The following is a 144,179-nucleotide window of genomic DNA, read 5'->3' as shown; positions in this document are numbered from 1 at the left end:
TGAAGTTTCCTCCCAGGACACAATGCCTCCTCCACCCAGGCAACATGTCCAATGGAAAGGGCAATGGTTGCAGAGCCAAGGTTCAAATCCTGTGTGGCCACCTTAAAATATAGCCATAAATTCTTAGGCACTCATTTCATGGAGAGGTGTGATCCATGTAAAATGGGACTGACTTGTGACTTCCTCAGCATATGGAGGAGAGGGGAGGTAGCTGGGTGATTCTCTAGGTCAAGAGAATCCTTAGAGCTTCCGCTTTGGTCCTTAGGAATGCTTGGTCTCTGATGGTCCTCTTGGGACTCTTCCTCCAAAAGCCAGGCACCATGTTGGATAAGCCCAAACTACATGTAGAGGCCACATGTAAGTGCTCTTGACAACAGTCCCAGCAGATCCCAACCTTCCAGATATCCCCCACCTCTACAACCAGGATCACCTACACTCACTGGAGTCCTGGGTAGAACAGAGATAGTGCACGTTGCCCTTCCCAAAGTCCTGACCCACAGAATCTGTGAGTGTGATAAATGGTTGCCATTTTATACCACTGAATTTTGAGATGGCTTGTTACACAGCAAAAGGAAACCAGAATATCTCACTTCCATGTGAGGTGAGAAAGGGACTTCAGTTGTTCTGACAAATGCTCTGCATCTTCCATCTTGTCAGACATTCCCCCCTTCACATCCTCCCATGACTTAGACTACAGAGGTCTAAGTTAGACCTTCCAAACCGCCTCCTCTCAGCCTTACTGCAGCTGATTGCCTGGTGGGATGAGACGAGCCATAGCAGAGTGGGGGTTTTTTATGCGTGACACCCCCTTCTCTCTGGAGAGTCTGATCTTAACAACAGTAGGGAGTGGACTCCATGTGGTGGCCTTTGCTGAAGCCCACCTGGCTCCCACAGTGACTCAGCACAGGGTGGACACCCACATTCATTGTGATCACCAAGCAGGGGGGCTTTGGGGCCTCCTTAGCCAATACATCTCTTCACATTGAATTCTGCATGAGTCTCATGATCAAAGTTCAAGTATGTCTGGCACATATGCTCACAAAGTGGCATGGAGCTAAGGAAATAATTGTCTGTGTGGGTCTCTTCCCTTCTGAGGACCAGCATGAGGACAGTTCTTTCAAGACTGAGACAAGGTTCCAAGTATCTTAGGAGGTGATAATTAGCTTCCTGCCCCCACAGGTTCGGGCCTGTGAGAGCAGAGGAGGGGAAGGGCCGCTCCCACTCCCTATGTGACCAGATGGAACCTGCCACACATTCTAAAAGAAAACAGCTCACAATTCTTTAATGCAGCACTGACACACTCCACACACAAGTCTCTTACTCTTAAAAAAAAAAAAAAAATCTAAACTTCTCTAAATCAGACATAACTAAATCAGAGAAACTTTTCCTCCAAGACTAAAAAAAAAAAAAGCAAGATTAGTCAATACAGCCATCTCATAAATACACATCATCTACAGAAAAGCCATATATATCTGCATGCGATTATTCTCATCCTAGTAGCTGAGAAGATGGGATCTCTGACAGACGAGGATCATACACTGAAAACATCAAAATTTAGAACAGGAAAGATCATAAGAGGTTGACCAGTCCATTTCAAACTGTTCTTATTAGAGATGGGAAAACTGAGATCCTGGCCTGCAAGACATAACTAAAGCCCCAAGTATATGGAGATAACATGTTTTTAAGATTTAATTATTTTTATTTTAGAGAGAGAGTGCCCATGCGCAACATGGGGAGGGACCGAGGGAGAGGGAGAGAGAGAACCTGAAGCAGACTCCCCACTGAACACAGAACCTGACCTGGGGCCCAATCCCAGGACCCTGAGATCATGACCCTCACTGAAACCAAGAGTCAGATGCTTAACCAACTGAGCCACCCAAGTGCCCCAAACAAAGACAACATTTTTGAGGAATCTCTTTCCATTGTCATACTCCTGACCATGTAGGGCTTTGGAATGATTCTAGAAGTTGCACCTAAAGAGCCACATACCTAGAGTTTTGTAAAGAGATTCATTCCACAGTATATTTTGAGGGGCTGTTGAGTTCTGAGCAGGAAGAGTTATGAGGAAAAGTCCTCACCCAGGCAGATGAGATCCTTCTTTTGCCGATGTGATAGTCTCCTAAAGAGCAATAGCCACTATCACAGCAAAGATAATTTCAGATAATCAGTTATCTAATGGCCATAGAAAAGATGATATTGCATAGAACACCAAGGGCAGGAACGGGATAGGGATGCTACATATAAGGGCCAATCAAGCAAGGTTTATTTGAAGAAGGAACATTCAAACAAATCTGAAGAATGAAACAGATCCAAATATGTGATGAACTCTGCAGCCAGAAGGAATTGCAAGTACCAAGGTCCTGAGGCAGGGAAGAACCCATGAACTAGTGGAGAGTAGTTTGAGGCAAGGATGCAACTGGAGGATTTTAAGAGGCATGGCCTCATTTACAGGATGCTTGCTACAGAGTGGAAAATGGACAAAAAGAAGCAAAGCCGTAGCTGTCAGAGAAATCAGTTTGGGTGACCATGCAGTGACCCTAGAAACAGAGGTGGCTTGGACCAGAGTTGTAACCATGGCAATGGAGAGGCAGATGTGTTCTCCTAGAAAGTGCCTGCCGAGGGAAGTCAAAGCCTGTCTACCCAGTCTCCAGTGGAAAGGAAGCAAGAGCTCCGCTTCCAGTGTCTCCCATGGAGCCATCCAGATCCACATGAAGGAGGTCCACTCCCACTGAGGCTGTCCCTCTAGTGACAAACATTGGTCTGTCCATTCAGCCACATCCAGACACCAGCAATTCTCCACATTTTAAACATCTACCTCATTTGTGTGCAACCCACTCAAGAATGGCCAAGGAATAATAACCAATACCATCTGGACTCCTTCAGCGGGGAGCAGATGTGATAGTTCTCTGATATTTCATAGAGCACTGATGATTGGACAGCCATGGCAGCCTGGTTCCTGCTCCATAAGGTTCTGCTTTCAGCTCCATCTCAATCAGGCAACTGGTCTTCCTGTCCACAAGTGGCAGAGAGAAACTCCCATCACCCTATGAGGCAGACAAGGGAGCACCCCCAGGATCTAGAGAGCAATGGCCAGAATGAGTTGGTAGACAGAAAGAGCGTATATTCAGGGCCAAACCAAGGACAAAGGTAGCAGTTCTGAGGTCTCCCAAAGGGTGTAAATAGGGAGGACCTGATTTAAATGATGTCCTACTGGACCTGAAGGGGCACTGCTCATTGGGCCAGATCTGTGTGATGGTTCCCCCCACCTGGAGTGAGTAGGAATTGAAGGCTGGCTTCAGATTCCCTCCGTGGCCCTCCTTATCAATCGCACACACATGTGGAAGGGGAAAGGAATCTGCTTTTCCTCTCAGGGTATGAGAAACACTAGAACCAGGAGATATAAGAATAAGATGGCCCTCCAGAAATGAAACCATCACAAACACTATGACAGGCCATCCATGTCCCCTGTCTCGAAATGGGCTATAAACAGCATGAGATGAAAGCTCAGAGCATTCATATTAAAAAGGCAGAAAAAGAGAAAAAATCCCCAGGGAGAGGTTGTCCTGACCCACAACTACAACCTCCTCAGGATGAGTCATAATCCGTGTCAACGGAGGGATGGAGACTCCTGGGTGACTCTAGACACCACGTCTCACCTTGAGATGATCCCACACTTCCCCCCACACCGTATTCAAATGCACCGCCTAGACAAATGGAAACATGTGGCGTGCACAGTGGCAGAAAAGAAAAAGAAGCCTGTAACCAAGAAGTGATTTAGGGTCCCAGAGTAGGCCAACCGCCGTGGAGGAGAGTCAGTCTTCTGTGAGGAGCTCCACTGGTACCTGCCATCTCCCAAGTGTCTGAGACTCACATCAGGAGAATCCTCTGCGCTCTTGATCCTGGGCTTAATGTGGAGCAGTGACCATGCAGGGACTCATCCATGGCTCTTGCATTAATGGAGGAAAGTGACAGCGCTTCCAGAGCTCTGTTTGGCTAATTTATCACGCAGCGTGACCCATTGACAGCTACAGCTGTGTGGCATCTACTGTAAGCCTACCGAAAGCAGAGGTTTTAAAACATACCATTAATCATGTGGAAAATTTCTAGAAAGGATTGGAAGAAATGGCTAGTGTAGACAAGCAAGTATTTTGAAGCCAGTGGACTAAAGGAATGAGTAGAACATCACTACACTGAGATCTGTGGAAATGCAGAGATGCAGAACAAAGGCACTTTCCATCTCAAACGTGGAAAAAGACACCTCCCCAGGCCAGGGACTTGCCATCACCTTCTCCTCTTTATGCCTTCTGGTCTGTCTCTATTCTAGACTATAAGCTGTTTGAGAGAAAGTTCTTGTTTTAGTCATTGTTTCCAGCTTCTAGAGCAGTGCTTAGCCTACAGTACGGGCTTCATAGACATTTGCCAAATTGAAATAGATTCTGGTGATGAGCCTGCCCTAACTAGATCCATACAAACATCCAGGCCTCTGCCTGATAGCCTTCAGTGATTCCAAGAGGAGAGAAATTTATTACTTTCTGAAGATGTGCAGACATTCTGACCCTGCAGCAGAGGGTCACGAGAGGAGCCCAGCTTGGCGCCGCGAACCACAGGCGGACCAGCAGCAAGCAGACTTGTTCCCATCAGAGACCTACCACTTGCTCCTGGTATGACTCAGCTGAGTGGTTTCCTGACATGAAATCTCAGTGTCTCCACCTCTCAAATGAGGACATAGAAATCCCACTTCTTCCATTAAGAAAAAAAAAAAAAAATCTTCCAAGGACAAGCACTAGTCAGAAGGTAAAAAAGCATAGGTTTTGCTCCTAGCTCTGTTCCTACTTGGCCTCGCGGGGCTCCTATTTTCTCTTAAGTAAAAGGAGGGCCCCTTACTACTCTACTCTTCTGTGCATTACAGATATGTAAGTAGCTATTTTAGAGTTGATGTCATATATATATATATATATATATATATATATATATATATATATATATTTGAAAGTTGTTTTATAGGCGTTGTAGTAAGCTTTCCCATTTAGCACCTCAAAAAAAAAAAACTGGGTTTGTAAAAAATCCTAATAAAATGTTTATAATTAGACACACTTGTGAACACAGTATGATTCCAGCACTGAGGCAAGATGATTTCTCCACTATTTCAATAATAGTTAGAAATAATTAAGCACTATAACACTGAAAAGTATAGTTTTATATCTCAAAATGCATATACTTTAACAGACTAAAACAGATTGTTGCCCCTTGGAGTCCACATGTTAAATTATTATTATTCTGATTTTCACACCATGATTATAATGCGTTCCATTTAGCGCTGCAGATTGTATTTGCTAGGTAGTTCTAGATAATTTATTACTTACCCACTCAGTGGCTCTCACACAGCACCTGAGCAAAAGCTAGGGACAAACTGTAAGCCTTGACTCTAAACAGACTTAATTTTCAATACTCGAAAGCAGAGCCTTATTCGGCCTGAACAGAGCCGGCATGGCTTAATTCCTTTGTCACAATCTCCCTGGATAATAATTCCTTAATTGCTTCTTAGATGGAAATATTAATCATGGGGCAGCCTTTAATAAGACCAAAATTATGGTGTTTCTTATCCCCAAAGGCTAATGGGGAAAAAAATTGTTCTTCGCTTCCTTTCTTCTCTCTCCTGATACACAGCTCGTGTGGCACCAATCAGTTTCCCTCTGAATTACATTTAAGCTAATGTGTCATCTATCCTCAGAAATTCTGAGTTCCTTGAGGAAGGGAATCATGTCTGATTCATCTCTGCATTTGTCACAGAATATGGATCCAGTTACTGGGACAGCCTGGCTGCAGACAAACACAACTGATTTAAGCAAATTGGGGAAACTGCCTTGACAATCCTGTCACTGCTTCTAGTGGATTGTGTGATGGTGGGTCAGTGGGCTGGTTGGGCAAGGTGGGTTTGGGGGAGAAGGTGGGGCTTCGGAAGGTTCATCATTCGCTGATGAATGGTAATTAAGCCTCCACCGCAAGGAAGCTTCTGTGCTCTGCACTAGAGACGCAGAATTAAAGGTATGTATTTCCTGCCCTCCAGCAACTCATTATGTTAGGGAAGAGAGGCTCATGCTTATAAAGATAAATTAACAGAGCAAATGATTAAACACCATAATAGAGGCAAGAACAGTCTGTTTGTCCTACAGATACTGTCCAGACTGGCTCTAGTGGTGTGACACGTGTGTGGAGAGTTTACACTTGGTGTCCCAGTGTAATGGTGTTAGAGATCCTTTTGTGACCCTATCCTGCAGATGCTTAAGATCTCTGGGGTGAGAAGTGTGTTCACAGAGGAGGGGAGCAAATCAATTTGCATACTTGAGCGGCTAATCAGTCTCCCAACCTTGCTGCCAGGGTAAGATTGGGTGCCCCACACAGAGACCTTTTAAACAGAACTACTTCCAGGGTTCTTGGTTAAATACGGAAAGCAACCACTTGATCTGCTATTAAATTTCAGTTGGAAAAACGAATGCTGTGACTGGATTTTTGCACTGTATGTGCAGAGACTTCGTTGAAACACAGGAAACGTAGTTTGGAAAAGGCTGATTTAGGGAACTATCTCACTGAGACGATCCATGCGAATGGCAGAGCAAGGGGCAAGTCCTATATCTCAAAAGTAAGAGGTCAAAAGATGAAAATAGGCGTCTGAAAAGAAGACAAAAGAAGTCAGGAGAGAGAAAATGTGTGTGGGGGTGGTTATCAGAATTTAATATTTAACAAATATAGGGAGAACTTGCCAAAATTTGTGTTGGTTATGAATTTGGGGAAAAATTAAATGAGTTTCTCCTTCGAGCACATACTAACTAAACTTTTAAATGAATTACAGAGCTACCTGTTAAGATATTAAATTCCAATTATAGGAAAAAAATAGACTATAAACTTGATATCAAGTATGTAAATTTAGAAGTAATAGAAGAAATCACAAAGAATAGATCATCAGATTTAATTACATACAATTAAAGTTTCTGCATAGTGAAAGAAACCAAAATAAAGAGGCAGATGAGAAAAGAAATGCTTCTGTAAATATATCTTTAGAAAAAAACAAAGAGGTAATAATTTTATTCTGTGCGGAACAAAGAAACACCAATTTTAAAAAGAAAACAATTAAATTGTAGATGAATAAGTAAAATGTTCTCAATAGAGTAAAACGTATGATTATCATTATTCTATTATTCTATTTATGATTATTAAATAGTATTTAACAATGATCACTGCCTCGAATTATGGTAAGTGTTGAATATATGACTCTGAGCCCTTTTTGCAACAACTACTTGATAATGGATTTGACTCCCAAGAAGTGATCCAAAATTAAAAATCACACATGAAAGGGTGCGTGGGTGGCTCAGTCAGTTAAGTGTCCAACTCTTAATTTCGGCTCAGGTCATGATCTCAGGTTGTGGGATCGAGCCCCGTGTCAGGATCCATGCTCAGTGGGACATGCTTGAGATGACCCCTCTCACTGCCCCTTGTCCCTCCCTCTACTCATGCACGTGCACTCTCTCTATCTCTAAAAAATAATAAAAAAATAATAATGTAATTTTTTAATCAGATATGAAGCCGTGGTGAGAGATGAGTGGTAATTATGGGATCTATTTAAACATAAAACTAAAACTCCATTATTTTGGAACTAAAAGACCAGAATACAAATGTCAAAAGTTGAGACATGAAGGAAATGGAGACAGAAAAAAAAGGGCTCATTTTTCTTTTGCCGTAGAGCAAAAATAAAGGGCTTACAATTTAAAAGACATTTTAAAAACTAACTCCCACCTGTTAATATTTTATAAGCTGTTTCTTTCTTAACTCTGGAAGAGCTTTTGGGAAGGGAACACTGGCATGCAATAAAGCAACGGTCATCTGAATTTCAGCCCTTCCTTCGCGTTCAAGGAATGTGCTATCACATTCAAGGAAAATTAATTTTAATGCTTTTAATGTAAAGATGGCCATTTAAGACTGGCCCCTATTTCTCCCCATTCTTCAGAGTCAGGGCACAGCCTGGCAGGATGGGGTCCTCTCACAGAGCAGCTCCTCTCCTAAGAGAGGTCTTGAAATAAGCAGACATGCAGTTTGGGAAAATTTTATATGAAACTAAAATTATAAGTTATTGAAGCTGCTAAAACCACCCCGGTTGTTGGAGAAAAACAGGAAGAAGTGAAGGAGAGAGGTGGCAAATGAAAGCACCCAAGGGAAGGGAGCGTTATCATCTCCCTTGCGTAGAGAGAGAAAGCCAGAGAGAACATAGGGGCATCTTGGGCTTTCCTAATTAAAATAAAGGAACAGGAGAGTAAGAAATATACTCTGTTGCATCAGCAGAAATAAAGACTGAGAGAAACAGGAAAGAATAAAATAAAATAATGGCAAGCTTTAAATAAAATGATGGGTAGACGGTGCATCTGGGTGACTCAGTCAGCTGAGCACCTGACTCTTGGTTTCAGCTCAGGTCATGACCTTGGGTCATGAGATCGAGCCCCCGGCAGGCTCTGTGCTCAGTGCAGAGTCTGCTTGAGATTTTTTCCTCCTCCCTCTCCCCCCACCCCCCTCCTCCCCTCTCCTTGTCCCTGTTCACGTGCATGCTCTCTCTGTCAAGTAAATAAATAAATATAATTGTTTTTAAATGACAGGGATAAAATCAAAGCCATCACCCACCTATCATCTGGCATTTCCAAATCGACACACAGACAATTAGGTTGTGTTAAAAACAACACCATATCCTATGTTATTAAGGAGAAACCCCTCGAGAAGAGTGGCAAATGTTGAACACAAGGGAGGCAGAAAGTACTGGCAAATGAAAATATGCAAGCAAACAAGAAGCAACAACAATCATCTCAGCATCACAAACAAACCTCAATCTCAAGCCATAAAGCATCTACCTTACAGGAGAGATGGCATAAGGGTAAGAGATACAATCCATGAGGGCATCGTACAGTCACATGCAACTTACAGCAAATAATAGCATCGAAAACAAGATCTCCTATAAATATGTTAAAATTTGAGTCCGATGCAATTTGAATTTAAAATATAAATATGCTTTTGAAATGTTACAGATTAAGCTGGACAAAAAATGACAAAGGATGAAGATTTGGTTAAGGATATCTGCATGGACTGATGAACTGATTGGCTGACTCCTGTCTTACAACCAAGGAACTTTTAAATACTGATTCCATCTTTAGCTAAAGGAAAAGCTTGGTGAAATTAAAAAATCTATGGGGTGTCTGGGTGGCTCAGGGGGTTAAGCATCTGCCTTCGGCTCATGTCATGATCCCATAGTCCTGGGTATCGAGCCCAGAGTCGGGCTCCCTGCTCAGAGGGAAGTCTGCTTCTCCCTCTCCCTCTTTCCTATTTATGTCCTCTCTCCCTCTCTCTCAAATAAATAAATCTTTAAAAAAAATTAAAAACCTACAAGCTATAGTCTGACCATGACTCAATTGTATTAGAAAACAACAATTCAAGTATCATCATAAAAAATAGAGTTCTTGAAAGTTACGAAAATCTCTTGGGCTAGATTAAAAAGGAAATTGAATCCACAAAATATTTTCAAAATAGATGCAAAGAATAGGGTTAAATCCAACTGATATGGGAATATAACACCTGGAAGTCACTACTGGTTGAGGGTGAGTCAGACTGCCTGGACCTGTGTGATCCTGAAAAGGGTCCTTAACCTCTCTGTGCTCCAGAGTTCTCACCATCGCCAAAGACTGAATAACAGCCTTCCCCATAGAGCTGTGGTGAAGATTAAATAAGTAGGCACATAAAATCCCTAGGAGTCTAACCCAAGAAGTTCTTGAATGATTTGAATGATTTGTACCTAGTTGTCTTCATTCCTCTCTCTACCTACCTTCTTTCTTCATCCCTCTCCCTTCCCACTTTTTAAATTCTCTACAATGTGTTTCTATTACTTTTGTCATAAAAAAAATTACATAAAAATGTCTGATGGAACTATTTCATTGCTCATCACACTATTAATGAAATTCAAAGGAAAAAAAAAAAAGACTCCGGTTAAATCAGATATACGATCATCCCTTAGGTCAGCACAATCTGGTAGTCACGCTCCCTTCTGCGGCAGAGGTGGGTCGGGGTGGGGAGTGGCTGCAAATCAGCCTAGAATGGCTTAATTTGTGGCCACTCCAAATAGGGGAAAGGGCCCTGGCTTCTGAGAAGGCTCCTACTGGGACAGCCCATGATTTCCATCAGGAGAGCTAGTCTTCTTTGTTGCAGGGAGAGATGTAGCAGGATAGAAAGTAGAACTGGCCAATGAGCCTTCCAGATGTTTGCTTCCAAAAGCTTAGTTTATGAAGCAGGAAGGGAAGATATTGGGGTACGGTCTTCCCCCCAAACCCCTTATGACCACCTCCAGACTGAAAACCGAGTCTGCAGAGGATGAACAGTGAGAAAAAGTGCATGATCTGTGGGTCCCAAGGCAGGAAGCATCCGGGAAGCACGGCGGGCAACTGAAAACACTCTAGGAAGACCTGGCTTTGGGCCAGAGCAGCCAGCCTCCAAGATGGCCCCACGCACCCAGGGGCGCAGAGGGGCACAGAGGAGTACAGGGCCCAGAAGGCCATGCCCACTGGAAAGGTCAGTGACCAGGAGTACCCGACCTCTAACAACAAACCATGCAAGGACCAGGGGGGCACCCACAACCAGACATTGGTCCTACGGAAGCCCTGGGATTCTGACACATTTCTTCACGTCAGGCAACTCCCAGCAAAGAGTGAGATCAAGGTTCCCAGTTGCCCAACAGGGGCTCGAAATGAAACTTATTTTGGAAAAGAAAGCAATACTTCCTTGCACACCTGGGTTCGCAGAGTGAGACCGACTCTTGCCGCAGGACTCCTCCCCAGCCCCAGGGCACACCCTATGCCACACCGTGGACCCTTGTGACCTCCTACCCGGCCCGCACGGGAACTTCTGGCATCTGCAATCAGCATTTCTTTCTCTTTTTTTTTTTTTTTTTTTTTGTTTTTTAGATTTTATTTATTTATTCATGAGAGGCACAGAGAGAGAGGCAGAGACACAGAGAGGCAGAGGGAGAAGCAGGCTCCCTGCAGGGAGCCCGATGCAGGACTTGATCCCAGGACCCCAGGGTCACACCCTGAGCCCAAGGCAGATGCTCAACTGTTGAGGAGCCCCCCAGCAATCCCCATAATCAGCATTTCTTAACAGCATGAATGGCCCCACAGGGACTTCTCTCCAGTGTGTTCTGCAGACCTTTCCAGGAGACAGGCCTCAGAGGGTTAATTAAGTTGGACTTTGCTCTGTGATGCGCCGTGAAGCTCGGGTGCCTCTGCTCCCCTTTCCCTTCTCCCACTTTATGGGCAGGGCTGAGAACAGAAGCAGGTCCTGTGGCCGCCCCGTGGGCCATGAGCGGGCTGGTCCTCACCCTCCCGGGAGCTGGGGACACCTGCCCCCCAGGACACACAGCCCGCACTGCGGCCCCGCGCACGCTCGGGAGTTGGGCCCCCAGGCTCGGACCTGCTCGAGTTCTGCCGCTGGTGGCCCGAGAGTGACCTGCTTGTTGAAGAGACACAGCTCCCAAGACACAATCACAGACGTCCACGCTCTTCCCCCCCTCCACCTCCCCCTGCATCCTGTGCACCGACCTTCCCCCTCTGCACCTGTTCTCAGGGCTTCACATGCAGCCCAGGAGCCCACCGGGACTTACCAACCTCTCCCCCGTCCCCGTGGAACTGTCGCATGAACACGACAACCCGATTTATTAACCATCGCATCTACGATGGGTTACACGAAGTGCCTTGTGGGTGTGGTCTCTCTGACACAGCGACCTTCTAGAGACATCACCCAGCCACGGTGCAGGTGACAAAACCGGGCCCCAAGGCTGCCTGGCACCCAGAGTCCCGGATCCACGCTCTGTCTCAATCCAGATCAAAACCTACATAAAGCCGTGACTGCTTCCCCTTAACTAAAATTGTCTAATGCCCTTTAAATTTGCTCAGTGGGATTAGTTTTTTCATCTGCCCCTAGGATTAATTCTCGGGCCTTCCCTGGTCATTTCTGCTTATTGTGAAGTCCCGCAGCCACCTGAAGTCACAAAGCTCAGTCCCGATGTTGAAATTAGAAGGTCCGGCTCCGTAAAATAATTAACACTTCGATCTTAATTTGAAAATCACCACCTAATCCTCCCCCTCTGCTAGAGTCTCCTGCGGCTACAAAGCTTCTCTGGTCTGGCTCACCGCTTTCCCCACATGCTACCCACTGGGTCTTTCCATCTCAGAATATTTTGAATTATGGAGACTTCCGAGCACACATGACTAAAGGAGAAGAATGGAATGAATCCTTTACTCGCCTTCAGCAGTTATCGCCTCACCGGCCAAAGACAAGTCCTGTTCCGACCTCCCCCCTGCACCCCAGTGATCAGATCCAGATCACTGGGGTGCAGGGTGGGGTGCACCCACACCAGAGCGTCTGCCATTGGACCCCGGGGTCCCGGGATCGATCCCACGTCGGGCTCCCTGCATGGAGCCTGCTTCTCCCTCTGCCTGTGTCTCTGCCTCTCTCTGTGTCTCCACCAACCCCACCGCCAGTGGCAGCCCTGGCCCAGGGAGAAGGGACTAGAACAGGAAGTCCTCCCTGAGCTGTGGGCCGCAAGCCCTCCCGCGGCCTGGCCACAGGTTACAGCAGGCCTCTTCCTAGATGGGGAGCTTTGGCAGCCTCTCCGGGGACCCCTTCCGTGAGCAGCTCCCCTCCGCTGCTCCCTCCATGTGGATGGACACGTCCCTCTCCTGCCGAGCGGCTGGATCCTCCGGCGGGACCCCCCCCCCGGGAGTATGGGGGTCCAGGGTGTTTCCTGCTCAGATCCTGTCAACTGTTCAGGCAGCCCCGTGGCGCAGGAAGGGCCATGGCCCAGACCAGCTCCCTCACTGGCAAGGCCTTCCCCGTTCTGCGGAAAACGCCCAGCCCAGCCCCCACAAATCCTGTTCATCACCTCTGGGCCGCCTCCAGCTGGCCCAACCGCGGGGAGCCTACCTGACACCCCCTAATTTCTCAGCAGGTGCCTCAGGAAGCTGGCACGGTAGCCCACAGGGGTGTGTCGCACTATGCTTGAAGTGAGGGACAGGTGTCCCAACACCTTTCCGAAAACTTATTTCTCCTTTTCGACCCTTTTATGTTCTATTATATCCTCAATGTGAAGAAAATCGGCAATACTTACCGTGTGGTCCTGGAAAACTATTGAAGGAGCTCTAAGCCAGGGCTCTGCTTCCCTCATCGGGAAAGCCTTGCCTTATTATTATTAATAATGATGGTTTTAAAAAGTCAGCTGAACTGGGGCACCCCAGTGGCTCAGCGGTTGAACATCTGCCATTGGCTCAGGTCGTGACCCGGGGTCCTGGGATCAAGTCCCACGTCGGGCTCCCTGCATGGAGCCTGCTTCTCCCTCTGCCTGTGTCTCTGCCTCTCTCTCTGTGTCTCTCCTGAATAAATACATAAAATCTTTAATTAAAAAAGTCAGCTGAATCAATAATGTGCTTAGGGATATAGTTGATTTACTTCTGGGTTCAAGTTCCTCAGGTCCTTGTAGACAAGGTACATACTGCTTCTAGACTGGCCTTAAACGGTTCTTGGACATTTACATTGGAATTCAGCTGTGGTGTAAGCTCTGGGATACAGCGTCCGTTGGTTTTGCCAAAATTTGGTTCCTCAACCAAAACTGAGACGGAAAGGATCCTATTGGAACGCCGAGGCGTGTAAGAAAAGATCAAGGACCTACTCGGACCTACACGGAAGAAATTACGAAGATCCAGGTTCTAGAAAGTTTCAAGAAACAGGTTGCCTGGGCTCGAGTTTTTGTTCCTCTGAGACGGTCATTTGCAAACCCTGTAAGGCCTCTGCTGCCCTTTGAGTGTTGGCCCCGGCCGGGCAGCCTCACACTCACCACCCGCGCCCCCCCAGCTCCTGCCCGTCAGAGCGAGCAGGCCTGCTGTCCAGCCTCACAGGCTGCGTTCCCTCACTTTGTCACCAAAGTGACAAAGGAGTCACTTTGTCCTTCACCCAGGCAACAGATGCCTGAGGAGTTCAGTGTGTAAACACCCTATGCCCCTCGCTCTGTACGGGGGTCGCTCGGAGATGAAGGTCCCCCATTGGCTTCCCAGTGAGACACAGGCCAAAACCCCCTCCATGGCCCATAGGGAAGCTCCTTCCAGGTCCCCTGCAACTCCTAAAGAGAAGGCTGCCACGGGGACACCTGGCGGGCTCCGTGGTTGGGCGTCTGCCTTTGGCTCAGGTCGTGAAGGGCACGCGATGAGCAAAGGGTCATCGGAAGCCAGATGAGGAGAGGCCTGTCCCCGAGTCAGTGTCACACCCTTTCAAAGGGACTCCAGGTGGGCCGTCAGAGACTCTCACCCAACTCTTCCCAGGACCACACACTTGGGCTCTCTCTTATTCATTGTCTAGATCATTCGCCTCAGACCCCGACCCGCAAAGAGGTGCTTGAAGGCTCTCAGGCCTGTCCCCACTGCCGGGGTGACAAGGACGCCATGGTGCGGGTGCTGCAAAGGCTGCGCCCGTCCACTCCTTGCTCTGGTCTCACCCTCCAGGAGCCAGCACAGGGGCCCAGGGCACCCAAGCACCTGCTCGGGGGATGGGGGGGAGGCCAAGACGCCAGCCCAGTGCACAAGTGCCATAGGGCAGAGGCCGTGAGCTCAGAACACTCGTGACCCAGCAGGGAGACGGGCAAGAAAACCAGTGACAGGCCAATGTGGCTTCAAGGCTTCGGGTGAGCACCCTGACTCTACGGAACGAGAAGGACCCCTGAAAATAAAAAAATAAGGTAAAAATAGGTGAGTTCGCTTGGGAAAACCATTTCTTCTTTCCAGACTTCCATCCCCCCACCTTGAAAGCACAAACTCCAATCTTCTTCATGGGGTTCGGAGGACACAGCAAGCACATCTGTGAAAACAGTTTGTAAAATGCGGAGTGTGATCCAGTGAAAGAGATTGGGTGATACTTGACTAAATGACACGTTCATGGTATGTAGTCCTCACTATACGTTAATGGTTATGCTAATTACATGACATTATCCTTCCACCATCATATATAAAGTTCATCACACGCCAAACCCGATCCCTCCGTAAATCCTGCCGGCCATGACCTCGGAACACCGCCAGAAGCCCCCCACGTGTCTCCACGCCTGCATACCCACCCCGGCACTGGGCCCAAGGCCTCCTCACTCCCTGCTCCCACCGCCCAACAGCAGCCTGTTCCCAGCAGCTGATTTTTTTTAATCGCGATAAAAATAGTAGATGATCATTTAAACATAAGGCAACCATGTCATTCAGCGGTGGGAATGTGATGGGGGCCCGCCCCCCACGTTTCCAGAAGAGCCTCTCGGGCTGTCGCCTGGCCCCCTGCCGCTCTCTGACCACCCTCCCCACTGGTCCGTCCCACTCCAGCAAGGCCGGCCTCCCATGGCTCAGAGCAGGTGGACTTGCATGTGCCGCTGGAACGTTCCGCCCCAAATACCTGATAGCTCCGTCCTCCACCTCCTTCAGGGCCCTGCTTGCCCGCCACCACTGGAGAGGCGTCCAGCTCCCAGGCCTGGGACCGAAGGCAAGCTGCCACCTGCACTCAAGCCCTCGTCCTGCCCCCTGGGCTCTCCTTCATCTCTGCAGAGCATGGCCACCATCTCGTCGGGCGGAGAGCCCGTTGCTCACGGACGCCCGCCTTCCTCAACTAGACCGTCGTCTCCTTGACGGCATGAATCTTGTTTTGTTCATCAGAACAGTTCATCGGATTATTAGGTAACGGCTGGATGAACAGGTTCCCTGGGAGCCTCGTCAAAGCCACCTTAGGGATCCTCTGTGTGCCGCCAACACCGGCTGGCCCAGTGTCCCTGGAGAGAGACACATCTCTCAAGGGTCTCCTGGACAACAGAAGCTTCCCAGGGACTGGCCCTGAAACCCGCCCCACCACCCTCTGTGTCCATGCACCAGCTTCTGGAACCGTTTCAGCTAGTTCCCTGCCAACTCCCATAGACTCCCTCGGTTTGCCAAAAGGCAGCCTCCTCCAGGCAGGCTGCCCTGCTCTCCCCTGCACTCTCTGCAGACCTCCCCTTCAGAGTGAGTGACTTCTCCAGCTGCCTGTGCATCGTCTGCCCTGCACTGAGGGCACCTGCTGAGCAGCGTCCCCGACACCCCTATTTTGCATGGGGCTTTTGCAAATCCACAGCCCTTCCGTGCTGGTGGGACCCGTGCCGCACTCCCTGTTTGCGTGAGTGAGTGAACGAAGGAAGGACAAAGCGATCAATCAACCAAGTCATCAGCACGAGTCCACGTAACCCCTGAGCGTACAGTCTCACAGGTGTCAGATGTAACATCAGCCAAACCGGAGGCTTCATCCTTCGCCTGGATGCATAGACGTGGCCTGCATCATTTCCTTCAAGTGTCCTCATGCACGGGCTCCCTCTGGTCCCGCAACAGCTGTGAAGCAGCACAACCCAGCCCACCCCCGGGCTCTGCTCACCCTCCTCAATGCCCTTTCTGCAGGTTAGAGCGCTCGGGAGCTGAGAGAGGCACAGCCTGTGGGCAGCGCTGCTGATCGCCCCACCCCCCGGGCCCCACTGCCACCCGGGGCTGACCAGGGGGCTGAGCAGGCAGGCTAGGTGGCCCGGCAGGCGCCCCCCACGGCTCTTCCCTCCCCCCACCCCCTGCACAGCCACTCGAGAAAGCCCCATCTCTCTCTCCCCGGCCGCACACCTGCCGCACACCCAGCCGCAGCCACCAGCCCCGCCACCGGCGGCCACCAGTCTTCGCCTTCGGCCGCTGCTGCTCCCAAAAGAAGAAATAAAAGCAAATAAAATTCGGGCTGCCGCTATTGATCTCAGCCATTTCTGGGCGTTGCTACAGCAACCAGGGGCTTGACAGTCAATACTGTCCCTCCTCCCCACGCCTCATCGTGCGGCCGAGGACGGGGACCGTGCAGCCCCGGCACCAGGCGCTGGCACGCGGCCTCATCCAAGGCCCCGGAGGCTGGAGCCACCGGGGGCCAGAGCCCGGCCATCGGCACCGCGTGGCCCGTTAACAGCAGCCCCCACCCCGGCCGGTGGGCCCCACGGTGCCACATAAGGGAGGCTGAGCAAGGGCCCTGCTATGATACACTCGTGGAAGAGAGGGGAGAGGAGAGGAAAGTGACCTGGGACATTCTCAGGTCTTACAACCGGGGCTGTGCCGGCTTCCTTCCCAGGGCCTGGCTCAGCCCTGCAGCCCCAGCAGAGAAGCCAGAGACCTTTGATCAGGGGTGGCCCTGCCCTGTCCCTGCTCAGGCTCCTCAGGGACCTGGCCCCAGCCCCACTCCATCTGGGGACTGGCCTTCCCACTTGTCCCGTGCTATCCTTGGCCTTCGCTGCTGAGGATTCCAGAAGGAGTCCGGTTAAAAGATGCATGCTGAGTTGTGAGGCACCAGAGGTCACTCAGGGGCTCGTGGGGAGCAGCGCTTTAGGTGGGACAGGTGGGCTCGAGGGAACGCGGCGACCCAGCTGGAGCCCCAGCTCACAGCCAGATAACAACCGCAGGGATGAGAACGGTGCAGGCCAACTCCAGCTCACGAGGTGCGGGTTGGGGTGCAGGCCTGGGTGTCGGTCTGGGTGTGGGCTGGGATGGGGGCCAGGGTGCAGGCCTAAGTGGGGGCCGGGGTGGGGTCCAGAGTGCAGACCACATACAGACTGGGGTGGGGGCCAGGGTGCAGGAAGCGTACGGACCGGGGTGGGGGCCAGGGTGCAGGCCGGGGTGGGGGCCAGGGTGGGGCCAGGGTGCAGGCCAGGGGTGGTGGCTGGGGTGGGGGCTGGAGTGTGGCCGGGTACAGACCAGGGTGGGGGCCAGGGTGCGGGCAGGGGTCCCAGCCGGGGTCAGGCCGCAGCTCAGCAAGGCACAGTCGAATCCCACTGGCGTGTGAGCACCAGATGGTTAAACAGCAAACCCTGGGCTGCGGCTGGAATACACGGTTGATGGTGCAATAAAGGGCATATCTTTAGGGGGAATGACTTCCGGGGAATAAGTAGCAAGCTCAGAGCTGTTCTGTTTCCACCGTGCGGGCAGGGGCCTGGATCTCTGCCACACAAAGTCACCGCTTTTCACAGAAGTGTCTACGCCTGCAGAAAGGCCGCCACCAAGGGGGAACACAGCAGTGGGGGTCCCGGGCAGCCTGGTGCGGCCCACAGCCCAGCTCCCACCAGCCCTTCCACTTCCCTCCTCCGATCCCTCAAGTCTCAAGATAAATGCTTCTCCCTGAATGTTTCCTCCAAGATGCTCTCCCTGTCCATTTCTGGTCTCCCCTCCCCTCGGAGGCTGTAAGACCTTGAGAAATAAAACCATGAGGACTCGGGCCATTTCTGCTCAGTCCTCTCTCAGCCTTGGGGATGCGAGCCCAAGCCTCCACTTGCAGGAGTCGGGGGGGGGGGGGGCTGGATCCTCCCCCACGTGAGCCTCTCATTCTCGCGGCCTGGGCCAACCCCCTCCCTCTCTGGCCTCAGCTTCCCCGCCTCATATGCAGGGCCTGAGGGCTGACACCGAGTCCACAGTTCCTCCGGAGCACAGATGTGTCCTTAAGGCCAGAAACTATGGAGTTTGGGATACGATGCAAATGCAACATGCACTTAGTAATAAACATTAACGCTTCCCGAACAGTTGTACATGTTACAAAGAACTGCAAGTGTTCCAAAGGCAACGCGTGCCTTGTTCAGTTAATTCTCCCAGCATCTTGTGGGGGAGGCCCCTTCACTGTTCTCATTTTACAAAGAAGGAAGCTGAGACACAGAGAGGGCAAGTAACTTGCCCAAAGTCACACAGCTTTGGAATCAGTGGAACCTAATGCCCCAGGCAGACCGAGAGCCACCAGGTTTCATCTTCAGGCCCCTATGCTCGCCAAGACCCACACTCCAGACACCATGGGAATAAGATAACAAAGCAGAGGTCAGGCAGGCCCTGTCTCCCCAGACTCTCCCAGCCACCACCTCCTCTGCACCCTCAGTGGAACAGTGAGGACCAGAGGGCTACAGGGTTGGAGAACAGGAGGGCTAGGGCTGGGGTCCAGCCAGGTCACACGAGCACAGACCAGCTGGAGTGCTACATTTTTGGAACAACTTCCAACCTGACCAAAAAAAGTCACTGCCCAGCCCCCTGCCCCCACTAACACTTGAATCTTGAGTCTCGGTGGCCTGAACAGCAGGTCCCTCTTGGAAAGCAGGGCGGGCACCCCTGCGGCCCTCCAGCCACCAGTATGAGCTCTCCCACTCCCCACTCGCTGCCAGGAACTCCTTTTTTCCCCCTATTTAAATGCAATTCTGCATTATTGGGAACCAAGCGCGTGCCAAGTTAGTGTTACGTGACCCAGTTGAGAAAATTGTCCTGTGCACAGGCGACGGTAGTAACAGCTGCTTAGATACGGTGCATCAGACCCTGGCCCTAGTGCTTTACATTCTTCAGTCCCCAGAGTAAACTCATGAACAAATGATGAATCGCTACCACCTCCAGTTTACGGAAGAGGACTCTGGGGCACAGAAAGGAGAAGAAATTTGCCCAGGTCACACCCCTAGTTTTGGAAGAGTCTGGATTCCATCAGGCACCTGTACCTGCCATGGCCATGCTGCGGCCGATGCTCTGTAGCACACGGGGAAGAGCGCCAGCACAGGGAAGACCTGAGTCCTCCCCAGACCTTTAGACATAGGAATTCAGTCCAAATGGGCAAAATTCAGGAAAATGCTTGCAATGGATTGGCTTAGCCCGGGACTCCCCGCATCTTGAGGACAGCTTCAGAGAGGATGCAGTTGGCCAGCTGCTGGGAGAGGGGCCAAGGTTTTCAGGCAGAGGGTTTCTTTATTGGCTCCTGTGGAGCCTTTCACCCTGTTCCAGAGACAGCGCTGGGTGGGGAGAGAGCAGAGCCTCCTGGTTGGCCCTGGAGCCCGGCCCGCTGGCCACCGCTGACCCCAGGCCCAGATGCCGCACCGCAGCTTGGCCTCTGTCCAGCATACCCACGGGTGGAGGCCTGGCTTCCAGGTGAGGCCAAATCCCCTCTTTCCCACTCCCCAGGAGGGACGGCGCCAGGCGGGCACCCTCACCCTGCCCTGGAGACTCCGCAGGCCCCGCAGTTGGGGAAGAGCTCAGGCCACATTTTTCCAGCCGGCGCTGCTCGCATCACCGGAGGGATGGTGCCACCTGCTGGAGAAATGGAAAGTCTTCTCTCCGGCCGCTGCACCTTCCTGTGGCCACCTGGCCCCTGGTCCCCTCCTTCCTACCTCCTCCACCCTGACCCTGACCCTGGCCGGAGAGGAAGCTTCAAGGGAAAGCTCGGGCAGCGGGCATCTGGGTCTTCCGTGGGCTCAATCAGCTGGACTGTTCATTTATTCATCTGCTTTTCTTGTTTCTGCTTCTCAGGGCTCCGACACCATCCTCATCATCACCCCTTGGTCAGGGACCCCAAGCCCTTAACCTCTGTGAACCTCAGGTTCCCCATCTACTAAGATACAGGGCTGTTGCAATGATGCACCTGTTTCAGGAACTCAGTGAGGTGGGAAAGGGGACTGGTGATGGTTGCACACCCACCCCAGTAAAGCCATATGCTGGCTGCACGTGCCATGGCAGGCCCGTGACAGCGGGGAAACGTGTGCCTGTCGATAGGCTCAGGTTCTCAAATATTCCCGGAGATACCGTTTCCTCGGTAAAATATGTGCGGGAGAACAAAGCCCTTTTGAGATAAGGGTTTATTCACCTTAATCACATATGAGACTTGCAGGGCCTAAGACTCAAAGCAAAGCCCAAGCGAAACAACAAATTACTGCACAACATTGACTCTCAGGGTTTTATCAGAACCATGAGGTTATACCTGAGATGCCAAGCTCTGCTCTGTTTCACTTAATAAATGTTCTTTTTCTTCCTTTTCTCTTTGGCCCTGTGCTCCCTAATGAGCCCATTCTTTCCCATCTGCTATGGGCTGAATTGTGTCTCCCCTCCCAGAATTCACATGTCAAAGCCCTAACTCCCAGTATCTCAGAATACGCCTGTATTTGGAGAGAGGGCCTTCGCGGAGGTCATTAAGCTAAAATGAGGCCATTAGTCTGGGACCTAATCCAACCTGATTTGTGTCCTAGGGGAAATTTTTAAATCCCAAAGGTAAGCCACAGGCTAAAAACGAATTTTTCAAAACAAAGGGTTTGCTTTCAGAATATATAAAGAAATTTTTTAAAAATGAGCAAAAAAACTAATTAAAACATGGATGAAAGATTAGAACTGGCATTACCCAAAAGAAGATATACAAACGGCTAATAAGCCCCTTGTTCAACGTCGCTAGTCCTCAGAGATATGGCAATTGCAACCACGAGGGGACTCCTACACACGCGTTAGGATGGCCAACGTTAAAAAGACCGTCAAAACCAGGAGCTGGTGAGCTGGTGAGGACGTGAAGCCACTGGAACTCTCTCCTACGTTGTTGCCACCGACACAGACATCTTGCAGAATGATGTGACATTGTCTTGTAATAGCAACTATTCCTTCCCCGTACCGTCAAGCCATTCCATTCCCAGGCATTTACCCTAGAGAAACTTCTGCAAGCCTATGTCCCCCTGAAACGTGGATGCAAATATTCATGACGGCGTGGTTCATAAAGGACAAAAACTGGAAGCAGATCATATCCATACCATGGAACGCTATGGAGCGATAAAAGGGAACAAAATATTAACACAGACAACAATAGGAATGACCCTCAGAAACATTATGCTGAATAAGAGGAGTCAAAGAAGGCCACGGATGGGATGATTCTATTTGCATGACATTCTAGAAAAGGCAATATCACTATAGTGACAGCAGGTCGATGTCTGCCCGGGACTGGGGAGCTGGGGAGGGGGCAGCTGGGGGTAGAGGAATGGGATCAGTGGGAGCCAAGAGGCTCCAGGAACCTCGTCACCGTAAAGGGGCCGCTCTCAATACGGGGTGGGATGGTGGTGACAGGATTGCATATACTTGGCCAAATTCATGAAAGTGTGCTTTGGAAATGGGTATTATTACATATAAGTATTTCCATAATAAATAAAAAGAAGAAAAAATAAAAAACAAAATAGATAGATAGATAGATAGATAGATAGATAGATAGATAGATGATAGATAGATAGATGATAGATAGATCACCCTTCCCCCATCAAAAAAAGAGGAAATGTGGCCTCAGAAAGTGACAGCAGGGCTGAAGCAGAGGGGAGACCATGAGGGCAAGAAGGCAGCCACCTGCCAGCCCAGGAGAGAGGCCTCAGGAGAAACCAGACCTGCCGACATCCTCCAGAACTACGAGAAAATAAATTTCCATGGGGTGAAACCCCCCTACACTGCCACCCTGTGCTCCTTTGTTAAGGCAGCCCTAGCCGACCAATACAACCACGTTAGCACAAGGAGGACAGCTGCTGCTCAAGGAGCCAGGACTTCTGTCCACAAGGAGGTCGGACAGGTAGCGTGACTCGCCCCAGGGCGTGGACAGCAGGCCAGCCGGGGCCCACATGTCTGCTTTCTGGCCTCAGTTCCAGGCCCGGTGTGGGGTACTGAACCCTGCAGTCCTACAGGACCTGCCTGAGGCCTGAATCTCTGCTTCTCTGCATCCCTATCAGAGAGCCACCAGGTCCCCCTGCAGAGGAGGCGTCACATAGAAACCACAGGGCCTAGAGGCAGGGGTCACAGAAGGGCAGGGTCACCCCTCCACGGGGCTCTAAAGAGAGGCTGAAGTTTATGGCTGTGTGAGATGTTTACAACAGAAACATTTGTTTCTCAAACTGCTCTTGGGTTGATAAAGTGAATTTCCTCTAAAGCTGAAAAGTGCCCATCCATCTGCTTGATGGTACCTTCCCCAGAGGCACAGAAAGCAGAGGCCGGCCAACCGAGCATAAGGCCAGGCCGGGAAGGAGGTGACAAATCAAGCCACAGCTGGGGTGGGTGCTGTGGCTGTCCCTCCACAGGCAAATTGGCTAAATTTTTGAACTGAATATAGTAAAAAATAATAATAACAACCACAATCATGGGCTCTGATTTGTGACTTTATGCCAAAAATTCTACAAAGATTTGCAAAATCAATCACATTCGAAATATCTGATACTGATAATAGTATCGTTTCGTTAAAGCACGCCAAAATCGTTCCAGAGTCTGCAGCATTGAAATCAAGAGTTGCCAGATTGCAGCTGGAGCCTACGCTGGGTCCAGATCCGGGCACTGGGGGCTTCTAGCTCAACAAACGGGGACCTGGGCAGGGCGGGCCGGGGTCACACACATACTGCAGGGGACGCCCTCAGGCCAGTCCCGGAAAGCCACAGGTTCCTAAAGGGAACAGCAGTCCCATCGGATGACAGCCTTGCTTGCCCTTAAAAGGGCTGATGCTCCAGAGCCAGGCGTGGGCCACACATCTGCGGGTCCTGAGGCAGGTTAGACCAAAGCATTAGCAGGTTTCTTTCCGGAAACTTCCTGCCCTTCCCCTGCTGCCCAAGGGCACCCCAGCTGAGCCGGCTCCAGGGCGGGCAGGAGCCCATCCCGGGGAAAGACAGCAACTCTCCACTGCACTTTCATCAAAGCAGGAGGTTTTATTTTGCTCCGTGGATGTATTGGAGACCGAGGGAGCTGGAGGGAAGGCAGACAGTGGCTGACAGGAACAGTCTAGAAATGGGAGGAGGAAGCTAAGTCTTTGCAGAGGGAAGGAGAAGAAAACCCAGCAAGTCAGAGGGTCTGGAGCCGATCAGAAGGACCCAGGCTTGGGGCACTTGGGGGGCTCAGTGGTTGAGCAACTGCCTTTAGCTCAGGACACGATGCCCAGGTCCTGGGATCAAGTCCCACATCGGGCTCCTCATAGGGAGCCTGCTTCTCCCTTTGCCTGTGTTTCTCATGAATAAATAAGTAAAATCTTAAAAAAGAGAATGGATGGAAGGAAGGAAGGAAGGAAGGAAGGAAGGAAGGAAGGAAGAAAGAAAGAAAGAAAGAAAGAAAGAAAGAAAGAAAGAAAGAAAGAAAGAAAGAAAAGAAAGAAAAGAAAAGAAAGAAAAGAAAAGAAAAGAAAGAAAAGAAAAGAAAAGAAAAGAAAAGAAAAGAAAAGAAAAGAAAAGAAAAGAAAAGAAAAGAAAAGAAAAGAAAAGAACGAACCCAGGCTCAAGCAGCCTCTAAGGCAACCCCCTCAGCAACCAGTCCTGCAGACGGGAGCCCTGGACCCTTGCAAATCCCTGTGGACTGAGGGGCAGGGCACCTGGCCACCATCGGCCCCCTGGTGGGGATGGGAGTAAACAGACAGAGCCTTGTCCCTGAGCACCTTGGAACGTCCCTCTTGTCCAGGCCCCGGGGGTCCTGCCCCAGTGTTCCAGGGGGTGTAAGGCCTGGTAGCCAGAAGGAGGAGGAGCCATCCACCCCATCCAGTCTTGCCACAGACACCACAGTGCTGGCTGGCACCACGAGGCCCTCAGAACACCCCACCCCCCACCTCCACCCCCCACCCCCCGGTATGGGGCCACAGTGCGCAGTAGGAGCTGCTGGTTTATGGTGAGGCCTAGAGGGAGCAGAGAAGCAGGGAGTTCCGGGGAGTGAGCCACACTGCAGTAAACGGCCTGAAGCAGAGGTGCTGGTGAGCTGGGGGGAGCTCCAGGGGGGCCGGGGTGAAGAGGGGAAGGCCCAGACCCCGGGTGAGCAGCTGTGCCGGGGACCCTAAATGCAGAGGGTCCCTGTCAGCATCACCCCATGTGTGCCCCCGACCACACTAGGAAGGAACCGGGCGCCCTAGGAACTGGGCTGATCCAAGCCATGGGTGAGCGTGCACTTGCCCGTGTGGGAGAAGTCATGTGTTAGGGTTACAGCACGTCTGATGGGAGTAAGACTAGTGCCAGGCACATCACAAACCATGCAAGCGACAAAGGAACGTGTGATGTTTAATTCCAGGAAAACGAGAAGGTGCACAAGGAAGACACTGCCATCATCGGACCAACTTGAACCGCCGCGAACAGTATTTTTCATTAAATTCAGAGGATTTGGGTGGCTGAGGAAACAAAAAAGAGGGTGGGGACAGGTGACAGGACAGCTGACTCCAGTCTGTAGATGATTCCCTTACGCCGAGAAATCGAGAAACAGTAGGATTGAACTTGTAATTCAGGAAAATAAAGCTAATACTAGAAAGAGCAGCTAAAGAATGGAGAGAGGTTGTGTCCGGGGAGTGGCATCGGGTGGGCAGAGTCAGGGGGAGGCAGGGGCCCACTGGGTCCTGCACGGTCCCCGGCATGATCCTCTGACCTATGAACTGTCCACTCTGGGTCTCAGTTTCCCCATTTGTACCATGACGGTGCCAACTAAGTGGTCTTTAGCGGCCGTGCAGTTCTCTGGGGTTGAGTCTTGGGCTTGTGGATGGATCACACTGGCTGTGATCATGGGAGCCTGAGTGTCACACACACCCTGGCCACACCTGCCCGTCCCCCATCCCACATCTCAGAATGGTGCTCGAGCTCCAACAGGCACATGGTCTCCCCGGGGCAGCCTCAGCCTTTCCCTAACTCAGCCAGAGGGAACCCTGCCCACCTGCTCCCAGGCTGGGGGCCCGGCCACAGGAAGGCACCTGTCGCCTGGCACCAAGGGTACTAGCGGAGGCATCCCGCCACGCGGGGCAATCGCGGCCCATAGACACCAGCCATCACCCCTCAGGGGGGGGACTAGTTTGTGTCTGCAAACTCCTCCCTGCATTCTGAGGGGCGTCCTCGAGCTCCCCCATCCTGCGGCCCATGTTCCACCCCGACAAGCAGACCTTATGAGAACCTGTGGACGGAACGTGCCTATCAATGTGGAATGAATGAACACATTAGTGGATGAATGATGAATGAATGAATGAATGAATGAATGAATGAATGAATGAATTAAATCCCATCCCAGTTTGTTCTCTGGGCACTGAATGTCCTCCCCAGGCTCCAGACTCGAAGGAATCCAGGCAACGAAGAGATGCAAGGCAGACGGAAAGCGACATGCGCACCCCACTCAGAACGAGGAAGAGACACTGAGAAAGAGCAGAGTCTCCTTTGTGTGGCCTCCCCCTGGTGACGAAACAGGTGTGGGGAAAGTGAGGCAAGGGGTCCCTGCAGGGAGGTAACTCTCTCCAAGCCGTCCAGGGAATCTCCCAGCCTGGCACCCAGCGTGGCTGCATGGAGCCATGTGGCCAACGGGCCCTTTCTTTTAGCCACCCAGCCAGCTGGCGACCGTCGACACTTGGAGGCACTGGTGACGCTCTGAGGGCGCATGCACCCAGCTTATGTCACCGACCTCTCATATATTTTTTCATTCAATCCTGGGAGTGGCCTCATGACACAGGAATCATGACCCTAACTTGCAAATGGGGACACGGGACACTGTCCGGGCTGGCCTATCTCCCCTCTGCTCACACAGCCAGTGGGCGTCACTGAGGGGGAGGGGGTCAACCCAAAACCCCGGTCCTAGTGCAACGCTCTCGTCCTGCCCATCTCCTGACTTGCACAAGACCTGCTTTGCACGGACCTTGGCCTGGCAGAGGAGGGACACTGGGGGGTCGGCCCCCGGCAGGGAGTGCGTTCCTTAGGTGGCCTGTCTGAACCCGGCCATCTCCACCTCCCAGGCTGGGAACTGGAGGGAAGATTCCAGCAGTTTGTTGGTCAAAGGCGGGGGGGGGGGGGGGGGGGGTTGTTGAGAGAGAAGCCTGAGAGGGGGGACCAGTGTACCCACATGCCTTCCAAATGGGGAGCTCGGGCACCCTGCCTTTACTCTGTATCCTTATGAATGGGTCTCTCCACTTTTTCCTGTTTCCGAATATTTTAAATGCACTTAAATAAAGGGATTGTTTAACAATTTCTGCCGTTTTTTTGGTATCTGTTTGGAGGGTTGTTTTGTTTTCCCCCCCTTTTAATTTTGTTTTTGTTTGACAGTGTTGAATCACCAAAATATTGTAAAGCACTTTTCTGGCTCACTAATTGATACACCCCTGCCTAATTGCCTGCTGTTTCATTTCTTCCTTGTTAAAATGACACGCGGTTTTCAGTGTTGTTGCTTCCAAAAAACAAACGGTGTTGCTTCACTGCCCCTCCATCTGCGCCTCCACCAGGATGACAGCACGCAGCACAAACCCCACCAGTCACTGGTCCTGGGCCGAGGGAGCAGGAGCCCACAAGGAGGGGGCAGGGGACAGTGGGCTGCCGAGAAAGGTCCCCGCATTCCCGAAGGCCCCTCCCCAGCACCCCTGCCAGACATCATCTCGCCCATCTCCTGACACCCTTGGCAGGTCTTACTTGTCTGTGCCCCGAATTGCCAAAGGATTTTTAAAGCTCCTAGGAGACTCCAACCAGGAAGCACAGCCTTCAACCAACTGGCCTCATGCATGCCATAGTCCTGCGCCCCACAGGCCCCCAGCACAGATGACAGTCCCCCCGACTCGATGCTAGTAGATGTCTGCACCCTTTCCAGCATCCTACCCTGCTAACCTCTAGCTTGGACCTCACCTCTAGCTGCATGAGCTCACCTTGAACCATACACAGTGTACAGCATAGATTATGGCCACAGCCTTTGTCGGCCTCGGGATGCCCTAGACCAATCTTGTCCGGCTCTGTCCGGGGCCTTATCCATGAGCCCTGCCTCTCCTAGCCTTACGCAGGTCCCAGAATAGGGAAGCAAACCCCAGTGCTTGGCAACATGAGAACATCCACAGAGCACATTTTTCTGAGCACACCTCTGCCTTTTCCAGAGCACCTTGCCAAAACCAGAGGTTGATTGGGAGCCAGCGTTACGATCCTGACCTCCTGCACCAGAGAAGAGAAAATACTGAGGCCCAATGAGAGGAAAGCAGAGTCCAAGGCCACAGCATGAGTCAGTGGCAGAGCTGGGACCAGACCAGGAGCCAGACTTCTACCGTGGTGCTGCACTAATTCCAGGCTTTATTCTCTCCACCTCTCCCAGAACATCCATCTGTTCTCTCTTTCGGCGGACCACGTTGTTGCATTCTCCAGAGTCAGGCTCATGAGTTCAGAATTTATCCTGCAGTTTTCTCAAGTTTTCTTGAGCTTAAGAATTATCTGGAGTGTTTATTCAAAGCACTGGATTGCTGGAGCCTAAGCCAGACATACTGGTTTAGAATTTCTGGGGGAAAGTCCTGATTTCCCAGTACTCCTTGTCATCAAAAAAGCTTTAAAAAAAAACTTTGTAGAGGAAACTGAAAGTCATCGAAATTTTTAGAGCAGGGTCATAACAGAAATAGTTATGCTTCTGAAAGATTAACCATGGGGCCCCGTGGAAGCCAGAAGCATCAAACTGTGAAAAGGTGCCTGGGAAGGCATCTCCAAGATCTGAGTGGACAGAGAAGTGCAGCCCCTGCAGCTCATGACCCCACCTTCTTGGCCCCCGTTGAGAGGAACAGCATGCACACATGACTCAGTGGGGGACAGTTGGGTTGTCCCTCACAAGGATTCAGAGCCAGTGTCTGAATGACTCTCCTTCATCAACTTGGTCTAATCTGGCCCAGATCAAAGCCCGCCCCTACCCTGATGTCCTGAGCCAGGTGGCATCTCATCTTCCTTTGAGTACTCCCATCAGCTGTCCTTGGCTTCTCTTCCAATCCTAGTTGCCCCCTTCCACTTTAAATCAGGGAGGTATATATCTATTTCACCATTAGACTATAAAAGCTGGTAGGAACTGAGACTCCAGCTCATTCAACTGTGTTTCTATTCAAGACTCCTTGGACACAGACTACAGCACAACTGCCTGGGCATCCAAAAGTATTTCTCTGACAACGTCTTCACTTTTTTCATTGAAACTCTGAACTCTCTAAACTTCCTTTCAGCCAATTTTCTAAGTGGCCAGGAGGTTTCCTATATGAGCTTTGTGAATGAGACCTTGCAGCTACCGTGAGACACCTGCAGGCTACCTCTTGCCCTCCAGAAGCTGTTACAATATCTCTTTTACCTACTGAAAGAGTGGGGACATGGCCCCGCACCTGGCTTGGCCCAGTTGCTGCTCATTAGGTGCTGAAGCTCAATGCTGGGTGCATGGCAAGTCAACGTTGCTGCCATCCCCAATTCCAAATCTATCTATGCCTTATCACTTCTATGTCCCACAGAGACACACTCAACACAGTTATTCGTTCAATATAGATTACCGTGGGTCTGCTTGGTCCCAGGGCCACTGCTTGGTACCAGCGCCATTAAGATACAACCCATTCAGACTCACTTCATTTAAGGTTCAAACATCTGCTGAAAGCATCTGGAGTGAAGGACTGTCTTTCTTGAAATCCCACTCCACCCACCCCCCAAAAGGACTCCCTTGGCATGAAGTCATGCATATGCACCATGATGCTGTATTCCCCTCTCAAAAGTCCATGTCAAGAGAGACCCAACACCTTCCTCTGAATTAATGCTAGGGTCAAGTCCACCTCCAGACCGTCCTCTAGACATACTAACTCCTAGAGTAGACATAGCTTAAGCCCACACTAACAAATACCTCTTGAATATTGAGTGACTGTCTTTCCCACACAAATCCTATACAGACCAAGACATTCCCTTCAGTCTGCTTGTTGACGCTTTACACACATCCTCCTACATCACAATAACTAAGAAGGCTTCGTGGCTCTTAAAAGACTTTCAACAATATAGTTGAGGGCCTCGTGGCATCAGGAAGAAATAATTAGGGAGGACAATTACATTAATCCTCTTTTACAGATGAGGCAAGTGAGATTCAGAGAAGTTAAGAGCTTCTCAGAGCTGGAAGGATTAGAGGTGGTATTTGAATCCAGCTTCTTTGCTCCTAATTGCTGTGAGTTTCCAACCCAGCTTTTCTAGGAAGGAGGAAAAGGCACCTGATAAGTACATGCTCTGTTTCAGGTCTTACATCTTGTCTAATCCTTGCAGTAGCCCCATGAGCCAGAAGTCATCACCCACATTTTGTAAGCGAGGTGACTGAGATACAAGGAGGTCAAGTGATTTGCCAAGATCACCCTACAAATAGGTGATGGGGACATGGTTTCCAATTGAGGTCACCAGGATCTGAAACTGATGACTTTGCCATTCACCACATTGTCCTGTCACATAGAAAACTCGATATCTTATGACTGTTTCATCAGAAAACCAGCCCTCATGCTACTGTAATCCTCATAAATTACCTCCCCAATCAATTAAATAATAAGCAGCAAAGGGTGCTTTAATTCCCAGGCTTCCAGCCAGCCGAGTAGAGCGCTCGTAGCTGATCTGCTGTTCCCGTGTAATGTCCCACAAATTCCCAGCTGAATAACCACAAAGTTTTAAAAGCTAACAAGCACATTAGCCCAAACAGAGACATCTTGAAAGAGGACTTGAAAGCCCTTCCACGTCACAAAAAGTACCAAAAAATCACCAAACTTGTAGGAGTTTGCCTGGAAATGGAAAGGGTCATTGTGCAATCATATTTGGAGAAACTTTATTAAGACACAAATTATATCAGCTACAAACTCATTTTTCAGATTAGGCAGTGGCACAGACTTACTTCGACCTTCCCTCCCCTTGTCTTCCTTTCCCTACTGGGAAGAGAAACAGGGGAAGGGAAGTGGCCGGTGAGGCAGACTTGAGATCGGGGTATATGCAAAGTATCTGGGCCACAGGATAGAATGTGCCAGGACCTCATCTGGAGACCACAGGAACCCCTCTAGGGTGGGTCCTAACAGACACTGCCTCGCTCTTCTTCCCAGGTTTCCACCGCTCATTCCTCCCACCACGGTCCTGTCCTGTGGGCCTAATGGGGCAGTGAGAGGACACCCAGGACACCAGCCCACCGGGCGGTTGCGAGAAGTGACTCCTCCAAGCCCCGGGGCCGCCTCCTCCAGGCCTGGAGCACAGGCCCGGCGCCCCCCCACTTCCCAGTCCCCTCGTGCATGGGTTTGGCCACGCTTCCCGCTTCATCTCTTCCGACGTGCCTTCCATAATTCAGAGATTCTTGGGTTTTGCCTCCAGGGGGTTCACTTACTTTCCCTGCAAGAGATTCCCTGAGGATTTCAGCCCAGACTCCTAGCGCACTGAGTCTCCCTTCTCAAGCTCCCAGGCCGTGTCTCCAGCACCACCCTGACGCCAGCTTTCCCCTGGGGAGCGAACTACTCCTCCTAAAACACTGCAGGTTTGAAACCCAGTTATGTGCCAACAACAGAGGCAGGTAAAAGGACAGCTGGATTCAAGAGGGACCCTATAAAAATCAAGACAGGACTTGAGTGGCCAGGGAAAGTTTTCTGAAAAGGCAGCAGCATCTTATCATGTCCCAAATGGAGCTCATTGTCTTCCCCAGCCGTCTTCTCCTCACCGATGCTCTGTCCCAGTTAATGGACTCATCAGTCAGGTAGTCACTCAGTCCAGAAAGCAGGGGGCAGCCCCGAACTCCTGCATACAATCAGCAGTCACGTGCTGTCAATTTTGTCCCTTGGTATGCCTCAAATGTGCCCCCTTCTCTCTGTCGCTAGATGACATTGCCTGACTCCAGCCCTTCTCATCCTCCATGTGGATGATGGCAGTGGCTTCCTCACTGGGCTGCCCGCTGTGGTTTCCCCCTGAGTAATCCAATCCTCTTCAACTCTGCTCCCTCAGGGGTTTCCAGGGAATTCAGACTCTAACCTCTGTAGCTTTGGGTCCAGGCAGCCCCTAGAGCTGCACAGACTCTAAGCATGTTCCCATCGATATTCAACGAGATAGAGCCACTCCCAGGTGCACAGACAGCCGTGCTAGTTCGCACCCATATTCCTCAGTGGAGTCTGTCCCCTTCATCTAAATTCCCCTGTTCACGTCCCCCTAAAACCTTGCCAATCCCTACTCCTCTTCAAAGTCCACTTCAGGTACAGTCTAACGTACGAACACTCACCTACCACCTCCAATCTCTCCTTAGCACCAATTAGTCCTTCCTCTATAGGCTTTATAGACTTAAGCAAATGTGCTTACCTCCTGGCTGTCTTCCTGTCAAGAGTCAAGGGCTTGCTTTCTTTGTCACGCATCTGGAAGGCCTGTCCCACTGACTGATGGAACTCAATTCAACTAACCAACTCACTGTAGAAAACTTGAAGTTCATCAGTTTATGGAAAGAGTCTGAGTATATACTTCTCTATCATCCCCAATAATGATATTTAAAGGTAACGGATGATGACATATTTGAAGTTATGGTAAAATAACTCACTCCCATTCTAGATACTAGCAAATGGCATAAGATACCCTGAGATGAAGGGGAGAAAACTATTGAATGGGGCAGCAATCATGGAACATGTTGGCTGGTGCCAAAATGTGACAAATTTTTATGGGAAATATTTTTGAATATTACTCTGTGAGACAGGATATGATTCTCCAACATGGGGAGCAAAGAAGACAATGACCATAAAAGTCTAAAGGTAGGCAGGCCAGTGCTGGGTTGGTATATGCAGAATCATCTATCACTACCATTCCTAAAGGACAGCCCTCATGCTCATGTCCCAACACGAAGCTCCAGCCATCCCATCCACATTCCAAGAAGGAAGGAAAGAAGGAGAGGCAAGGCACTCCAGAAGCTACTATAAAACAATACCATTAAGCCCAATTGCCTGGAACCTAATTACATGACCTCACCTAACTATAAAGGAAGATGGGAAATGTAGTCTTACTCAAGCAAAGTTTCTGTGAAACAGAAATGGATATTAGGGTAAGCACATACTGCCTCTCCCACAAGTACTTAATATTAAGTATATTATAAATACTGTTACTGTATAAATATACCACCATTCCTGCAAAAGAAAATGTATACATTTATATATGAATGTATGCTCATTCAGAAGGACTCCAACCTTTATTAACAAGCCTGGCAAGTGAAAAAGTATGAAAATGAATGACCATTAAATTCCTCATGTCTTGGAGTCAAGTGAGGAGGGAGGAAGTGAGTTTTATCATTAATCATGATAATCACGAAAACATGGTTATTTGGAGTGCACATTACATTTAATGTGGAATTGCTGAAGGCATTGAGTCTACAGTTAGACACAAGGCAAGGACACCCATTTTCACAACTCTTACTTAACACTACAAGAGATGATAGTCAATCAATTAGACAAAAGGAGGAATTCAAAATAAGAGAAAAATACGGCTTTTACATCAACAGAGGAAAAAAAAACCCTACTCAAAACAGAAAAGAGAGAAGAACATGTAAAACAAATGGAAAGTATGACATAAGATGGCAGAGATAAGTTCTGATCTAATAATAACCAAGGAACCAAATTGGTTAAATTTACCAATTTAAAATGAGACTCTCACATTGGATTAAAGAAAATAATATCCACCAACATGTTGTCTTAGACATATTTCAAGCCAAAACAGAGAAAAGCTAAAAAAAAAAATTTAAAGGGGGAGAAATACACCAGGCAAATATGAAGCCATAGAAAGCTGGGAGAGCAATCTCAATATCTGACAAGATGGAATTCAAAACCCAAGAGTGACATTACATAATGATCAAAAGAAACAGTAAATATATATATATAATTATGAATATTTCTGTACCTTACAATATAATTGTAATAATAATTCAAAATATATAAAGCAGTAACTGACAGGACTGTGGGAAGAAATATATAAATCAACAATTACAGTTGAGAATTTAATATCTCCATCTCAGGAAGAGATAAATAAAGCCACAAAAATTGAGCAAAAATAGAGAATATCTGAATAATGCAATTATTCAAGACAGAGGACTTCACCCCGGATAAATACAGATTATGCATTCTTTCCAATTACATATTTAACCTACACCAAGAAATCATCATCTAGACGACCATGAAATGTCAATAAATTCTAAGAGGTATGTTCTACTATCATAGAGGCATATATGTTCTCTACTCATACTCCAATAACATCCGAGAATACCAGCAAAAAATTAAGCTCAAAATTCTATGTACCAAGAAATAGAATTGCATACAACTATTACCCTTTGAGCTAGCAAATCATAACTGAAGTTAATAAATGCTCTAAAACACAGTAACAGCTAAGATGCTCCACTTCAAATTGTGTGGGAATAGCTGAAGCAGAACTTTTCAGATACTCATAAATTCATCAAAAAAAATAAAAACAGAAATTGAAAACATTCAATTCAAGAAATTGCAAAAAAAAAATAACAGAGCAAATAAAACAAATAAAAAGCAAAAAGAAGGTAAAAATAAACGAAATTGATAATAAAAACAGAAGACATTTTACAAAACCAAAAGCTAGTTCTTTGAAGAAATTAACAACATAGAACTTTGGCAACACTGAACAGGACAAAAGGAGAAAATTAAAATAAACCAAAGACAGAACAAAATAGGAAACACCTACAGGCACAATATAAATAAAATGATAAGAAACAAGACAACTACACACTAATAAACCTCAAAAACAGAGATAAAAAGAGTAGATTTCTTGGTAATGCTTCTGTCAGGAGCAGAACATGGGTCTGACCCAGTGAGCAGCATTGCCCACCTCCCCAAACACCTGCTCCACAGACTAAGGGTCTGAGCCCAAATGCCAGAAGCCCACCTGTCATCCTTCATACCCCAAGGCTCATGTCTGGGAGGACGTCCACCCTGCATCACTCCAGTCCCAGAATTTTCCAAAGCTCAAATCTGACCGGATAGTACCCTCGTTTAAAACCCTTTGGTGGCTCTGAGAAACTCACAGCCAAGGGGAGCCCATGGAGACATGAAAACTAAATGTAACATAGTATCTCTGATAAAATAAATCCTGACACAGAAAAGGAACCTTAGGTAAAAACTCAGGAAGTCTGAATAAAGTATGGACTTTAGTTAATATTTCAATATTGGTTCACTCATTGTAATCAATGTACCATATTAATATAAGACGTTAATGATAGGGGAAATTGCGTTATGTGGTCCATGGGAATACTCTGTTCTATCTCAGCAATTTTTCTGTAAATCTAAAAACCACTATAAAATAAAAAATATTTAAATTAAAAAGAATGTGGGAGGAAAAAAAAAAAACCTCCAGTGATTGAACTCAATTCCCTTATCTTGGGAAATGTAGCCCTTCATTGTGCACTGGCATTCCCGGGCAGATGGAGACCAGGGGCCAGGGCAGCACTAAAGAGAGGTGAGAAACCTGCTTCTCATCATTACACGGGAATGTGGATGGGAACACTTCAAATACAGGGCTCTGGAAAGAAAGAAAAAAGAAATGGCTTTGGCTTGGGAAGGGCCCTAATTTTGATCAGCAAAACATTCCCCAAAGGGAGCCTTGGCTTGCCTTAGGAATATGGAATCACAGCTGTAGGGACATCTGCTGATCTACACCCTAAGCTTGAGACCCCACAGAATTGTAGCAGCCCAAGCTGGAACCCCAACACTGGCCCAGTAGGGGCCCCCTCCACCATCCAGAACATCGAGACACCATCAATCATGGTTTAGTCGTCTCTCAAGAGCCTACCTGGCTCAGATGCTGCTCCCCATGGCTGCAGCCCCAGAGCATTTTCAGATCCCCCCTCAATCCTTGGGCCAGTCTTACCAAACGTAGACCATAGCCCTAGGTCTTTGTCCAAGCTTGCCCCTTTCGGGTCAAGTTCCTAAGGCTTGGTCCAAACCAACTCAAAGATTGCCACAATTTTATAAGAGAGTGCTAGAACAGAATAGATGACTTCTACCAACCTTTCCAGCTCTAAAAGATCCTCTGAATTTCTCCATCAACTCTACAAAGCTGGACTCTTAAATCCTCTTCTCCTTCCTCTTCCAGGCTCCTCATTTTCAATTCCTCTGCAGTTCTGCTGGAAGTGAATGAAACCCCCTAAGAGCCTCCTGCTTTCTCTCTACCCAGACCCCATACATAAAAAAGAGAATTCTATGCCTGAAAACCCAGTTATGGACTACAGGAGAAATGCCAGGTGGCCACACATAGAAGCTACTTTGGCAAGTTACATTTCATCCACATCCCCCTCATTCATCTTTTGGCAAAGAGCAGAGAGAGAGGATTTAGAATGAGGAGGATTCCATCAAGTCAGGCAAAATTAATTAGCTGCAATTTCACTGCTGAGCTGCCAGGTAAATTTCACAGTGTAATCACTCCAAGCTCCTGCATTAACACGACAATAACACCTTCTAAGCATTCAATATCCCATTTCCGTCCATGCATGGTCAAGCCTAAGAATTAGGTACTAGCCCAGCTGCCATGCTTGGTTTGGATCTGAGAAGAATCAAATTTCGTAGAATGTTTCTCATAAAGAAACACAATAACTGCTATCTCTGCTTTTCCTCCTCTCTACTCACCTCCCCCCTCTGGAAGGAGGTTGGACTCCTGTCTCCAGGCCAGTGGCAGGCAGGGTGCTAGTGCAGAAAGCACATGGGAGTAGACCATGAACCCACTATGTAACTTGGGACTATGCCACTTGGGACTCTCCAGGCCTTAGCTTCCTCACCTGAAAATGGGAACAGTAGCGCAGTCTCGTGGGCCTCCAAGCCTGATAGGAGGTTATGGAGTATTGCTTACACTTTGCTAGCTGAACAGTGCTCTAGTCACCAAGCGTCATAACGAAAAACAGCCCGAGTGGGAAGACTCGGTTATTTAGAAAAGAGAGCTCGCACACTCACCCGCCACATCTACCTCCCAGCCAGAGGCCTGGCTGAGTGGCAGGATCAGCATGAGTACTGGCAGCTGTAGATGTGCGTGGGGCGTCTATCCCCCACTGCCCAGAGCTGATGTTCAAGGAAAACCCACGTTATTCCTCAGCTAATATTCCTTAGCTGTTATTCTTCAGAAAGAGCTGACCTGCCATTGGACGTTCACCAAAACATCGATAGCTAGTGTTTTTCTCTAATGGCTTAAGGGAAGAAACACGGCAACCCTGTAATTAACCCAAGAGGTTGACAAGATAGCTTGCACGGTAGCCTAGACAACCACAAGGAATGTAACCCCAGGATCGGGTCACTTATACACAGTTACACACAGTTACGGGGACAAGCCTTGGGGCCAGGCCAGCCAGAGTTTGAATCCAGGCTCTGCAACCTCATTTTCCTGTGGTCTCCTCACCCTTATATGGGTGATAATAGCCACGTCGTCATTGAATTATTGCGATGCACTTAACACTGCGCCTGGCCTATCATTAGAGCTCCGTGTTAGCCTTATACAGCAATAACCCCGTGGCATCCCCCCAACTGCAGCTTATTGATTACGTGATTTCCATTGAAGAACATGGAAGATACAGGAAGAAAAACTTGAGGTGATTAGGGGGCTTGTAGCATTTGGATTATACTTAATGGCCCAGAAAGCATAGAGAGAAATAAAGCTTGGACCCCAGTAGTAACCTCTCACACATGAGAAGAAGCAAAATGAACTATAAAGGGGACATCCCCCCACCCTGACCACGGCTCACCAGCCTGAACAGGTGCCTGCCTCAGAGAAACACTAGCTACTGGGGAATCTTCCCTGTGTCCAAGGAAATCTTCTCAGGAGACCAGTGTAGGCTCGAGGGCTGCCCTCTGTTGCTACACAGAGCAGTTCTACATCTGCTTCCAAAGGGTAGCCCTACAGAAAGTACCTCTTGTCTCTGCTAAGGACTTTCCATGTCTTCCTCGGTCCCTAGTGACCAAACAGAAACTGTGTGGCCCGGTACTTAATTGCAACGGCTCTGAAGCCAGATGGATGTGGAGTAAATCCAGTTTGGCCCTGGACCAGCTATTTTGTCTTCCTAAGACTTAACACCTCTACAGTAGTGAGGAGAATTTAATAGAAAAGACACCTCATAGAGTCTGTTGCACAACGTGAACAGTGGTCTTAACTCATATTAAGCACTTACTAAATGTTAGTAATTTTTATAAAATGGAGAATTTACAGGAGAAGATAGCTCATAGCGTTTTATGCACAATGCAAACATGTCTTAATGCATATTAAGCATTCCATTAAATACTAGCAATTGTTCTTCCTTCAAACTCTTTTATGTTTATGATTCTGACACCTTTAACCATTCACACACATATAAGAGCCTCCCTGTAAATAACTAGTTTCTTCCTACCTCACTGGCTGATACTACTCAGTGTCCTTTGTTAACTCGGGCTCTTTGGAAGTCTCCAAATGGTGGGTGCCTGGGCTTTGTCCTAGGCCCTCAGACCTCCTCCATCCACCCCTGGCATTTAATAACATCCTTATGTCTAAGATTGCTCCCAACCATGTCCACTATAGCTCAGATATTTCCATTGAGCTCCACACTCATATATCCAATTATTCACTAGACATTTCCATTTGGATATTGTGTAGTAAAAAAGTTAAGCTTGCCCCCCCCCCCCCAAAGGTCTAGTCTTTACTGTTCACTTCTAGGAGCTTACCTCCTTAAGCCCTTGGAATGTCCTAATAGGAGTGTCTTTACTTGCCCAAGAGCCTTGGATCACACCAAATAGTCTAGCAACGTGACTTAGGTTACATGGTATCAGCACAACCAGAGAGATTGGAAATTAAAATCAGCTCCATGAATAGTCACCCGTGCCTATGCCCGTGGAATGCCAAGGCCTGGATGAGCTTCCTGGTTGACAATACTCCATGCGTTTTGTCACACATTGATACTGGGAGAGAGATGCTGTCTTAGCTTCACAGTGGTAGGACAACGGAAGCTCCATGTTGGGCATTCCTGGACTCTGCTGTGAACTTCTTCTGTTGGCTGACTTCAATCTGCATCCTTTCCTTGTAATAAACCATAAACATGAGGATAACAGCTTTCAGTGAATGCAGAGAATCCACTAATAAATTATCAAATGTGGAGGTGGTTTTAAAAGTCCCCAAATTTGCAGCTGGGGTCAGAAGTGAGAATGATCTGCTAGACTATGCGCTTTCTAACTTCACAGTGGGCTACTCTTGTGGCTTCTAAATAGCATCTCTACCCTAATGGATCCAAACCAGAAATCTTGATCTGTCCTTTCAAAAAATCAACAAAAAATATTTTTTTTTAATCTCTAAAACATGGCTCCTAATATCTTGCTCATCTCCAACAAACCAGTGGAAGGGAACGGGACATGGAAAATAGGCACCAGGGTGGCGGAGGGGGCGGTTACAGGCCAGGATGGGAAGTGGCATCTATCACCCGCACTCCCGTGCCATGAGCTAAAACTTAATCACCCAACAACAAGAGCAGCTAGAAAATATACAAGACTTGGGTGCCCAGAGGAAGGAAGAGCTCAGTTAGCCATCCCTGCCATAGTTCCCATCCATTTAGGACTAGCACTCAATTCCTAACTTCTGTTCTTCAAACACGCTAGATTTATTCCTGCCTTAGGTTGCCCACTGCTCTTCTCCTTGCCTGGCTCTCTGCATGGCTGGCTCCTTCTTGTCATCCAGACCTCAGCTCAAATGTCACCTCCTCGAAGGGGGCTTTTCTGGACACTCAGTCTCAAGTGGCCTCCACTCACCAGCTACTTTCTGACTGTTTCAGTTTTGTCATGCACTCATATCAGCATCCGAATCCACCTTGTTATTTCTGCACCTGTTTATTACGAGTCTCTAATGTCACGTTAAGAAATCCGTGAATGGCTGACACTGGCAGATGCTCATGAATATTTTTGATTAAGTGAATGAGTGAACGAATGCTTTTCTTCCACTCTTCTCTCCAGTCCAGTGAATATCGTGATGATCACTACTCTGAACTCTTTGTCAGGCGTATTGCTTATCTCTGTTTCATTTACTTCTTTTATCCAAGGTTTTTATTTTGTTCTTTTATGTGGAGCATATTCTTTTGTCTCTTCATTTTGCTTGACTTTCTGTAGTTGTTTCTATGAATCAGACAGAACAGTGACTCCTCCTAGACTTGAATGATCTTGTGTATGGCCATCCCTTGTGTAGACAGACGGTGCATGCATGGTGAGTTTGGCTGGCTGGCTGTAGCTGTAGGTGGTATGAGCTGGGGGGCCCACGCACTTTGTGCTGGGCTCGCCCTGGTGGGATGGCATGGGGGTGAAGCAGGAGTGGGCCGGGGCATCCCAGGGCTCTCTGGATAGAAGGCACCCTGCCAGGTAGCTGGAACCTAGATGGGTCATAGGCGAGGGGGTCCCAAAAATGTTCTGTGCAAGGGCAGCTATAGCTGAAGTGGGTGTGAGTCAAGGTGTCCCAGGGTGCTCCATGCAGGGGACACCCTCACCAAGTGACTAGAACCTAAGCAGCTGTAAGCCAGGAAGTCCCAGAGTGCTCTGTGCCAGGGGTCCCCCGGAAAGCCATCTGGAGCTGACGTGGTATGGGCCTGGAATATTCTGGGGTGCTCTGCACCTGTGTCACCTTGGCACTGTGGCCTGAGCTGTGATGAGTGCTGACCAGGGATGTCCCACTGTATGTGCACTGGGGTCACTTTGCTGGGATGGCTGGAGCTGGTGGGCCTAGGGGCCACCTGCAGGCTAGGGCTTTCTCCTGTGTGCGTTATCAAGGCTGTGAGTGTGAAGAATGTGAAGCGTGGTGCTTGTCGGCCCCCCCACCGCCACCCCAGAGAGAGTTTCAGCAGTTCCTCCATCACCAGCAGGTTCTGGAGCTGGATCTTTCATGTGCTGGTTGCCCTTTTCAAGCATAGCTTTCTTCCTGTGCTCAGAGTGAACAAACTTGTCCCCCTCAGAGCTACACACTGCACCTTGGGTCGGAATCTGAATGACTGCTTTTCTGTGCTTGCTTTGACCGACCAAACCCCCTCTGAACAGTACAACCCAACCCACAGGATGAGCTCCCCATGGAGCAAAATCACTCCTCTTTTCTCTGGTTCTGCTATTTCTCCTAGCAGAGCCTGTGATTTCATGAGCCCTGAGAAGAAACCTCTCCAGCCTTTTTTGGGGTCGGGCCTACAACCCACCCATCTGACTGCCTTGTACCTGTCTAGCTGGTGCTGAGGGCCGAATAGTGAACCTGGGAGTTATTTGTGCTAAAATAACTTGGGAATAAATTTGTGCTAAAATATTCGTTTTATCTGAGTGATAGTTTGTCTCCGACGGTCTGTTCGATGACCTGCAGGGTTGGTTGTCCCAACCGCACTGGGTCCACACACGAACGGATGGATGCCCCTCGGGGAGAGAGAAAGGGAACTAGCGCTCTCAGTCCATCTCTCGACTTTGGCCAAACAGCAGGCAGATCTGTCCTTGTTCTGGTAATTCCAGACCAACCAAAATAGGCCCTTGAGCCCAGCTGCCCTTGACCTTCGCTGTGAACCTCAGATCCTCGGGCCCCCGCTTCACCGGGACACTGCCTCTGTGCCCCCCCGCCCCTCCCTGCGTGTGCCCACCCCGTGGAGCGTCAGGAATTTCTGCAGGGCCTCTGCTGTCCGTCAGTGGACTTTGCATCAAACAGGTCAAGACTTAAGCACGGCTCCTTCATCTGCTGCTGCTAAGGCCTGGGCCCTGTGTCCTCTTCCGTAAGATGGGGTGCTCGTGCTCATTTGCAGGGTTGTTGTGAGGATCGGGAGGACAAAATGTGTAAAGCACAGAGCCTGGCACAGAGCAGGACCCCAACAAGGAAGTCCACCTCCTTGAAATAATGCACGCTTCATGGGTCCAGCGGGTCCTTCATGGAGCTGGCACCCGGCGCCCTCTGGGGTTAGGGGGGAGCAGCCGACTGTCCCTGCTTAGGAAGGTTCCATGTGCCCAGACCTCACCAGCATCTCGTCACTCGCTACCTAGACGGGGGCACAGCGCAGACTCGTCTCCAGGGATGGGCCTCTAGCCGGTGGCAACACCCTAATGGGGTCCCGTGGGCTCAGGCTCTCCCAACACAAGGATCAGGGCTCAGGGACGAGAGCTGACCGGAGTGTAGAGCACACCTGCTGACCCAGGGGTTCTCGCCGAATACTTCAGGTTCTGGAAGCTTCCACAGGGTTAAGCAAGAGAACCTGTCAACCCCACGAGACAGGGCCCCCCACCAGGCCTGGGGCCGTGTCCCTGGCAGAAGGCAGGCCGAGCCACAGGGACGTGGGCTGCTTCTTCCTCACTTACAGGTGGGGTGAGGCCTGGGGGCTGCGGGCTGCTTAGGCACAGCTGAGTGAAGTGCAGTCAGCACGGGGGTTGACAAGAGCCACTCATGCCCCCCCACCATCTCCACCCCAGGGGGACCCCCTCTGCACGGGCTGAAGACCAAAGGCCTTCCCCACCACGGTGGCATAAATGCTCACGGAGACTTGCTCCAGGAATAGGTAGGTGGCTGGGAGAGAATGAAAGGGGAAAATCTTAGTCTTTTCACGGTAGCATTTTTTCCCCTCTCGTATTTGTAGCTGAAAGGTCACTCTCTGGGATGGATGGCTTCCTCAGGAAGGTGCTTCCTCGCCCTTCCTCAGTCATGGGGTCTGCATGTCACCGGACACAGGTGACATAAAAACGTTGCAACGATGCAAGTAGCTAAAATCACACTTGCCAGGACTCCGAGGGTCCGGCCTTTTTAAGAATTGCATGTATAGGTTGCTCTGCTCCCAGATGTCCCTCCAACTCTGGCTTCTGAAAAGAGCCATCAATCCTGAGTGAGGGGCTGGGTCCCCCTCCGACCACATCCTCATCAGGAACCCCCCACCCGTCGCAACACTCAGCGGTTCCTGCAGCGACTGACTGAGCCCCGGGTTCCGTCCTACAAAGTAGAGACGTGGCAGCGAACTCACAGGGCTGGTGCCCGGGCCCCTGGAGCCACCTTCAAGGTAAATGCAGACAAGTTCCCCGGCGTAGCAGCGCGCTCTGCCAGAGTCACGCTCCAATCCGGTCTAGAAATAACTGTCTTATTTCCCCCGAAGAGGGAGTCAGGGCTTTGCGCATGAAGGCTTGGGCTTCCTTTACCCACAAGCCGAGTGCATGAGAAAGCTGCCGCATTCAAAAATCTGGGCAAGTGATCTCACACTGGTCACCGGGGGTCCCCCTGGAGCCAGTGTCTCCAGCCTGCACAAAGCCTTAAGAGACACCTGATCTGGGCGGGAGGGGGACTTACCTTGCTCTGTGACCCTTGTCTATACTCAGCGAAGAGGAACTGGGCTGCCAGTAGCTCTCAATCTTGACTGCAGGTTAGAAGCGCCTGGAACTCCTAGGTCCCTATGCTCAGAGTCCACCTAAGCCAATGAAATCAGGAGATCCGGAGGTGAAAGTCGGTCCTCACTCATGTTGCGCGCCCCCCAGGTGAATGCAGGTGAGAATAACGAGTGGGAGATGAGGAGCGGGCCCTGATGGACCCTCGGGCTCGAGACCAGCTGCAGAGGTGGAAGGGCATGGGGATCTGCTCTTGCGAGCTCAAACTCATCCCAGCACACCTCCCTGGGAAGCAGGGACGTCACTAGCAGAGGGGGCGAAGGAACAGAAACAGGCAACCGCTACGGCTGTGAAAGCCTCGGGGTACTTGTCCATGGAAAGCCCAGAAATGACTGGCCCCATTGCTTTACGAGCTGAATCTCAGAGCTGGATTCTGTGCTATTTAGGAAAATTAGGGAATGTGTCACTTTTGGTACCTGAAGAATCATGTAAGTAATTCATATTTTATATCCACTCGGTGGTCCTACAAGGTAGCAAGTGCTAAGAGGGAGGGAGACGGCTGCCACAGTAGCACAGAGGGTCCCCAAGCTGGCCAGGGCTCCCTTCCTTTTACTGGCTCCCTTGCAGCCATCCGCAGGTGCCCTGCTCAGCTCCCAGCCATGCCCCAGCAGGTCATGGCCACTTGGCCAGGGCTGGCAGGGGTACAGAGGGGTATCAGAGCCCCCCGGGGAGAGGGAAGTGGTAGGTAAGAACCTCAGGTCCCAGGCGCCAACCCCCCCGGCTCCAAGCCCCCCTCAGATTATCAGACTATTGATCCCAGGGTAGATGCGCTTGCCCAGGCTCCTCCTCCTCCTGTCCTCTTGCCCACGGTCCTCCCCACCCCGTGCTCCAGCCTCCTTCCCAAAATGAGGAACTTTACCCTGAAATGACTGCTCAGCCCCTTTTCCTTCTGCAGAGAGACTCCTATCCCAGTCTTCTGAATTTCTCCCCTCGGCAGCTAAGCCTAGACCCCAATTTTCTCCTGAAGCATACGTATGGCTTTAAGAACCTTCCCTTGTTTACTGTCGGGACCATTGACTGTATTTTATAGAAATAAAAAACTATAAGCTTGTTCTCTCTATTGGCACAGCCAACAAGGAACAGCTGGCGGCTTTGTAAATGACTCCATTAAATCCCAGCTCTGTAGTGAGGCGAACCTCCCCACAGCCCAGCGCCTCTCTGCCTCCACTGCAAATGGGATCACCTGGATGGGTTTTTAAAACTGCGATGCCTGGGTCCCCACCCCCCAGAGATTGTTTTAATTAGTCTGCAATGGGTGAGGAGCGCCATGCATGAGGATTGCCTCTTCAGACCCCCTCCATGAGGCTCTGACACGTGACCAGGGCTGACAACCACTGCCATGGAGCAGATCAACATCTTCTCTGCCAGGAGCCTTGCCTCATGGCCGAGGAGCACATCCCTGAAGTGCCACAGTGGGTGGGGAGGAGGAGACAAGATAAAATCAAGCCATGTTACTCATTATCCTCCGGGGTATCTGCAGCCCCCCACCTGGTGCTTTCCCTGCCTCCGAACCCACCTTCCATTGGGTGCAGACACTGCTGGGCCACCCCCAGCTCTGTAAACAAGTGCAGTTTCCAGGATAAGTTGTCTTCACCTGGTGTGCTGCTCGGTCCACAAACCTCCTCCAAGCAGGCACGCTAGGAGGCCTGCAGCACACGTCAGAGCCAGCCCCGGCCCTTCCTCCAACAGCCGTTGTCCAGCTGGGGAGATGAGCAGCTGACCAGTATGCTCAATGCCTGTGAACATGGTGGGGTCACAGTGGGCATTCAGAGAAGGGGTCCATGGTGTGTGCAACAGGGGAGACAGCTGAAGGAGGCAGACCAAAGATAGGATGGGATATAGAGAAAGCCAAAGAAAAGGCCTCTAAGAAGCCTGAGAGCAAGAGAAGGTATAACCTAAAGGGGCGGAAAGGATGGGTGAAAAGGAAAGACCAAAGGATCCTAGGGGTCACCCCCTCCAGCTAGCCCTATGGCCACCTCCTTGCCTGAGCTGTCGTGCTCTCCACTCCGGATCTGTGCATCTACCTCCCGGCTCCCTGTAGATCCCCTACTGTCAGGGGAGGGGGTAGTAGGAGGTGACCGTTGGCTGACCCGTAATTTAAACTATCAGCACCTCTAGCCGAATTAACAAACCTTTCCTAGCATCAGCTCATCTCCAGACCACATTGAAACGTCCCCTCCCCTTGTTTCACAAATACCCTTTCTTTTTTTTTTATACAAATACACTTTCTGTAGGCAATTTGTTCAGCTCAAGATCCACACAGTGTCCAGTGACCTTGAGTTTCTTCCCATCCATCTAAAACTGACTTCCCCACCCCAATTTTTTTCTGCTGTTTCTTTTTTGAAGAAGTCAGGTCATTTGTCCTATAGAATTCCCCATTCTCAATTTGGAGTACTTTGTTCTTGTATGGGATTTAATCTTAAAAGAAAAAAAAAATAGGCAAAGAATCACCAGTCCAGGTGAGAAGCAGGAAGACCTAACTGGGAAATAGTCTCTAGAGAAATAGAATAACCAAACCATGAGCTTCCTTTTCTCTTAATCCTCTCAGTTGTGGTTTGAAGAGCGGGGGAAGGTGGGATGCAACTATTTCCAGCCCAAGCCGACCCACAGTTCTAGACTTTGGGCACGTGGTGAGAAAAATAGTGGGAAGAAAGGACACCTCTGATAGAAGGGACATGACACTGAGGCTTGAACCCGCTTGAAGGAGGTGAACAATTAAAGGTGTAAAGAGAAGCATTTCTAGCGGCTCCATCCTCCACTGGAACCTTCGCTGGGGAAGATCAGAGCCTTGCTCACCCGGAGCCAGTGGCCTGCACTGCTCCCTCGGTGAACTTCCTTCAGCAGTGATGAGGGAATCTCAGCCTGGATTTCATCCAGAGCCTCGGAGAAAGCAAGAGTGCAAGAGTGGCTTCCAGAAGAGTCTACATGCTGTCTCATTAGACATCCTCTCCTGAAGGTGTAGGACCACCAGTTCCATCACGTCGTGGACGTGTCCCGCTGCACCTGCTGACGTACATGGAGAATGGAGGAGAAACAGGTCTGAATGTGCTAAGCCAAAAGTCAATCTGTGAGAAAGTTCTCGAGCCATCACGTGTGTACAATCAGTGGTGGAAGCCAGAAATCTCACTGACATTTCGTCAGAATGGAAGTTGTCTCCTTTCAAAAATATACTCGAGAGCGCAGGCTACGGACTTACACATGCACCATATGTTTCCTCTGTGTTGATGGGAATTGGGTGGAAGACAATTTTTTCGGATTTCCTGCTTGAAAAGCGCCATCCTGCAGCAGTACTACGAACAATGAGCATGTGTGCCCCGCGAGTCACACGGTTGATACATGTGGATACACCTTAAATCTTGATCGGCTCTGTTAGAAGAAATAATAGATGATCCTTTTAATTCTTTGTATGGAAAATGGAGAGATGATTAAAAGAATATAAAGCCAAAAAAAAAAAAAGTCTGAAGATGTGAGTATCACAGAGGTGTGTTAGGCAATTATTTAGTAAATATTATGCCATCTTTCTGGATTTGAGGATGTTTGTGGTATCCGGCCACTTATGCAAAATGTGTTTTGTTGTGATTTCTTTTCACAGTTTAAATACTCACTTTTGTACCTGGAAAAAAAAAACCCTTAGGCAAAAAAAAAAAAAGTGAAAGCTATAAAATAGATGAATTAAGGAGTGATAATTAGCTTTGCACAGTTTCATTTAACAAAAAAAAAAATTCCTTTAAATAGACAGTGTGTCCTCCCGGGGCGTTTTAATTATGGCTTCATAGAACGTTACAGCTTGAAAAGACCTTGCCGGTGATCCTAGGCACCTTAGTCCTCAGATAGCTGCGGCGCTAAGGCGGAGGAAGGGACCAGGAACCAAAATCACACTGTGAGTCTGTGGCAGAGGTGGAGTTAGCACCCCAGACCCCCACCCCCCCACCCCGGACCACAAGCTCTTGCTCCCACTGCTCTTACAGCCTGCAGACAAGCACCAAGCACCTGGGCCCCTTCAGGAGGCTAGTCCCACTGTGTGCTGGGAGACACACACGTTGATACCCCCCCACCTCTGTGGTCCTGCACTGCAGAGACAGCACCCCACCCCCACCCCAGCCCGAGAAAGCAGAGCAAGTCTTTCCCACCCGGGCCTGAGCCACTCCACACAGTACATCCTCCAGCCTGCCCCCCACCCTCCCACCTGTCTTTCCTGCAGTTAGGGACTCTGGCGGCTGCAGCAGGCACCTGCTGCTGGCCAAACCGAGCATCACAGGCCAGCCTGCCCTCCCTCTCACTGATTTGGCCCCCACACCCCGACCCCACCACCCCCGGGGGTAGAAAACCTATACATAAGCCATGGGGCTAACGTGAAACAACTCTCCACATAGAGGGGGAAGGAATGTTCCATGAGACTTTGTTCATGTTCAGTTGAGACTGTGGCAAACAGAATTGCATCCACGAGATCCTGAAAGGATGAGGCCCAGGTAGTGGAGCAGTGCCTTGGAATTTAACGTGGACAGACCTGATCACCTGGGGGTCTTGTTGAAATGCAAAGTCTGATTGACTGGGCCTAGGGTGGAGGCCGGGACCCCGCATTACGAACAAGTTACCAGGTGATACTGTTGCTGGCTCAAGGACCACGCCTTTCAAAGTCGCATGAAAGTGCAAGAACTATGGAGTCAGATGGAATGATCTGAATCCCCATTTTCCCACTTACAAGTTGTATGATCCCAAAGGACTTAACCATCCTGAACTCTGGATTCCATATATGTAAAATGGGCTTATCCACACCTGCCTCACCACATTTTGTGTGGATGATATGAATAGCATATATGTAAGTGCCTAGGATGGTACCTGGCATGGAATGGGCAGGGGTTCAGTAAATGGTGACTAGTACCAGTACTAGTATACAAATTTTCTCCCATCGGGTTCATGTCCTCAGCAGCTCACTGCCCGTGGATACTAGTAAAAAGGCTTTGAGTCACACAGACATGGAAATCATAGCATCTCACACCTATGGACGTCATTGCCATTTATTAGCCCCCTGGCTGCCAAGGTTAGATCCACTTATAACCGTGAACCTTGAGGCTTTGGGTCAGTTCGAGCTGGATCCTTAACAGTGGTCTCAGGCGTCCTGATGGATGTACACCTTCTCTCACATCCAAACTGGAAAGACACAGAAGAAATAAGATTGATGCCTCATGGCCACACTGGAGGTGAGCCGTATTTCACGTGTGCTCCGGGCAGACACTGGAATGTGACCTGCAAACAGAATCTTCAGTGAGCCCGTAGGGACAGACTCAACGCTGTGGAGCTGGAAGGTCCGGATTCACATAGCAGCATTCATGTTCTGTCATTGGGCCACCTCAGAAAACCTTTAAGTCATCAGAGCCTCATTTCTGCATCTATAAAATGAGATGATGAACATAATGCATCCAAATTAGACACAGAGTGTGAACTGCTTTGAAAACGATCATCCCCAAATAATTTTTTTAAAAGAGAAGAAGAAGAGGAGGAGGAAAGAAAAGAAGAGAGATCATCCCCGTTGCCTTGGCTGTGTCAGAGGGGTTGGAATTCAAGATAAGTCAGGACCTTTGCTCCAAAGTTAGTTCTGAATCCAAGGATTCAGGAAGTTAGAGGCAAATAGATGTGATGGAAATGTTTGTTTGAAAATAAAATATACTACAATTTATTTTATGGCTAAAGAGTTTAGGTCACTGAGCATCAAAGACCCATTTCCCCCTCTGGGTTATATTCAGAAGAAAAAGCAACAGAAACATAAGGCTCATCTCCATGGTCGGGCCCATGAGATCCTTCTGCACTGGCCTCTCCAGCTCATCCCTGACTCCAATAAACATCACACTTCTGTAGTTCCTGGTGCCCTTTCCACCTCCAAGGCTCTTCACATGCACCCCTCCCTTGGCCTTTCCCTCCATCTTCCCCAAAGGACCCAAGGGCCAGACGGTGCTCTTGGCTGCAACAGAATCTGCCTCCAGGTGACTTAAGCCTACAGAGGCTGTCAGGGAGCTCCCAGCATCACCAAGCAACCTGAGCAGGTGGTTGGGAACGAAGGAAAGCCACAGTCAGAACCATGGCCAAGCTCACAGTGCAAAACAGTGCAGGGGTGACCCCTCTGCTGCCATCACCAAGCACCAGAGGCCATAGGAGTATGCACCGCCAATGCCACCACCACCACCACCTCCCACAGGCTGACTCTGCCCCCAACTGCCACCATCACCAATCCAAGATAGGTGACCCATCAGCTGCAGTGCCAAGTTTCAGATAGATCTGTCCAATTGGGCAAGTCTGGGCTTAAATTTAAATTAAATTAAATTGGACTTAAATTGGGCTTTTCAACTCCCATGGTGGGACACGCATCCTGCGTCCTAGCCAGACCCACTCAGGTCAAGTCCTCAGATGCAGGCAGCCGGAGAGGTAGCGGACTCTGCAACCCTTCATGATCATCACAGTGGTGCCAAAACTTCCCTGACGCCCTTTTCTCCCCGAGTGTGTCACACGCACACATCCACACACAGTCCCTGACCTGGGCTCCCAGCACCCCTTAAACTTAATCATATGGTTTTGTATTTTCCTAACTAGTTTTCTGTGACCGCCTTAGGACAAACTGCCCAGCAGCAGACCTTAAGAAGAATCAGGTGATTTACGAAGGCAGTTCTCCAGGGGAGATCAGTGTGGGGAGGAGGGGGTAGCAGAACAGGAGGAGGAGGAGCGGAGCAAGGACGAGATCACAGGCAAAGGTGAAGCAGAGAGTGGTTTCAGGGGAACTCGGGATAATCTAAGCCTCAGAGTTGTCCCAACCCAAGACTAGGACCTGAGCTCTCATACCTCCTGCCCCACAGGCACTGACTGGCTGCAGCCAGGTTGGGAGAAGGAGAGTGGGAATATAAACTCCAAAGCGCATCCTTGCAAAGTGGCTCCAGTTACCTAGTAGAGCAGCAGCGGGTACCTGGGTGGCTCAGTGGGGTAAGTGGCTCTTGACTTCGGTTAAGTGTCTTGATGTCAGGTCAGGTCATGATCTCAAAGTCCTGGGATGGAACCTGTGTGGGGGTCCGTGCTCAGTAGGATGTCTGCTTCTCCCTCTCCCTCTGTCCCTCCCCCCTGAGCTCTCTATTGCACGCTAATAAATAAGTAAAATCTTTAAAAAAAAAAAAAAAAAAGAGCAGCAAGTATAAGCTTTAAAAAAATGACATTGAGAGCAGTGATGGTAAAATGGGGTCCAAGGGGTAAACATGAGCTCTGACACTATGTCCTCCAATGACTCTACTAGACCCCAATGATCCCAGCTAAACCCCCTCAGAAGCACTGCCTGTGGTTGATTTGTCACTATGTTCCCAGCGCCCTAAGTAGGGCAGCAGCTGAGCAGGCATCCAGAAAATGTCCAAGAAGTGGATAAATGTTGGCCAGAATGGGCATATTTCTTTCCAGTGGGCAAAATGAAGCGACAGGGATGTGCACAGATCAGTTGGGGGGGTGGGGGCGTCGGGCAAGCAAGCACAGATGAGGGATTCCAATCTGGATTCACATTCCCTGTGTTATCTTGCAAGTCCTGGCCACGCTGTCTCTGTGAAAGGAAAGAATTCTCGGAGCTTCCAAGGTCAAAGGACCCCTGTCATTTGGAAGGATCCAGGGTGGAGTGGACGTTTGTGTCTAGAAGGTGAACAAGCATATGGAGTTCTCAGACCCAGCTCGCCTACAACTACCCACCCTCTTAGGAGGACGACAGAAGCTGGAGCTAATGCAGATGGCTTCCAGAAGTCACATAAAATACCCAAAGGACACGGGTGATTTGCTACAGCAGCTCAGTACTCTTTACCTACTAGCAAGTGGAAGGCAGGGCTGGACAGGCCCCTAAGTCCCTGACAGATGTGCTTTCACGGGAGAGCCCCCAGAGGAATTCATCCAGGCTGACTCTGGAAACAGGGCTATTTTTAATCCTATGCCTCTGAGTTGGCAACCTCAGAGAAAGAGCAGAGCCTCGGGACAAGCTCTCTCTCCCATTTTAGGATGAAGAAGCAGGGTGGAGTAACTTAGCAGAGGCCTGATCTGGGATGCTAAAGAGATCTGGGTGCTTCCAGTCTAAGGCATAGACATGCCAGACCACCGAGAGAGGAGACCACACCGTGAGGCCCTCCTTGGGGTCACATGACCCAAGTCATGTCATCAGCAAGTCGATGCCTCTAACACTGCCGTTGGCTTCTGGAGTTAAGGGCCACTGTGACGGGTATGGGTACGTGACAACTGACTGGGCCACAGGGCCAGATATGTGATCAAATATGATTCTGGATCCTCCTGTGAGGGTGTTTCTGGCCGAGATCGACATTTAAATCAGTAGACTTTGAATAAAGCAGACTGCTTTTCATAATGAGGGTGGGCCTCATCCAATCAGTGGAAGGCCTGGATAGAACCAAAGACTGACTTCCCCTTAGCAAGAAGAAATTCTGCAGAAGACAGTCTTTGGACTGAACTGCAGCTTCAGGTTCCTTCCGGGTCATCCAGCCCAGTGACAAACCCTGCAGATTTATGATAGATAGATAGATAGATAGATAGATAGATAGATAGATAGATAGAGGCTACATGGAAATATCTAGAAGGTTGGACCCAGGAGGTTGCACAGTCTCCATGCATCTGGATCTTGAGGGCTCAGAGAGCAGACAAATCTTTTCCTGGGTGCCTTTGAGAGAAGGTGAGCCTGCTGGGGCTTTGAAGCCAGAACAAGACTATCAGTAGGGGGCAGTGTGAAGCTCCCGGGCTGGGAACCGGATAGGACCTTCCACCGCGGTCCAGCAGGAAAGCAGGACAGATAGGGCTACATCCAGTGGATGTTGACTAGGAAAGAACATCTCCCACCAGCCCCATCCCACACCAACCCCCTGATGCTGTAAATCCACCCAACTAAGAAGACAGGATTGTGAATTGACTGATTTTAACCAGAACAGCTAAAGTATTGCGACAAAATACAAAAATTAGCATTCTTTTTTTAAAAAGATGTATTTATTCATGAGACACAGAGAGAGAGGCAGAGACACAGGCAGAGGGAGAAGCAGGCTCCCTGCAGGGATCCCAACGCAGGACTCGATCCCGGGACCCCGGGATCACATCCTGAGCCAAAGGCAGACGCTCCACCCCTGAGCCACCCAGGTGCCCCCCAAAATCAGCATTCTAATAAATAACTAAATCCATAAAAATATCTGTGAACGAGTAGCCCAGAGTCTGACTCTAGCACACATTTTTAGGAACAAATCCTACACTTCCCCAAGTTTGCCTGACAAAATATCGTTTTCCATTAACAGCTTAGCAATTTGTTCAAGAGGCATGGAATCCCTGAGCAAATGGGCCATGGGGAAACTAATTAATGACACTCTGCATTAGACACATTCATAACCTTAAAAAGCAGACGCTAACTCATAGCTGAAACAGAAATGCAAAATCATTTTAGGAGCAACGTCACGTTTATTACTTAGCGCATACCAGGGGAGGAATACTTTGTGTTAAAAGCGCTTACCTGACACGTCTATAAAACAATAGAGCCCAGGCTGGTGGATGGAGCCCACGCAGCCCTTAAAGAGAAGCTGTCGGTATTCACAATAGAGATTTATGTTCTCAATTAAGCAATTCAATTATTGGTTTAAGGGAGGGACCCTTTGTCCCAGCAATTTAAAAAGCCCTGAACACCACTTTTTAAAGCCAGTTGTACTCAAAAAAGTATGACGGTGACTCAAAAAGGAGAAAAAGTTAGAGACCCATTTCATGGGGGTTTTTCTCCTGCCTCTGTTACATCTTCAGATGGAATCATTTTTTGGTGCCATTGAATATGAATCTGCCTTTGTCCAGAGGCCCTGAGAGTGGTCAGGAGAAGATTGGGGCCTGCTGGCATCTATCTTAGTTAGAGCCCTAATGGGAGACCCATTAGACCCCTCCCCAATGGGAGGCCCCAGGCTGGGGTCCTTGAGGAGGTTTCAGTCGCAAGGGTGGGGGTGTAGGGCAGCCACACTGCACAATGCAGCGACCCGTGGTGTAGCAGCTTCCCACCGTCGCCCCGATGACACCGCTGTCACCCCGATGACACTGCCATCACCCTGATGACAGAGGGGGAAGCAGTGTGTCTTACTTTTCATAAATCCAGAGAAACTGGAAATGAGGGGAGAGACCTGATTGTTCCCAAAGAACTTTGCATATTTCTGTTCAACAATGAACAACCAGGAGAAAGATGAGGCTGTAAAGAATACCCAGGCCACATATAAGGAGGTGGGTCCCTCCCCTCATCGAATTACCCAGCAGCTCCCCAGGGGGTAGAGAACCGGCAAAGAACACGAAATGAAAGGCAGTCATTTCAGCCAATCAGAAGAAACCAAACAGAAAACCCACCAAAACTCAGTGAAGAGGCGAGAATAAAGGATGAGCACTGGGTGTTATGCTATCTTGAACTCCAATTAAAAAAAAAGGAGAAACTACCCAGAGATGTGCCAACGTAGGACACGAAAGGGAGTCTGCAATACCAGTACCGAGGAAAGGATTCGGAAGAGAGATCTCTGGTCTATACTGGGCTTTTGGTCATCATCCAAGTTACAGTCCCAGACTGCTGTTGCCCCTGAGGCTTGCAGGAGTGTCCGAGGGCCTTGGCTGACGGCGGAGCATCCGGGCAGGATGGGTCCCCGTGAGGAGCTGCAAGGAGCAGGGTTGTGACAAAGGAGGGGCAGAGGACAGTAGGCTGCAGAGCGACTCTCGGGCCTTCAGTCTCACAACACACACAGCCCACACTTGGGTCTGAACGACCCCTGTGGATCACTGTTAGCTCACACACACGGGCGCAGACACTTAGGCACTTTCACACGTCTCTACCTTTGCCTGTGCCACTCGTTTCCTCTTCCTGGCAGCCGCTTCTATTCTTCTGCCATTGAAATTCAGACTTATAGCCATAACCCCAAAGAATGAGTTCGTCCACTAAACTCTGCTTGCTGTCTCCTCCTGCCTGCAGGACAGGGGAGGGGGGGAGTAGGAGAGGTGTAAACGCCCCTTACAAATGGGGTAAGGGCCCAGCAGAAATGAGCTCAGCCCCATTCTGCAGGGGGTGGGTGGTCCTGAGGCCTCAGCTGCCCTTCAGGGGGTCCCTTTGATCACAGGGCCTCTGACATTGGGTGTCCCTGGGGCAAGAAATTTCCCTTCGGAAGAGCAGCTGGCACAGCATTTCTGCATCTGCCTCTGGCCCTGCAACCTCACCACCCTCCGCTGTATGCAGTCGGCTAGGGGATGAGCTCATCCTCTGAGAGGAGGCTGTAAATGCATGTACTAGTGGTCACGCGGGGGACTGACAGCTGCTCTCAGCGTGCTCAAAGGGGAGAAGACATTCAGCTCTGACCAGGTGCTTGTCGTAGATCCCACGCTTTACAGATATTGTCCTTTTAAAGCCCACCAGCTGAAAGCCATCCAGAGCACACACGAAGCCCACATTAGGTTTGTTAGCTTGTTGCAGCCAGGGTAGCACGTGTTGGAGGAATCGGGGATCATCTCAGGAGGTGGGAGTTAAGCAAGATTACTTATGGAGATCGAGGATGGCCTTGGCAGGGCTTGGTCAGAGCGTAAACTAGGGAGTTGTAGAGCTCATGAATCCTACAGATGAACACCCATGTGTGTAGCAGGATTATTCTCAATCGCCAAAAGGTAGGGGCAGCCCGCATGTCCACTGATGGATGAATGGATGGAGTAAATGTGGCGCATGCCTGCAAGGGGACATCATTCAGCTTTAAAAATTAGAAAGACAATTGTCACACATGCCACTACATGGGTAAACCTGGAAGAAATGTGCTGAGTGACAAAAAAAAAAAAAAGCCAGATACCAAATTACCAAATGATTTCACTTGCAAAAACTACCTGGAGTTATCGTATTAATACGAACAGAAAGTAGGGCCAGAGGGAGGGGATAACAGGGAGTTACGGTGTAATGGGTACCGAGTGTCAGTGTTGCAAGATGAGGTGTTTCCTGCACGGGTGGAGGTGACAATTGCACTAAAATGGTCAGTTGAGTATTACATATATTTTACCACCATAAAAACGAGCCCTGCAGAGTTCCTGCCGTCCAGCTCGTCTGATGTCCCGTGAGAACCACAGGCCTGCACAAACACTGGAGCTCAGTTTCTATTGAGGGCTCTGGCTTAGCTCAAGGAGTCATAGAACAGCTTTGCCAGGACGTGGTTTCTGTTTCAATTCTCAGTTCGCCCATCTCACACTAGCTGTTAGCAGAGCTATCTCCTGTGTCTTCAGTCTCGTTGGCTTTTTTGTTTGTTCGCTCCTCCCAACACCTGAAAGTAGCGGATTTCAGATTCCAACCCAAAGCGGCCATAATGCTCAGCCCGGGCTTTTCGACAACAGGTTAAAGCAGGTCTTCAAAACCTGCAAAGTCCATTTGTCCTTAATCCAAGTCAACAACATCCACTGTTGCACACATCATAAAACACACAAGTCAGTACGGCTTTGTCAGGCCTCAGGACCACACAGACTGAAGGACATGGCTAAGTGTAAGACGTATGATAAATTCTAGAAAGTAAATGACTCTACGCCTATGGAAAGTATCTATATAACTACAATAGGACCAGCTTACGTTGGTTTAAAATCCTTTGACAAAGAAATGAGCCTCCTTTTCTGTCACTGGAGATGGGGTGAGACATAACCTACATAAAATGGCACCGCCGCCCAAAAATGTAACACATTTACCTCGGCTTCTCTGAAGTATAAACATGGTGTTAGAATCTCTCCTAAGAGTAGATTTAGATAAAGCAGAGCAAGAAAACAAAATAATTTCTAACATATGCACATAATTTAAAGCCAGGGTCAGGAAGCTTTTTCTGTAAAGGGCCAGATAGTAAATAGTTGAGGCTTTGCAGGCCCTGCATGGCCAATGACACGACGTCAACAAATGAGCGTGGCTATATTCCAAGGAAACTTTCTTTATGGGTGCTGAAATTCGAATGTAATATAATTTTCACAGGTCATAAAATATTATTCTTCTTTTTAATTTTGTCCCAACCATTTGAAAATATAAAAACCACTCTTGGCTCTCAGGCTGGAGAAAGACAGGGCAGCAGGCCCAGTTTGGCCTGGGGCTCCCGTCTGCCTCGCCCTACTTTCAAGGCTTGCTTCTCAAAGTGTGACACAGAGTCCAGCAGCATCGGCAGCACCCGGGAGCTTGTTAGAAACACAGAACCTCAAGCCCCACCGCAGATCAACTAACGAGAATCTGCATTTGTTTTTTTAAGATTTTATTTATTTATTTGAGAGAAAGAGAGAGAGAGAACATGAGTGGGGGGGTAGGCATAGGGAGAGGGAGAAGCAGACTCCCCGCTGAGCAGGGAGCCTGATGGAAGACTCGATCTCAGAACCCTGGACCATGACCTGAGCTGAAATCAAGAGTCCAACACTCAACCGACTAAGGCACCCAGGCACCCTGTTTTCTTCTGATTTTATTTTATTTTTTAAGATTTTATTTATTCATTCATGAGAGACATAGAGACAGAGGCAGAGGGAGAAGCAGGCTCCCTGCAGGGAGCCCGATGTGGAACTCGATCCCGGGACCTCGGGGTCACGCCCTGAGCTCAAGGCAGACACCTAACTGACTGAGCCACCCAGGCACCCCAAGCAGAATCTGCATTCTAAGAACACCCCCTTTGTGTCCGATTTGCACATCCCAGTTTGAGAAGCCCTGCTTTAAGGTCTACACAGACTCCAAAGCCAGACTGGTGAATCCCAGTTCTATAATACGCCTTCCTTGACAGCTGACCCTGGGGAAGTTCTAAACTTCCCTGTGCCTCAGTTTCTCCACGCACAAGGTAGAGAGGAGAGTATTGTCTGCCTTGCCATGACGGCAAGAATTACACACACACGCACACACATACACACCGCTTAAACAGTGTCTGTCACTACTATTATAAAATCTCACCTTATGTGACAGTTGACCCTTGAACAACATGGGCTTCAACTGTGCAGGCCCATTTATACATGGATTTTTCCCAATAAATACTGTGCAGTATGCGAGATGTATTTTATCTTCAGCATGATTTTCTTTTTTTTTTTAATATTTTATTTATTTATTCATGAGAGACACAGAGAGAGAGAGAGAGAGAGAGAGAGAGGCAGAGACACAGGCAGAGGGAGAAGCAGGCTCCATGCAGGGAGCCTGATGTGGGACTCGATCCCGGGACTCCAGGATCATGCCCTGGGATGAAGGTGGCCCTAAACCGCTGAGCCACCCGGGCTGCCCTTCAGCATGATTTTCTTAATAACATGTTCTTTCCTCTCCCGTCCTGTGTCGTCAGGATGCAGTATGTAGTACATCTCACATACGAAGTCGGTGTTACCAGTAAGGCTTCTGCCGACAGCAGGCTGTTCACAGTTAAGTTTTGGGGGGAGTCAAAAGTTATACGTGACTTTTCAAGTGCACAGTGTGGGGGGGGGCGGCACCCCTCGCCCTCACATGGTTCCAAGGTCGCCTGCATTTTCCCAGCCACCATCTGAGTGAGACAGACATGGTTTACTCCATGTCACAGAAGAAACCGTGACCCAGAGAATCAGAGATGCTTGCCTAGGATCACAAAATAAATTCCAGTTTTCTGGCTCTAAATTCAGTCCTGAGGCTGATGAAGGGCTCAAGGGGACAGGAAGGGGGCCACCTTCCCCAGGCGCCTAAGTCTTCATGTCCAGGGCTCCATTCTAGCTCTGAAGAGCCGCTTGCAGCCCGTGCCTCTTGGACCCTGACACCCCATGTGTCCAGCTCTCCAGCTCTGCTATGCAGGGCCCCCTCCCCCGACCAGGACCCCATGCTACCTTTCCATTCAGTGCCATTTATCTTCCATTAACTTGCATGGTGTTTTTTACAACTTTTCTTTCTAGTTATAGACTGTAAATCTTCTCTCTGCTGAGTCTTGTAGCTGACTGACAATTTTTCATTATATTTGTAGGGCTCAGGGAAAAAAAAAAAAGGCAATCCCTTTATTTGAGAATCCTGACATTTATTAGCATAATAAAACTCTCAAGATGAAATTGCAGTTTTCCAGACAGTAATTTCATTTGCAGGACAACTTACAAGGAATTTATTTTAAGGCCAGGTAAAACCTAAAATATATGAGACATGCAGAAGGTGCAGGCCCCAAATAAAATGAAATAAATGTGTTAGGCATAGAAAACTCAGCTGCTGTCTCTCACATATTAATTAGGGGTGACAGGAACAACAGCTCAGGGGTTCAGGTTCTCAGCCCGGCTTGGTCGCCTCACAGAGCTGCTGCTGGTGCTTGGAATAAGAAGTTTCTTCCAACACCTTGAAAGTCATCACACCACATTCCCCTGCCCCATCACTGTTAAGCCTAAAATAATTGTTGCTGTTTCTGGGGTTGTTATCCGCAATGCCTTCCATTTAGACAGAGCTTTCACACTGCTCATTTAACTGACCCACCAAAAAAACTCGTGGCGGCTACACAGAAAATCCTCTCCTCGGGTAGACTGAGCCTTCACGAGCTTGAATGTCTTGAACAAAGTCACGTAGTTAGTAAGTAGCACGGCCAAAACTAAAATTCGGTTCCTCTAAGGCAACTAGAACAGAAGTCTAGTAGAAGGAAATCTGACCATAATCGGTTATGGTTTGAAAGCACCTTGGCAGCGTTCAAGAAGCAGGTTTCTCCTTCCCCTTCTCTTTGTTCTATTCATTCTGGGGCCCTGGGAGACAGCAGACAGAAGCCAGGTTGTGAGGCTGACATTATCGAATGCATTAGTATGATGGGCCCTTATCCTGGCTTCCCTAAAAGGCAGAGCCTGCAGCGAAGGCCAATGTGCTGCCACTTAATCGCTCCTGCCCGGGGAGCCGGAGAGGGAGGCAGAGAGGAGCAGGGATGGACAGGAGGGGGCGGACCTCATCTGGCCACTCCTTGTTTTCTTCACAAGTTGCTCCGTCTTGCAGGACTCTCTTTTCAGAAGTTGTAGAACTGCCTGTCCGAACAGCCCCCCAGCAGGAGGAGGGGAGAAGAGGTAACCTACCTGCTGCTGTCTCCCATTGACCCAAGGTTCACCCCATGCGGAGTTAATCACCTGCTTTTGACGGTTGCACAGGTGTTTTCTGCATCTACAGCAATAGGAGACGAGGGCCCCAAAGTACCGCATGGGGCAGGGTGGCATTGGCTCATCCGACATGAAGCGGAAGGGCCCCGTAAGAAAGAACAGAGTCGGTGCAGAATGAATTGCAGTTCTGGTGACCAGGGTGAAGCAAGTGGCCAAAGATGTGAAGAGTAGGGGAGGAAAGAGGTGAAGTAGAGCAGAAGAGATGTAGGACATGACTATCAAATGAGGTAAGCCCGTCCACTGACAATGCACAGGGCCCATCCATCCTTTCACTCCCGCCAAATACGGTGCCACTAGTATTAAAAGGCAAGTTAAGTTCCAGGGTGGGGACTTGAACACAAGTCTGCTTGATTCCACTGTCATATTCCCATCCTAACATGCTGCCTCCATGCATATATCCATAAAGGTGAGCACCTGAGTTTGCATGAAGACAGCATCCCTGAGTTACTGCAGAGTCACTGGAAGATTCTTGTTGATATGAAAACCATACTCAGATTCAGTGAAGACAAAGATCAGAATCAAAAGGACTACGAAGGCAGATGTAGTTATTCGGGTAACCTACATAACGAGGGCCAAATCCTAGACAGCAAAGGCTTTCTTGGATTTATAATTCACCCCAGGTTTGGGGCACATCTATGAGAATACACGAAACCGCTGCCTCATTATTGCACAACCAGGGTCAAGATAGGATTCCTAGACCAGGGGACGGTGGCAGAGAAGAGGCAAATAAGGAAGGCAGCGCAGTGTCAGTCACCTATTCTGAAAGGTGGGTCTCAGAAGCCTTGGGCAATCATCCCAATGACAAAATCAATGAGGGCAATAATGTACATCATTAAAGATGTGGCATCTATATTTTCCACACAAATCCTTTGCAATATTTCCTCTATACTTTCCATGACCTTATAGACAGAACAGGTAGGATGTTTCCTTACTAGGAAACTTCGCTGCTGAGTGTTGGGAAACTTTCAGAAGAACTGCATTCATTCAACAAACATTTATTGAATGTCTTCCATTTGTTAAATTCAGAGTTCGGCACTGGAATTATTTTGGATTATTAAAACATGACGACCCGTGTGCTCTAGGAGCTCAGTTTAGGGTGGCGCTGGCAAATAGGCTTCATTCTCTGAAGTCATAACTAAACTCTTCATGAAAGAGTTGCAACAGCTCTTAGCAATTTCTGTCCTGGGCATCGGGACGGGGACCAATAGCACATATGCCATATATTTCATATCCCTTGAGACATACTAATCTACTTGATCCTCTGGATGGTGGGGATCTTCCAGGAGTTCATAGGGATTTGAGCTGGGAAGTTCTTGAGTTCAAAAAAAATGGATGCCCAAAGAAGGCCCATTGATAAGGGGAGTGGGGGGGAATCATTCAAACAACAGATGGTAGTCTGGTGGGCTGTCCCTCTGTCCACAGGGTTCCTGTAGCAGCTCTCCCCCTGAAACAGTGATAATTTCCTCCTAAAAGAAAAAAACAAAAAAGGAAGAATTACTTATAACCAAGCAAGGGAAATAAACATCTACCAGAGAGAGGCCAGTTCAAGATAGAAAGTCTATGAATATGTATCTGCCTCCTCCTCACTCAAATTTATAGAAATGACAGGAAAAAAAATCTGCTTTTAAACAGAAATAAGCCATATTGAGAAATGGAAATAAATCCAATATGGGAAAATAAGAAGGAAGGCCATCAACAAAGCTAAATGTTAAAGAATCTTTGAAGACCAAAAGACCTACAGGATGCGATTGTCAGAGGAGCTAAGGTGGGGCAGGGGCTGGAGTAAGGATCAGAGGGACAGGCTGGCGAACCCCAGACAGCAAAGGTCTTTGCCACAGGCAGACCGGGAAGTGAGGAGAGACACCACCCTTCCTTGGGAGGCCAAAGAGACCACAAAAGCTCAGATATTCCCATACCCAAAAGATTAACTACTCACTGACAACTCCAACCCTTACAGGATGGAGAGAATGGATTTGGGAAACAGGGACTGGACCCATTGATGGATAAATAGGAAATTCAAAGTTCAGACACCACCTCATGGCTCAAAGTTTATACACACTTAAGGAAATCCTATTCATAAAAGAAAGATGCCAAACTCAACAACAGAACTGACTCCCAAGAAAATACCAGGTTTATAAAACAAATGGAAAGAGCCTTTAAGGGATGAGTATTAATCTCCTCAGTAGAATAAGAAGGTGAATCATCCATGAAATAAGAACAGGCTATTATTCATAGGGTGCCTGGGTGGTGCAGCCAGTTAAATGTTGGACTCTTGATTTCAGCTTAGTTCATGATCTCAGGGTCATGAGATCAAGCCCCACATCGGGCTCCACATTCAGTGCATAGTCTGCTTGGGATTCTCTCTCCCTCTCCCTTCGCCCCTCCAGCTCATGCTCGCTAGCTCGCTCGCTCGCTCGCTCTCTCAAAATAAATAAATATTTTTTTAAAGTATGGGCTATTTTTTTTATTAAAGAACCTATAAATGAAAAGAGTGCCCATTTAAATAAAAATAAAAATGTCAATAGAAGACCTGAGGAGCAGAAGAGACATAACAAAAGCATGATTTAGTTGCTGCAAGAATTGACATGTCAGTAAGAAAGGAGACATCTAAGTAGAAAAAGGACAAAGGATAGGAATGGACAATCCACGTAAGAACTCCAAGTGGCCATTAAACATATGAAAGGATCCTCTGTGTCAGTAGTAATTGGAGAAATGCAAGCTAAACAACAGTGAGATAGAGCATCTGCCCATCTGATGGGAAAAAATTAAAATGACTGATAAGCTCCAGGGTTGGCAGCAGTGTGGGGAAACAGCCTCATCTAGTTTTGGCAGACACAGGAATTGGCGCTACATGTTTGGAGGCCAATCTGGCAGATCTTTTCAAATTAAAATGTGCATAATCTTCCATCTAGCAATCCCAGTATGACGGATCCATCCCAGAGAAATACTTGCACCTGTGCCCAACGTGACATAGACGAGCAAATCTCCACAGCCCTATTCGTGGTCGTGGAGACCTGTGTCAGTGGCCATCAGAGAATACCACGGGGCAGGCATGAGGATGCGGGACACGCACCGACTAGAAGCATTTTGGTAACAGCCAATGTCCTGATAACTCACAAATGTCAGGTGTACTGTCTCAGCACGTTGCACAGTGACAGCTCAGTGAAACCTGCCAGTGACCCCAAGGAGGTGAGTAAGATTCTGAAACCCACCTGACAGAGGAAACTAAAACATGAAAATTTCAGGAGTTCCCCAAAGTCACACACAGTAATGAGGTTGGGATTTCAAATTTAGCAGCCTGCTTCCAGCGACCATGCTTGGAACAAAAATACGCCATTTGATATATTGATCCTGCTTAAAAATCAAATTGCTGAGCTACTGGTAAAGAATTGTTGGTTCGTCCCATGCCACTACCCTTATGTGTTAGAATTCCCCTGACTAAACTTGTACATTTCAGTTTTTTGGGAAAATTCTTTTTTTTTTTTAAACCCCCATCTTCTTGGTGTATTTGTAGGGTGGAGAATTGCATTAAATTTATAGTTTAATTAGGAAAAAAAAAAGAATTGTCCAGCTTATGTGGAAAATAACAAAACTATGCATTTCCTTATGTACATAAATTTCTGTGTTAATGCCCGGGAAACACTTGGATAGTGTTTGGCAAACTAATGGCAAACTAATACTTCAAGGTGGAGGGTGGAAATGGAGATTTGAAGTGAACACGCATTCACCTTGTGTCATACTTGATTCTTCTTCGAATGTAATCATAAATTAATTGTGTGATTAAAACTTTAATTTATACACGCTGGCCACGAGATCGCCACATGTGCATTGAACTCCCTCTTGAGAGGGAGAAACTAAATTGGAAGTCCCCGGCCCTGGATCTGGAAGAGAATAAAGACCTCCAAGGACACCTTTTCTAGGCTTCCCATGCAGGAACCACAGTATGGCATCTCTGAGGGTTGACCTTTTTCCTTTGCTTGAACACTCCAAAGCAGGGAAACCAGACAGCGTGGCACAGAGGAAAAGGCACAATCTTTAGGGGGCAGACAGCCTGAGGATTAACTCTTGGACCGAGTGGTGCCAGTCGTGAAAACTTAGGGAAGCTACCCAAGCTCCCTGGCTTTGGTTTCCTGATGTGTGATATGGGACCAGGATGCCTCCCTCGCGGAGCTAACATGAAGAGGCAGTGAGAACATGGGTGGACAGAACTAGGCATACGCCTGCCACAGAGAAGGTGCCAGTACCCACACATGCCCTCCCTTTGTCTTTCCTAGAGTTATTTGAAAGCTCTTCCCAACACAGGGAGAAATCTGCCCTTACCCCGGTTAGTCCAATGTCCCAGGAGTCCTCTCCACCCAGGGTCTAGGTACTTGTACAAGGGTAATTTTCCATGTGCTTTACTTAGAAAGGAGGTCAAGGACTGTCCCTAGAGCCCTGGGGACACCCAAGAAGAAAAAGCAAAACAAATCCAAGAGTCCCTATTATAGCAAAAACCCAACGAGATGGTCCAGTAATTCTGTGACCCTTTCGACAGCTGCAAAGCTCCAGTAGAGGGGGCAGCTACCAGGGCTCTGTCTCCCAGAATCCCTCTCCGGCCCTGGTGGCTCACCAATTTCCACCTTTGGCTTGTTCCCATGACTCCTGTGTCAACAGCCCCATTAACACAAAAGTCGTTTCTGTCTACATAGATTGTTTGGAAGGCAACACCTTCCCTAATGAGATGTCTACAGTAAGGGGACAAATAAGGAAGAGCGTTCCAGAAAACAAGAACTTCACAGTTCAAGAAACAGCACTTCACAGTTACGGAGTCTGTGGCAGACATTGCTTCATGGGATCCGAACTAAGTATTATCTACACCCATTTGCCTGGCCAGGAAACTAAAGTTCAGTGAGACTAAGGAACCTGCCCAAGGTCACGCATGTACCACACACGTACAGATCCTCGTAGTTGGAACAAGAGACATGGGAACTCTACTAGGAAAGCTTCCCAAGCTGCAGGGTTGACAGCTAGGCTTAGGCTAACTGCGAAGCTGCCAGAGGCCTGCCTAGAATGTCCTCAAGCAGGAGTCGGGGGGATGAGTTGCAGGTGAGCTGCGGGCTTGGACAGAAGGTGGGCTAGCTCTTCCCTAAGGGGTGACAGCAGGGAGCACTCAGACACTTGAGGTGAGAGGAGCTTAGAGGCCAGGGTTGGGGGTGCCTGCATTAGTCAGAGGGCAAGCCAGAGAGAAGAACAGCAGGCCCCGGGGCCTGTCTAGACGAGCTCTGCTCTCATGCACCCCAATGTTCCATATCCTTGTGATCCTATGGACCTTCGGGGCCTGCCTGCGCCCCCTCCACCTCATCTCTTAGAATACCTGCAGTCTGGGGCTCCTTCCCCTTAAGTTTCTACCAGTCCTGTCTCCTGACCAGCACCCCTCTGAAGGATACCTTGTGGAAATCAATGAGGTCGGTGAGCGTGGCGTGGCGATTGGGGTCCACTCCCAGGAAGCTGTAAAAATCCCCAGAGGCATCCACAAGAAAGTGCTTGAACCCTTTCTGCAGGCGATAGGAGAGGGTGTAACCCCAGATTTTCTCACTGACCCGGACCAAAAAGGCTCCCTCCGTCATGTTCTCAAGGAGATCTTCTGCATCTTCTCGGCTAATAATTCCTGGTTTAAAAAAGAAAAAAAAAAAAAAAGTCAGTAGGTTCAGCAAACCCTTCCCCTGCCACTCTCCCCGACTCATCCCTGCCCCGCATCCTCCTTCCAGGGTGTCAGGAAAGAGGGGGCCTCAGGAGCTGTCCGGCACTTGCCTCATCCCACCGAGGACTCATCTTGGTCCAGAGCAACCAGCTGTGAGCCTGGGGGCAGACTTTCTACCAGGACCTGAGTTTAGCACGCTTTCCTCCAAATTAAGCCACACTAATTTGGATTAATTGGGTAAGCAAAGATTTAGCAAAGAGCCAGAATTAGAGCATCTATCGATTACAAATACAAGTCAACAAGCACTGCCCTGCGGAGAACCTAAGAGCCCTGCTTTAATGACAACAGCAGAGTAGCTCACGATGACGGCCCCAGCTGTCCGCCCGGCGCCCGAGAGTGAGCACCTGAACACACTATGTCCTCCAGAGTAAAAGACTTCCTCCATCCATCTGTGGCCGTCAGGAAAACAGCTCAAAGGCACGATTTTCTCAGGCTCTGCTAGTCCTTCACCATCTGCTTGCACCACGGTGTGAAAGTCGGAGCCGGCCCTAGAGTTGCTTATTTGTCGGTGGGCAATCCCCAGAAAGGTTCATCCGGAGAGAGCCCAGGAAGCCACACGCGTGGGCACCAGCCTCCCAGGGCAGGGAAGGGCGGGGAGAAGGCAAGAGCCGGAAAGCCTAGACGGCCTGCTCGGCTGCCTTCATCCGGACCGCGTGATGTTCAGCCAACACCTCGACTTCTCCAACGTCCTCTGACGTCTAAGCGATCATCTTCATCCGTCTACATCAAGGGCACATTATGACTTTCTGGTCAGGTAAGGAATTTGAAGGCATTTTGTAAACTGAGAAACACCATGGGAATGCTGGCACCTGTTACCATGTTTGTGGGAAGAGGAGAAACCTATTGTCCTTGTCACACCCCCACTTGGTTGCCCTCTGCAGACATTCGGTGGGTCATTTATCGACAGTCAGGTAGCAAAGGGGTGGAAGGTCCTGCGCCCTTGAGAGGCACTGCACACCTGTGACTTCTCCCCCACTGCACCCTGGAGCCACTCTCAAGCTTTCCCGTAGGTACCCCCTGTCCCCCCACCGCCCCCGTCATTGCTCACCTACTACAGGCCTTTTTTTGTGCCCAGAGGACACAGAGGCAACCACATTGTGACATGTCCCTCTTTTAAAGACAGCCAACACAAACGCAAGCCATCTCTTTCCTCCTTGCCCAGGACTTACCAAGAAGCAATCAAGTGAGCCACCCTCTCCCCAACCAAGCTATGTAAGTAGGAAACCAGGGAGAGGGGAGGGGGAAGGAAGTGGGAACCCCCCCCCAAGATCTGCACATAATCCCCACATAGGCAGGAGGATGCACCCTGGGACTGCCCACCCCCACCCCAACCCACCCCCAGGACGTTAGTGCCTTCAGCCAGGGATCAACAGTGGCCAAAGGGGGACCAAGACAGCCACCTGGAATCTGTCAGAAGACTCAGCACCGTCCCTCACCCACCTCCCTGCCCCAGTGCCTGAAGACCTGGACCCCACAGGTGGCTGGGGTGGGGAGAAAAGTCAGGAGAGACAGATGAGACCCAAGGGCCGGGAGGAAGAAGAACCAGAAAATGTCCACAGCCCCCACCTCAAGCTAAAGCTCCGAACTGACTGGAATGTGGGGTGGAGGGAAGTGTTGCATCGGGTAAGAGATCAAACAATCAAACCTGAGCAGGACTTGACTTTCTAATACCTGAAAGTGGCCGGTACACCAAAAGGACAAAGTCCTGTCTCTACCATCTAGAACCTGTGAACAGCCTCCCTGGACTGCGGCTGAGTCCAAGCTCGGGAACGAGGGACACTGGGCTCCAGGGTCCCCAGCCCCCACCCCCACCCACCTGGCAGGGCTCACTCACTCACTCACCCACCACGTGCACCATGACTGGCGCCTCACCACAGGCCCTTTGTGCAGAAGCTTCATCCCCAGCCCTCTTCTTCCCAACGGACCCTGAATCCTCCCTCACCAAACCCCTTCTCCTCGCTCCCGGGAGGCCCAGGCTGTGGCTCACCTGCCCTCCACCTTTGTGCAGGTAAGAAACAGAGGTCCCTCTGAGTGGTGGAATTTGAAAAGGGTGCCTCCCTGGGCCAAAATGGCCCAAACCCACATTTCTGCATTTCAATCCCTCCTCCCCACAGTCAGCCCACACGGCAGGGCCCCTTTATTCAGGGTGCAACCTGCTGAACTCTGTCAGGAAGGAGTCAGGAAGCCTCCTCCTACCCAGGAGGCTGCCCAGATGCTGCAGTCCATTAGCAAACAGGCTGGGAAGGGCTCAGGGACAGAGCCCGGGCAGCCGCAGGAGCGGAGCGGGCTGTCAGGCTCCCTCAAAGGAGCCGCTCCTGCAAGGAGCAGTGTCCGGAGCTCAGGGCCTCCAGCTACTGCTCAGGATCCAGCTCCCAAGCATCGAAGCATCGTTTCCCCAGGCTGCTTCCAGCACAGGGGGTACAGGACCCAGTGTCCTTGACTCAGGGCGCGGGGCCCACTATTCCCACCCAGGGTGGGGCCCCCCCAGTGAGCAGTGGCTGCTGGGGGGGGGCAGTTCCCATCAGCTAGAGCGAGACTTTCCCTGAGCCAGGCTCCTCCCAACGGCCCTTCCTTCCCACCCTCCCTTCATGGGCATCAGACCTGCACCACGTCCAAACACTCTCCCCACCTTCTCCTGCTCCCTCTCCCCTTTATTCTCCATGGACATTTCTTCCAGTAAATCTCTTGCACTTCTGCTTCCTGGAAGACCCAACCTGCCACACCAAAGGTGGACCTCTGTGCCCCAAGTACCTGGAATGTTGGGGGGCTTGTTTGGAGCAATAATCAAAAGCATGGACTGAAATCACAGCCCAGGCAGGATGCCCGGGGTGGCTCAGTCAGTTAAGTGTCTTGCCTTTGGCTCAGATCGTGATCCCGGGGTCCAGGGATCGAGCCCCACGTCAGGCTCCCTGCTCTGTGCAGAGTCTGTTTCTCCATCTCCCTATTCCCCTTCCCTTGTTCACGTGCTCTCTCTCCCTCTCTCTTGCTTGTTCTTTCTCTGTATCTCAAATAAATAAATAAAATCTTTTTTAAAAAATAAAAATAGAATCACAGCTCAGAGAGTTGTCCCCTCGGTGGCCTTGGGCAGGTTACCTAAGTCTCTCTGAAACCCAACGTCCTCATCTATTAAGTGGTCCCAGTAACACTACCCACATGGTGAGGTTGTTCGAGCCCATGTCAAGTAACGCGTGAGCATGGCCACCACAGTGCCTGAGGACATGATGACTATCTAAGGTACATAACTAGTCTGTGTTGGCTGCACCCAGGGACCCGCTCCTGCACCAGGGATGCATGTCACCTGGTGCAATGGTCATAGCACCACGAGGCTGTGCTGCTCACACCCACGCCCCCAAATCTCCCAGAGAGAAGCTGTCGAGGGTGACTTCTTCTGATGGGGACTGCGTAGGGCCCTGGGCCCCAGCCTGCACTGCCCCTGGAAGACCATCCAGGCATCTGGAACACTAAACATCTGTGAAATCTGCCCCCACTCTTTGATACTTACCTAGAAATCAAAATTATAATCTGGCCCAAGGCCACAAGTAATATAGCCTCACAGTTCAGGATGGTGGAGACCGTTCCACAGACAACCTGACGCCCGGGAGAATTGCTTGGTGGCTGGGAGGCCTGTAGGATACCTACCAGGAGAAGCTGTTTCCTTCTCCTGCCCGTTCACACTCTGCCCTCCTCATCTGTGTTCTGTCTCCCCAGATCGGCTCGAAACCAAGTGTATTGGGAACTAAGCACTAATCATGCCGCCTCCCATCCCACCTCAGCCCCTTCTAAACACTCCACCACTTGTTGGCTAAGGAAACAAAGGGGGAGGTCTCACCTTACCCCTTCCTACCGGGGAGTGAGCACTTGGCTCCCCAGACATCACGGAAGCTTTCTACCTCTGCCAACGACCAGGGCTGGCTGAGGGGTGCGGCCTTAACCACACGGGGCTCCGGGGTAGCTGTTCTGGAATGCTTACTGGAGGACGCAACAGCAGATGCCTTCTGGGCCAATTCTCAGCTGCCAACAATGGGCAATGCAGTTTATCCCATGATTTCTTTCCTTCCTCCCTTCAGGAGCTATGTACGCAGCACTCTCTAGGAGCCAGGCCCCATGCTGGGCACCTGGGAGTCGGCCCTGAATGAGAAACAGTTCCTGCCTTCCAGAAGCTTTGACTCTGGACAGAAATAAAGATTGGCCAATTTTTTTTGTTGTTAAAAAAAAAAAAAAAAAACAAAGGCTCATCATAACCGGTGGTGATCAAGGTCACAGGGGCTGTGGGGAGCATCTGGGGGAAGCAGCCCACCCCGCTCTGGTGCCAGGGCTGGAAATGACCGCTAGAGCGAGACCAGGAAGGTTAAGGCAGAGGTGCGAGGCAAGGATGTGTCCGCAGAAGAGATGAGCACATGGCTCTTTGTGACAGGAGGGAGCGCCAAAGTAGGAGACGGGACGTAGCGGGGGCAAGATATGCAGGGAGTGGAGGTTGGCTGGGGCCAGGCCCCAAGGATTCTGGACTTCATGTCGTGGGCGATGAGAAACTACTGATGTTCCCTAAACAGAAGAAGAAGAAGGTGAGAATGTTCAAGGATGAAAAGGTGGCCTCGGGGGGTATGAGTGAGAGGCACCCAAGCCAGGGATCTCAAGGCTGTGAGGGTTTCTTCATCTAAGGATTGCTGCATGGCTACATGTGCACAGCGGTGGCACTGGATTCCAGCTCCCAGACCGCCAGTCGGCTGGGGATGGCTTCTATGCAGAGGCGGGGGGGGGGGGGCAGGCAAAAGGACACATCTGGGGTTACGTAAGAAGCCCCATGTCACAGCCAGCCCTGGGCACCGTCTGGGGACCCTGTGGTCCTCATCTCCCTCGGTCCTCCCGACATCCCGATCATCATCAGTCCATACCTGAAGACACGGAGGGTCAGCAAGAAAAGGGACTTACCCAATGTCACAGAGCTAGTGAGAAGTAGAGCCAACATCTGAACTCAGGTCCTCGGACTCCAAGTCCAGTGCTCTTTGCTCTACAGCGTGTTATCTCATGCACAGGACAAGTAAGTGCTGTCAAAGACACAGAAGGAGGAGATTGCCGTGGCCTCTGGAAGTCAGGGCAGGCCTGAGAGCACCAACCAAGGGGGATGCCAAGCAGGGCTCTGGGGGACATCCCGGGGGACAAGCAGTAAGCAGTGCCCATGAGGTGGGGGGAGGACAAGGGGGGTGATGAGTGAGGAGTCACAGCCCAGACCAAGAAGGGGTCCCCTCAGCACATGCATATAAATGTGACCTAAGAGAAGCTCAGTCGAAGTCTCAGGACAGGAGACACGAAGGAAGGGCCGGAAGGGCCAGCGCCTGTAGGATCTGGATCCCAGGGCACACAGGCGAGGAGAGGAGGTGGGATTTAAGGAGAATGACTGGGGAGCCATCGGAGACGCATCACCCTGAAACTGCACAAGGCGACCTTGTGTCAGCCAGAGAGAAAACGCAGATTGTCCACAGAGCGAACAATGTGACTGATGGTTAACTTCTTGGTTGCAACAGCAGAAGCCAGAGGACAACCGGATAAGATTTTCAGTGTGCTGAGAAAATAATAATAATAATAATAATAATAATAATAATAATAACAGTTATTGAAAGTAGTTAATGAAACGGTCTTTCAAGGAGAAGGACGAAATAGAGAGATCTTCAGAAAAAAAAAAAAAAACAACAAGAAAATGGACTCCCAAGGATAATCTAAAGGATGTGCTTCAGGTAGAAGAAATTTGATCCCGGACAGAGAATCTGACGGGCTGCAAGGAAAGATGAGCACAGAGCCTGCAGGGTAATTTAAAAATATATACTGACCTGCAAAACAATACCAATAATGGATAATTTGAGGATTTTTAAAAAGAATTCTAATAATGACAACATCAGATCAGTTGAGAATAGAATCACTGGACTTAAAAAAATTCAAAAAAAATGTTGAGGGGGCACCTGGCTGGCTCCATGCCTCTTGATCTCAGGGTCATGAGTTCAAGCCCCACGTTGGGTACAGAGATTACTTAAATACCGAAAACTCTTAGTAATTTAAAAAATAAAAATTCCGTGTGTTTAGGAAGAGGGTAAAGACGGATATCAACTTGGAATCGGTGAAATAGGCATGTTAAATCCTCTAAAGTAAACGCTGAAAGATAGGCACTGACAGTGGTACAGCCTCCAAACGACAGAGGTGGAAAAATGCAGTGAGGGCACGTTTGTTTTGTTTTGTTTTGTTTTTTTCCCAATGAAGCGTGAAACAAGCTAATTATTAAAAAATAACTACACTCTAGTTCCATCTCTATTAAATTGAAAAGCACACGAGGCCAAAGGCCATAGCATTTGGAGATTAATACATAAACAATAAACGAAGCGACGAGCTGCTGGAGAAGATACGCCTTCAGGAGAGGGATCCCGCCTGGGGGAAGGAACAGGACCACCACGGGGAGGAGCACACAGGTGCTCCCAGGATGGGTCGTGCTTCCCCTTCTGAAGCTTCCCTCACGCCCTTCCCATCTGCAGGTGCACACACTGTATATACTCAATATTTAATATTTTAGGTATTTAAATATCACGGCTCTGCACCTCCCCACACATCACGCTATGACATTCATTCAAAGTCGGTCAATGTCCTTTGAGGGATGGGGAGGTTATCACCCGGGGGGGGCGGGGAAGTATCACTAATGAGCTTTAAATGTCAGTGTTGGCTGTTTGGAGTCTCCGGGGCACGGCTCTCAGCCCGGGCCCGCTCTGACAGTCTTGTTTAATTCATTTTGGGTACAAGCGTCAGTAATGTTTACAGTCTTTTCAGGTAATCCCAACATGCAGCCAAGTTTGAGACTTGCTGAGCCACAGTGTAAACAGTCCTGCAAGCCAGGGTTGGCAAAGATGCACAGAAGTCATTTTTTCAGCCTATGAACTTCCTCTATATTTAGGGTAAATACTTGGGGGATCTGAACACAGTCCTGCAGACCCGCTCCAGAGAGGAAAGGGGTAGGTCCTGTGAGAAGTCCTCGCCAGGCAGGGAAGAGCAGAGGGGAAGAAGGATTAAAGAGAGGCCCCCGAAAGAAAAAAAAAAGAGAGAGGCCCCCGCTCACGTTCCTGCACCCCACAGCCCACAGAGAAAGTAGAAGAGCCCTGTTCCCCTATTTTGGGGCAAATCTAGCAGGTGCTGTGTGCCTGCATAATGTAGCCACAATTAGGTAAAATGATGTATTTGCAAACAGAACAGCCTGAAGACGATGTTTGCCAGGCTCCCCAAGTCCCTGGGAGTCCTGGAGGGGATCTGGGGCTCCTATCACGTCCTGGGGGATGGGCGTGTGGAACGTGGAGAGAGAGCAGCCTTCATGCAGGGCTGCTGGGAACCGGGACCCGGCCAGCCTGCTGGAGAGCCACTGGCACCCCTAATCAAATTAACTGCACGTATGCCCTCTGGTCCAACAATCCCATGCCTGCGATACATTAGAAAGAAATCCTCACACCGGTCCATAAGGGTCCAGGGCAAGGAATGTAATTGGCTCCCAGATTAATTTGTGGTGCTGATAAGTTGAGGGCAACCTGGGTGCCCACGACTCCAGGAGAGGATGAGCAAAATTAGGTAGATGCACCCCATGGAATACTGAGCAGCAATTAGAAATAATAGGCCAGAGTTAGAAACAGCGGGGCTCTCCTAACACATGCTCCACGAGATAAAGTGAGAAGCACAAATGATATTTAAAGCACCTCACCTTCCTGTAAATGTCCTTAAGTGCATGGCAGGAGGGGCATCTGGGTGGCGGCGGCGGCATTTCCCAAATAAAAATAAACAGGAGCAAGGGCGCCCAGGTGGCTCAGCGGTTGAGCACCTGCCTTCCGCTCAGGGCGAGACCCCAGGATCCTGGGATCGAGTCCCGCACCGGGGTCCCCGCAGGGAGCCCGCTTCTCCCTCTGCCTGGGTCTCTGCCTCTCCCTGTGTGTCTCATGAATAAATAAATAAAATCTTTAAAAAAAAGTAATAAAAGCAGAAGCAGAACAAGTCAAGAACAAAACCCAGAGTCCAAGGACCACGTTTCCAACAAAACCAAGTCATGGCAAGTCAGTCCCATGAACCCCAGATACAAACGGTGGTGGGAACAAACAATCAACACAAGACCTTCGTGACACCAAGTGTTTCCACAGGAAGAAGAAAGGAGCACGGGTGACCAACAGACCCGAGGACAGTCAACAGGAATTCCCTGGAAAGCAGGAGGCCGGCTTAAGAACAACAGCTGACACTCGGGATTCGCCTTCCCCAACTCCGGGGAAGGGCAAGAGGCCCATGGGGACACCCTCCAGGGCCACCTTCGCTCCCTGGGGGAGGACTCAAAATTGAGTAAAGTAGGGGAACAGAGGGGCCAGAAGGAGAAGGTCCAGACCCACGTGAGGGAAGGGAACCCCAGGAACCAAGCTGCCGCATTTGTGGACACATCACAAACACAACAGAAGAGGAGGCTCCGTAAAATCCAAATCAGCGTCCTGGCCCTTGTGTCCCTTGAAAGGTTCAGGAAAACTAATTTCGCATAAAAATTAGCCACAAAAAAAGCATCAAGGTCGAATCACATGTAACATTACGAGGAGGAAGAAAAGAAAATATAGGGAGCAGGCTCACCTCCCTCGGGTGCTAGACACACAACCTATACACGAGAACCCTTCGGACAGAGACGCGTGGTCACCAGGACAGCTGCGGACGGAGGAGGACCGGGAGTGTGGGTTGAGCATAAGGACAGTAAGAAAATACGCAAAATGCAGGACAGCCTGGTTTCTTTCCATAAAGATAATAAAGTATGAGGACAGGGGACAGAAGAGGCAGCCAGGGAGCTGAACCTGTAAGACGTAAGGGTTTTTGTTGTTGTTGTTGTTGTTGTTGTTGTTTGGAAAATAAACATCATTAAGAACACAGAAAAGAGGCAAGGTGACCCCAGAACCTAGGCTTTGGGGGGGGTGGAGGGTCTTCCCTAATAGTTCATTGATGGCAGCCAAGGCAGGCAAGTCAAGTTGGGGGAATGATCAGTGTAAGAAGGGAGCCCCCAGGCCCCAGCTACACTCAGCATCCAACGCTTCCGGGGGTTCCCAGCAGTGGACCCCTAGAGGCCGAGGCCGAGGCCCAGAGGTGAGCGGCCCACCAGGGGCTTTCTTGGCTCCCGCCAAGCCATGGGCTCCCCTGCACTCAGGTGCCATCGGAGGGCGGGGGTGGGGTATTGGAATGACCCCGGGTGCCCACAAGGGAGCACATGGAGACGGGGGACACCGGGCACCTGCTAGAGAGTCACCAGCTCAGGCCGAAGGAGGCTCCTCAGCCGGAGGAACTGGACACGTCGAGGGTTACTTGTTTAGGCAGCAGCAGGGAGCGGAGGCCCCGACAGGCAAGACCACTTCTGAAAGCAGGTAGACAAGAAAGGACACTTGTGTGCCTTTCCCGCAGCACCTGGAAAGTCTGGGGGCAACACAGAGACCAGGTCGTCTCCAGACACTGTCGGGCCACGACATCCCGGGGGAGCTGGGAACCAGGGACCCGCAGACAGCCCGACGGATCTGCCAATGATGACCGAGGCTGTAACAGAGAGTCCCGGGGGGCGTCTGGGGCCCGCACCCCGCGAGGTGCGGCTCCGGCCCCCCAGGCACCTCCCCGCGCCCCACTCAGGCACCCGGCTGCTCGCAGGTTCCACGGGTGCTCGCCGCCGCCGGCCCCAGGAAAGGGGGGGCCCTTGGTAAGGCGGCCTCGGCCGGAAGGGGCCCAGCAACCCACACCTTCTGGATTTTCGGTTCTGGCCCCCCTCACCTGCACGGCGGTCCCTGAAATCACTGGCTCCGAGTTTAACCTGAGTCACCAAACGAGCCTGTTTCGTTCCTCTATTAGTGCTTCTCCCCGAAAAGAAAGGCGTGCGGGGGGCCCACCACGCCGTCTACGTCTCAGGGGCCTCAGTGTCCCCAAGTGCCTCTGTCCCAGGGCTGTCACCGCGGCTCTGCCCCGGGCCCACTCCTCGGGACAGGAGCTACTTCCCATTCATCTCTGTCACCTCCCTTCCTTTTTTTTTTTTTTAATTTTAAAGATTATATTTATTTATGTATCCATGAGAGACCCAGAGAGATAGGCAGAGACAGGCAGAGGGAGAAGCAGGCTCCCTGCGGGGGGCCCGATGCGGGACTCGATCCTGGGACCTCGGGGTCACACCCTGAGCCACAGGCAGATGCTCAGCCACTGAGCCCCCCAGGTGCCCCGTGTGACCCCCCTTTCTTATCTCCAGGCTCTCCAGACGCTGTTCCGATAGGGGCCGAAGCACTAGGCCTCTGTCCTCTGCAGTTTCTCCCAGGCTCCCAGAGCCACCGAGCTTGTGGGGTGAACAGGCTCACAGGCCTTTAGTTTTTGGGGCTCCCGCGGGGCTCCCGTGGGGAGCTGCTGAGACCGCGGCTCCCCTGGACATGCTTGTCGCTTCCAGGTCCAGCCCTGCCTGCGACTGCCGGCCCCAAGCAGGCCAGACGGCGCCCCGGGCCTGGGTAGCACCAACCTCACCGACAGCACATGTCCAGGACTTGGGTCATGCCTGTCTTCCTGACCAGACTGACTGTCCCTAGAGCACAGCCAGGCCGGGTGTGCCCCTCTCGAGGGACCAGGTGCCCTTCTTCCGGCACGAGAGGGCTGCGGGGACCTCCTTGTGGGACGTCAAGTCTGCACGGCTGCAATGGGATGGACTCTGTTCTCCCCCGTGGACGGCCGTGTGCCTCAAGCCTGGCCAGTCAGGGTGACTGGTTCAGGAGCAAGCACGTGACCAAAGCAGACCCGACAAGGCAGGACGTGGGGATGAGCACCAGGGAAGAGCGTGCCCTCCACCTGCTGGACGTCAACACGAGCAGCCGAGGTGCTGCCTGGAGTGACGTCAACATTAGAGCAACAGAGCTGAGAGATGGAGAAAGGCCTGCTGCTGAGACCTTAAGTTCCCTGGATCAAGCAAAGCCTGAAGCCGACCCTACCTTTGGATTTTTCAGTCACATGAACAGATAAATTTCCTTTTTTGACTCTATCAGGATTTTTTTTTTCCTGTTACTTGCAAAGGAACGTAAGTTCCGTGAGGACAGGGAAGCTGTCTGTCGGATTCACCAGCGCCTGCCCTCTACTTAGCACAGCATCTAACACAACAGGAGCTTAATACTAACGATCAATAGATTGGTTACAGAAATGCCTTATACAGGGAGCCTGTGTCCTCAGGCCCCCGCCCGGGTGATTCGACAATTCCCAGCACCGCTTCACTCCATCCACTGCACGAGGACTTGCAGACTGTCGGAGACGTGAAGGTCACCCTTCAGGGATTCTGGGGGAGGGTGACGCCGGCCTAAGAAGGAGCAGACACTTGCCCCCGCCAAGAGCAGGGCATGGCGGCTGCAACCCCCAGCCCCACGGCCCTGAGATGCCGAAGAGCCATCTCTTCCTCCTGCAGGAGATGTTCTGGCCTGGGGAGGCACTGGCTTCCCTGAGTCCCGCGTGCCCCGGGCCATTACTCAACACTGTCCCTCGCCCGTGAGACGGTGACAAGGCCGCTTGGCCTCAGAGCCGGGAGCCTAGACTCCAGAGCCTGCCCACCAGGGCTTGAACCCCACAGGCCCCACTTACCAACAGTGAGCCTCGGGCCGATGGCCTCGACTCTCTGCTGCACCTCAGCTTTCTCATCTGTGAAATGGGACCAATGCTAGCAGGAAGCACACGGTGCTGCCACAGGGCTAAACAAGTTAGTGCATGTGAGCAAGCGTCTGGCGGGCTATGAACCTTCCTGTGTACCCACCTAAGTGCCAGTATTACCACCTCTTCCAGAGAGCTGTGCCAGGAGTCAATAAGGTGTTTACTTGGCATAGCCAGCACCAAGTAAAAGTTTAATAAATCATCTGTTAAGTCATAAAAGCCAGCCTGACTCCCCAGGGGAGGCCAACCAACCATGCCCCATGGAGAGCACCCAGTGTACACCTGAGGACCAGTACAAGCCTAAGTGCCCCCTTTCCAGGGATGCCCCGATCTGAGCAGAGCTCCTGTGCACCTTGAGACGGCCACAGGCCCATACAGGGTATAGGGCTTGGAAGCAGAGCGGAGACCCCGGCGTCGGCCTCTCTTGTCCCTCAGCCACATACCCTCAATCTGCGTCCAGCCCTGCACCTGACAACCTCCTCGTACTGCAGAGAAGCCCAAAATACTCGGACCCCCTCTTGCAGAGAAGCAGGGGAGGAGGGGAGAAAATCCTAAAGACCTAGTCTCCCCCAAAAAGACTACTCCACTGAATAGGACATGGTTCCACAAAATGGACTAGAGTTTATTTTTCCCCTACAACCCAGAAAGGAAGAAGGGGGTGGTGATAACTTCGTGATATGGTGAGAAACGGAGAAAAGTAAAGGAACTCTACTTGCTGTGTACACCGAAGCTTACAACCTGAGTGCGCAAATGTGGGTAAGGCCCCACTGCCTGCCGGGGGCGGGGTACTCGTGCACGTCTCAGGAGGAGCCGTACGCTGGCTGCATATGCCAGCCGCATCGCCTCCCCTCCGGGAAGCGGTTCTAAGCTGTCCCATGGGGAGGAGACACCCCTGCGGGCAGGTGACAGGCAGGGTGACTCGCAACACCCAAAAGCAGCATCATCGTTTGAAATGTAACGTGTAAGCAAATGCTCCGGCGTGTAAACCTATAAAGAACTTAATTACTGAACAGAAGGCAATTTGAGTCTGATAAACTTTTAATAATGACGCATAAATATTAATGAGCCTTCATTTCCAAAAAAAGGCTTCTCCACGACTGTAAAGACTAGACTTTATTCTCTAGCAGGTGTCAGAGCCACCGCCTTGGTTTCTCGGATAAGCAGAGACAAGACGCTCAAGGTGGGAGGGGAGAGGGGGAGAGTCAGGCCGCCCGGCCTCATCGCCATCAGACTGGACCGTCCACGCTGCCACGGTTTTGACCGAGACCTGTCTGGCTTCTGCTGACACAGCCCAGCAGCGGGTGCTCGTGCCTCCTGCAGGTAGCTTGTTCCTCAACGGGACAACTAACAGCTCAAGAGCTCATCAGACTGTGCCACTGTCAGCACCACGTGCTCCGTGTCCCGACCTCGAGGCGTCTCCCAGGTTGAGGGACATTAGTGGTGTGAAGACAGCTGCTGCACCCCCGACGCCAAGTCTTCCTTCTCAAGCCCATGCCTGCCCTTCAGGAAAATGTGAGCCCAGTGTCACTGGCATGAGCTGGGGCACTGGGTGCCAGGCCCGGGATGAGCTCGGGACTGGGGAACAGGTGGGAAACTAGAATCCGGAGCCTGGAGCAAAGAGTACCCCCCAAATAGCTTGCTTTTGTTGAAGAAGGGTCTAACTCATGATAGGAACCTCCCAGAGTTAGGAAGACAGCAGCATCTTCTGTAACCACCAGCGATATGACGGGACTATCAGAAGAATATGAAATCAATTACACCAACAGGCACCATGGTCTGGGGTCACTCTGCTTTTTTTTTTTTTTTTTTAAATTCCAAATAGAAAAGAAAAATTCTGTTCTCTCAAATCCAACTAGATGGCCAAGCCCTGTCCCTCCCCACATGTTTTAGTTACCCCCACCTGTGCATCAGAAAACAAAAAACTCAGCAAAACAACCAAAATAAAAGTGTTAAGTGGACAAGGCACAAAAGGCTGGAGTCCAAAGCACGGAACTGCAGACCGCCGCAAGGAAAGAGTTAAGGTCTTGAAAACACCACGACGACCTGTGCTTTCCTCAAGCAAAAAAAAAATAATGCTGCTGCTCTTTGTAATCCTTTTTTTTTTTTTTTTGAGACTTTATACCCAGTGCACAATTTTTTTTAAGACAGAGGGAAAAGATTCCTTTATTTCTTAGTTGGAATAGCTTAAGCAAGAACTTAAGAGGAAAGTAGGTCAACTGACCTACTTTTTCCCTCTTTTAGAAATTTTTGCATTTGGGATCCGGGTTGGTGGGAAATTTCCACTCCACATTCTGCTCGGGAGAGGAAAATCAGCCATCTGACTTGACATGATGGATCTGCGACATGCCAACCATCCTTCCAAATGACCCATGTGTTACTCTCACAGCTTTCAAAACACATTTCAAGATGGGGATCATAGTCATAATGTAAAAAAAAAAAAAAAAATTCAATTTGTGCTTTTTTGGGGGGGAGGCTACATAAGTATCATCTTTATGCAGTCATTTGATGTCACATTTTTCATTGCTTCCAAGTGACAACGGTGGCACAGCCTCAGGGTGGGAGGCCACCACGGACAGATTCAAATCCTAACAGGCATCTCCAAAGGCTACTGTGTTTATTTACTCCCTATAACAAATGGAAGCCGGGAATGTTCTAAAACACTTAATAAATATTATACACTTAATCCTCATAACATCACTACAAGGTGGGTACTATTACTTTCTCCACCTCCCACGTCTCTTCAGCAACTCCTTGCTTAACATGGATTCAGCGCCTGGGTCCTCGTTGCCCGGGTCCCCCACTCTGGCTGCCACCTCTCGACGAGCTCCAAGGCCTCACCTTTCCCCATCCTCCCACTGACCGTGGACACCACGCCCTGGGGCCTCAGCTGGCTCCCTCTCTCCATCTCGGCCCCAGAAATGCAACCTTCTGGGCTAATCCCAAAGGCCAAACAGGATATCCCCAGACTCTCCCTCCAGCGGGGCCGGGAGACTGACTAGCGGCAGCTCCACTGCACAAGATCACAGAATGAGCAGGGGTGAGATTCAGAATAAAGAACTCGGGCTGAGTCTGAAAGAGGCTTGACTGACCATGCAGTAGGGGACAGTGAATCCAGAGGGAAGACCTTGGGCCCCAATCTCCCTCCCTGGGTGGCAGTATATTCAAGGAACCGCCCAAATAGAGGCGGCAAGACCAGGATCCAGAAGGCCTGCCTCTTGTTCCCGCATCTTGCTCCTGGGCGAGCTGGGTGCTAGGGGTCGGGGTCTCGAGCTCTCTGGGCCTGAGCATGGTCACCTGCAGAAAGCAAACCATGCCCGGGTCATCAGCATGGTCACCTGCAGAAAGCAAACTGTGCCCGGGTCAAGAGCCGTTGAGAGTCCCGTGAGCTGGTGGGCACCAGGCCACCCTGCCCGTGGGCACGGCCGCGCAAACACGCGAGGTGGCGCAGCAGCATCTGCAGGGAGGCCCCGACGGCCGCGCCCGCCGCCAGCCCCAGGCCTGCCCACCCAGGGCGCTGCCTCCCCGCGGACAGCCCGCCTGGTGACTGCCGTCCACCTGCCGCTCCTGGAGGGGCCATCGGCGGGGTCTCTGCCGCCCGCCCTCTCCGCTCCTAGACCAAAACCGCCACTAGCAGTAGAGAAGTGCGCAAGGGGAAGAAGGCCACGGCCATGGAGAACACCCTTCATCCTCAGCCCCGGACCCCAGGCACCCACTAGTGGCGTGCCCCACGGTCCCCAGGGCACCTGATCCCCCGAGAAAGCCCAGGGAGGCGCAGCAGGAGCAGAGCCCGTGGTCCTGGAGGGACGCAGCAGGCGTGCGCTCGAGTCACGCTGCATCCCAGGGACAGAGAGCCTAGTGGTCCCCGTTCCCCCCCCCCGGGGTGTGCTGCGACCCCAAGTGAACACCCCTTCACTGCGGTGTTCTCTTGCAAGGAAGCGCGTTTCTTTGCACATGCTCGCCCGGGCCCCAGCTCTGTCCTCGTTCACATTCCTCCTTTCTCAAGACAGAACTCCAGAGACTGAGGAGCAGCGGCTCTGTCCTCCCATCTATCCCACACCGGGGCGTCCCTTTTCCAAGACACACATCCCCCGGTGTGGTCCCTAAAAATGACCACAGTGACCTCTGTTTCCCCGCCCTCCCTCCACACATTTAGATGTGCTGCGATCAAGAGCAAGCGAATGAGCACGGGGTGTCATGCCGTATGTTGGCAAACTGAACTCCAATAAAAAAAATACCAAAAAAAAGAGCAAGGTGAATAAGGGGTCTGGAGGCGTGGGCCATTCCAGAAGCCCGCAGCTCTAGGACCTTCCACGTTCCTGGCCTCTCAATATGCTCGGCAGCCACAGTGTGGAAAGGTAGCACGCAGTGCCCCTTGCACTTGGGAGCTCAGGCTTTGTGTGTGAGGCCACCCCTGACCGCGGGGCTCCCTACAGGCCGCATGGTCTATGTGGGGGGTCCCTCCTCCCCGATGGAGCCCCCACTTTGTGCTTTGCCTGGAAAGGCATGACCAGAACACTCCACCTGAACGCCGGGCTCAAGACCCACACCCAGGGCCCGAGCAGGGTTTACCAACACCAACCACGTCAGCCATGGCCGAGCACCGTCCCCCAAGCCTGAGGGCAAGCTGCGAGACAGCCAGGGGGTTGTCGCCAAGACAATAACAATAACCACGGGTCACACTGTGACCACTCTCCGAGGAGAGAAAACCGGAGGAGAAACAGGTCTCCCTGAGTCAGTGCTCAGACAGAGGATGTTCTTAATAATTTTAGATCCATGCTGAAGTCCAAAAATAGATTTTTCTCCCCCAAAGCCAAGATCACATGCACCAGGTTTCCTCAGGAGTATTTTTGGAGAACTAGAAGTCTCTCTTACAACCCCTGGAACATTTAACAATGAACAAAGGAGGAAGGAGGGATAACTTTACCGTTTTCTCTTTTTAACAGAGGAGACGACTGCGAGGGCCTTGGTCCCAGCGGGAAGCCCGTTCTCCTGCCCCTCTCCCTGCCTCCCCGCACCCCTGTGCTCTGGTCCCCAGCGTGGGCGGAGCCTCGGGGGGACAGACATCAGCGCCCACCCTGCCATGGCTCATCACGGGGGACAAAACACATCTGTTGGCTTGATCTTCACGAGTCCTGCAAAGTCAGGGTTAAAATCCCAATTTCAGAGATGGGGATTGAAAGGACACACCCAAGGTCACAGAGCTGCTAGGTTCTAGAGTGGGCCCGTGTCTTCAGACGCCTTGTCTGCACTGCTCTTTGGAGTGTCGACACACCCCACTGTGTTTGAGGGAAGGAATTAGGAGTCAGAGCGGTTGCTTTTAACCTGCACCCAAAATCCAGCTGAACTGGGGTGCCCGGGGGGCTCAGTCGGTTGAATGTCCAGCTCTTGATTTCAGCTCAGGCCATGATCTTGGGGTCGTGGGATCATCCATTCTCCACTTAGAGTCTGTTTGAGATTCTCTCCCTCCCACACCCTCCTCTCCTCCATGCTCTCATGCTTATGCTCTCTCTTTCTCTCTCTCTCTCTCTCTCAAATAAATATTTTTTTGAATATTTAAAACCCAGCTGAGTTAACTAGGATCATTCTACCCAGGAAAAAACGGATTTATAGTGGGGTTGTAACAGATTACATTATCAGCTCAAACTCTCCTCCGCTCCCTGTCTTCACACCCTTGGACACACAGCGTGGCTGGTCCTTACAGGAGAGAAGCAGGATACACTTTCCCACCCCAAACTCTGTGACATATTGTGGCCAATGTCATGAGGTGAAAGCAATGGGGTCCTGCTTCAAAGAGGAGGTTCACAAGCCGAGAAGGCCACTTGCCCTCTGGCCCCTGGGAGGAGCGTGGTAGATTCAGGGAGCAGAGTTGCCCCTGCTAAGACATCCGGCTGAGACCAGTTGAGAGCAGAGCCCCCAGCCAACCCCCTAGGAGGCAAAGACCCCCTAACAGTAAAAAGGGTGCAGGCTGCCCGTGGGCAGGATGGGCAGCAGACCCATCCCAGGAAGGACTGGTGGGGTGCCGGGTGGGGGGGGCCTCAAGGATGCAGTCAAGGAATGCCTCCCCTGGGGAAGAAGTTGGAGCACATCAGGAGCTCCAGACTTTGGGATTTTGGGGATGAGCAAAGTTACTCTCAAGAATTTGGAAACCAGGAGTCCTGGATGGCTCAGCAGCTGAGCATCTGCCTTTGGTCACCATCCTGGGTCCTGGGATCGAGTCTCAAATCGGGCTCCCCATGGGGAGCTGCTTCTCCCTCTGCCTGTGTCTCTGCCTCTCTCTCTGGGTCTCTCAGGAATAAGTAAATAAAATCTTTATTAAAAAAAAAAAGACAACTGAAGATATCTTTATAAAAATAAAAATAAAATAAAAAATCACATTTTTTTTTCCATCCAGGTAGAAGGGAAAAGTAGAGATGGAGTTGAGGAGCTCTGCGATGCCTCTCCTGCAGGCCGCCACACGCGCTGCAGGCCCCCCGGGCCCCTGGCCCAAGCCTCCCCCGCAGAACAGCGGAGCTGCACTAAGAGGCTGCCCTCGAGCTTCCAGAATTCCAATGGACCGAGGAAAAGGAAAGCAGCAATTCAGAGGCCGCTCTCTCGGGGCTGCAGGGACACATACCTGGGACAGAGGCGAGAAACAGGGACCCCCCCGGGACTGTCTGGGGATGTGTGGCTCAGCCACCCGGTGAATGGTGACTCTCTTCTTTCTGGGCCCTAAAGAGCCTCTCCATCCTGTAGGATATGTGGAGGCCTGAAGGAAGGGGGTTGCAAGCGGACAGCTCCAGCTTAACCTCACTCGTCAGGCCCTGAGGAGACCCACACACTGACCAGGGACCAGGGCAGAGAAGCAATGGCTGCCCTTTGGGACTGGGAAGACTGGGATCTCATCTGATACTTCATTCCCACCTTCATTCATTCTTCCTGCAGACACTTAACTATGGTAAGCACTCGGGGCAAAAATGAACAAGGTCCTTAGTTTCGCAGGCTTACACACAGGTAGAGCAGAAGACAGCAAATAATAAGGTGAATATCGATTGGGTGAGCACTCTTAAAGAGGGACGTATAGTGGGTGAGAGCCACTGTTAAAGGCTGCTTTAGATAAGGATTCAGGAAAGAACTCTTCCAGAAGGGGATATTTGAGATGAGAAATAAGAATGCAGCATCCATGCAAAAAGCTAGGAGAACAGCAATGCCAAGCAGCTCAGAAATAAGTACAAAGGGCCTGGGGTAGAAAAGAAAATGGCTTGTTTGAGACAGAGAAAAAAAAAAAAAAAAAGCCAGAGCTGTGGAAGCAAGGTGGACAAGGGGAAAATTGTGCTAGGAGGCTGGAGCAGGAAGCCTGGAGTTTGAGATTCCTTGCAAATATAAACAGAAGGAAGCAGTGCATATTAAGCAGGAAAGTAACAGGATCTGATTTATCTTTAAAATATATTCTTAGGATGCTGTGCGAAGAATAAATTGTAGAGGGGCCCGAGTGAAACAGGCAGACCGGTGAAGACACCCTTGCACAACCAGGTGGTGTCTCTGTGACCTCCATGACCTTGGGCAGTCCCTGAACAATGCTACATCTCAGCCACCCCAGCTGTAGGGTGGCTACTACCTACACTTCATGGTTCACAAGCTTTTTGGGCTCCTGAAGCTGTGGATGGAGGTGCACACGGCCTTGCTCACCCCTGCACGCCAGTTGCCTTCTCTGGAGCCGGAGCCACGCCCACAGCTTGCCCATGAAGGCCTCCCCATGAGCCCTGAAGAGTGTGTGGTCATTAGTGCCCATCACAACACTGAGGTCAGCTCTCCATCTGGAGGGAACTGGAAACACCTGGAAGCTGCCCAGGAAGCAAGTGGGGAGTTGACGTTGAAAGGGGAGACAAGACCAAGGCCAGGGTGCAGGCTGGCCAAGCTCCCAGGAGGCCAGAAGAAGAGATACAAAGGCACTCAGGGGTCTGATGGATACAAACTGTGGCAGAAGAGATCAATTCTACCCCAGGGAGTCCACAGGCAAACCTGGGCTCAGCGCTGATAAGGGAGGGACGACTCAGGGAGGAAGGCCGCAGGCAGCTGACCCAGAGAAGCCTGACAGTGTGGCCAGGCTGCTGGGGGACACGAGCCCCTGGGGAGCAGAGAGGAGATGTCTCAGGCAAGTGTCTCCTGGATAAGCCAGCACCCAGGGGACCAGCCCACTGTCTGGGGACACACGAGCAAGCTCAGCTCAGATCACCTGAGCCTGGCCCATTCCCGAAGAACTGCCTGGTTGATTCAAAAACTTACGAATAAACAATACATGCTTATTTGTTTTCAGCTCCTGAGTTTTGGGGTGATTTGTTACATAGCAATAGCTAACCGATCCAGACGAGTCTGGTGGCCGGTAGCGACTCCCGTTTCCCCGTAGCAAGTCTCTGCTGAAATCGCAATCCTGTTTCCCTGTTTGAGGCCGCTGCAGGTTCAGATCACTGGACTGGGGTCAGGAGCTTGAGGTATGTTCTTGAACTTGACCTCACAAGTCTATTGGTGATGTTAGGAAAACCTCCTCCCCGATCTGGACCTGTGTCCTTGTCTGTGAAACAGAGAGTTAGATAGTTCCAGGGAGCCTTCCAGCTCTCATGCTCTATGCTTGGGTGGCTCTGACCTCTTCATTCAGCCATTCGGTCCTCTGATCAACAAGTGTTTGTTCGGAGCCTGCTGTGTGCCGGCCCACGGTCAGGATCAGGGATGCGGGCTCAGACGACAAGACGTGGGCCCTGCCCAGCAGGAGCTCATGGTACACGGAGAGCTCACTGTCTTGTGAGTATAGAGAAGACCTCTGAGGAGCCCCTGACGGCCAAGGAGGCTGTGAGTGAAAGCAGTGGGCAAGAGCGTGGTCCTCCCTCCCCAGCAGAGAGCGGGGAACGCACATTTGGGATCCCCGGCGCCTCCAGTCCCCTGGACTCCTACTCAGAGATGTTTGCCTGGGTCCCTAAGGCCTTGATGAAGGCCACTCAGTAGTTCAGCTCATGCCCTGGAGGAATCAAAACCTGTGCCTTGAACTCAGCACATTTAACGAGCAAACAGAGGACAGCCATGGGACCTCTCTCCACCCAGGCGACCCCGGAGAGCCAAACCCTAGAGCTGGGAGACTGGCTGGTCTATGTGGGGGTGGCGCGGAAATACCAAGGTCCAAAGTCCTCGACTCCCCCTGATGCCAGCACCCCTTCAGGACCTCCTCCCGACCTCAGAGAGAGGCAGACGTGGAAACTGTCTGCTCCAGGGGCCCGGTAAGCCATCCTACCATGGAACCAGGGGGCGATGGATTTGGTGTTCCTCTCAAAGCCAGCTCGGCGAGGCAGCTGCTCCTCCTTAAACCAGCGGACAATGACTTCCCTGGACACGGGTCTCAGTGGGCGCTCCCAAGTCCTGCTGAGAAGGGAGAGGAAGTGTGGAGACTCAGGAAAGGGAGGGGAGGGCAGAGGACAGAGGAGGAGAGGGGAGGGAAGGCCACTATGAGGATGAGTAATGCCCACACTCGTGCCTGTGGCAAGAATGGAGTCCAGGTGCATGAAGCCACTTTGCAGATGATAATACACCAAATATTCTTATTTTTCCCAAAAGAGCATTGTTATCACTTGCTTTGAAAAAAGTCACACAGGTGGGCATGGAGAAGAGGACGGGAGGGATGTCTGAGGGAAAGAAAAGGCATTTTTCCCCTCTAGAACTGCAGGGCACAAGCATCAGCATCCACGAAGGAAGAGCCTCACGTACCCAGAGTAGCAGAGCCACCTGGAGAGGCCACTCCCCAGCCTCCCTCCCGGGGGGCCCGTGTGTAGAATGAATGTCCCCAAGGTTATTCACTAAGGGCACCCTTGGTAATAACCAAAGATTTCAAACAACTTAATGTTAAAACATTAACAGAGTTTCTGATAAATCATTTCTAGCTCATCTGTGGAGTAGAATACGATGCAGCTATAAAAAAGGAAAACTGGACCAGGGTGCCTGGCGGGCTCAGTCAGTGGAGCACAGGATGCTTGGTCTGGGAATGCTGAGTTCAAGCACTGCATCGGGTGTAGAGATTACTTAAAAAATAAAATCTTTTGGGATGCCTGGGTGGCTCTGTGCTTGAGAGTCTACCTTTGGCTCAGGTCATGGTCCTGGAGACCTGGGATTGAGTCCCACATTGGGCTCCCTACATGGAGCTTGCTTCTCCCTCTGGCTGTGTCTCTGCCTCTCTCTCTCTCTCTCTCTATGTCTATCATGAATAAATTAAAAAAAAATCTTTAAAAAAAATCTTTAAAAATAATAAGATAAAAAAGAAAACTAAATAAAAATAAATGAATAGCTAAAAACTGATATGAAAAGACCTCTAAAATATAGTTCAATGGAAATAAAAGCCAAGACACAGAGCCATGTGTATAGTGAGCAACCTTTGCTGCAAAAATACATAAATAAAAAGCCAGGGATATGACTTTTCACGTCACCAACTCCTCAAAGGAACTGGACGGGCGCACGCACACTGAGGACGGTGCCCCCCTGTGGGGCAAGGAAGAGCCAAGGAGATGGAGGCAGGAATGCGAGGCAGTTGTTTCCCATACGTCTTTTTAAATTTCCTGGTTTGTTAATCATATAAATGAAAAGGAAGGAAGGGAGGGAGGGAGGAAACGCAGGTACGGCCAGCCCTCCCTAGACCGCGGGGGGAGGGCGAAGGGGCCTACGAATGATCCTCAGTCCCAATTAGGGCAAAACTCAGAAGGGACTGGCCTCTTCTGCAGGTTCACGGTGGTTCGGGAGGCCGCGGGCACCCACCGCCCAGCCTCACGGGGCCGCAGTCGCCCGGCAGTGCCAGACATGCAAGGGACCAGCCGGGCGCCGGCGGATGGTGGGGGGGCTCCAGGCGGCCTCACGGGCAGTCGCCTCGGTGCCCTGGCCAAGCCGCCCGGGAGACGCCGGTGCGTAAGGCCCTGCACCAGCCACGCTCATCTGCCAACCTGCTAGCAGATCGGGGAATGCATCAGCGCCGGCTGCGCTCGGGACAAGGAGCCAGCCCTGCTTCCCAAGCGGCTGGGCCACTTTTAACCCTCTTGAGGTCTTACAGTACAAGTTCTTAGGGACGCCCGGGGGCTCAGTGGTTGAGCGTCCGCCTTTGGCCCAGGGCACGATCCCTGGGTCCCAGAATCGAGTCCCACATTGGGCTCCCTGCAGGGAGCCTGCTTCTCCCTCTGCCTGTGTCTCTGCCTCTCTCTCTGTGTGTCTCATGAATAAACACATAAAATCTTTTAAAAATTAAAAAAAAAAAACGAGTTCTCAGCCTGGAGTCTGTGATCTATAAGAGCTTGGAATTACATGCAAATATTTTGGGGCATTTTCATGTGCACATCTTGGAGGGTACACAGCGTTCTTTAAGTGTTCAAAGGAACCCTGGACCCTGGATTTCCAGACTCCCAGAACTCCGGGGCTAATCAACATCTGGGACCAGACTCCTCACCACCCGCTCCGGCCCCGTTATGCAGACTTGAACACTGAGGCCCACGGGGGGGGGGGGGGGGGGGGATGACCAGCTCCCAATGTCACAGCAGCTGGAGCAGAGCTGGATGGAGCCCCCGGCCGCACTGCACCTGCAGAGCCCCAGACCCACCTGACAGGTATGGCGAGCGGGGGCGGCGGCCCCGGGCCTGGGAGGTGGTGGTAGAGTCTGGCCTCCTGCTCGTGGCTCTGGCCGAGCTCTTGGAACATGGAGCTGAGGCCGGCGACCGTGCCCTTCTGGATGGCGCGCAGCGAGTGGCGCCGGTACTCGTCCCTGGCTCGCTGAGCTCCGCGGCTCCTCTCCTCGTCCGCGGCCTTGGACCTGCGCACTGGAAAGGGGTGCAGGGCGCGCTCACCCAGACTGGAAGCCCAGGCCGGGCGCCCAGCAGGTCGGGACTGGGCCCGCAGCCCCCGCACTCACCCGGAAGCCCACGATTTGGCTGGATCCACCCCCACGGGCCGGATGGAGGGCCATTCCTCCAGGTGGAGGCAGTCCCGACAGTGTGGGCTCATCTCCCCGTTCCAGGAGGAGCACGCAACCTTCGGATGGAAATGTGCACCCCTGTATGTATGTCCTCCTGGGAGTACCCTGCATGGAGCGGCTTCTCAAACCACGTGCCCGCCCGCCAGCCTCAGTGGCACCTGGTGAGGGGATCGGCCTCTCCAGACTCCACTGCCATCCCCCTCACTGGGTGGAGGCTCTGTCCCTGCCAAGCCCTCGTTCCATGCTTCCCCTGCGATATCTCATTACAGACGCTTCCCCCCAACCACCGAGGGCGGAGGGCCCGTCACTGTTTCTACATCAGAAACCCGGCCTCCAGAAGGGGACATAACTTGCCCCAAAATAAACAGCCAACGAGGGGCAGAGCCAGGGTGAGAACCCGAGCGAGGCTGGCTCTAGAACCCAAGCGGCTCCCACCACCCCCTGCAACCTGCCTCTCCACCTCTCAAGCCTCCTTCATTTGAAAACCAGGTGTGCCTGACACCAGAGCCCCTGCTCCTTCCTGCAAAAAGCCAAAAGGGCATTTAAGACCGGCCAGTCCGACCTCCTCATGTGGCTCATGTGGAATCTGAGGCCCAAGGAAGGACGGTAACTTGCCCAGCTGGGTCGGTGGCCGGGCCGAGCCAGCAGCCATCCTTCCTGCCATCACCGGGCACGCTGTTGGAAAACAGTGGTGTCCTGGGCCCCGCGCCCTTTTTCTGGGCTGCGGTGACCTTGACAGCTGATGCCTGAGTGTGTTGGAGAGAGAGGATCCTTTGGCAGCTCCTCACTCCCAGATCACAAACTCCAGATGCCCCTCTCTCCGGCCTTCCAGATTTTTCCATCCCGCCCAAGGCAGGGCCCTGTCTCAGCCAAGTGGCCTCGGAAAGACATCTGTGTGGTTGCTGCTTCTGAAACTCAAAAGGGCGTCCTAGAACTGGGGAAACACCAAGAGAAGGAACGCAGCCTGCTGGAGGCCAGGTCTGGAATCAAAAGCAGTTCTTTCGTAGTCTGATTGCGTCCTGTGCAGGCCCCTATCTGCTCCTAACATCAGATTCTTTTTGTAGAGAACTCTCGGAGCCGGGCGTGTTCTAATTGCGCACGACTGCTGATTGCGTGCGGCGCCCAGGCGGGTCGCCTTCCCCTCTGGGAGCAAACTCTTACCCACGGTCTAGTCCTCCTGCACCTCCGTTCCACTCGTGCGTAACAAACACCTACCACCTACCCACACGGGAGGACTGTGCTCTGTCGGTGTCTGGAGGGTACAAGGTAAACAGCCTGGTCCTGAAAGAAAGCACTTCTCCCTCTCACGTTGTCAAAGCCCTTTTCTTGAAACATGATAGAACATCTCCCCAGCTCCGAGGCAGGCAGTGTGAAGTCATAAAGCTCAGAAAGGTTTATGGAATGGAGGTCACGTGCAGAGGATCCAGTAGGCTGAGCAACACCCCCCTGCACCCCATCCCAGGGCCGGTGGGGGCCATCGTCTGCTCTGGTCATTGCTATATCCCTTCGTACGTATGTGTCAGTCACCAGGCGGTACCCGTTCTTGGATGACCAGGCCCGATTATAGGTATTTAAGCCTGAGCTGGGTGCAGATGTGACAAAGACCTTCCCTTCAAGGTGCTCCGAGGCTACCTGGGAAAAGAAGACAAATGTCTCTAACACCATGGAATCTGGGACAGATAAAGTATTGTTAGGGTTTAGGGCGTCGCAGCTCTCGTCTTTGGTGAGGGAGCCAACAGCCATCACAGGAGAGGAAGCATCTGGAAAGGTCAGTAGGAGTTCTCCAGAGACAGAAGCCATCCCAGGGAGGAACCTAGGTATCCGGGGCCCAGCTGGTTCATCGGCACGTTGTGGATCTGAGAACAGGGCAAGGCCTGCCTCGCGTCGCCATGGGAGAGGCAGACGAGGCCGGGATCCCCCCTGGGCCACCAGCCAGCACACTAAACACAGAAGCTGGGGCCCCACGACAGCCAGCGACCCCTGAGAGCTTACTGAAGGACAGCGACCACCCCCCCCCGCTTTGTGACAGGTTGCAGAAAGAAGTCATAGGCAAACTGGGAAGACGGGCTTTGGGGGCTCGACCAGGTGAAGCCCCGAGCCTCCCGACCCACAGACACTCAACCCAGCCTCCTGAAGGCCAGCCCGGATCCGGCCATGCTCGTCCTCGGGAGCCTCGCACACAGGGTGAAGGGCACCCCCTCCCCATCCCCCACGCCCCAGCCCTCAGGAAGCGTCCTGACCGCTCTACTGCCGTCCCCGCTCTCCTTACAGGGTTTGTTTCCGAGGCATAGTCGGTACATGACATTGTGTGAGTTTAAGGTATTGAGCGTGTTCATTTGACACATTTATGTATCGTAACGACGGCCCCAGAGCCTTAGCCAACACCTCCGGCACGTCCCTGGGGCCAGAACGGTTAGATCGAGGCTCCGAGCACCTCGACGTGTCTGCCGGGCCCTGCAGTCGGTCAGCACGACTGCCGTGGCTCCGGAGCCCCTGCTTCCCAGCGGGTCCGTGCACCTCGGCCAGCGTGTCCCCCCCCCCGCCACCCCCCCAGCCAGTGCCTGGACCCCGCCATCCGGGCAGGGTGTCACGCCGCATTGGCCTTCCTCTGGCTCATAAGCTCACGCGGCACATCGCCCGCCAGGTCGGCGCAGGTGGCAAGGTCTCTTTCCTTCCCGCGGCCTAACAATATTTCACCGTGTGCGCGTGCTGGCGTGTGTGTGCACGCACGTGTGCTCTCCAGCCACTCGTCCGCTGACAGCGGGCTGGTTTCCGTACCTCGGCCGCTGTGAACCCACGAGTGCGGGCCTCTCCGAGCTCTCCTGCCCCTCGGGGATACCTAGAAGGTGGGTGCCCGACCCTAGGGGGGTCTAAGCTTTGAGGACGTGCCATCCTGCTTCCCCCGCGGTGCCTGCCGGGTCCCTTTCCCGCCTGGGCCTGCGTCGCCCCATCCAGCTTCCCCGGGCAAGTCCCTCTGAGTCCCCTCTGGGCCTCAGGCTCCAGCTCTGTCAAGCCGGGAATGACACAGATGCCCGCCTCACGGAGCTGTCACGGAGCGTAAATGAAACGCCAGAACACTATAAACTATGAAGCGTGCTGCACGTGCGGGGTCCGAGGCCATCAGGCCTGCGACTTCGGTCCTTTCTTCTGAGCTCCCGATGCCTGAGTCTGGAGCCGGGCCGCCTGGATTCAGATCCCGGCTCCACGTCCCCGCTGCGTGACACCGGACATGTCACTTCATCACCCTGGGCCTGCGTCTCCTCCTAAGAGAAATGTAGAGAACAGCAGCCCCTACAGCGTGGAGTCCCCGTGGGGATCGAGAGCGCCGGCGGTGCGAGGAGCCAAGCCACTGCGCACGGCATCGGGTCCCCGCTGAGGGCTCCCCAACATCGTCCTCTCGGTGAGCCCTGGAGGAGCCGGTGCAGCCCTGGCTCTGGTTGGCGCACACAGGCGCCCCCCACACTGTGCTGCGAGATCCTAAAAGGATTGGATTCACAGAATCAGGAATGGATTCAGACTCCAGCCCGTGAATCTGCCACGGAAAACCTCAGCCAGAATTCGTGGGTTGTTTTCTCTTTTTTTCCTTCTGATCCAGTGAAAACAGCCAAAACTCGTGTAAGAAGCCCCATTAGGAGCAGCCACCTCCTAGCACCCGAGCCAGCAAGTGTCAGATGCTCTGAGTGGACCCCGCACCTGGGCAGGCCCGGCGCCCAATCACCCTCCTCCCACAGCTGCCCTCGGGCCCAGACAACACCCTGCAAGCCCGCACGGCACCCACGACAGGGGCGAGCACAGCCACCCCCACTTCAGGAGTGGGATCCAGAGCCTCCTTCCTCCCGCTGACAGGAGGAGCGCGGAGCCTGCAGGAAGGCACTGCCGGCTGCAGGAGCGAGGCTGACCCAAGACAGCCCTTGGGGGGCCGCCCGCAGTCACACTCCACACCACACCCAGGGGGATGCCTATATATATATATTTTCTTTTTGACTCGTTTAATCAGAAAAAATAGAAAACACGTGTCAGGAAGAGTAGGGAGAAAGTGGAACCCCTGTGCATCGTTGGTGGGCACGGACCACGGAGCAGCTGCTGTGCAAAATGGGAGAGCAGTTCCAGAAAAATCAAACATACCATTGCCATGCAAGCCAGCAAGTCCTCTGCTGGAGATACACCCCCAGAGGGCTGAAAGCGGGGCCACGGCACATTCCTGTACAGCCATATGCACAGAAGCGTGATTCACAATAGCCTAAAGGTGCGAACGACCCACATGTCCATCAAAGGACACCCAGGTAAACCAAGTATGCTAAACACACCCGGTGGGATATTATCCAGCCCTAAAAAAAGAAGGGGATTCTGGGGCACCTGGGTGGTTCTGTCGGTTAAGCATCCATCTGCCTTCGGTTCAGGTCATGATCTCAGGGTCCGAGGGTCAAGTCCCATGTTGGGCTCCCTGCCCAGGGGGCATCTGCTCCCCCCTCTTCCTCTGCTGCTCTCCCCACCCGGGTTCTCACTTGTGTGTTCTCTCTCTCTCTCAAATAAATAAAATCTTTAAAAAAAAAAAAAAAAGGAAGGGGATTCTGATTCCTACTACAACATGGATGAATCTTTTTTTCATTTTTAAAGATTTTATTTATTTATTCATGAGGGACATGAAGAGAGGCAGAGACACAGGCAGAGGGAGAAGCAGGCTCCATGCGGGGAGCCTGATGCGGGACTCAACCCCAGGACCTTGGGATCACATGCTGGGTGGAAGGCAGATGCTCAACTGCTGAGCCACCTCAATGTCCCAATGTGGGTGGATCTTTAAGACATTGTGCTAAGTGAGTAAGCCAGACACAGACACCGTACGATTCCGCTGATACTCCATGCATGGTACTCACAATAAAGACACGAAGTACAATGGTGGCTTCCAGGGGCTGGGGACAGGGTGGAATGGGGGTTTTCTGTTCAATGGGGCAGAGTTTCAGTTTGGAAAGATGAAAAAGTCCTGGAAATGGGGGGCAGTGATGGTAGCACAACACCACCAACGTACTCGATGCCACCAAACCGCAGACTTAAAAACTGGCAAATTGCGGGATCCCTGGGTGGCGCAGCGGTTTGGCGCCTGCCTTTGGCCCAGGGCGCGATCCTGGAGACCCGGGATCGAATCCCACGTCGGGCTCCCGGTGCATGGAGCCTGCTTCTCCCTCTGCCTGTGTCTCTGTGCCTCTCTCTCTCTCTGTGACTATCATAAATAAATAAAAATTAAAAAAAAAAAACTGGCAAATTGGTAAATTTTAAGTTGTGTATCTCACTACAGTTTTTTCTCAGATGGACATTCTGTACCATTCTGGGCTGAGGATTAAGAATCCAGAGGACCTGGGTGGCCCAGGCAGCTGGGTGTCCGACTCTTGACTTCAGCTCAGGTCGTGATCTCAGGGATGTGGGATCAAGCCCTGTGCCGGGCTCTGCACCCAACGGGAAGTCGGCCTGAGATGCCTTCCCTCTCCCTCCCCCTGTTCACGCTCACTCTCTCTCTCTCTCTAATAAATAAATAAATCTTGAAAAAAAAAAGAAGCCAGAGCACAGCGAAATGTCACCGTCCGCTAGACGTCTACCCAATGGCATCCTCGGCCCTCCGTTCTCTCACATGCAGACAAGGAGGACGGTCCCTTCCAGCTCTGATCCCCACCCCAGGGATGTGCCCACACCTGCCTGGTGGGGGGGAGGGCCAACACCCCAGAACTGAGACACCACCCTCCAGCACTGCCCAGCCTCGAACCCTCCTGCTCAGGAAGAAAGCAGGAGTCCCACAGGTTTGGGAGTCCAACCTCTCCCATATCAGACCTGGAAACCTCAGCCTCGGCGGGCTCAGGGGTGTGGAGAGAGCTGGGCGCTTGCTTGGCTTTACCTCCAACTGTCTGTCTGTCTAAACTGGGACAAGTTTTCATGTCTCTGGGCCTTACCTGGCCCTCCACGGAAAAGTAGAGAGAGCACCATCTTTTACCCAAGGGCCGCCAAAACTGCCAGACTGGTCTGGGATCAGGGCCTCATCTGTGCTCAAGGCTCCTGCTCAGCTCTCGAACATTGAAGAGAAACAGCAGAGGTTGCTATTCCTCCCGGCTGAATGGGCAAGCAGGTTACATAGTTCCAGAAACACAGCCAGGCCAGTCGCTGCACGAGGCAGGGTTCTTATCACTTGAACACAGTCGGCCAGGGCGTGCACATCTGTTCAGCACCCGTATGCTTCGGAGCCACTTTGCGTCCACTCTGTGCCACACAGGACCAAGGCTGTACATTGCACACCTCCAGGGGGTGCGGTCTCTGCAGGATCAGCATAGATGGGTGGGCATGGAGCAACTTCCTGGCAGATGCAGGGAGTGCAGTGCCCTTTTTTTGAATTTTCACAAGGTCAGCATAACAGCTGGCTGCCAGGTGATGCGAGGAGCAACGAGCGAGGCATAGTCCTGCCCTCGGAGAGCTTGCCGTCGAGCGGGAGAGCCACGCAGCAAACCACGGAGCTGTGGTGGAAAAGGACAGCTAGGCTGATGCCTGGTGGACCCGTGGGACTCAACCAACAGAGCCCGAGGAGGGGGTGTTCTGGGCAGAGCAAGAAGCTCAGCGGCAGAGGCCCAGGAGCGAGAGGGAACCCAGGCATCCCTCCTGGAATACGTCAGCTTGGCCAGAGGGAGGCTCCCATACGCACTGGGCAAGAAGTGAGGATGTAGAAACAGAAAAGGCCTTGTAGGAGACCAATAAATACTGGCCAATTAATTTTAATGCTTTACCAACAGGTGATTGGAAGCCACCGAAGTATTTTTTTAGCAGGAGAATGAGGGTGCTGTTTCCACTCCCCAAAGATTGGGTTGGCTGCCGCGTTGGGAATGAATCCAATTGGAACGAGAACGAAGGCTTGGAAAACAGAAAGGCAGGGAAAGAGCCATGGCGTCAAGTTCACACGGTACCAGGACGATGGGGTGGAAGGCTGTGAACCCAAAGAATGTTAAGGAAGTAGGATCCTCACAACTGGGTACGTTTGGGGATCGACAGTGAGCAAAATGGAGACACCAGACTGGCGGCCAAGCTTCTGCCCTTGACAGCCAGGTGATCAAGCCGGCCAGGGCAGGTGGGGGGAGATTGGGTTTTGGGTGCGTTGAGGTAGAAGTGCCCCCGGGATCCCAGGAGGAAAGGTGCAGTGGACGTGAGGTTCTGGAAGACCGTTAGCCGCTGCTAGTCATGACCTAGCCCTCTAGATGACTTGCCCATGGTTCCTTGGGCCCTTCCCACCTCAGCCCAGACAGAAAAGACTCGGTGCTTCACAGAATTCAGATGATCCAGTGACTTCCACAGAGAAACCAAGTGCTTCAGAGCAGCAGCCATTTGTAGTGTCCCCTCGGGTGAATGATACGTCCCTAAAAACTAGTGGATCATTATGTATTTTATATTGGATTTATATTGGGTGTATTTTATATTTTAAAGATGAAAAAGCACCCAGAATGATTTAAACTGTGTATGTGGGCCCTCGTGTTGGCTTCTGCTCCGTTGTCTGCTCCACGTGACCTTGGACAACTCGAATCTACGCTTCATCTCCTCATCTGTAAAGTGGGGGCCTCGTAGGGCTGCGTGCAAACGAGGTCAACGAGGTGCTGCCCAGAAGGGCCTCGGAAGTAGGAGTTGGTTCAGTATCACACCTTGTTGTTGCCCCTGGGTTGGGGGGTACCAGGTGGAGGTGGGGGTTGTGCAGGGCAGGGGCTGGGGATGGGCTGGGGAGGCTCAGGGGCTCTCATCCCACAAATGGGGAAAATGAAAACCTCGTGAAATGGGGAGTCTCCCTCGCCGGGGAAGGACAGGGGCAGCCCAGGTACCAAGGGATACGTGCGGGAGCAGTGTGCTGGGGCCCGATGACCCCAAAAGGAGCCTGCGGGGAGGGAGGCTCACCCACAGCTACACCCAGGCCAAGGGACGGGGCGCTCCCTCCCTGGGGACTCCGAGGCCTTGAAGGTTGCCGCCACCCATGTCCTGCTAGCAGCTGCCCAGGGCTGCGATCGGTGCCCCCTGGGGCCCTGGGAGCGACCTCACAAGTTCCTTAAGACCAGGGTGAGCCCGGGACAGACCCGCCTCCCAGTGTGAGCCCGGGACCGACTCCCCTCTAGGTGTGAGCCCGGGACCGACTCCCCTCCCAGTGTGAGCCCAGGAGTGACTCTGCTTTGGCACAACAGGAAAGCCCCCAGAGATTCTTGAGCAATTCAAGAGGAGAGGGACCCCGGAGCAGGATAGGAATCGAGCACGTGGGGGCTCCGGCTGGCCTTACTCTGAGTTATAAAGCCAGAAGTACGTGGCTTGGGGCACAGCCAGCTGGGACTGGTTTTGTCCAAAGAGAAACCGCAGCCTTTCCCGGGCCACGGGTGCACAGACCGGGCCCTGCCTTAGTGAGGCCCCCTCCGGCCCACACTCCGCTCTGCCCCCCGCCCCCCACTGTCTCTAGGCCCACGGCGTCTGGCGAGCCCCATTACCCAGCACACGGCAGCGTAGAACCATCCAAGCACAGCCCAGACTCCAGGACACTCTCTCTCTGTGAACGGAGAGAACGGAACCGACACAACCGGACTCCATCCTGGGCCTGAGCACGCATTTTTCTCCCTCAGCTCCAACCAGGCTGCCAAGCATGAGACGAGCAGAGCCCAGGATGAGGGGCCGCAGCAGAGCTCAGGGAGGAAGGGGGTGGTTAATAAGAACACAGTTCCAATATTTGGAAATAGTCTCATTTACCAAGTCATGCTGGCTCTTCTCCAAATCTCCGGGCCACCAGACATGCTCTAACTCCGCACTCCTGCGAGTTCACAGTTGAGAAATAATTAAGTGGATTCATGCCTGGTATATGCAGAGCTGCTCAGAGGCCAGAGCCTGCTCCACTATTTGAACTGAACAACCAACTCTGCAGTCGGGTGATACTAAAGGAAACAATGCCCTTCTTTCCCCTAACTCAGAAAATTTAATTTAGGTGTTTTATCAAAAACTGGCGCTCCCAGTAGATTAATGGCCCACTATAATTTTTCATATTAAATTAACTGAGTGCAGAATGGCTTTGCTGGTTTTAAATGACAGCCTCCAGCATTTAGCTCATCGTCTTTAAGAAAGCATAAGATGAGGAACGAAAACCACGGGGCCTGCATTACGACTTTTTCTCTGTCCTTTTGGAGGCTTTTCCACTGTCCGGTGCCACGCAGAACAGTCAGGAGCAGTCAGGCAGCACCTGGGCCCGTTGATCTCCAGTCTGCATCCCTAACAAAACACCAACCCAGCCCGCCTCATCTTGTCACTACAAAAGGAGGAACACTCCTGAGTGATATTTCGTCCCTCTCACTTTATCTTCCCAACACACCTCGACTCAACACGATTAGCCCCGTTTTACAAATGAAGAGACTGAGCAGCTGGGCAAGAGTTTGCTCATGGTCACACGAGCCAGTGGCAGAGCTAGGGCAGGACTCCCAGTCCAGTGCTCTTCCTCCACACTAGAGTGGCTGCAAGTGACTTCGCTTTGTAATCGTTCACTATTTTTTCAGTATAAACCTTTGTCTTGCCTTTTTTTCCCCCATCTCTTCTTCCATTCTGAATTCAAAGGAATGAATTCTCCTTTAGCTCTTGTCCATCTTACCTGTCTAGCCTCATTTTCATCATTGTTCACCGTGAACCTCAGGCTGCAGCCCACATGGAGACATGTGCCATGTCCTGCACCCACGATGCCCTGGCTTTTGCTCAGTGCTGCTCCTTCTGCTGTGATGCTTTTCCCGCCTTCTTTGCCTCCCCAGTTTTCCCAAACCAAATGCCATTTCCTCCATGGGGCCTCTCCAAATGCTCTATATACACCATGATCACGTGGGATCGGTTCCTGGGATGCCAGAATGGCTCAGCACCACAAATCAGGAATGATGATATGCCACATTAACAAAAAGAAGAAGAAAAATCATATGATCCTCTCAATAGATGGAAATAAAGCATTTGACAAAAATCAGCATCTTTTCATGATAAATGCTCTCAACAAGTCAGGTATAGAAAGAATGTACCTCATAATAGAGCCATATATGACAATCCCATAGCCAACATCACACACAACAGTGTAAGGTTGAAAGCTTTTGCTCTAAGAGCAGGAGCAAGATAAGAAAGTGCACTGTCACCACTTTTATTCACTATGATACTGGAAGTCCTAACCAGAATAATTAAGCAAGAAAAAAAATAGTAAAAGGCATCCAAATCAGAAAGGAAGAAGTAAAATCATCTGTTTGTAGGTGGCATGATCCTACATACAGATAACCCTAAATATTTCACCCCGAAATTGTTAGAATAAATAAATTCAACAAATACAAAATCAACATACAAACATCAGTTGTATTTCTATGCAGTAATGACGAATATCCAAAAACAGAAATTGGTACAACAACCCCATTCACAATAGCATCAGGTTAGGTGACATTTCGTCCCTCTCACTTTATCCTCCCAACACACCTCCACTCAACATGATTACCCCCATTTTACAAATGAAGAGACTGAGCAGCTGAGCAAGGTGAGGGGCATTAGCAAGGGCACTTTTGATGAGCATCGGGTATTGTACGTAAGTGATGAATCACTAAATTCTACACCTGAAACTAATATTACACTGTATGTTAACTAACTGGAATTTAAATAAAAACTTGGAAAGGAAAAAAAAAGAATAAAATACAGAAATAGAATAAAATTTATTCTATTAAATTTCTATTATTCTAAATTTATTTATTTATAATTATTATAAATTTATAAATAAATTTATTTATTTATAAAAATATAAAAAATTATAAATTTATAAATAAATTTATAAATCAATAAATTTAACCAAGGAGGAGAAAGACAGGACACTAAAAACTCTAAGACATGGATAAAAATAAAATTAAAGAAGACACAAATAAAGGGAAAGATATCCTGCATTCATAGATTAGAAGGGTTTATCACTTCTCAGCCTTTTGGCAGAGATCCAGTACACAGATTAGAAGAATTCGTATTATTAAAATATACATACTACTCAAAGATTCAATGCAATCTCTATTAAAATTCCAATGGTATTTTTCACAGAAATAAAAAAAATAACAATCCTAAAATTTGTATTGACCCTCAAAAGATTCTGAATAGCTAAAGGAATCTTGAGTAAGAAGAACAAAGTTAGAAGCATCTCACTTCCTGATTTCAAACCATATTACAAAGCTATAATAGCCAAAACTGGATGGTACTGGCATAAAAACAGACACATAGACCAATGGAAAAGAATATAGAGCTCAGAAATATACAGTCAACTAATCTTCAGCAAAGGCGCCAAGAATACACAATGGGGAAAGATAATCTCTCCAATAAATGGTGCTGGGAAAACTAGATAGCCACATGCAAAAGAATGAAATTGGACCCTTATCTCCTAGCAAATACAAAAATCAACTCAAAATGGATTACATACTTAAATGTAAGATCTGAAACTGTAAAACACCTGAAAAAAAAAAAAACACATAGGAAAAAAGCTCCTTGAACGTTGGCCTTGGCGATGTTTTTTTTGGATATGACACCAAAACCAAAAGTTAACAGGTGGGATTACGTCAAATTAAAAATCTTCTGCACAGCAAAGGAAATCATCAACAAAATGAAAAGGCAACCTGTGGAATAGGAGAAATATTTGTAAACCATATATCCACTACGGGGTTAATGTCCAAAATATACAGGAATCCATACAACTCAATAGCCAGAAACAAATAGCCTAATTTAAAAATGGGCAAAAGACCCATATAGATATTTTTTTCAAAAATATGTACGGATGGCCAATAGGTACGTGAAAAAGGGCTCAACATCATTAATCACCAGGGCAATGCAAATCAAAACCACAACAAGACAACCTCTCAGCCCTGTTAGGATGTCTATAATCAAAAGACAAAAGACACCAAGCATTGGCAAGAATGGGAAGAAACTGGAGCCCTCATATATTGTCTGTAGAGATGTAAAATGGTACAGTTGCTCTGGAAGACAATATGGCAGCTGCTCAACAGTTAAACATGAGTTACCATATGACCTAGAAATTCCACTCCTAGTTATATACCCAAGAGAACTGACAGTTATATGTTCACACAAAAACACACCAGTGCTCACATTACAGGGACTCTTTTGTTGGGGTTCCTCTACCACAGACATCAATCGCTGAACAATAGCTACCTGTCCTGATTGTGTCCAGTACTATTGATGACAGTGTTGAACGGAGCTAGCTCCCGTCCATCACCACGTTTTTTGAGCTTGCTCTTATGTTTTAAGAGGTTCCAGGGGCACATTTCTGCACTGAAATCTAAAGATGTTTTAAAAACTCTAAAAAAAAATCCTATTTACAAAAACTTAGTAAATGCCATTACCTGAGTATTTACTCAGGTGTTTGTACATTTCTGTTAATTTATGAATGATTTTTTTCAGTAAAAAATACACATTCAAGAACCACCAAAGGAAAAAAAAAAAAAGAAAACAATGCTCAGATGAACATTATTCATAATAGCCCAAAAGGGGAAACAACCCAAAGGTCCATTAACTAATGAATGGATAAACAGAAATGGTGGCACATGCCTACATTAGAATTTTATTCAGCCGTAAAAAGGAGTGAAAGCCTGATACACGCTACAATGCGGATGGACCTTGAAAGCATTGCTAAATGGAAGGCTATATAATGTATGATTCTATTTATATGAAATATCCATTATGGGCAAATCCATAGGGACAGGAATTAGATTAATGGCTTGCAGAGGCATGGCGGGAGAAGAAATGATCAATGGGTCTAGAACTTCTCTTTGTGGCAAGGAAATCTCTGGAACTAGTAGTGGTGATGGTTGCAATGTGGTGAGTATCCTATAAGCCACTACGCTGTACATTTTAAAAGGGTGGATTTTATGTCATATTAATTTCATTTCCAATTTTTTTTAAGTCTGGCACATGGTTGAGAAAGGCTGAGGACCAGAGGGTGGGTGAGTAGAAGTCACCCGGCATCTGCACTCCCCGTCCTGCGGCCCTGGCTCCCATCACCTCTCGGCGCCTCCTCCTCTCTCACCCCCCAAGCCCACCTTTACGGGTCTCCCACTGCCCACCTGCGTGAACCATGCCTTCTTATTTTCTCTATGTTTTGATGTTTTGACCTCGGGGGCTTTGCTGAGCCCAGAGAGCCTGGCCCTCCCAGGGTTGGCCGATTGCTAAAGATACTAAAAGACTCACCACCCATTCATGTGCAAGCCAGCCAATCCAAAATATTCCAATCCTTCCCTCTCTCTCTAGCTCTTGCTCTCTGGTGCACACCAGGGCTGGGCTCCAGGCCACTGGAGACACCCCCCCTCCCCTGTGCCCCAGAGCCTGCAGGCATTATTCAAACCAGCCAATCCTAAACCTGCTCACCTTGCCTGGCCTCACCGGTCCCAGGCACACCATGAGAAAGGCTCCTGCCCGCACTGCCTCCAGCTCCCTCTGCCTCCTGACTGCCCTGATGCTTCCCCGTGGAGCCCCGTACGGTGCATGCCCTGCTCCTGGGGGGAGGGGGTGGTAAAAATTTCTTGGGGCCAGGTCATCATTTTCACATTATCCATAGGATCCAGGTGTTACCATATCTGATTCAAATGAACCCCGAGCACACGTGGAAACCCCACCCTTCAGATCTTGCTTCCACTTTCCCCTTTCCCGTCTACCTTTTCTCCCCCTACGCTCTCCAAGCTTTGGAGCCAGCCCCACCCATCGCCACCTCCCTAAGCACACCACCTCCTGTCACCAAGCCCTCACGCTGCCGGGGCCTCTGTCTCAAACACCCTCTCCCTGTCCTGCCTCTTGGCCTCACTTGTTCCTGAGAGCCCACCACGCTTCCCTTCGTAATGCTGTGCCCTGGAAGCCCATGGGGATGGCCTCTCTGTGCTCCGACAGTGCGAGGCCCTGTCTCCCTCAAAGCCAGTAGCAGCCCGCGTGGCTGTCTCCCACCTGGCCCGTGAGCTCCTCCAACACACGCACCATGATGCCCCATTTCTGGGTGCCCAGGGCTTAGCACCAAGCCAGCAGAGTATTGGTAACTCAGTAAATACAGGGTTTTCTGTTTTAGTGTAAGAAATGTCCTCTTGGGGCATCTGGGTGGCTCAGGCGCTTAAGCGTCTACCTTCAGCGCAGGTCATGATCCAGGGGGTCCTGGGGTCGAGCCCCACGTTGGGCTCTTTGCTTGGCAGGGAGCCTGCCTCTCCCTCTCCACCTGCTTCTCCCCCAGCTCATGCTCGCTCGCTCTCTCAAATAAATGAATAAATAACCTGGGAAGGAAGGAAGGAAGGAAGGAAGGAAGGAAGGAAGGAAGGAAGGAAGGAAGGAAGGAAGGAAGGAAGGAAGGAAGGAAGGAAGGAAGGAAGGAAGGAAGGAAGGAAGGAGGAATCTCCTCTGTAGGCCTGGAGGCCCTGGAGGGAGGAGCCTAGCAGGGCCCCGGGCAGGCCATCCTGGGGGGAGGCTTGGCAGCTGGATGGGTGAAGGGGTGACGCCAGCAGGTGGATGGGGGGCGAGGGCAGGGGGGAGGCGGGCTGCTCTACTCACGCTGTTCCTCCCACTCGCGCTCCTCGTGCTCACTGGTGCCGCTCTGCAGCTGGGCCTGCTTCAGGGTCCAGTAGAGCTCCTTGGCCCTCTGCTCCTCCTGGAGGCGAATCTGCTCTTCCCCTCGCTTCCTCTCCTCTTCCTCTTTCCTCTAAAATACCACGGGGACAAACGCCATGAGGTGGGGAGAGAGAAGCACCTTTGTGGGTGGGCGGCGGGGTGGCGGGCACGGGGGCCGCCCGTGGAAGGGCCGCAGTCAGGCCTAGCCAGGGCTGCAGCTAGGACTGAGCAGGTCGACTCACGGATCGGGGCACAGGGGTGGCTCAGAGGCTTAAGCTGCTGGCTCTTGGTCTCAGCTCAGGTCATGATCTCAGGGTGGCAAGACCGGGCCCTGTGTTGGGCTCCCCACTGGGTGGTGGGGCATCTGCTTAGGATTCTCACCCTCTCCCTCTGCCCTTCCCACCCTAAAATAAAGAAATAAATCTTAAAAATATATCTATATGTGGAGCAATCTGTAGATTCTAAAGCTTTCTGCAAAGACAAGCGGACGCTGGGCCATCCTTGGCCACACTTGCCCCCTGGGAGGGAGAGGGCCGGGTACCTTTCGTCCTGGAGGCCAATGAGGCAGGTTATGATCATGTCTTAGCCTTGTGTCTGCATAAGGTATTTCAAGGACAAGCAGGTTTGGGGTTCCCACATCTCCACTTTCAGGCTCCAAGGAGGCTGTCGTGTGTGTGTGTGTGTGTGTGTGTGTGTGTGTGTGTGTGTGTTCGTCTACCTTTGTTCACAAAGTAACCAGGCACATGTCAAACGTGCATAAAATGCCAAAGGCTCACAAAAAATAATAATAAATAAAAAATAAATGCCAAAGGCTCGTTTTCAAAACCAGCAATTTTTCTAAACTGCTTCACCCCAACCTACGCCACCCTCACCCGGTGCCCGGAGGCCACGTGCTCAGTGATCTTAGTTGCTCCTTCGGTGGTGACATCTTTGGCCTGAATCACGCAGCTAATTTTTCAATTGATCGATTCTAGACATTCAACTATCACCTTTCTTTTTTGGGTACGGATTTCCTATTTACCTGTCTCCCGCACAGGTACACGCCCAGATGTTTCCTCTCCTCATCCTTATGATGTCAACGTCACAATGTGTGGTGAGATCAATGACCAGGGTGACGATGGCTCACCACAAAGCCAGGTCAGGGGGCTGTGTTCACCAATTATAAGAAGTACGTTTTGTAACTTCCTAACATAACCTCCGAAACGTGGGTGTCTCTCACAACTTACAAGTTCCTTTTTTAATAGGCAATGGGATTTTATTTCTAAAATAATGATTCACAAGCAAGCGCTTAACTCATATGGCGTCTTACATTCGGTAAAATAGGGTAGTACGATGGCTTTTTCCTTCCTGAGTTCGCAATTGTTTTATTTTGAAGTTGAATATTGAATTTTCCCAAACTTCTCTACGATCAGTAGTAAAATTTCTCTGTGCTTAATATTACAGCAGCTCAACAGCAGTTATCTTTTTTCCAGGGTCGCCGCTGTCCCCAGACGCCAGCCTTCCTTCTTCCCGCCATCTCAGCTGGTTGCTACCCGGGTCTCCTGTCCATCCGTCCATGGGGCACTCATTTCTCAGCCCTCCCTGAGTTGAAGCCTTGTTTCCCTGTTCCATGTTTTTGTTGGTTGGTTGGTTTGGTTTGGTTTGGTTTGGGGTTTTGGGGGGTGGGTTTTGGTCACTTTGTCATTCTGCAGCAGCATAACTTGCAGGACTTTTCAGGTACAGACGCACAGAGAGACACTCTCTGAGTCTTGTCTGAAAACGTCTATCTGCTGCCCTCATATACAGCTGCCAATTTAGCAGAGCATAGAATTTAATTAAAAATCACTTTCCTAAAGCACAGTTTGGAAGACGTGACTTCCCAGCACCCAATGCTGCCATTCAGATTCTCAACCTCCTGCATGAGACATTAATTTTTCTCTTTATCGCGTGTGTTCTGAACATTGTTAAATGGTGTGCCGTGGCGGGGATTTTCTTTCATGGATTGTACTAGGCACTCAGGGAGCTTTCCGCCTGAAGTGTCGGATCTTTCCAGTCTAATACACCTTGGCTTACAATTTCTTGGACAATTTTTTCTCCTCTCATTGTTTTTCTTTCTAGAATTCCTGTTTGTCAAATGCTGGACTCCTTGACTTGATCCTCTAGGAGGTTTATCACTCCTCTCTTATTTTCTCTCTCCTGTTCTATTTCCTGGTTGATTTCACTGATTTTATTGTCTAAATCCGTTGCTATGTTTTGTTTTGTTTTTCAGCATTGCATTTGTCATTCCCAAGCCTTCCTCCTTATCTCTGGTTGTTCCTTTTTGCTTCATCGCACCCTGACCTGGTTTCAAGAGTGTGACGTTTCATTGCTTAGAATTTTAGAGCTTTCCTCCTCCCTATATTCTGATTTAGATCTACGTCCTCCGTTTTTTGCTTTTTGTTTTCTTTAAAATATGGTTTTTTGTGGTGCCTCTTACTGATGTTGGAGGCTTTCCTCAGATGTCTGATGTTTCCTGGCTGTCCGTATTCAAGAGAGAAAATAACTATCTGAAGACTCAAGGGTGTAGACAGGACTTCCTAGGGAGGTGGGCTTCACTCTAGGATGACTGGATGAGGGATCAGCCATTTCACCGAGGAACACTCAAGTGGAAGTATCTAGAGGCCCTTTGTCTGAGACTATATGGGTCTTCTCCTCCATCCCACCTGGGTGAAGTCTGAGCACCAGCAAACCACCTGTCTGTTGGGGAGGCAGGCTGCAGACAGGACAGCCCCAAGACCCTAGCAAGCAGAACCCCTGGCTTGTGCCCCACACTTCACGGGAACACCATGCTTTGAGATGCCTTCTCTGCAAACATCCCCATCAGGTGTCCTCCAGGAATGGCCACAAAGAGTCCTCCCGGGGTTGGCAGTGGCAGCAGAGGTATCCGGGTAGGGTACCATCCTAAGTCCAGAGTAGGTCCTGCATGAGCCCTAGTCTCTTGTTTCTCCTCCTCAGGGTGCTCTCTGACTGTCTCCTTCATGAAAGGGGTTAACCACATGGCCCCAGAAGTTCATATTTCTGGAATCATCCTGGAGCTGAATGGCTAGGCCATGGTTCCAGCAGGGGGGCTAGCAAGGAGATGAACCCTGCCGGGCAGCACCATATGTTTATCGCCTGATCATGAGATTGCGTCACCAGAAAAGAGATAACAGGCTGATTTCCTGTGGCTCAAACTGATAATTTTTTATAAATGAAGACACCCTGCAAAAATATTGGCTGGCCCTTGACATCCCAGAGGCAACCCCCGGCTGCAGGTCCTCGCTGCTAAAAGTAAGACCTGTCCTTAATCCTCCTGCTTCTCACCCGCCCCTCGCCCACTCTCTCCGCTCGGCCTGACACACTGAGCTCTGAGCCTCTGCTTCTCCCCATCTCCTCCTGCTCAGAGGGAGGGAGGCCTAGAAGAAATGGATGGAGAAGGGGACATGAGGGCCCAGCCATCCCACAGAGATACTGGTCACCCACCTGAGATCCCCTCTTCACAGGCCCTGATGCCTCTGGTCCTGAGCCCACGAGGAATCCAGAGTGAACTACCCTCTTCCCGCAGGTGCCCCCCCAAACCCCCCACTCTCACCACTCTGTCTTCCACCCTCCAAACTTTGGCAAACATTTTCTTATCTGTTCTCTTTTTGTTGTTGTTTCTTTCAATTTCTTTTTTTTTTTGTACATGTTTAATTGGACTTTGGTTTGCCAACGTATAGTGTAACAACCAGTGCTCATCCCGTCAAGTGCCCCCTCAGTGCCCGTCACCCAGTCACCCCCACCCCCCGTCCACCTCCCCTTCCACTACCCCCTTGTTCTCATGTTATCTGTTCTCTCTTCTCATTTTCTATCTCCTTGTGCTTTACAAGGTTTTCAGTCCTTTGCTACCATTTAAATGGATCGACAAGAGTGTGGGGTTGGGGGGCGGTGGGTAACTGAGATGTTAATCGCTCATTTGATAAAAAAGGACAAAGTTTTCTGTTTCTTCTGAAACAGTATAGATTAAGGATTTTCTTTTAATTCAGCAATCAATTTTTAGTCTTGAAAAATCGGCAAAATTCCCACTTCCTAATGAATCCCTCTCAAGAGTTGGGCATGAGGACAAAAGAAGCTGTGTGGCTTCACGAGGTCACTCACCAAATACTCGCAGAGCACCCAGAGGCTCAGGCCTGTGTCGGGCTCTGGGGACACAGCAGTGGCCAAGACACACACAGGCCCCTCCTGGCGCTTGCCTTCCGGGGGTGAGACACACCAGACAAATAAAAATCAGGAAATACCAGAAAACAAACAGCGTGCAGAGAATTAAAACAGGGTAAACAACTGGAAGAATTTAGGAGGCTACCTTAGGCCGTGTGACCAGGAGTCCTCTCAGAAGGGGATATGGGATCTGACAAACAGTAGAGAAGGAGCCCATAAGTGAGTTATCGGGGACATGAAATTTCCAGGCAGAGAAAACCACAAGCACCACGGGCCCAGCACTGCAAATGGCCTTGGCCTATTTGAGTATAGAGTCATCCACTGTGGTTGGAAGAGGAGAAGTCAAAACTATATGTTGATGAGTTCGAGATACCATCCGACATCCCGGAGGCCTGCTATTAGCCGCGGGATGCGGGAGTCTAGGGCTTACGGGGGAGATCTGCTGAAGATTCCAGCTCAGGAGTCATCTGCATGGGGAAGATGTTTCTCAGCCACGGGACCTAGTGCTATCTTCACCGAGAAAGCATGCAGATCAAGAGAAAACAACCAAAAATGAGGTACGGAGCTGAAAGTACAGCGCAGGGAATATAGTCAATAAACTGGTAATAATGTTGTAGGGGGACAGATGGTGACTCCACTTACCAAGGTGCGCACTGCGTAATGCAGAGAATTGTGCAATCACGATGTTGCACACCTGAACCTAATACAACGCTGTAGGTCGATTATACTTCAACAATAACAATGAGAGAGAGAACAACCAGAGCATCTCGAGCCACTGCACCATTGAAAAGTTGAGAGGAAGAGCTGGAGCCAGGAAAGGAGGCTGAGAAGGAAGGCCTTCTCAGCGAAAAACACAGAAAGGGTGAGGTCTGTTGGGGAAGCCAAGAAAGAGAACGTTTCAAGTAAAAGGGAGCAGTAAACTGAGCTGCAGGCCCCAAGACATCACGGAAGATAAGGACAGAGAAGTGACAAGGGACGGCAGGCAGGTCATGGCCTCAGGATGTGATGAGAGAGTGGCCCTGGTGGAGTGGAGAGGCAGCCATCCGGCAGTGGGGGGGAGCAAGTGGAGATGACCTCAGATGGCCCTTTAGGGACATATTCTGCAGAGAGAAGCAGAGGCAGGAGTGGCAGGTGGAGGGGACGTGGGGTCAGGAGGGAGATGGACTCGGGTAGCAAATGCTAGAGCTGGGAGTTGACAATGGATGCGAAACGGGAACAAAAACTGGAGCAAAGGGGCAGCCCTGGTGGCTCAGTGGTTTAGCACCGCCTTCAGCCCAGGGTGTGATCCTGGAGACCCAGGATCGAGTCCCACATCGGGTTCCCTGCATGGAGCCTGCTTCTCCCTCTGCCTGTGTCTCTGCCTCTCTCTCTCTGTGTCTCTCACGAATAAATAAATAAATAAAATATTTTTTTAAAAAGACTGAATAACGTTCCATTATATACAGATTAGATGGATACACAGAATGTCTATATGTCAGATTTTACTTATCCACTCAATGCTCAGCAGACACTCAGGTTGTGTTCGGCAAATGGGGACAAAGTTTCAGTCATGCAGGATGAGTACCCTCTGGATTTACCGCATGGTGCCTACAGTTCATACCATCCCTGCTGTATACTTGAAGTCTGCTAGGACAGTAGATCTTCAGTGTTCCTGCCACACACAGAGAAGGTCACCAGGTAAGGTGACGGATGTGCTGATTGTCTTGATTATGGCCATCATTTCGCAACGTGTGCGTATACGAAAACATTGCACATCTTAAATATGTACGATTTTTCTTTGGAAGTTGTAGCTCAGTGAATTGGGGGGGGGGGGCAGGAACCACCCACAAATGAATAAATCGATAAATGGCAGAGCCGCTGCTCACTCAGGCCCCTTCACGCAGAGCGAACGGCACACTGGGGGCCAGACACCTGCCTCCACCTCCACCTTGGGGGGAAGCAACCGGCCACTTCCAAGTGACCAGGACAAGCTTCTCACGGGGACAGGGGAGGCCGCAGGGGAACATTTCACAGCTCCAGATAAAGAGCACAGCTTCCCGCCCCCCGCGGCTGACATCGCCAGAAGAACGTCTCAGAAGCCGCTGGCCCTTCCACAGCCCTGATGGAAAGTCCACCCAAAGGGCAGCCGCTGGGGCAGAGCGGCCCAGAGGCCGACAGACCAGCGCCCCCTGCTCCTACCTTAGGGAGCCGCGCCCCCCCACACACCCCCAGCCCTCGGCCGCCCGCCTCTTGCCCCTTTCCTGATAAGCAGTTCACCCCACGGACCCCGACGCCCGGGCCCCTCACCCAGAGACACAGGCTTTTCTGGAAGGCCCGGTCATTTTGGTAGTGTCGGGGAGCAGGACTCCCTGTCCCCTTCAAGGGTTCTGCTCGCTGGACAAGGACTCCAAGTGACAGGAGACAGATTCACGGGAGAAAGTCAGGCCGGGTGGCTCAGCAGTTTAGCACCGCCTGGGGCCCAGGGTGTGGTCCTGGAGACCCAGGATCGAGTCCCGCGTCGGGCTCCCTGCGTGGTGCCTGCTTCTCCCTCTGCCTGGGTCTCTGCCTCAATCTCTCTCTCTCTCTCTCTGTGTCTCTCATGAATAAATAAATAAAATCTTAAAAAAAAAAAAAAGAAAGAAAGAAAGAAAGTCAGCCATAGCAGCGTCTACATACAAGACAGACACATGGATGGGGAAGCCCGGCAGGCCAAACACGGGATGTGCCATCCCGAACTCAGGACAAGGGGGTGGGGGCCTGGGATTTCAAAAGAAAGGGATGCAGTCCGCAGGGGCATAAAGAGAAGAGCAGAGGCCTGGTAAGAAGACGTCTGCCCGCCACACGGAGGTCCCGCAGCTAAAACTGATCCCCATTAGTAATCCCCATTCTGGAAGCGATCCCTCGGTCAGACCCTTCCAGCGAGTTAGAGGAGGGCAGGGCTTTCCCCCGAGCCCTCAGGGTCTCAAGCTCAGAACAGTCCGAGCCAACGTGGCGCGTCCCGGAGGCAGGAGGGCTGCCCTGAGCCCCTGCAGCTGCTCCTGGGGCCCGAAGATGCGTCCTGCTTCTTGAGGTGACGTGCTCTGCAAGGGCAGGGCCACACCTGGGTCACTCATTCCCCCGGTGACAGCCCCAGCTCGGGGCCTAGCAGGCAGCAGGTGCTGCATAGACGCTGACCAGGGCAGTGAGCGAACGGACGCACAAACGAGGGTGAGACGGGGCTTGTGCTGATCGTTGGGAGGGGAAGGGTAAGCCTCGCCGGGTTGCCTCGTGCAGGGAGAAGCTCAGGTCACGTCTGCCACGCTCTCATAGAAACCTCAGGAAAGTGGAAGATGTGCCCACCGCTCATAACCCTATTATGGGGCGGTTTCTATGGTGGTGCGGGTGTCAGCAAGGGCCCAGCTTCAGGGAGGACAGAGCAAAAAGGGAGTGAGTGGCCTCGAAGAGCAAATGGTGCAGAACGAGAGGATGACATAGTCGCATCACCAGTGCCGGGTTCTTGTCGAGCGCACCAGGGAGGGGGGAGACCGAGGCAAAGGCAGGGAGCAGAAGTCTTATCATCAGTGTCCTATAGCCCCAAGTGGAGGCAGGAGCAGCCCAAAGCAGCTTTAAGATGTAAGAAAGCAGAGGAGGGGCGCCTGGGGGGCTCAGGGCTTGAGCCTCTGCCTCCGGCCCAGGGTGTGGCCCCGGGGTCCCAGGTTCAAGTTCCACATCACGCTCCCCGCACAGAGCCTGCCTCTCCCTCTGCCTGTGTCTCTGCCTCTCTCTCTGGGTCTCTCATGAATAAATAAATAAAGTCTCTTAAAAAAATAAGAAATCAAAGAAAATATGCAAATTATATCTGGCCTCCTGCTGCCACTTCTTCCTAAAGGAACACCTTCACGTGCACACACAACGCATTCAAGCAGCGCCAGCCACAACAGAATGGGTTTTGGTTTGTTTTGTTTAACAGAATTTTTTTTTCAGAATGGTTTTTAAAAACCGGTTTCCAACTGTCTGTATCTTGTTGTTTGAAGTTCCCTCTTTAACCTTACACGGATTCTGGGTTCCTCCCCCCATTTCTTCAAGGGAATCCTCACTGTTAGGCACCGGATCACCCCCCCCCCCAACCGGGCCCAGCCACACACCCTCCTCCCCGCGGCCTCCCCATGGTCCTCGCGGCCCAGCTCCGAATCAGCGCCAAGCTCTGCTGATTTTGTCCTCTGCCCTCCTGTGTGTCCGTCCCTCTGAGTCCCGCCACGGTCAGGCTGCACTGGCTGCCCCCTCGGCCCCCGCAAAAATCTCCCCACTGTCCCCCCTTCCCGGCCTTCAGGCCAGAACATCACACCGTGGCCACCGGGCCTTCTTGTAGGGGTGCACTCAGCCGTGTTCCTCTGTGTCCAGATGCTCACAGGGCTGCCACCTCCTCCCCACAGCCCCGAGGGCCCACTGCCCACCCCGCCAGGTTCCCGTCTGGCTTCCCCCACCACGTGCTTCTCTCTCCCCACAGCAGACCAGTCACCATTGCACACACCTCCTGGCCGTGTCCCATGGACACGTGGGCCCCGCTCACGCCCAGACTCCGGCAGGGGCTCCTTCGTGCCCATGGTTGAAAGACCCAATAAAAACGACCTAAGCCAACCTCTAACCCAACGCATAAACCCTTCGGCGAAGCTGTCCTCGTCACCCATTACCGAGTAACAGACTCCCAGAAAACATACTGGCTTAAAACACTAATCATTTTATTTGCTTTGTGGTTCCACAGGTTCATAATTTGGGCAGGGCCTGGCAGGTGGCCCTTCTGCTCCACACAGTTGCCTCTGAGGTCAGTGACTTGACTGGGGTCATCCACCAGGAGAACCAAGGCTTCACTCTCGTGTCTGGTGCCTCAATGGCCTCCACACAGGCCCTGCATCTCTGCCCGGCTTGCCCGGGTTCCCTTACTTTACACAGTGATGGACCAAGGCTGGAGGGCCTCTGGTGGGGCAGCTCCCAAAAGTGAGCCCTGCAAGGGGGGCAGATTCTACAAATCTCTGATAGCCTGTCCTCCAAAGTTAGAGTCCTTTCTACTGCATCTACAGATCAAAGCTGGTCACAAGGCCACAGCAGACGCAAGGGATGAGAAGTAAACCCACCTCTCGCAGAGGGAAGTGGCAAAGGACTGGCCACCAGCCATAGTTAATCCAGCACAGAAACTTCTGAGATGCTGCTCGGTGCCAAAACAGGTCCTGTGATGAACATCTCATCACAATGCAAGGGCAGTGCATTTACGGAAAATACCCTCGCTCATAAACCTGGACCTTCCCATCCCCGAGTCCTTGAGCCGATGGTCCTGGCAGACACTGCCCCAGGGACCCCCCACCAGGGCTTCCCAGGTGCTGCCTGCATGTCTGAGGCTCCTCAAAATGCAGACGCACCAAGTCAGGATTATAAAGTTTGAACCTTCACATTCATCAAATTCATTTTTGAAACAAGAACAACCTTATCATTACCATAGCCTTCCTTGTAAATAATACCAAAAGCCTGCATTTGGGTCCCTTGGTGAGCCCTGTGGCTTTACGAAGTCCTCCATGACCCCCCACGCAGAGCACCCCACAATTTATCATCTCTGTCTCACTGAGGTTCTCAAGGAGGTCATCAACCAGAAAACCCCTCTGTAATCTCCTCATGAATTGAGCCCCAGGACACCAGTTCCACGGAGCCACCTTCCCAGCATCTGGGACTCAGCTCACCCCTGCAGAGGAGGGAGGCCAGGGATTAGAACAGGTGATTCTTGCTCTTAGAGATACATAAAAGTATTGCTTGTCCTCTCCAGCAGACTTACATAATCCTATGCAAATTCCAACGATATAAACTAAAACATCTCTCCGCTATGGATTGATTGGATTTTAAGACGATTATGGAATCATTGTTCAACAGGTGTGATAACGATTGTTGTGGCTCCACAGGGAAAGGTCCACGGTCCTGGGAGATGCACACTGAAGTGCACAGGGTTTAGTCAGGAGTCGCCAAAGTTAGGCTCCCAGGCCAGATCTGTCCTCTGTCTATTAAAGTCTTCTGGGGGCACCTGGGTGGCTCAGTTGGTTAAGCATCTGCTTCTCCCTCTCCCCCTAACATTCCCCCCTCGCTCGTGCTCTCTCTCTCTTTCTTTGTCAAATAAAGTCTTTTAAAAATAAAATAAAGTCTTATTAAAAGGCAGCCACACTCATTTGCTCACATATTATCTGCAGCTGCTTCTGTGCAGCTGATTGAGTAGTTGTGACAGAGGCAGCGGGGCTGAAAAAACCTAATATATTAACTATCTGGACCTTTACGGAAAAGAGTTTGCTAAGCCCTGGCTAGAATTTATGAAGTCTACATCTTTGTTTTAAACTGTTTGGCAAAACCGTTTAGCAGTAGCCACAGTAATATACATGTGCGTGTATATCTATCTGTGTGTACAGATAGATACAGTTATAGAGGAGAGGAGAAAAGAGACAATGGAAATATGACAAGATATTAATAACTGGTGAATTTTAGTGGCAACTCTATGAGTACTTCTTTCAGTTTTGCTGCAAGTTTGAAATTACTTTTAAATAAAATGTTTTGAGAGTAAATATGGCTTCCCTTACAGACTCAAGAGAATCTCATATATATATAGGATATATATATATATCATTAGTATATCATATATATATGGCTCGAGGGAAAATTCAGTAAGATCAATAACAATATAAATATGTAACCAGCCATTGCAATAGGTCTTAAAGCAACAAGAACAATCTTATTCACAATCAAACAAAAAATATCAAACCTACAGTTTAAGAAGAAAAAAAAATGTGGAGCATTTAAGTAAAATAATAAATTTTACCGAAGTCCAAAGGATGGAAGCACATCAGCACATATAAATTATTGTGAATGTTTGGGATTGGGTGGCCAGTGCATTTACAGGTGTTTATTTTTTTTCAGGTTTTTTTTAATAATAAATTTATTTTTTATTGGTGTTCAATTTGCCAACATACAGAATAACACCCAGTGCTCATCCCGTCAAGTGCCCCCCTCAGCGCCCATCACCCATTCACCCCCACCCCCGTAACAAAACAAAAACACTTTACCAAACACAGAAAGAAGCTTTGAGTAATAGGAAGATAATATTACATCCTGAGCAAGGAAACTGAATGATTTAGTATTGAAAAAAATATGTCCATCTTCCACAAATACATCTATCACACTGATGTAATTCCAATTAAAATTACCATGTATTTTTGTTGTTGTTGTTGTTGTTGTTGTCTGGGGGAGGATAGTGATAAAATGAATCAAATGTACCTCTAGTAGAATAAAATGGGTAAAATCAGCCAAACACATTTTGAAAATGAAGAGCAATGATAGGTTCTTACCTTAGCAGATGTGAAAACTCATTTTAAAAGCCACAATCACTAAACAAGCAAATGTGGCTCTAGAATAATCAAAGGAGAAAAATCTATGAAGAGATCCAAAGGTATGTGAGAAGAATTGAGGCTGCAAGTGCAATGAGAAGAGAGAGGATAGATTATATCTTTGTAAACAAAGATGGAACAATTTGCTAAGGAATTGGAAGGAAAAAAAGTTATAGCCCTATATCATACCACTCTCCAAAGTGGGAGAAAATGAAGTACAAAGAAATAAAATCATGAGTGATATACAAAACACTGTGGATTAGTATTATTAGAAGCTTGTGGTGGCACAGATCTTAGCATGAAACAAATCATTTTTTTAAAGCCTGATATAGTTGGCTAATAAAACTTTTAATCTTCTGTACACCTGAAAGCACAATAACCAAAATTAAGAAAAAACAACACCGAGAGACACTTGGGTGGCTCAGTCGGTTGAGCATCTGACTCTTGATTCCAGCTCAGGTCATGATCTCAAGGTTGTGAGATCAAGCCCCATGTGGGGCTCTGCACTGGGCGTGCAGCCTGCCTAAGATTCTCTCTCTCCCTCTCTCTCTCTGCCCTTCCTCTGCTCATGCACACACTCTCCCTCTCCCTCACTCTCAAAAGAAAAAAAAAAAATAACTGAGAAAAATATTTGCCATATAAATGATCCTAAGGGGCCACTGTCCTCATTGTCTTATCAGTATAGGAAAAAATATTATTAAAATGTTTAAATGAATATACAATCCATAAAATAATATGATTGTTGGAATTCAGCGTGATTATTATTTTCTTCTTTTCACTTATGTATTTTTTGCATTTTCTAAACCCCCCCCCAAAAAATGTATTATTCCTGTAGGAAAAAAAATTGCATAATAGGAACCAGGAAAAAATAATTTTCTTCAGGCAACCTAAGCAGTGTAAAGCTCCTTTACCAGCTCCCAACTGTCCCAGAATGAGTAGGGATGCAAGGTTCCCAAGAACTCCCTATCCAGGGCCAGAAATGTGCATTTGTCATCTTCTTGAACCCTCCAAAATACTCAAGTTGGATGCAGTTATTACCCTAATATTATAAACAAGAAAATGAAGGCTCAGAGACATTCGGCAAGTGTCCCAAGTTCACACAGTACTAAGCAGTGGAATTGGAACTGGATCCCAGGCTGGTCTGACCCCAAATTCCACACTTTCTGGGCCCCTTTCCAGGTCGCTTGGGTTGGGAGACAGCAGGTCTGAGTTCTTTTTTTTTTTAGGTCTGAGTTCTGATTCCTGCCCCTGTCCCCTCTGCCACCACGTCCTTGGCAAGTCTCTTCCTCTGTTTAACACTCAGTTTCCTCATCTGTCCAATGAGAAGTGGATTGGCCCAAATGGGGTGTCAGATTCCTTCCTGCTCAGACGTGTGAGATTTCTGTTCTTATAAAGCACTCAGGCCTCGCTCTGTGTGTCTCTCATGAATAAATAAATAAACCAAATCTTTAAAAAAAGAATCTTAAAAATAAATAAAGCTCTCAGTACCAACAAATGGCCAAACCAGGGATGGGCGCCAGTAGCCCGGGCGCGAGCGTTGGTGGCCGCTCAGAGATGCCCCGTGCGCGGGCTCACCTTGAATTCCTCACGGATGCGCTCCTCCAGGACTTTGGCAGCCTTCCTGTCCTCCATCTCCACTTTCCACTTCTCCGCCAGGATCCGGGCTTTCTCATTGGCCAGAGCATCCCGAAACTTCTTGGTGATTTCTGCCTCCTTCTGTCTCCTTCCAAGAGAACACCAGGAGATATAAGCCCGAGTAGGAAACCGAAGGACCACGTAACAACAGAACTGTGAGTAAAAACCATGAGCATCATTTCCCAGTCTTAGACTGGCAGACACCTAAACTAAGCAAAACTCGATGTTGGTAAAGTTTGGGGCAAAAAAGAGTCACTGTCCTGGATGGTAGTGCAAATCAGCTGAATTTTTCTGGAAGCCAGGGAGGAAGAAAGACTCAGAAATCCTTTTTCTCACTCAGTTTCACAAAGGTGTAGGTAGAAGATGTTCAGCAGAGGCTTTTTATAACATAATAAATGGCAAACAACCTAAATGTCCATCAACAGGACCAATAAGTTGAGTTTCTCAGGTAACAGGAAAGCATACGTGATCTCAAATAACACTAGGAATCTCTATCGATCAATTCTTCAAGGTGCTGCCTAAACGCTCACTGTGATTATCTTAGGTGGTGGGTGTTGAGTTGCTGTTACAATTTGACAATTAAAATAGTGTCTTTAGGGCAGCCCGGTGGCTCAGTGGTTTAGTGTCCGCCGTCAGCCTGGGGTGTGATCCCGGAGACCCAGGATCAAGTCCCACGTCAGACTCCCTGCATGGAGCCTGCTTCTCCCTCTGCCTGTGTCTCTACCTCTCTCTCTCTTTCTCCCATTAATAAATAAAAAACCTTTAAATAAATTTAAAATAAATAAATGAATAATATATTAAAAAGTAATAAAATAAAATACTGTCTTTAAAAGCTGGGGGGAAGGCAGCCCGGGTGGCTCAGCAATTTAATGCCACCTTCGGCCCAGGGCTTGATCCTGGGGTCCCGGGATCGAGTCCCACATTGGGCTCCCTGCATGGAGGCTGCTTCTCCCTCTGCCTGTGTCTCTGCCTCTGTGTGTGTGTGTGTGTGTGTGTGTGTGTGTGTATCTCTCATGAATAAATAAATAAAATCTTAAAATAAAATAAAATAAAATAAAATAAAAGCTAGGGGGTGGGGAGTGTTGGAATCAACTGCCTATGGATTTCCAAGTTTGGCAAAAAAAAAAAAAAAAGTTAGGAGTTGTTCATGAAAGTCACTCCACATCGCAGTGGGGGCTCAACTATCCGCATTGCATGCAAAATGACAAGCTGAAAGGGAAAGAAACAAGCAGACGACAAAAGTGAATCCAAACTCGTATACTATCCCAGGGATAAGCCACTGAGAAAGGAGAAGTAGGTCATCTGTATTATCTCAGGGAATCCAACTACGTCCAGATGGGAAGGGTGTGCCCACACCACAGATGCCACAACTGAGACCCCAGATCAGCTCACTACTGGCTGGTGGGGCCAGGATTTGAACCCATGAGACCCACCCAGGTGGAGGCTCTGATGCTGTGGTCCCCTACTCTTGGCTGAGCCCAACGGGTGCTGCCTGGCACCTTCTTCCTCCCACCCACAACCTATTGTCCTTCAGCTTGGACCCAGCCTAGGCACCCAGACACCCCGGCACCCATCTGCACCTCTCACCAGAGCTCCTCGGCCTCCCTCTGAGCCTGCAGCCGCGCCCGCTCGGCGATCAGCTCCTCCGAGATCTCTTCATAGGGCTTGTCGCCAGGGCCTTCTCCCATGATCCAGACCCAGACTTCACCGTCTGCCCCCAAGAGCCACTGGATGTGCTTGTCACTCACTGCTTCACAGCAGAAGGAAGGGGGAAGGGACAGGTGTGAGTTCCAATTGGCCCAGGATGAGTGAGTGGGGTTGGCGGATGCTGACCCCACCTGTCTGCAGGGCCGCTGCCATCCGCAGAAATCATTCCAGAGGGACGCCGGCCCGAGCGCCGTCCACCTCCACCCCCCCCCCCCCCCCCAGGAAGCGACACAGCTGCCAAGTCAGCCGGTGTAGACGGTGCCCAAGGCCGGCCTCCGAGATACTCCGCAGACAGCGCGGCGGGTGACAGCGCCGGCGCCTCCTCTCCCTCCCTGCTGTCCCCTGTCTGCAGACAAGCAGTCAGAGACACAGAGCCCGGCCCGGACCCACATCAGCCTGCAAGGGGAGCAAGGATTAAGCCTGGGGCCTACTAAGCCACTGAGATTTCTCGGTTTGCCCACGGCGACTGATGCCATCGATTCCCAGGACTAAAAAGGAAAATATCCCTGGCGCAGGGTAAATGCAAGCCGGGTGGCGTTGCCCTGGCAGGGAGGTGGCCCGAGCAGCCGGCCCAAGGGACAGTCAGGGGACTGTGTCACACACAAGAGCAAGACATTTGACAAAATTGCAGGCGCTGCAACTGAGAAGGCGGACCCTCGCACCTCCCAACCTTGCCGCTCTCGGGCAGGAAACTGGAAAACAGAACCTGGCTCATGAGGGAGTGTCGGCTGCTAGCAGCTGCGAAGGGGAAGAAATGAGCTCAAGAAAGAACTGAATGCTTTGCAAGTAGAAATGAAAGGGGATAGAGAGAACACAGAAATTTGAGACTTTGTAGGATTGGAAAAACCATCCCCTTCTAGGGCCCAAATTACAAGAGACTGGATTTTTTTTTTTTTAAGGTTTGCCTGATGGTGCCCAATAAAATTTCTAAGGTAATTAAAGTGACCTAAGGCACCGAACACGGTGAGAATGTGCTCCACAGACATCCACCCACAGGGAGGTAACGGAGCAAGTGCTTCAGTTCCTGCGCTCTTGGGTTTGCCGAAGGCCGTGCTTCCCAGAGGTGGCTCCCAGCCTTTGAGCCAGCATGGTGGGCTCATTCTTGGGGGACAGCAGACTCTCCGATGAGGATGATGACAAACCTCCCTTGGGCTGCATGGCTCCCCCAAAACACCCCCTCCCCCCTACCTAGAATACCTCAGCCTTCCCCGCCTCCTTCACTCCAGGCCAGACTTTGTTGTAATATGACGGCTCTCACACACTCCTCTAGCACCCTGCTCCCTTTCCTCCCACAGGGAAGTTTCATTTCCTATATAAAACCCATGTTTGTGTAACCCCACCCTTGTCTTTACTCCTCAGAGGAGTCAGGCTAACACAAGTACATTCAGAATGCCACCCCTCATGCTTATTTTTCAAAGAGTCTAAGATAGATAGATGCCCTTGGGTTGAAAACAAAAGCATAGGGAAATAGAGGCAGAGAATTACAGTCAACTTGCAAAATACGTCCAGAAAAGAATTTCAGATGTCATTACTGGGACATGGAAGCAAAGAGATCAGAAACCTACTAAATTTTTGAGTCTGGACTTAAAAAAAAAAAGCCTTTGATTGTTCAAGATGTCAGCCACCCTTGGGTCCCCAAGCTCGATGAATGAACAGAAGGTGGGTTTCAAAGCCTATGTCAGTTCAAGGAGTGCATGGTCCTCAAAACTCACTTGAGATGAGGCCAAGGGGAGCAATGCACAAAGAGGAGCCTCCTCGAGGGCACAGTCCTACCCTGATTCTCCTTCCAGGGCAAGAGAACCATAGAGCTGACCTCTAGGACTTCAGGAATGCTATCAACTAGTGACTGAGGGGGGCTCACATTCTCCCCATTTCCATAGTGGACGTCCTGACCCTACCCTTCCACTGTGTACCGTGTCATAGAGGTGGGGTGTGCTTAGATAACACGCCTTTTCAGCCACATCCAGACGCTGTAGAAATTAATGCAGAGGCCGTGCAGACTGTGAACACTGAGCTGGACACAGTGACTGCATGAGACTCGAGAACATCCCCCTTACGGAGGTGCTGGGCGTATTCATATGGAGGAGGAGAACACAACGTGAGAGAGACCAGAACAACAATCTGTGACAGCGACCATACTGTCTGGCGAGCTTTCCCTACTGGGGTCCTTGAGCCCACCAGATGACCACGTCCAAGTCCATGTGGCCATGGGAATGAACGCTAGACTACAGGTATCAGAGGAAGTGATTTGTACACTTTCAGGCTGCGACTTTTGCAGCTGATGTGGGAAGGAAGGAAGGTGGAGAAGCAGCAGCAGCCTCAACCCTGGTGGACACTGTTGCCCAGGTAAGGACTTTGGATTTCATCCCAAGTGAAACAGAAGCCACGAGAACTGGGAGATGGGAGAAAGTGACATCTCATGCACGTCTCAGAATGTCCGTTCTGCCCGTTGGGTGGAAAACAGATGGGGGACGGGGGCAAGAAAACCTGTACTCCCATTGGCATTTGTTAACAGCTCCTGTGAAGGACAATCATTTCTTGGACTAAGGTGGTACAACGGAGGAGGCATAAAGCAGTTAAGATTTAGGACATATTCTGAAGGAAAAAGCAATATTTCCTTAAATTCTGGATGCGAATTGTGAGAGAAAGAGAACGAGAAAACTCCAATGTTCCAAGATTAAGCAACAGAATGTATGGTTTGGCCACATGGAAGAAACAACTTGGAGAAATCAATGATTCTGTTTGGGTCAAATTAAGTTTGAGATGCTTATTGGACATCCCGTCGGCAGTTGAAGGAAACAGAATTGAGAGGAGAGGATAGAATTAAGATACAAAGCTTTGGAGTCATCGGTGTATAGATATTTAAAGCCACAAAACTGGATGAGAACACAGAGAGTGAGTAGAGATAGAAAAGAGAAGAGGTCCAAAGCTGGTGGTCCGGGATGCTTCAACACTTAGACAGGAGGAAGACCTCCCAAAGGAGAGAAGGACAAAGAAGCCTATGAACAGAAGAACAATCCTAAAAGAGGAATATCCCAGAAGCCAAGGAGAAAGAATTTCAGGAATTAAGGCAGCATCGACTGTGTCAAAGGCTGCTCAGGGGTCAATAAGATGAAGACAAAAGACTGACCACTGAATTTGGCACCATGGAGGTCATGGTCCGTGAGTTGGTGAAAAGGAATCCTTGGAAACTTGAAAACTTTTAGAGGGAAATATAAAATCACATCTTTATAACTTTGGGGAAGGGAAGAATTTCTTCTACAAGACATTAAAAGAATAGACTATGAGAGACAATGCTGATAAATTTGAATACAGATTGAAGCTTAAAATTTCTACACAAAAGGGCACACCATAAAGACAATTAAAAATCAAGCCACCAGCTGAGAGAAGATAGCTGAATACACATAACTGTCCAATGATTGCAACAATTAATTAAAGCAATAATAACAGCTCACATCTACAGAGGGCTTATCAGCTAATCACGGTTCAACATATTTTACATCTATTAACTTATTAATGTCTAGAACAAGCTTTCCCTACTGGGGTCCTGTGAGAAAAATAAGCCCTATAAAACATAATTTGAATGATGATTTTCCTCGGTTCTCCCAAAGATGGTATGTAGATAGTACTAGCCTCGAAGCATCGTAGAAAAGTTAACCCATTACATACAATGGGTCTTTAGGGAAGCTGTTCTCAATTAACTTGCTTTTGGGACCCCTTTGCATTCTTTAAAAATATTGAGTATCTCAAATGCTTTTTTTTTTTTTAGTTGTATCTACCAATATTTACCATATTCAAAACTAACACTGGAAAAAAATGTAATGTTTCTTTAAAATAATGGCAAATCCATTACATACTTACATATAGCATTTTTATGAAAAATAGCTATCTGTTCTAGAACAAAAATATTTTGTTGGAAGAGTGGCCTTGTTCTACATTTTTGCAAATCTACTTGATGTCCAGCTTAATAGAAACCAGCTGGATTCTCATATCTGCTTCTACATTCACTCTGTTGCAATATGTAATTTTAGTTGTAGTATATAAAAATTTTTTTATATAAAAAATGTTTGACTTCACATGGAACTGGAGGGTATTATGCTGAGTGAAATGAGTCAATCGGAGAAGGACAAACATTGTGTGTTCTCATTCATTTGGGGAATATAGATAATAGTGGAAGGGAATAGAAGGGAAGGGAGAGGAAATGGGTAGGAAATATCGGAAAGGGAGACAGAACATAGAGACTCTTAACTCTGGGAAAGAAACTGGGGGTGGTGGAGGGGGAGGAGGGGGAGGTGTGGGGGTGAATGGGTGATGGGCACTGAGGGGGACGCTTGACAGGATGAGCACTGGGTGTTATTCTGTATGTTGGCAAATTGAACACCAATAAAAAATAAATTTAGTATAAAAAAATTTTTTTTGACTTCACACATACAGTCAGAAAAGGGAAGTAAATAGAAAAATTGATAGTTCTTCAGATATTTATTGATACTTTTCTTTAATACTACAATGAAATTCAAATGGTAGTTTCTTAAAAGTTGTAATGTGGAACTTGAAAAAAATAAATGAATTTATTGTACTTTGTTATATTAGAACTGATTGGTCATGTTAATTTCCTACTTTTGAATCAATGGATCGAGGTAATATAAGATGTTACCATTCAGGGAACTAGGTGAAGGCTATGTGGGAACTCTCTGAACCATTTTGCAACGTTTGCCTAAGGCTAAAGTTATTTCAAAATAAAAGTTTAAAATTTTAAAAAGCAAAATAAAATAAAAATCCATTGGTTTATTTTGTGCTTCAAATGAATCTGTCACTAATGCATAATCTTACAATGTTATTCATTATTCATTGATCCTTTGGAAAATATGGCTTCATTGAGTCAAGCAGGTATTGCAAATGTGAACACATTTTATTTCATAATATCAGAAAATCATGTTTGTTGATATCACTATGAATCTCATGAGAAAAGCCTTTATGCATTGAGAATTTAATAAACTCTTGATGACCCAAGTTTTCCAAAACTTCTAATTTTTGCTTGAAAGCTGAGATTTTATTGTTGGCATAAATTCTACCAGTTGCTTTTCTTGAAGTGACAGGTTCATTTTATTCATTTTCAAATACCCAAGTCTTACAAAAGATGGGTTGTCTGTCAGTCTTCCTTCAAGTAAAAATTATATTCTAGGGATAAAGAGGCTAGAGCAGCACATGGAAATCCCACAGTGCTTTTCCTCAAGAAACTCATCATACTTCAGCACGCAGCAGAAATGCTTTATGCATACTTCCCATTTTGTCCTACAATAAAATGAATAAGGTTTACCGTTTCATCAAGGAGTGAAACCATCACTAACTTTAATCTGAGGCGCATGATGCTGGAAAAATACAATGACTACCGCTACTAAGATACCAGCAGATTTACCCAGTCTTGGTTTTGCATCATTAGTACAAGTATAAACACAGTGAATAGGTCAGAGAACATCTCAGTGTTACTGTAAGAATAATTTTAACCTTGTTGACCCGGAGAGTCTCACACCTCCAGGAATCCAGGGACCACAGCTCAAGAACCACTGCTTTTTTCACAGAATCTTGATTGAAGGGAGAAAAAGGAAACTATCTGGAATAGGAGTGTCTGGGTGGCTCAGTTAAGTGTCCAACTCTTGGTTTCAGCTCAGGTCATGATCTCAGGGTCATGAGATCGAGGCCCACGTCGTCGGGCTATGGGCTCAGGGGGGAGACTGCTGGAGATTCTTTCCCACGCTCTGCCCTTCCCCCTACTCGTGCTCCCTTGCTCTCACTCTCTCATAAATAAATAAGTAAATAAATAAATAAATAAATAAATAAAGTCTTTAAAAAACAGTAATAATATTTATCTGAAATATACAAAGAATGTTTATAAACCAGTAAGAAAATGACAAACAACCCCACAGAAGAAAGAGCAACAGATATTGTCCCAAATGCTATCAGTTACTTACCAATTACCCCTCCACCCTCCTTGCACTGCTTCCTTGCATTTAGTATGCAGAGTTTAATCAAAACAGCAATCTGCTTGATTAAAATTCTCATCTTCTGTCTTCCTTCCAGGGAAGGGTGCCCATGTGACAAAGTTCTGGCCAATTATTATAGGTAGAAGATAATGAGAGAGCTGTGAGAAATGTTTCCTACCCTGATACAAATAACACCCAGCCTTTCCTCCCCCTTTTCGTCATGGCTGGAACACAGATGTGATGCTAAAACACACAATAACTACCTGAAGACCTAAAATACTAAGCCACCATCTAAAAATCAGGAAAGAAGAGCCGGCAATATTACTAACGTCACAGAGCCAATAACCCAGTTCAGGTCTGCCTATTTCTAGACTCCTTTTGGTTACATGGAAAACAAATCCTGAAAGTCCCTGGTGAGTGGATTTTCTGTTCCTTCCAGGTTAACACATTTTCATCGGGTTATTGATATGAATAGACATCTCATGGAACAGGAAACATAATAAACTAACATATCAAAGATAGTTTACTTTATCACTAATTAGATTCAAGCTTATAAAAACAAGAATGAACTATCATTTCACTCCTACAAGATTGGAAAGAACCTTGTAAAAAGTCTGATGAGGCAAGTGTTGGAAAGAATACAGAGCAACAATAATAGTTACAAATTCCTGATGGTAGAAAGTACCAATACAATCACTTTGAAGATCTTTGGAAATATTTAGTTAAGTTGAAAATGCTATACATTATCACTAAGGAATAGCACTTCAGGTATATAACTCACAGAGTCTCTTTCACATGTGCCCAGAGAAAACTGAAAGAGAAAACAGTATTCCAATGTAACACTGCTCAAACTATGAAAAATTGGAAACATAAATACCCAATAAAGAAAAATAGACAAATAAATCATGATATGTTTTTATAATGTAACACTCTACAGGAAAAAAAATAAATACTTTTGAACATACTAAATATATGTCTTTTAAAAATACAGAACCGTAAAATTAAATTCAGGTTGCATATGGCTTAATGTCATTCATATAATGATTAAGTGACATAATGCCTACAAAATCTATATTGCAGCATGGCAAAGATATAAGCATGATATACATTGAATTTAATTAGGGTTGCAAATTGGGAGGGATATGAGGAGTAAAATTTTAGGAAGACATCAATGTAGGTCTCACCATATATAAAGGGCTTGAATAAAAACAGAAGAGGCACTAATGTCAACATTTAATAATTAATTTAATAATATTAAACGTTATGGGTCCAAACACAAGAAACAACAAGTGTTGGAGAGGATGTGAAGAAATAGAAGCCCTCCTGCCTTGTTGGTGGGAATGCAAACTGGTGCAGCCACTGTGGAAAATGGTAGGGAGATTCTTCAAAAAGTTAAAAATAGAACTACCCTATGATCCAGTAATTGTACTACTGGTATTTAATTCAAATGGATACATGCACCCTTATGTTTATAGCAGCATTATTTACAATAGCCAAATCATGGAAATAGCCCATGTGTCATCCATCAATAGATGAATGGATAAAGAAGAGAGAGAGAGAGAGAGAAGAAAGTTATTCAACCACTTTTTTTATTTTTTAAGCTATTATTTGTTCATCTGAGAGAGAGAAAGAGAGAGCATAAGCTTGGATGGGGGAGGCAGAAAGAGAGGGAGAAGCAGACTCCTTGCTGAGGAGCCAAGAGAGCGACATGGGGCTCCATCCCAGGACCAGGAGATTATGACCTGAACCAAAGGCAGACACTTAACCATCTGAGCCACCAGGCACCCAATGTTCTTTAATTATTTAAAAAAAAAAAAAAGAATGAAATCTTGCCATTTGCAACATGGATGAGCTAGCTAATATAATGCTAAAGAAAGTAAGTCAGTCAAACAAAAACAAATACCATATAATTTCACTCATATGTGGAATTTAAGAAACAAAATAAATAAGCAAAGGAAGAAAAAAAAAGGAGAAAGAGACAAACCAAGAAACAGACTCTTAACTATACAGAACAAATTGATGGTTATAAGAGGGGGTGAATGGGAAGATGGGTGAAATAGGTGACAGGGATTAAGGAGGGCACTTGTCCTGATGAGCACTGGGTGATGTATGGACGTGTTGAATCATTACATTGCACATCTGAAACTAATATAACCCTGTATGTTAACTGTACTGGAACTCAGAAAAAAGATATTGTGGGTCCACGAGTACTTATTATATTATTCTCTATTTTGCCTATATGTTCAAATATTTTATAATGAGAAATATTTAAAGTTTTATTTTATAAAGATCTGACGTAAGGGGCACCTGGGTGGCTCTGTCAGTTTCTTGGTTTTGGCTCAGGTCATGATCTCAGGGTCATGAGGGCTCTAGGCTTAGCTCAGCGTCTGCTTGGGCCTTTCTCTCCCTCTCCTTCTGCCCTTCCCCCCTGCTTACTCACACTCTCTCTCTCTCTCTCCTTCTCCAAAATAAATAAATAAATCTTAAGAGAAAGATGTAACATGAATAAACTAAGTTTTCAATCTAAAACATTTTTTAAAACAAAATAAGATAAAAGAAAGTTAGGGAAAATAATTAATGAAGGAAAAAGCTAATATTAGTGAAATGCAAAGCATGTATAAGCCCAAACATTTGTTATTTGAAAAATGCAAAATAAGAAATCACCTAGATAACATAAAGATAACATAAAACATGGAATTATTACAAGAGAATATTATGTGCTGTTCTATGTTAATAAATTTGAAAACATAGATACAGATATAGGCATAAATGTTCATCATCTTAAGTTAGACAATGATTTCTTAGATATGACACCATTTCATAGATAGATAGATAGATAAATAGATAGATAGATAGATAGATATAAAATTAGACTTCACTAAAATTTAAGACATTTGTGTTATAAAGCATACCACCAAGAAAGTAAAAGGGCATAGCATAGGTGACTCAGTCAATTAAGTGTAACTCTTGGTTTCGGCTCAGGTCATGATCTCAGGGTTGTGAAATTGAGCCCTGAATTGGGTTCTATGGAGTCTGCTGGAGATTCTCACCCCCTTCTCCTTCCCCTGCTTGTGCACATGCATGCATGATGAGAAGAAAGAAAAGAAAGAAAAGAAAGAAAGAGAAAGAAAGAAAGAAAGAAAGAAAGAAAGAAAGAAAGAAGAAAGAAGAAAGAAGAAAGAAAGAAAGAAAGAAAGAAAGAAAGAAAGAAAGAAAGAAAGAAAGAAGAAAGAAAGAAAGAAAGACCCATAGACTGGGAGAAAATATTTGCAAATCGTATATCTGATAAGGGACTTGTACCTAGAGTATATAAAAACTCTTACAACTCAATAGTAAAACACAACCCTGTCAAAAAAGCAGCAAAGGATCTAAATAGATATTTCTCCAAAGAAGATATACCAGGGGTCAATAAACTCAAGAAAAAACACTCAACATCATTATTCATCAAGGAAATCAAAATCAAAATCACAATGATCTAACACTTCACGTCCACCAGGATGGCATTAATCAAAAACACAGATAATAGCAAAGGTTGGTGGGGATGTGGAGAAATTGGAATTCTCATACAGCTGGTGGGAATGTAAATGGCACAACTATTTTGGAAAACAGGCTGCTAGGTCCTCAAGTGATTAAACATAAGGTGACCAAATGACCCAGCAATTCCACTCCTAGGTACACACCCAAGAGAAATAAAAACAGATGTCCACACAAAAATTTATACTGAATATTTATAGAAGCATTATTCATAATATCAAAACCCTGAAAACAACCTAAATGTTCATTAAGAGATGAACAGATTAAAAAAAAAAGGTACATCTGAACAATGGAATATTATTCAGCCATTAAAAGGAATGGTATACTATGGAAGGATCATGAAAACATCATGCTAAGTGCAAGAAGCCAGTCACAAAATCCACATACTTATATGATCCCATTCATATCAAAGCCCAGAATTGAGATACTATAGAGACATAAAGTAGATTAGTGGTTGCTAAGGACTGAAGAAGGGAGAAGGGGATTTAGGGGAGTGATAAAGTGTATGGGTTTTCTTGAGGTGATGAAAATACTCTAAAATTGACTGTGGTGATGGTTGCACATATTGGTGAATTTACTAAAAATTATTTAATCGTACACGTTACATAAGTGACTTTCAAGGTGCATAAATTATATCTCAATAAAATTTTTTAAGAAAAATTTGTTTCTAGTAATTCATAAGCAGGGGAAAAAATCAGTTAGGGTATAAGTTGGTTAATAGTCTAAACACTGTCAACCAACTTAATCTAATTGACATTTGTAGAACACTTCACACTACAGCAGAACTCTTTCTTTTTCGAGCGAACACAGAACATTCACCAAAGATAGATCATATTCTTAGCCATTTAAAAAAAACTCAGCAAATTTTAAATGTTTGAAGTCATCTCTGGCATTTACTCTGACCACAATGGAATTAATCTAGAAATCAATAACAAGACGTCTGGAAGAAATCCCTTCAAATATTCAGAAATAACACAATATAACTCTAAACACCCCAGGGATAAAAGAAGAAATCACAAGATGAATTAGAAAATATTTTAACTGAAGAAAAATGAAAATACAACATGTAAAACCCATGGGTTGTAACTAAACCAGTGCATTAAGAGAAATGTATAGCATTGAATGTTTATATTTTCTTTTAAAAGAAGTATCTCAAAAAAAAAAAGTATCTCAAATCAAAGGTCTAACCTTCTACATTAAGACACTATAAAATAAAGAACAAATTAAATCCAAAAATAAAAGAAAGAAATAATAGAGATAATAGAAATCAGTAGAACAGAAAATGGGAAAAAAATCAGGCAAATAAAAATTGATTCTTTGAAACCACTAGTAAAATTATTAAATTTCTCACTAGACTGACTGATCAAAATTGCAAGAAAAAACACAATTTGCCAATATCAGGCATGAAAGAGGGGTCACTACTGCAGATCCCACAGACACAGGAATTTATAAAGAATTTAATGCCAATAATCTAGTAACTGAGATTAAATAAAGAAATTCTTTAAAAGACATAAAATACCAAAGTTCACTCAAGAAGAAATATACAATCTGAATAGCTTTGTGTCCAATAAAGAATTTGAATTCATACTTTAAAATCTGGCCACAACAAAACTGTGGGCCCAGGAGACACCACTGATGAATTCTACCAAATATTTAAGGAAGAAATAATATGAATTCTATACAAACTCTTCCAAAAAATGAAGAAGAGAGAGTATTTTTCAACTCATTTTTATAAGGTAAACATTATCCTGATACTAAACTAAAGATATTTCAAGAAAACTACAAACCACTATCCCTCACAAACACAGATTTTAAAGATTTTTAATAGAACATTAGCAAATTGTATTCAGAAATATATAAAAAGGATAATGTATCATGACTATACAAGGTTTAACCCAGGAATTCAAGGTTGATTCAACGTTCAAAAATCTAAGTAACTTGTCATAAGAGCTGACTAAAAAAAACTATAATCAACTCAAAAGATGCAAAAAAAACTTTTGACATATCCAATGTCCATTCCTAATAAAAATTCTCAGCAAAATACTAATAATGGAGAAGTTCCTCCCCCTAATAAAATATATCTAGGAAAAAATCTTTGGTTAATATCATACTTAATGATCAAATATTGAAATTTCACCCTAAGATTGGGAATAAGACCAGGTTGTCTGCTGTCACCACATTTATTCAACATTGTACTGAAGATCCTAACCAGTGCAATAAGGCAAGAAAAAGAAATTAAAAATGTACACATATTGGAAAGGAAGAAATAATATGGTCTCTATTTGCATATGGTATGATCACCTATATATAAAATCTTAAAGAATCTACGGAAAAGACTATTTGAACTAATGGGTGATTTTTAGCAAAGTCACAGAAAATAAGGTAATCAAAACACAAATATCAATTTATATATTTTATCAATAAACAGGTAAAAATTAAATTTTAAGATACCACTTACAATGGCATCAAAAAATATGAAATAGAGATAAATTTAACAAAAGATGTTCTCTAATCTACAAAAGTTGCTGAGCGGATTGCCTGGGTGGCTCAGTGGTTGCGTGTCTGCCTTCAGGGCATGATTGCAGTGTCCTAGGATTGAGTTCCACATCAGGCTCCCCACAGGGACCCTGCTTCTCCCTCTGCCTATGTCTCTGCCTCTCTCTCTCTCTCTCTCTCTCTGTGTGTGTGTCTCATGAACAAATAAATAAAATCTTCATTAAAAAGTTGCTGAGAGAATAAAGACCTAAATAAATGGAACATTATACCTTTTCCATGGACTGGAAAATTCAACTATATTAATATGTCAACTCACCCCAAACTGGTCTACAGTTTCAATGCAATCCCAGATTCCTAGCAAGCTTTTTATAGAAATTGACAAGCTGATTATAAAATTGACAAGCAAAACTCCTAGAGTAGCCAAAACAATGTTGAAAAAGAACAACATACGACTCACACAATTCAGTTTCAAGATTCACTACAAAGCTATAGTTTCAAGATTTACTATGAAGCTACAGATAGAGTGGTATTTGTGTAAGGAAGGTATATGCAGCAGTGAAACAGAACGGAGTCTAGAAATAGACCTACACATATATGGTCAAATGCTTTTCACCAAAGATGCCACGGTAATTCAAAGGAGAAAGGATTTTTTTTCCCAGCAAATAGGACCTAGACCCATACTTTACCCCACATATATGCCCATGTTCTACCTGTCAATGAGTAGGAAAGGTAATATCATCCCCTTTACATTACAATTTCCCTCCACATAGAATGGGTGTACCAGAGATAGGATGATCAACAGTCCCAGTTTGCCTGGAACTAAGGAAATTCCCAAGATGCAGACATTTCACTTGTAAACTGGATAAAGTCTGGGTTGACCAAGCCAAGAGGGTTTACCCTAAGGAGAGATATCACACGTTTACCCATCATAGCCAACTTCCTTTAAAGCTCTGCCTTCCATAGCTCATCACTCTGAGAAGCAGCACTCTTACCTTCCCCATGACCCCAGCATCTTTGCTCACAGATGTGAACCAGAGCTGGGCCAATCAGACACCCACTGAATGGAATCTGAACTGAGAGACAGAAAGGGTGGGGTTATTTGATAATAATGGATCTTGGAAGTAAAGGCCACCTAGATTCAGACCTGGGATAGCATTAGGATTGTGTCTACCAATGAACAGCCTTGGGAGCTGGTGTGGTGTGCAGAGAGAAGCACCGACAGGAAACCAAGAGAAAAACAACCCTGGCTGCAGCTTCCTGATTCCAGACTATACTTGCCATTCTTGGATTCTGGGAGGTAGCTTAGGAGCATCTTCCTTTAGCCAGCACATCCTTACCAAGGTGTCTGGCTACCCCAGCCAGACAGAGGACTTCTAGCATCTCTCACAGTAGATGCACACAGTAGGTGCTTACTACATGCAGGTAGAATCAATTATAAGCTGTGATGGTTAATTTTACATGTCAACATGGCTAGACCACGTGCCCAGTTGTTTGGGCAAATGCTAGTCTAGATGTTGCTGTGCAGATGTGATTACCATTTACAATTGGTTGACTTAAGAGCAGATTGCCCTCTGTGATGTGGGTGGGCCTCACCTAATTAGTCAAAAACCTTAAGAGAGTGAAAAACAGGCTTCTCCAAGAAGGAATTCTGCCTCAAGACTGTAATATAGAAATCCTGCCTAAGTTTCTAGTCTGCTGCTGTGCCCTACAGATTACAGACTAGCCAGGCCCATGATCATGTGAGCCAATTCCTTAAAATAAATCTAGATAGATGGTAGATAGATAGATAGATAGATAGATAGATAGATAGATAGATGATAGATTGATAGATCAATAGATAAATAGATGATAGGTAGATGATAGATGATAGATGATAGATAAATCATAGATGATAGATCAATAGATAAATAGATGATAGATCGATGATAGATAGAAGATTGATTGATAGATGATAGATGATAGATAAATAGATGATAGATGATGATGATAGATAGATAGATAGATAGATAGATAGATAGATAGATAGATGATAAATATCTCCTAAGAGTAGGGCCACTTCTGATGAAATGGTGTTTTCAACAAATCCTACAAGGAAGGAGCTGCCCCAACACCTGGTGTGTTCTCTTAATATAAGTGCTTTTTGTTCTAAGCTGTGAACATTAATCTTTTGGGAAAAACAAACAGGAAAGAAGTCCACTAGGTGAGAAATGTGCTTTTGCTAATGTTTATCAGGTTCTTAAACATACCAGGCTCTGCTGGGAGCATCTCTTTTAATCTTGCCCACAGATCTGGGATATAGGTCCTATTACCATCGTCCCCAGTGTATGTAAAAAGAAACTGAGGCTCAGGAAAGCTTGAGTAATTTGCCAGGGTCAAGTTAATAAGTGGAACACACTTACAGTTCAGAGCCAAAATTTGAACCCAGGCCCTCTGACCACTGCACAACCCACCTTTGGCATAAAGGGTGTGCACGTTGGCATGGAGTGGCCATAAGGTGCGTTGTCAACAATGCCGGGCTGCTTACGTTGTTTATTCAGAACTGTCCTTGCCATAGGTCTGCGACAGACTTGGGGTCAGGTCACACTAAACCACCGCCCCCCATCACTCACTTTAACCTTGTGAGTGTAAAATGGCTCCTGAAGTGGCTCCCCAAGCTCCAGGCCATGTCGTCACAGAAGGCGTGCCCTCTCCTGTGAGAATAAGGGACAAATCCAAGATCTGCCACCAAGACCACCATGCCCCTGTCTGCTGAGACTCAGGTGTCACTATCACTGCGAAATCCACAATAGCCCACCTTCAAGCCCACCCCCCCAAGTCAGACACACCCCAATCAATGGGCCAGTGGGGTCTCTGGACCCCAGTCTTACTCCTTTCTTATCAGCATAAGCATCCTGGCACAAAACATCTATTTATCTAGAACAGCATCCAAGGCACAAAATAACCTCCGGGTCACACGGATCCCGGGGTAGGACGACTCTCTAAATCTTCAGCACCTCACGAGCCTGACTGTGAGCACCCTATGGTGGTATCAGAAAATGGACATATCAGTGAAATGATAGGATAAAAATAAATGACCACAGGGGCACCTGGGTGCCTCAGTTGGTTAAACGTCCAGCTCTTGGTTTCGGCGCAGGTTGTGATCTCGGGGCGTGAGATCGAGCCCCACGTGGGGGGCTCCGCACTCAGCATGGAGTCTGCTTGAGATTCCTTCTCCCTCTCCATCTGCCCCTCCCGCTACAATAAATCAATCTTTAAAAATAAATTAATGAAATAAAATAAAAGACCCTGAGGCCTAAAGTCATATAATTTTGCAAGAAGGCGGGAGAAACAGGTGTGAAAATTGCCCCCAAGGAATTCAGATCCCGAAGCCAAATGCAAAATCTCATACCAAATGGGAAAACCATTTGCTAATTTGTACGTGAGAAAAAAACCTGGAAAGCAGTCATGCCAGCCACTTGGAGAGATTAGCTGAGGGACGGGCAGCCGTCTGCAACCTGTTACTTGGACGCGGCTGCCCTGGGCCAGGGCTGAGAGCTGGGATCGGGTGACAGGCAGTCCGCAGATAACCAGCTGGTGGCCTTTCTCAGAAACTGCCCCTCCTGACCTCCAGCCTGGAAGGGGAGGTAGGGAGCTGGAGGAGGTAGGGAGCAGGGAGGTGGCCAGGCAGGGTGGCCCCCGTGGCAAGGGGAGAGAAATTAAACGTGATCACGGCCCACCAGGCATCCCTGGCAGCGGGCAGGAGAGGGGCTTCCCTCCCTCCAGAGCTGAGCAAACCCAGCTGCTCAAAGGCCTTGAGCTTTGGCAGCAGCCGGGGCAGGACGGGGATCCGCCCGCAAAGCCCAGTTCTCTGCTGGGCCACCGAGCCCTGGCCGGCTGTGTGGCCCCAGGCACTTCTGGAACGTGCAGAAATACGGGGAAAGGACAAGCTCGGCTCCCCCTTATGTGCCCCCTCGGCCGAGCTGCGGGGACCTCTCTGCCCGGGTCAGCACCAGCAGTGCTCCTGCCACGCTTCTTGGCCATTTGCCTACCTTACCGTGACGACTTGCACTGGTGCGGTTACTAGTGATGTTGGGCTTTTCACTCTCTAAAAGTGCTGGCCCTGGACATGGGGGGGTGCCACGGACCCCGGAGCCCTTGGCCAGGGGGAGCAGCCTCAGTCAGCAGCAGGCCCTCCGGCTTGGGGAAGGCGGGAAGGGAGAGGGGACAAGGTGCTGAGCTACAACGGAACCAGAGGCCCCCAGCCCGGGCCCTGCAGGCAGGGTGGGCCCGGAACTTTGCTCCTCCAGCCCCACAGCCACTGGGACAGGCCTCCCCCCACTGCAGGTGAAGGAACTGGGCTGCCAGGACACAGAGTGACATCGCCCTTAGGAGCTCTCTCCCCAGCACAGCTGTCCCACCGTGAGGCACCTCCCGGCAAGCCAGAAAGTAGGGCCCCATTAGTCAAGTCCACAAACCTGGGTAGAGCACCTACAGGTGGAAGCCCACATTGGGGCCCCTCAGTCCAAGGCGGGTGGAACGGAAGGGTCTGGCCCTAGATCCCAACTCTACGCCCCAAAGCACCAACAAAACACATACAATACACACACACACAACACACACACACACACACACACACACGGCTCTCTGAGAATTCTAACCTTTGTTCCACTGCCTTGGCCAGGACTAGGGCCCATGCCCAGCCACACACTCACAAACAGAGTGATCCCAGGCCACCCAATGCCACACCTCCAACTATCGGCAGATCACAGCGATTCATAGACTAGTCCTGCACCCACTATAACATCACATCTTTTCCCGATCCATGAGAAGGGTGCTTATCAGCCTCCCAAGTACCAAGAGTAGCCTTTCAATGAAGGAACTGAGGGCAGCCCGGGTGGCTCAGCGGTTTAGCACCACCTTTGGCCCAGGTCGTGATCCTGGAGACCCGAGATCGAGTCCCACGTGGAGCCTGCTTCTCCCTCTGCCTGTGTCTCTGCCTCTCTCCCTCAATCCTCTCTGTGTGTTCTCATGAATAAATAAATAATATCTTTAAAAAAAATGAAGGAACTGAATTTCTGCCAATTGGTCCTAAACACACACACACACACACACGCAAAGGGTGATATTTGACAGACACAGGCAAGGCCCCAACCCCCACTATGGTCGGTCAAGACTCCAAAAACATTGAGGTTGGCCAGGCCACGATGCAGCTGGTCCAGAGCCTAGGTCTAACGGTGGAGCATCTGGAAGAGGCTGAGCCAGTGTCCACAGGATCTCCATCAGAGCCGGGGGGTGCAGAGTGGGGAGGAAAGGAAAGAGAGGAATAGGACTTAGCCCTTAGGTGCTCCACAGGAGCTTTCCCCACTTGTTGAAGAAGCTTTATGAACCCTCCCAATGACCTTTGAGAAGGGGTGGCTATTCCCATTGCACAGGTGACTTTCAAAGGTCAAAACAGATCCAAGATGAAAATCCAGGTGACCTGGTTCCATTCCACCCGGCTAGAGGCATTTCGGAAAAGGCATCAACCCAACCAAAGGGTAAAGAACTGATCAGTGACTATTATTTTCCACCCCTGAGCACCTCAGAAAATGAGCTAATAGAGCATCCGTTCGGGCGTGAAAGTCTAGAAGAATGAGCACGGTCCACCTGCCCCCAGGTATACCCCAAGAGCTGCAGGGGCCTATCTATAAGTCATGGGTGCTAGGACACCTCTTGGCTCAGGTGGACAGCCCTGGGTCACCACGGACACACTTCTCGTGGTGTTTCTTCTTGCCGGACTTCTGAGCTCCCAGTAGGAAGCTTGTTGCACCCCCACAGCTCATCTGCTACCCTAATTGACCCCTCAGACCCACACTCAGCTCCAGTTTACCAAATATCTTGACTCAAGGGACTTTTTACCTCTGGTCTACCCTGCACTAATTAGTGTCCTCTACAGGAGTCTGCACAGCCTGCCTCACCCCTAGACACCTCTTCTCTCCTCCTCACGTACATTCTCTGAAACAAACTCCAACATTGCCCTCCCCAGAACTGTCCCTCGAATATTTGCATACTGATGGGAAAATGTTCTTAACGAAAGGACCAGGCGCTAGTAGGCAGGTAATGTGACACCGTGAGAAACCCAGGGGAGACTGTCAGTGCCCCCCCACACACACTACACCTTCCTAGACACTCTGCCCCTTGCACCCAGGAAGGGGGCTGTGACCAACACCTCCAACTATGGTCCAGAAATCTGGGGCATCCTCTCCCCTGACTCTCCTCCACCTTTATCCTGGGCAGTCAGGGCCTCCTACATCACCCCAGTGCATCAACTGACACACTGTTGGAATTCATGAAGGAGCTGAAGAAGTCAACGTGCCAAGGTCAACGGTATCCCACCACGTTATGTCAGCAAGGCCACGGAGACCACAGAAGATGGTGACTTCCATGTGACATGCTGAGAACCCCCCACAGTGAGGCCGATGCTGCTGGGTTGGCCAAATTCCTTGGGCAATAGGGTGAAGGGGGAATAAAACATTCATCACTTTCCCCTCAGAGGAAAAAAAAATGTGAGGAGCAATGACACCGGTACCAAGTGAATTTAATGTCCAAGTAATTATTGTCATTATGATTTGATGAAGAAACCCCTACTATAAGCAGAAGATGTAAATCTTGAAAGATCAAAGAAGGTAAATGAAATCAAACATGCTTGATTGTACCAAGAAAGTCACGGAGAAAAATATTTTTAAATCCTTAAATTTCTCATCCTCAGTATATAATGTTTTATTCCTGATAAGGACAGATAAAATGGACTCAAGCACTTTTTTAAAAAAATAAGGTCTTTAAAAAATATTTACGTAAGTAATCTCTATACCCAGCATGGGGTTCGAACTCATGACCCTGAGATGAAGAGTCACATGCTCTTCCGACTGAGCCATCCTGGCACCCACTAAAATAAGCTTTATTTTTTTTAACATTTAATTTATTTATTCATGAGAGACACACAGAGGCAGAGACACAGGCAGAGGGAGAAGCAGGCTCCATGCAGGGAGCCTGACGCAGGGACTCGATCCCAGGACCCTGGGATCACATCTTGGGCCAAAGGCAGATGCTCAACCACTGAGCCACCTGGGCGTCCCTAAAATAAGCTTTAAAACAGCATGTGCTCTTTAATATGGCATCAAAAAGCTAGAGGGAAAAAAAGATAGAGGTAATATGCCCTAAGAAGGGGCCCTGGGTGGCTCAGTCGGGTTAGTGTCTGCCTTCAGGCTCCGGTCATGATCCCAGAGTCCTGGGATCGAGCCCCGCATCAGGCTCCCTGCTCAGTGGAGAGCCTGCTTCTCCCCCTCTGCCCCCCCCCCCCCGGTGCTCTCTCTCACTCTCTCTTTCAAATAAATAAATAAAATATTTTACGTTATATATATTTCAGTGTGTTAAGCATCTGCCTTCAGTGGGGGGCATGGTCTTGAGGTCCTGGGATGGGGCCCCCTGTGGAGCCTGCATCAGGTCTGCGCTTAGCAGGGAGTCTGCTTCTCCCTCTCCTTCCCCCTGGCCCCGCTCATGCTCTCTCTTTCTCAAAGAAATAAATAAAATCTTTCAAAAGCAAAAAAAAAAAAAAAAAAAAGACGCAAGGGGGAAAAAGTCATATTGGTTAAACTCACATCCAAGTCAAAATCCTGAAACAAAGAAGGAGACTGACATGAGGTATAAGTCCGAGTGAAAAGGTGGCACAACCGCCACCACTGATGTGTGACGATAGACGCAGTCCAGCTTCTATGACGCATCCCCCAACACAAGGACGCTGTGACTTTCATTCTTTTGCTGAGGACCTTCAGGGTCTAGAGGAGGGAGGGGTCCTGCTGCAGAGCGCACAGCCCTTCCTGTTCGTCCCCATCCCCCTGGTTCAGCTCCTGTGACACAGCTCAAGTGTGCAAGCTGCACACCCACGGCCCCCTGCCGCACCCAGCTACTGGCACAGAAGCCGGCGACACTCGTAGCCTCGTGGCCCTTTCAGGCTAATGGAAGAGACAGGCCACGAACAAGCAAACAGATATCTATCTTTTAAAAAGCAACAAATCAATCAATCAATCAATCAATAAATAAATAAATAAATAAATAAATAAATAAATAAATAAATAAAATAAAAAGCAACAAATCCACAGAGAGAGAACGCAGATCTGTGGTCGCCAAGGGCCGAGGGGGGTGGGATGGGGAGCGAGTGCTTCCTGGGTAAGGGGTTTCCTTTCTGGGCTGAAAATGTTCTGGAACTAGATGGTGGCCGTGGTTGCACAACATTTTTTTTGCAGATTTTTTTTTTTTAAATTTAAGAGAGAGGGTGCAAGCACAACCCAGGGGAGGGGCAGAGGGAGAAGGAGAATCTGAAGCAGAGTGGAGCTGAGTTCGAGCCCCCGGAGCCTAGGCGGGGCTCATCCCACGACCCCGAGATGGTGACCAGACATGTAACTGGCTGAGCCACCCGGACGCCCCCTATACAACATTTTGGGTGTGCTGTCACTGAAACGAGCACTTTAAAATGGTTAAAATGGGAAATCTTCTGGTGTGTTAGAAACATACTGGTAGCCGTGGTAGGTTGTGGAAAGCAAGCTTGCCAGGGGTGGCAAGAGAAGGACGGGGTGCAGAGCGGGTGGTCAGGGAAGAACTGAGCCCCGTGAGGATGTGGGGGAGAGCACTCCCCACAGAGAGTCACCCCAGGGTGGAGAGTGGGGAGGATGGGGCACGGGCCAGCAGGAGGCATCCTATGTCCTCCGAGAACAGGGGGGCCGTGCAGGTCTGGACATGAGTGAGCTCATCGGTGTCACGAAGGTTCTTTGGCTTCCGGGTGGAGAAAGGGTTGCAGAGGGTGAACGCGGGGCAGGGGACCAGGGCCGTGCCGGGGATGGGTGCAGGGAGCGGGGTTCCCGGCAGGGCTGGGGCTCCGGGTCAGCAGTGCCCAGTAGGATGGGGGCCCTGGGCTAGGAGGCCCTGGACGGTTCCCCGGGCACAGAGAGAGGCAGACCGGGGGCAAGGAGCGGGTCTGGGGGCTGTCACTGGGGTGTGGGCCAGGCCCCCTGGTGGTGCCGAGGCTGGGCCAGATGTGCAGCCCAAGCGGCTTGATCCTGAGACACAGACACGATGCTATGGGGCCGCTCTGGTGACACCCAGGCCAAGCCAACAGAGCGAGGTGGGCCTGGGATGGGCGGGCTGCAGGGGAGGGGGGCGGAGGGGCCTGAGCCCAGCAGTGTGTGGGGGCCACAAGGAGGTGGGGGGAGCCCGGCCCTGAGCCAGCTTGTGGGCGACAAGAGTGAGTGTCAGGCGGCGGGCTCAGCCAGGGGGCGGCTGGGGAACACGAGGGGCTCCGGGCCCAAGACGTCCAGCCGGAACAGGTGGTCACAGAGGAACCAGTCAACACTGACAGGCACTGTGGGTCAGGCAGAAAGGACAGGTCGGTGTGGACACGTGTGCCCCGAGTCCTGTCCCAGGCGACCCCTAGGCCCACCCTGGAGAGACAGGGCCCACCGAGCAGGCCCAGAGCGGCCGGCGCTTGTGAGGCTCCTGGCGTTGGTGCGGGTTTTTGGGGGGAAAGGGACACTTGCCAGAGGGAGAGGATGCAGAGGTCCTGGCAACGTTGGAGGGGCTTGGCCTGAATTGAGCAGGACCACAGTTTGGAGCTTTGTACCCACAGTCTCAACAAGCCCCGTCAGGTGTCGAATCTTGTCGGAAATGTGACAAAAAGGCAAATGTGACAACGGTAGATGGGGAAACAAAGCTGAGGGTCTGTGTCTTCCACAGCAGGGAAGATTCTCACCGAGGCATAAAGTGAAAACAAAAAAGACGTGCCTATGGGGCCAGGGGAGTGATGCGTGCCCAGCCACGAGCCCAGCTTTCCCCCAGCTCGTTTCCCTGTGGACCCCACCGGCGGGTCCAAGATTAGTAAAGCCCTCAGGGTTCTGTACCCCCGTGTCCCCAGGGTTTACTGCCAGGAATGCCTGGAGAACAGAAAAGTTCTCAGGGACAGGGCACAGCCTACAGGAGCCCTGGGGACAGCAAGGGCCGGTCTGCTAGGAGCTGGGAGGTGCTCCCGGAAAAGAGACAGCAGGGACGGAGGCCTTAGGGGACAAGACAGGACTGGGGCAAAGCATCCCCGCGGGCTCATGAGGACGGAGTAAGTCGAGTAAGTCACGCGGGGAGCCCAAGGGGCTGGCACACAGCTCGGCAAGCACAGCAGGGGCTTCCTTCCGGACACACGGGGGAATGGGGTGGCGGCGGTGCAGGCCAGGAGGAGAAAGGATGCAGCCCGTGGGGCAGGTCCCCACCCACTCCTGCCCTGAGCCACCGCACGGCTGCACACCCGTGTCCCATGACCTGTCCACCCACGGCCGCAAGGGCCAAAGCTCTGTCCAGTTCACCAAACTCAGCGCTTCAGGATGTTGCATAAGGGAAGGGGTAAGTGAAGAAGGGAACGGGTGAATGCACGCTCAGATCATCTGTGGGATTAGAGTCTGAGCTCAGAAGTGAATGAATGGAAAAACCTCACTCCCCAGCCCCACGGTCAAAGCCACGGGATGTGCTTCCCTGACTCCACCTCTTAGCACGTAGGTGCCTTGGGGTGGATTGAGTCACTTCGTGAGCCTCGGCTTCCCCAGCAGAAACGGGGTCGCAGCACACTGTGCGTCCCAGACCTTGCTGAGGCCTGGCCAGCCCCAGCCCCACCCCCCCAGGGCTTCCCCGCCATCCACCCAGACACTTCCGCAGCCAGGGCCTGAAGCAAAGAGCTGAGGCTTGAACGAGATGCCGACCTGGAGACACACACACACACACTCCCCCGTGTGTTTCCCTCTCCTCTCCATTCTTTATAAGTCAGAAAATTAATCACGCAGAAAAGACTCTGCTGCACCAGAAACCCAAATGAGTTTAATGTATAATTTACACATGAAAATGTAGATGTCAATGTGTGACAAATTGCCATAAAAATGTTTTTGCAGTTAAATTTTTAGGCATCTGTCTTCGTCCCAGAAGAGCCACCGTACAGACGGCGTGAGGCTCCAGGGCTCGGGCCGGGTGGGGCCGCAAGCAGCCTGTCATTCTCACGAGCTGGTGATGCAGCTGCCAGCACAGCCTGGCCTGGAAGGCCCGGCCCGGCCCCAGCCATGCGCTGCCAAGCCAGAGCTGTCCCCCTCGGGGTCCTGCTGTGTGTCTCAGCCAAAACACAGATGTACCCGTACGCCAGCTGTGCGCTGGGCCAAAGGATAAAAGACAGAATGGAGTGTGGTCTCACGTCCCCGTGGCTTTGAGGCCCCTGGGAGGGCCAAGCAAGCAGATGATGATAAGTGACAGGGTGGCAAGCACTTAGGGCAGGAGTGGGCGCTACATGCCAAGCACCTGCCAAGATGCAAGTTCGTCCCTGCTCCAGGAGCATCCCCCAAAGGCTCCAGGGGGCAGGGACTAGTCCTGGAGGTGCTTGTCAGGAGGGTGAAGTGGGGGACATTCCCGACAGGAAAGAGCACTCGTGCTCAGGCGGAGGCTAAACAGAGCAAGCCTGTTCCGATGCATGTGAGCGTGGCCTGCTGCACGCTGCTAGGGTCGCCAAGGGGTCTGCACGCCCAGCGAGATATAGGATTTTGTCCTGGATTGAAAACTTCCAACAGGCCAAGTCTACACTCCACTCTGCTGAACCGTGGAGAGGCCAAGAGGAGGGCTGTTGGGGACAGTGACGAGGAGAGATGAGGAGACGGTCCTGCCTACTGTAAAGGGCCACATGCACGTAAGGTGCCATCCCCCACAGGACCCCGAGTCCTCTACCAGGTCCTGACTCCTGCAGGGGTATTTTCATCCCGGGTGCACCAGCCCGCGGGCTCAGGACTGCATATAAACCACCCAAAACGGGCAGCCCTGGTTGCCCAGTGGTTTGGCACCGCCTTTGGCCCGGGTTGTGGTCCTGGAGACCTGGAATTGAGTCTCCCGTTGGGCTCCCTGTGTGGAGCCTGCTTCTCCCCCTGCCTGCGTCTCTGCCCCCCCCCCCCATGTCATAAATAAATTTTTTTAAAAAGAAAGTAAACCACCCAAAGCACAGGCTGGGCCCCTGCTTCTCCTCTGCACCTGCTACTGCCCTTTGGGGCGGGTCATTGTCTGCGCAGGACATTCCCCGACAGCCTCTTGCCAGATGCCCAGCAAGGCTCCAGGCACAGCCCCAAGCTTCCTCTCACACGCAGATAGCGGGGAGCGGCCGGGGGCCCGGGCCGGCCCTAGCTGGGAACCACGGTGCTGGCGCGCACAAGGCAGGCAGGAAGGGCACGTCCCCGTTGCACCCTGCCCTCCTTGGTGGAACCGCTGGCGAAGGTCAAGAATACGCCCTCTCCCTCTGCGAGCGATCATAGCCTGTGTCCGAGCCCGAGCTGAGATCCCACTGGTGACTTCCCCGGAACTTGGGCCTCCCACAACAGGACAAAGCTCCCCTTCCCCAATCCCATCAGGAGCTCCCTCTGCAGCCTTGGAGCCTCACAGACCTGGGGTCAAAACACAGAGGCCAGGCTAGTGTGGCCAGACACTCACAGAACAAGGGTTTGAGCCCCCAGCCCTCATCACACGGGTGCTCGTTTTAAAGAACACAGTCCTGGCACCAATAACTTCTCCACCTCCTGGAGGCCTGGGGCCGACCCCTGGGTGACTCGCAGCCACATACCTCGCTTGACTTTCGGGGGCCTGAGACCCTCCGCCTGGGCCAGGGCCTCCCACGCCTCGCGCTCCCTCCAGCGCCTCAGCTGCTCCTCTCGCATTTTGTAGAAGAGGATGTGCTTCTGCACATCGCTGAGCTCGGCCAGGAGTTCGGGGTCGATGTACATGTCATGAAGGATCTGCTGCAGCATGATGTCCCCCAGAGTGCACCCCCCAGGGCAGCCAGCCAGGGAAGCCCTGCCAGGTGGGACACCCCAGGCCACTCCTCACCCCCGGCTCGTCACTGCAGGACCACTCGGGGAGCCCCTTCTCTGTGTCGCATCGTCACTCTCCCTCAGCTCCCAGCCAGGGACAGACTCATCTCCCCTGCCCGGGAAGCCACGGGGGCCAGGCAGCAGGAAGCCAATTGGCAGCCGGGACCCTGCAAGGGGTGGGGGGCAGGCATCGGGAGCAATCTAGTCCTCCTGTAGGGTCACCAGGAGCCACATCCCAGCAGCGCCAGTGTCTTGGCTTCCCCTGGGGTTCAGGGCCAACAGGGAGGGTCAGAGCCTCCAGCTCTGCAGGGCGGTGTCCGGACCCGGCCCTGCCTGAGCCGACAGGTGTTGAGTGATCCGTTAGTGGAAGGTAACGATGACACCAGCTGTATCGATGACACTGCCCGGGGCCAGCCAGGAACTGATCTCTCCTCCGCGGGTAAGAGGAGGCGGTGGTGGGTCCTAATTCGGTACTAATTCCGTGACTTTTGAGCCAACCTCAAACAGGCCAGAGGAGCCAGCCAGGAGTTTCCAGGCTCCTCGGCCTCTCCCTCTACCTGCTTCCCCTGGCCAACCTTCTTTTCCAGGACGTTTGGCATCCTGAGGTAATGCTTTTAAAACGCTGCCCTCCCACTGGGTTGGAGCTCAGAAAGGTAAGGAAAGACAGTCAGTAGGTAGGTATGAGGAAGGGGCTTTACCAGGGAATTCAAGGACACAGAGGAGCCCCACGTCATCTCTCCTTTCCCTAGAACGAGGTCGTAAAGCCCTGCCTGTGCTGACAGATTAACCCTCCAGGGGTCGGTTTGGGTGGTTGCCTTGATCTTCATGTTGTTGCTTGCAGGTGCCTGGAGATCACCAAACAGAAGGCTGTTTCTCGGGCGCCCTGAATCTGAAGCACCTGGGACAGGGCGGGATGTTGCCTTCAGGTGGGTTAGGACTGGGCCTAAGAGGTGCTCCCAGCTACTCCCAGCTGCCCCCTGTATTCCAACAAAGCCACTGGGCTCCAGAAGGTAAGCAACCTGCCTACGGCTACCCCGACCCCTAAGCTGCCACCTTGGGACTCTACCCAGTATTCGAATTTGACATGGGCAACTGTGAATCTTCCGATGGCTTAAAAATGTAACCTGACCAGGAGAGGACCACCCAACGGGGTCTGGCAGTGTGGCCTGGTAGGATTGGCGATCTTCGGGGCCCCTTCCCTCCCCATGAGGGACAAAGTGGATCGGACACCCAAGGGTGATGGAACGCAAGTGTGATGGGGTGCCCTTCTCTCGCTGCTAG

At 49.7% G+C, this 144,179-nt stretch overlaps 1 protein-coding gene across 2 annotated transcripts; it reads right to left on the bottom strand.

The window, feature by feature from the left end:
* Window positions 1–59,030: 59,030 nt before the first annotated feature.
* Window positions 59,031–142,835, bottom strand: SH2D4B (SH2 domain containing 4B). Of its 2 annotated transcripts, XM_038534489.1 has the most exons (8): window positions 142,652–142,835; window positions 117,887–118,049; window positions 116,240–116,387; window positions 103,044–103,191; window positions 88,107–88,323; window positions 85,770–85,897; window positions 64,512–64,732; window positions 59,031–60,551 (listed from the first exon to the last, which is right to left on the bottom strand). In XM_038534489.1, exons 1-8 carry the CDS (start codon window positions 142,833–142,835, stop codon window positions 60,459–60,461), a joined length of 1,302 nt encoding a protein of 433 aa, XP_038390417.1. In that variant the 3' UTR covers window positions 59,031–60,458. The 2 variants fall into 2 exon arrangements, with proteins under 2 accessions (XP_038390417.1, XP_038390418.1); XM_038534490.1 differs by lacking the exon at window positions 64,512–64,732 and having other exon boundaries at window positions 85,770–85,894.
* Between the last annotated feature and the right edge of the window lie 1,344 nt (window positions 142,836–144,179).

This window comes from Canis lupus, chromosome 4, assembly GCF_011100685.1.
Source record: "Canis lupus familiaris isolate Mischka breed German Shepherd chromosome 4, alternate assembly UU_Cfam_GSD_1.0, whole genome shotgun sequence".
Classification (NCBI taxonomy): Eukaryota; Metazoa; Chordata; class Mammalia; order Carnivora; family Canidae; genus Canis; species Canis lupus.
Note: the sequence above shows the minus strand (reverse complement) of the source record. Positions and strands in the feature narration are given on the sequence as shown.

Bases quoted from the DNA above. Each gene is read 5' to 3' on its own strand.
- SH2D4B (XM_038534489.1), bottom strand. From the start codon at position 142,835: ATGCTGCAGCAGATCCTTCATGACATGTACATCGACCCCGAACTCCTG. The intron at 103,192-116,239 runs GTGAGCCCGCGC...GTGGTATTTTAG, and splicing joins GCATCCGTGAGGAATTCAAG to AGGAAAGAGGAAGAGGAGAG. The intron at 64,733-85,769 runs GTAGGATGGCTT...TTTTTAAACCAG, and splicing joins CATCGCCCCCTGGTTCCATG to GAATTATTAGCCGAGAAGAT.